The sequence below is a fragment of the Acomys russatus genome, chromosome 17 (assembly GCF_903995435.1).
Source record: "Acomys russatus chromosome 17, mAcoRus1.1, whole genome shotgun sequence".
NCBI lineage: Eukaryota > Metazoa > Chordata > Mammalia > Rodentia > Muridae > Acomys > Acomys russatus.
Window position 1 is genome coordinate 63,046,752 of NC_067153.1, and position 138,811 is coordinate 63,185,562.

Below are 138,811 nucleotides of genomic sequence, written 5' to 3' on the forward strand. Positions count from 1 at the left end.
ATTTATTATAATCATGTAGATATCGGAATTTATTTGTACATATTATGCTGTTCTTTCTATTGATTGCATAGTACTATTGCCCTTTTCATTTACTTGATTGCTTTCTTTTTTTTTTTTTTTTCTCATTTCCTCTTCTTTTTTGGGGGGGTGGGGGTGGGGGTTTCAAGACAGAGTTTCTTTGTGTAGCCTTGGCTGTCCTGGACTTGCTTTGTCGACCAGGCTGGCCTCGAACTCACAGTGATCCATCTGCCTCTGCCTCCCAAGTGCTGGGATTAAAGTCGCACACCACCCCACCCCACCCCGCCCGCCCCAAGCCCATTTCCTCTTTTCTTAACCTGGAAGTTACACAATCCTTCTTTTCTACTGTGTAAAGTATTGCATGAAGTCAGCAATGACTTACATTTTTTATTTGACTCATTTAAAAAAGGCATTTTCAATGAACATATAGTTCTAAATTGATTTATTTTTCTCTAAGTCCTATTTGATTATGTCTTTTGGTTGTATTTTTATTGTACTCTTAACTAGAAAATCTCCTATAGTTAAGGGTTGATTTCTCTAGGATTATCTGTTACTGTCTTTTTTGTACTGGTATGTAGTACCACCATAGGGTGCAGTTTCCCAAACTGTCCTAGTTTTGATAGGGCAAAATTTGAAAACAACAACATATCATGGAGCTACCTTGAATTTATGAATTCCCCTGGAAGATTTTTTGCCCCCACTTCCACCTAATACCAAAGTTCAAGTCCGGCAACTTTTCTGTGGTGTGTTGGAGGAAAGAATTACCTATAGTTGGTCCTTAGACTAACTGCATTACCTTTTGTGGGCCAGAGCTTTGTGCAGAGGACTTCTCATTTGGATGGACTCAGGATTTGTCTCCTACAAAAAGAAACCCCAAAAACCAAGAAAACAAAAACGTACTTCAAGTTTACTTGGTGTGCAAACACTCCCAGGGTGAAAGGCAGTCAGTCACCTGGCCTTGCCTCTGCTCAGGTGTTTGCTCTTTGCTGCCGGGTGCTGCTGTACTTTTCCTACAAAGCCATTTCTATTCACCACCCATAGAGAGAGCAAGGACAAACTAAAGGGGGGATTCCAGGCAACTCTAGCCCCGTGGGCTAATGAATTTAACGGGGTTACTTAAGGGAGCATGGGTCACTCAGACAGAGGCAGCGACATCGCAGTTCCACGCCAGCTTAGGACACAACAGCTGCAACCCTGCACAACCTGCAACAGCGTCAGTGGTGGAAAGCCTCCTCTCTCACCCAGAAATTGTTTGTTGGTTATATAACCTGAGGGAGGGGCCTTGTGAATCTCACACACTTTGCAAGCCTCCTGAGTCTTGTGTTGCTTTTCCCTTCCTTCCAGGAGAGAATGTTCCGGTTCAGTGGGAGCAGCTAGAGACAGACCCTAGGGCATGCTGGGTAAGTGCTCTACCACTGAGCCTCAGCCCGGTTTTGTTCTTGGTTTTCCAGGTCAATATATATATATTTTACCTTTCTTGCTAGTTTATTGGGTATTTGGAGTTGTTTTTCATTGCCAAGTTCTTTAAAAAACAAAACAAAACAAACAAAAAAATCCCAATGGCACCGAAGGCCCTCCGTTCCTCCAGTCGGCTCAGGCAGAAGTCACCTACGTGCTCACATCCCAAACCGATGGAACCAGTTCTTACCTTCCTCCACATTAGACCCTAGAGGCCTGTTTACAGGATTCTGTTCTCCCCAGGTTCTTTTCCCACTTCTGTGAGTCTCTCTTTCTGCCATGTTGCTGTGCTTCTGCCATTCTTGTGTGCCTTGAGCCGTTTGTACACCTGTGCCGGGCTCCTGGCTTCCGGATCCCGTCTCTGTGCCTCCCGTACACGATGCTATCAAAGTCAGTATGCCTGGGTGGGGATCTCGGTTCTCTCCTCCCATGCACACATCCTTCCTACTCACAAGTCATCTGTGTCAAGCATCCAGGAATCCGATCAGGCCATCCTCTCCTCCGCTTCCCACACCCACCAGTCTTGCTCCCGGCAGTTTAAATTACCCTCTAAGTCCATGTCCCCCATTCCCCTTTCAGTGTTACCTCCTGGAATCTGCTCCTGCTCCTCTCCTGTCTCGGCCATCCACACTGCGTGTCTTTGGTTTCCTTGTTGTCGGTCTTGCCACACTTGAATACTTTCTGTGCAAAGTTTTAGTTTATTTGGATCAGCAAAGTGGTCCGCCCTCTCTCTTTTAAAGAAGGCACATATTTTATGTGCCTATATGAGGGCTTGCACGCACATATGTGCACAGCATGTGTACCTGGCATGTGCCAAAGCCAGAAGAGAGCATTGGATTTTACCGTAACTGTATTACAAGCGGTCGTGAGCTGCCTGATGTGGGTGCTGGGAACTGAACCCAGGTCCTCTGCAAAAACAGCAAGCACTCTTAAGCACGGAGCCGCCTGGCCAGGCCTGCGCCACCAGGCCTCTATATCTATCTGGGGAGCACTGGTCTCCTAAGAACCAGCTGCAGCATGGCCTCTTCCTGGTTGCTCCCAGCTCCTCAGCTGTTCCCCGCAGAGCTGAGGCCCCAGCCTCTGCATGCCGCACCGACGCTATAGCTTACACCTGAGCATCCACAATCCATTGCTGTCTTTCTGTCATGCTTGTCCGCATAAGAAGACACGTTTCACGAAGGCGAGGAGGCAAGAATTGGTACATCTGCTGTGTCTGCTGTACTGTAAACACTCTCTCCACAAGTGCTCATGGGACAGGTGAGTGCCTACTGCCTTCTTGGGACTCTGCTCTTCAGCAAGGAAACTGAGGTGAGTCCTCACTGTGGCACCTTGGTGCCTCGTGATCGAGATAGGAGGTGTAACACTGCGAGACACAGTCACTGGAACACAGGGAGGAAGGTTTTTCCTAGCTAAGCGACTTCCAAGGAGGTCTGAGAGATTTCATAACAAAGGAACACAAGAGTGGAGACAAGACGTTCATAGGCTGTGGAGAGATCTAGCCTGCTGTCTAGGGAAACTTCAGTTAGAGTATGGCTACCAAGGGGTGTGGTGAGGAAGGAGGAAAAAATGGGGAAAGATCGACAACCAGCATGAAGGTACAGTCAGATAAAAGAAGTTCCGGTGTGCTGTGCGTAAGAAAGCGACTGCAGTCCAAAAAAGCCAGGGACAGCTGCGCGCGTGCATATGTGTGTGTGTGTGTGTGTGTGTGTGTGTGTGATGGCTTCAGTAAATCCCTGATAAATGTCTGAGAAGATATGTTTACCCTGATCATACACAGTCCGTGCACGTGTACAAATGTCACAACAATACCACAAAAATCTAAGCACTTTTTATAAAGTACAAGAAAGCTAGGGCACTTCGCGGAGTCTTCAGGCGAGAAGCACTAGACAGATGCATCCTTGGGCTGAGCCACGGGAAGGAGCAAAGGATCATGGGTGTGAGCAGGAGAGTCTGTCTCCTTGAAGCCCAGAGCCTAAGAGGGAAGGTAGCTGCGATGCCTAGCAGCACTGACTGGATAAGATGTCTCACACCGCTGGGCATGGTGGCGCACACCTGTAAATCTAGCACTTGGGAGGCAGAGGAGAAGGAAGCAGATCACTGTGAGTTCGAGGCCAACCTGCTCTACAAAGTGAGTCCAGGACGGCCAAGGCTACACAGACAGACCCTGTTTCGAAAAACTTAAAAAAAAAAAAAAAAAAAGAAAAAAAAGATGCCCCACATCCTCACAACAGAGTGTAAGGAATATAGAATTATCCTGTCTCCCCACTCCGGCAAATTTCATTTTTTATCTTCAGGCTGGTGCTAAAGATAAGTCCTTCAGAAAGCATGAGACGCTGCAGTTTCGAACAAAGTGCAAGAACCGTGGGCTGTGTTTTTATTAACCAATCATGTGCAAGCGTGGGCAAGTGGCCCCCTTCTCTGAGTCTGGAGCACACTCTGACAGGCCTCAGCCACTCCGCAGGCTGGTAGCCAAGGTGGAGCTGTGATCATCTGAGCAGCAACTTCTTTCACAACGTTACGTTAAGCACTCTACGTACAATACCCTAACCAAGTCTCAGGGTCCCTCCGAGGTTCTGTACAGATGAGTGAGGTAAGGATCAGGGAGGCAAAATCTCTTGCCCAGAGGATCAGACAACCAGACAGTGGGTGTGCTGATCTGGAACTGAGGCCGCAGTTCTGTATTGCTCGGGTTGATCTTGCTATTCATAACAGGTAACGAGGCGCTGGGCTCCCTGTGTGCCCCCTGGCCTCGAGGTCACAGCAAGGCATAAGGCAGGATGGCCTCAGAGAGGGCTCAGTGTCCCCTACCCAGTTGCAGGGGTACTGGCTGCATTGCACAGGACTAACTAGTATCCAAAACGTGTGAATATGATCCTGCTGGGAAGCCAGATCTAACACAACCAGGCTCTGATTACTGAACTGGCACAGTGGTACACCTGCCACCCCAACACACCTCCACAGAGGCAGGGGGATCAGGAGTTCAAGGCCATCTCCCTGTATACAGTGAGCTCACAGCCAGCCTGGGCTACATGAGACCCCACTTCAGAACAAGAGGCCAGGCCTGTGGTGGTGCACATCTTTAATCCCAGCACTCGGGAGGCAGAGGCACTGCATTTGTTTGTTTGTATCTAGGGTACAGGCATACACATCCTGGCCCATGTGTAGCCATCAGAAGACAACTTGTGGGAGTCCGTCCTCTCCTTCAGCTGTGTGGGTCCCAGCGATGGAACTCTGGCCGTTGGGTTTGGTGACCAGCACTTTAACCATCATCCGCTTAGCTACCTTGCCGGCCCCACCCACTGTCCTACCACCTTACTCTGAAAAGGCAGGGTTTCTCGCTGAATCCGAAGCTTGCCATTTCAACTGAACTGGCAGGTGAGCAGGACCCCTGGGGCGTGCCACCCAGTGCCACAGACCGGAGCTGCACGCCTGGCTCTTATCTGGGTGCTGCAGATCTGGACTTGGGTCCTCGTGGCGGTGGCACAGTCGAAACTTTACCAAGTGAGCCCTCCCGCCACCCTGGGATAGAAGGCTGCCATGTGAAGACAGGGGTAGGGATTGGAGCCACACTGCCAGAAGCTGGAGTGAATGAAGGACTCTGGGAACCCCCAGAAGCTCAGAGAGGCAGAGGAAGAGTCATTCCTGAAGAGTTTGATGGAACATGGCCAAGTCAGCACCATCGTTTTTAGGTTTCTAGGGCTTCAGGATGAAGAGAGTAATTTAAAGCTGATGTTGGTCCAGTGGCCCTTAGCACTGAGCCCAGTTGTGCACAGAGCGTGGGTGGGTGTGAACAGTTAGACTTGGGGAAGTTGGCTACTTCTCGGGTGAGGATAGTGGTAATTGAGAGTAAAAAGAACAGAAATAGTTGGGGGCTGGAGAGACGGCTCAGAGGTTAAGAGCTCTGGCTGCTCTTCCAAAGGTCCTGAATCCAATTCCCAGCAACCACATGGTGGCTCACAACCATCTACAATGAGATCTGGTGCCCAATTCTGGCCTGCAGGTGTACATGCAGACAGAACACTGTATACTAAATAAATAAATAAGTAAATAAAAGAATAAAAATAGCCACTTGCTAAATGCTGACTTGGCCTGATACTTGCGTGTGTTGTTTCTGAGGAGTGAGGTCCACAGTCCCGTTTTTCCTTAGGTTCTTTGTGTGGGGAACACTTATAGGTCAGAGAACAGCCTCCCTCCTTTGGTTGGTTGGTTGGGAGACAGGGTTTCTCTGTGTAGCCCTGGCTGTCTCGGGACTCACTCTGTGGACCAGGCTGGCCCCTGACTCAGCGATTCCTCTGCCTCTCCTCCCTCCTTCTCTACCCCTAGGTCTCTCTCACAGGTGAAACACGTGCCTTAGAAAGGTTAAAATGTTGCCCTGTTTTCCCAGTTGGCCACCAGAAGCAGACAGGGTACAGATAACAAAGTCTCTGGACTCTCTGTGCCTTACCTGCTTAATGACGTCAAGCTAGAGAGAGTGAACACTCCAAGAAAGGTGTGGGTCCTTTACCCTTTACAAGCTCTCCCACGAAATTTGAAAGCAGTGTTTGTCACGAAAATATTTAGAAATTACTGGAATATTTAAAGGAAAAGTAAAAAAACAAAAATTTCTTCTTGGCACTGTGGCACACACCTTTAAGACCCAGCACTTGGGAGGTAGAAACAGGCAATTCTCAGTGAGTTTGAGGCCAGCCTGGGCTACATAGTGAGAGCCTGTCTCAAGTAAACAAACAAACAAGAACAGAAAACCCTAGTGGTACTATTGAGTAATATCCTTCCCTTTTCTCCTATGCATACATATCATCCACAAAAATTTAATATTGTAAAGTTTGGTGTTTTGCGTTTTCATTTAACATGGAGCGACGTTTCCTCGTGCCATTAGTTTTTTGTTTTGTTTTTTCAAACCGATTTTTAATTACTCGTGCTTCTTCACCATGGGTGAGCCATAGTTTATCTAAACTACTGTGATCGCTTTTCTGGTTTCCAGCTCTTTCCAGCGATAAATAAGCAAGGGAACATTTTGCGTAAATATTTAGCCTCATTATTTCCTGAAGACAGACAGGAGGAAATGCCGGGCCAAGGCGATGCGTATTGTGAGGCGCTGGATAGATAGCTACTGGCACACTGTTTACCAAAAGGGTTTACCTGGGCAGCACTCTCAGCGAGGGTGTCAGCCGTGCCAGCCTAGCTACATTTCGAAGAGACAGTCGCACAGGTCCTTGTGTCCAGCGGGCTGCAAGGGGTGGGGGGGGAAGACTGGCGGGGGACTCGGGGTTAGGAGACCATGGCGACGAACCCAGCGGGACTCAAAGGGCCGGACGGGGGCGGGGGGCGTCAGCGCCGGCTAGGCAACTGCGCGGCCGCCGGACCGGCCTCGGGGGGCTCTCCTCCGCTCCGCACCGGCGCGCGAAGTTGGCCGGGGAGGCGAGAACCTCCACCCCTTTAACAGGGACCCTCCCCTTTAAGGCGGGCGCCCGCGCGCACCCGGCCCCGCCCTTCGGGGGCGCGCGCGGCGGCGGCGGCGGTAGCAGCGGCGGCGGCCGCACCGGCTCCCGGGAGCTCACGTGCCGGCGCGGAGCGAGGGAGCCCGGGGACGCGCGGGCGCGGGGGCGCGCGGGAGGAAGGAGGGAGAGGGAGGGAGGGAGGCGCCGGGGGCGCGCGCGCGCGCTGGGCGCTGCTGGGCTGCGGCGGCGGTTACTATGGCGGAGTCGGCCGGAGCCTCCTCCTTCTTCCCCCTTGTTGTCCTCCTGCTCGCCGGCAGCGGCGGGTCGGGGCCCCGGGGGATCCAGGGTGAGTCCCGGGCGGGGAAGGGGGCGGCGCGGGATGCCGAGGGCCAGGCGAGGCCTCGCGCCCGCCGTGGGGCTCGGGCGCGCCCCCTCCTCAGCCGCGCAATATGGCCGGGCGGGGGGCGCGGAGGGCCGGGTTGTGGGTGGCGATGGGTCAGCCTTGGGGACCCGTGCGCTCTTCCAGGCGGAGCCCGACCGGGGCGCCCAGGGGGTCGCGGTAACAGCGCCCTGAGCTCCCTCCGCTCAGAGCCCAGGCTTCCTCGAGATGTGGAGGTCCCTGGCTCCTGCCCTTCAGCACGTCCGTGCCAGCAGATGCTCCTGGGGGGCGCCTTTTCTCCCGCCAAGACTGTGGGGTTCGGCGACCGGGAGCTTGTTTCTTCGAGGTGTTCTGATGCCGAGAGCCCATTCGTACCCAGGGCTACAAACGATAGGGCTCTCTAACCTTCCCTTCAGCTTGGGGTACCCCTTCCCTCCCTCCCCTGCCACCCTGATGTTCTAGGCGCCGGAGTCACATTTCCCCTTGCTTCGCTCAGTCCCTTGGGTTCTGCAGGGCACCCCCGCCTCGGATATCCATGCCTGTAGAAGCTGTTTGGAGAAATGGGGCGAGCAGGCCCCTACACCTTGTTGAAGCCTCAGAACCACCCCTAGCCCTGTGAAACCCAGTTCCCCGGCTGAGAGTTAATCTGAATCTAGGTGTGTTTGTATTTGCTTTCCTCCTCGCCTCCCCCACCCCGTCCCAGGGGACCCATTGGTTTAATCACTTTGAGAATGCTTTTCAGGTGAAATCCTGGAGCATGCTTCCACCCCCACCCTACCCCCAAATTATTTAAAGACCTCACCATTGGACTATCTCTCTCTGGCCCTTGGTCAGTGTTTTTGTTATGGCACACAATCCTTCCTCCTATCACCCCCTCCTCCCCAAACACACACCCCTTACCTTCCAACCCTCAGGGCCTTGTGTTGGCCATGCCCACCCCCACCTTTCCCACTAGAGAGGTGGAGACTTTTTTTTTTTTGGTGGGACACTGCACTGGCTGTGTTGTTTTTGAGGCTGGGAAGAGTGCATGAAACCCTAAAATGTTTTCATCTGATAGTATTCTCAGACGCGTTTTGGCATTGGGGTTGCAGACGAAGGTTATATTTGGCAGCTGCACCGAAGTGATTATTGACCCACAGATGGATCTCGGGAGACAATTAGGATTGTATCTGCTGCTCCCGTTGTGCAAAGCCTGCTGCCTGGCTTCTTAGCCGCCCCCAACCTCCCAGCAATGGGAGATCTCGTGTGTGTGTGTGTGTGTGTGTGTGTGTGTGTGTGTGTGTGTGTGTGTGTGTGTCTGGGGCCTCTCTCCCTCCTCTCCTCCCCTCCCCCCGTTTCTCACACACAGCGATTCTCAGGTGGCTCTTGGTTTCCTAACGCAGACCCTCAGTAGAAGACACCATCGTGCTGCTCTGGAATCTCAGAACCAAGTTCATTGTCCCCTCTTTCGGTGTGCTCCGCTCAGTGGTGGGGCTTGTGCTGCGGGGCCTTTGTTCACTGGCTAATGCTTCTGTTGGGTACTGTGCCGTGTCCCCCCCCCCCATGTCACCGCTCTGTCCCAGGTAACCGTGCAGTGGGAGCTGACAAACAAGCCGAAGCAGTGGGTGTGCGCAGGGCCTCGGGTTTGTGGGGAGAGCACGATTTTCATCAACAGGAATGTTTGCTGGGCCTCATGGGCTGTGTTTTTGGACTGTGTGGCAGAGCTGTCTCCCTAGTAGGATAGTAAAAATGAGGAGACTCTGTCTTGAGGTTTGTCATGTTGTGTGTGTGTGTAAATAAGCCTGTAAGGCCCTTCAGTGGAGTTCGCAGCCTGCCTCTAACTTCTCCATGGTTTGGTACATCTGCCTGTGGGTTTTTCTTGCTGCTAACATAGTTGAGAGTGTTTGATTGGTGGTCCAGCTGGCTCTGGATGCAGTAGGATTCATTGTTGTTTGGTACGTGGCCTAAAATGGACGTTTGTCGGGGTGAGGGTGTAACAGGGAGCTGGGTTCTTTTTTTGGGAAATGGGAAATTCGGTTATGTGTCTAGCAAACATTCTCCAAGGCCTTTAAACCTCTTGGCCAGACACTACAGTTTTTTCCGGGACACATCTACTTGCCAGTAGTGCATGCTGCAGAGACCACTGTTGCAAAAGGCTTAGGGTGGAACGGCGTCACTTCTGGGAAAGTAGAGGCTGGGATAACAAGAAGTTGGTGTTTTCCCTCCCCTGCGTTTCCTATACAGTGCTCCTCTGTGTGGGCTGGGAAGTGACAGAGCAAGGCCGTCCTCAGGCCTGGTGTGGGGACACCATGTGAGAGCAGCAAGAGACGGGTGTCTATTAATTAATGAAAAGCCAGCAACAAGGAGGATGACTTTCACCCTAGGAACAGTATCCATTGGCTGCCTGCGTCTTAAGAATGTCCACGCTGATCTTGTAAGATGGAAAGTCCAGTGAGCAGCAGGAAAGCATTCGTTTTCTTAAAGCATCAAGAGGGGCAGTTGTGGTTCTGCGAGGAGCATTTTGCATTTCTGCGAACTGCCTAAAAATGTAATCCCAATCCAAGCCTCGTGGCTTTGTTGAGAGGGCATGGACGTTGAAGTCGGGTGGAAGTGAACCGTGAGGGAAGGGGCCGCTGATTAGCTTGTTCAAACAGCTCCTGGGGCCGATGTGATAAAGCACATTAAAATGGCTACTCTGGTTAAAGGTTAGCACCAGATGGAGGGAGGAGGCTGGTACGCAGGGAACTTTGTTTCCTTACAGGTTGTCCTTGAACAAGTAACTTAACCTGTTACTGCCTCAGTTTTCCCTGTGGAAATGAGAGAAAGCTGTGTGTGGCTCCCCGGTTGGGGCATTTGTGAGGCTGACTTACTGATAGCCAGTTGGCAGGAGGTATTTTTAGACACAGTTTCTGACTTCAGTGAATAAGCAATGTTGAGTTACTTTTTATCTTATGGGGCAGAATAACATGCTTTGATTGATAGACACACCACATGTCAGTGCGGCTCATTTCTGATTTTGCTTTTTGGTAGGCAGGGTTCAGGTTTCCTCCAGTTAACTTCTGCCGCTGGCAGGCGGTCTCCTCGCCGGGCAACATACCTGTAGGGACGGGAGGCAGGCTGGAGGAAGTGACCTGCTTTAGGCTTTATTGGTTGGCAGTGTTATGCAACCCTGGGTGTGTTTATGGTCCTATGTAAATGTTACATAAGAACATGGAGGCCAACGTGGCCAGCACGGTGACTAAACACAGGAAGGTTAGACCGAGGGCTCCATCCTGCAGGACCCCGGGGAGGCTGCAGGCTGCAGGCTGCACTTGGTTTCCCCCTAGAAACCCTGCTAGATGACTGCGCCTTTCGGGGGACTGCCGTGTTATAAATAGGCTTATTCTCCACCGGTGAGCTAATTGTAACCTTGCTACCAAAATATGAATCCGGGAGAGGAGAGCCGCGCTGCTGCGCTCAGTGTGCCCTGTTGAGCCTCTGTGCTGCAGTTTGGAGCTTTGCCTTCTGTTCTCATGAGCACCCAGGAGCAGAGGATGGCGTGAGGAGGGGAGGTCTCAGCTTGTGCCACTTTAGATCTTCTTTCTGTTTTTGAAGCTTAAATTAGAATACTGGTATGGCAGTTGTGGGGTTTTTTCTTTGTCTGCTTTGTCTTTTGCTGTTTTTGAGACTGGGTTTCTCTGTAGCCTTGGCTGTCCTGGACTCACTTTGTCTTGAGTTCTTGTGTTGTCTGTTACAGAGGGCGCTGGTATAAGGGAACATTATATCATTTTCCTCTCTATATTTACAAAAGGAAAGTCCTAGCGACCCTCGAACTCATCAAGCGTACAGCTCTGGGTGAGCAGCCATCAGTCCCACCTAGACGGGCCAGTCACAGCCAAGTGTCTGCTCTCGGGCTCTTTGGTTTTCTAGCAGTCTGACTTGAATTTTTGTTTGCCCCATGGTGCGTGTGTGCGCACACGTTCTCTTTCTCCCTCTCTCCTTTCGCCCTTCCCCCACCCCCCACGCCCCCCAATCAGCCAACGCATGGCTTACCCTGAGGCTGGACTCCAGAGGCACCATCTCTACTCTGGGCTGCTGTGTAGCTGCTGGCTCCCACCAGGATGCACGGGACATGGTGCTGCCGTGGTCTTGCGGAGCAGTCTCCTTCCCCTACTGTAGGCCTGTCAGGGTTTGGTTTAGCAATGAATTGTCTTCCCTCAGCGGGTCCGACCCATGCTCCAGAACTTCGAGGTGGTCGGCTGAGGCCGAGAGGTCACCTTTGCTTATTTTCTTCCTTTTCTCCAGCCTCAGGCCTGCATTTGTCCTGCTGGATATTTTGGATTTAACATAACAAAAGTAACACATATCACGCCGCCTCTAATATCTACATAGTTACATATAGGGAGACTTCTTTATGCATTCAGTTGGGTATGTGCCTAGAACAGCTTTTGGCATGAGGAAATAACACTGAATAAGATAACAAAAGTTCCCAAATCCCCACTGTTGTGGAACTTAACATCACAGTGGCTTAAACTAAAAATAAATAAGTAAACACAATTACTGGCTGAGTATTCTGAGCAAGATGGGTTCGAGCATGCCCAGAGCCCCCACTGCATCCTCTGCTTTACGTGTGCTCTGTGAAACCAGCTGAGACAACTTGGTGGTTACCGGCTATAAGGTGGCCACCGACACTGCTAAGCAGTGCGAGCCGTGGCTCCTACAGCAAGTGTAGGCTCAGTTCTTGCAAGTGTCTGCTCTGAGCTCCCATCAGATGATCAATATAGGTAACTTTATTTCTGTATAAAGATACCCTGTTTAATACATATTGTTGGTTCCTGACATGAAACTCAAGCGAGAACATACTGTAACTCTTATCTGAATCAACCTTACCTAACACCATTTGCCTTAGGGCCCTAAGGCGTATCACTGTCCTCTTGTGCTTAGGGACGCCAGCCATCACTTCAGCACTATGCTTGGAGACCGTTTTACATAGCAAAGTCATCAACAAAAAGCATGACACTAAGTATACTGCCAAGAGGACATGTGTTTACAGTATGAGAGCCAAATCGAGGAAGTGGGGCGTTGCCTTGTTTGACCTCCAGTGGGAACATGTGTGTTGGGGGCTCAAGTCTTTGACTGCTCAGTGCATGTCCTTGGGTGACCAGGAAAGTCCTGCATGCATTGTGCTCCGGGGGTCACAGATAACTGTAACAAGTAGGTAAATTCATATGCATGGAGTCAGAATAGTGAAGATCAGCCACAGGAGTTGGACACGTGTTGTAGGCATAAACTATATCATATAGCCTTCTAAGGACTCCTTTCTCTGTGTGTGTGGCGTGTGCATGTGGCGAGCAGACACCTGTTCATGCATGCCCCTATTGAGGTCAGAGACTGATGTGGCTGTCCCCCCACCGCACCTCTCCCAGGCCTTGGGTTACAGACACGCGCCTCCACACCTGGCTTTTATTCGGGTGCTGAGAGTCTGAATTCAGTTTCTCATGCTCACACAGGGGACAATTTGACTATGTCCTTGGTCCCTAAGGTCCCTTACGGTGTCAGTGCATTTGGATTTTTTGTTTTTAATCGTTTTTGGCAGCGCTGGGGTGGAACCCAGGACCTCATGCATACTAGGCAAGCACTGTCCACTGCGTGACATCCTAGCCTCGAGAGCTGTAGTGCATGTTGAACATGTTTCAGTGAGGCACAGGTCCCATTTGCTGACACTCAGGAAGCGTAGGTGCCGGGGATGCAGGTGCCTTTCCCATGATGCCCTGCTTCCTTGTGCCAAGTGAGACAGGCAGAGACAGCACTTGAGAGGGCTGTGCTTACAGCTCTCACGCAGAGCCCTGCCTGGTGTCTGACACGGGTGGTTGGCCCTGCTGCGTAGGAGTATGAGAGGCAGGTCTCAGTCAGTGGATAGTCCACTAGGTGGATTTGATATGGCTGCGCTTGCCATCTAAAAGCTGATTCTTGGTCCGGTACAGAACTGAAGTCAGAGATGCCCCAGCTGGCTTGGAAGCCAGTGAACAGCCATGTTCTGAGCTTCCCGTCCCAACGGGCACGTGGCAGACAGGCAAGGGGCTGAGAGTGGCCCTTGTCTGATAGTAGGAGAAAAATGGGGCTTTGAGTCCCTATATTTATTTGCAAGGCAGTGGATTTTGCAGCCATTAAACTTGGAAGAGGAGCTCGTCGCAGAGGGGAACCTGACCTCAGCTGACACCAGGCTTGCTGTGCGCAGACTTGTGACCTGTGGAAGTGGGACAGAAAAGAAGTGTTTTTTAAAGCGCACATGTGGTGAGTCAGGACAGCAGTGGGGAAAGCAGAACACTGGGGGATGACAAGCAATAACCAGGGTGAGCTCGCGGATGTGGCCCCAGAGTGTGGCATCCTATCGCATGTGGTGGCATGGAGGCTGAGGCTGGAGGATCACCCTGAGTTCAAGGCTGGCTTGGAATCTATATGGAGGGAAAACAGGATTTGCATACTTTGCAGATTAGGTTGGGTTGAGTTGAGCAGAGGACTTTGTAAGAGTTTCACTGTCTTAGTATGCGTTTGCATCTTCTTGCACTCAACGCTCATAGGATAAGATTGAATTAGTCCGGCAGTGTCACTTGTGATGGCCCAGCACGCCTGGCCTGGAGCCGACGTCAGAGCCTTGCCCACATTGACTTTTCCTCTGCCGGCTGGAATTCCAGCGGCGCTGCAGGAGTTGAGAGCAGCCCGGGTGACAGCGCAGGAAAAGCCTCTGACCTGCTGGAAGTGCTGTTCCCTGCTGACCTGCTTCTCGCCTCAGTCTCCCTCCGCTTCCTACAGCTGCGCACTTTGGAAGTGCACCTTCTGTGTGCCCAGGATCAACTCTAGGCCCCTAAGTTTGGTGTCGCAGTCTAATCTAGCCCTCGGCTTCTTGCTGCCCTGGTCCTTAGCTGGAACCGTGCCGCTGTGGTTGGCATTGTCATTTCAGTGTGGGCCTTGGATGCCTTTCCTGTTTGTTCTTTCTGGTAAGCTTTCTCTCCGCTTCTCTTCCTAGCTAAACACAGTGCCCCAGGGAATTTTAGGTTCCTGTGTGTTTCCTGGTCAGGGTGCACCTCCCCGTGGTGTCCGTGCTGGATGGCCACTTTGCTTAGGGTTTGTTCCTCGAGCCACCAAACAGTGGGTCCTTCAGCCGCACAGAGAGCTGTGTGTGTGTGTTAAGTACTTGCTAAATGTGTTTAATTGAATTAATTCACTTTCCATCCTCTTGGTAAAGGCCTAAGTGATTTATTTCCATATACGTGTGTGTGTGTGTGTGTGTAGTTTTAATTGTGTGTGGGTGCTTTGCCTGCATGTGTGTGCTCCAGGTGTGCCTCATACTGCCGGAGGCCAGAAGAGAAGGTTGGACCCCCAGGGACTAGAGCAGCAGACGGTTGTTAGCTGCCATGTGGGTGCTGGGACAGAACCTAGGTCCTCTGTAAGAACAGCCGGGGCTCTTCAGCGGAGCTGTCTCTCTAACCCCATGTTCTATTTTGTTTTGTTTTGTTTTGTTGTTCTTTTAAAGTTCCAGTCACTCGAAACTGCTGTGGATACTTTTGATTCCTTGGGCACAATGCTGCCTCCCTCCCTCCCTCCCTCCCTCCCCACCTCCTGATTTCTGTGCTCACTGTTATGCATCCACCTTATTGCCACCACGTGAACTTAATCTCAGCCTCTTTAGTCTCTATGCCTTGGTTGATTTTGCATGTTTGTTTACTTGTTTCTTCTCCATTACCTCAGTTGCCAGAAAGCGGCATCCCTCACAAATGTGAGGCTCACTGCTCTCTGCTGCTAGTGTGGTCAGTGGGTCAGAAAGAAAACACCGGTGATAAATATTCTTCCTGCTCTGCTGCAGGAGTGTGTGTGTCTTCAGGAGTGTGTGTGTCTTCAGGAGTGTGTGTGTGTGCAGGAGTGTGTCTGTCTGCAGGAGTGTGTCTGTCTTCAGGAGAGTGTGTGTCTTCAGGAGTGTGTGTGTCTTCAGGAGTGTGTGTGTTTGTGTGCAGGAGTGTGTGTGCAGGAGTGTGTGTGTCTTCAGGAGAGTGTGTGTCTGCAGGAGTGTGTGTGTCTGCAGGAGTGTGTGTGTGTGCAGGAGTGTGTCTGTCTGCAGGAGTGTGTCTGTCTTCAGGAGAGTGTGTGTCTTCAGGAGTGTGTGTGTCTTCAGGAGTGTGTGTGTTTTGTGTGCAGGAGTGTGTGTGCAGGAGTGTGTGTGTCTTCAGGAGAGTGTGTGTCTGCAGGAGTGTGTCTGTCTGCAGGAGTGTGTCTGTCTTCAGGAGAGTGTGTGTCTTCAGGAGTGTGTGTGTCTTCAGGAGTGTGTGTGTTTGTGTGCAGGAGTGTGTGTGTCTTCAGGAGAGTGTGTGTCTTCAGGAGAGTGTGTGTCTGCAGGAGAGTGTGTGTCTGCAGGAGTGTGTGTGTCTGCAGGAGTGTGTGTGTCTGCAGGAGTGTGTCTGTCTGCAGGAGTGTGTCTTCAGGAGAGTGTGTGTCTTCAGGAGTGTGTGTGTTTGTGTGCAGGAGTGTGTCTGTGTGCAGGAGTGTGTGCAGGAGTGTGTGTGTCTGCAGGAGTGAGTGTGTCTGCAGGAGTGAGTGTGTCTGCAGGAGTGAGTGTGTCTGCAGGAGTGTGTGTAGGAGTGTGTGTGTGCAGGAGTGTGTGTGTGTGTGCAGGAGTGTGTGCAGGAGTGTCTGTGTCTGCAGGAGTGTGTGTGTCTGCAGGAGTGCGTGTGTCTGCAGGAGTGTGTGTGTGTGTGTGCGCAGGAGTGTGTGTGTCTGCAGGAGTGTGTGTGTGTGCAGGAGTGTGTGTGTGTGCAGGAGTATGTGTGTGTGCAGGAGTGTGTGTCTGCAGGAGTGTCTGTGTCTGCAGGAGTGTCTGTGTCTGCAGGAGTGTGTGTGTCTGCAAGAGTGAGTGTGTCTGCAGGAGTGTGTGTGTGTGTGCAGGAGTGTGTGTGTGCAGGAGTGTGTGTGTCTTCAGGAGTGTGTGTGTGTGTGCAGGAGTGTGTGTGTCTTCAGGAGTGTGTGTGTGTGCAGGAGTGTGTGTGTGCAGGAGTGTGTGTGTGTGCAGGAGTGTGTGTGTGCAGGAGTGTGTGTGCAGGAGTGTGTGCAGGAGTGCGTGTGTCTGCAAGAGTGCGTATGTCTGCAGGAGTGTGTGTGTCTGCAGAAGTGTGTGTGTGTGTGCAGGAGTGTGTGTGTGTGTCTGCAGGAGTGTGTGTGTGTGTGCAGGAGTGTGTGTGTGTGTGTGTGCAGGAGTGTGTGTGTGTGTGTGCAGGAGTGTGTGTGTGTGTCTGCAGGAGTGTGTGTGTGTCTGCAGGAGTGTAGCCAAACAAACAAAAAGCTACTTGCTCTCTGTGTTTGCTGTAAACGAAGTTAAGGAGACTAAACCAAGTTACTGAGAGTTGAGTAGGAGAGCCTAGGAGCTTTAAGTATGAGCTTTGCATGCATGCACCCACATACCCCCTACCACATACACACACCACACTACTGCACCCTCTCTCTCCCCATGATGCCGGCTTAGCCCCCCCCCCCCCCCCCCCCCCCCCCCCCCCCGGTCATCCTGGCATCAGGTGGGCCCTCCTGTGCTGTTCAGGTATTTACCATCGGTCATAAATTAAATTGCAGTGACAGCACTCCTTAGCATAAACATCAAACATCTCTTCTAAGTGGGAACAAAGCTTTCATTCTTTACGCAGAGGCTTAAAGTTGAACTTGTTTCAACAGCTCTCGAGGGCTGGGTTGTCTCCAGGCAGACCTCAGCAAGGCAGCTCATGGAAGGTGTCCTGTGGAGCTGGCTTCCAGACACCTTGCTCTTGTGCAAACTCCATTCCAAGATCTTTTCCAAGATTTGGGATTAAATGCCAAGTTTATCAAATGTCTCATTGTTCAGTCGGTGGGGTTTGCCCCGTACAGAAACTTCCCTCAGGCTGTGTTTCCTCACAAGCATGTCCGTTCTCCCACACCGTCTCTGGACACCACAAGTGCTCTGCGGCCTTTGGCTGCGGCCTTTGACCGTGCTGTGCCTCAGCACTCAGAGCTGTGTCTGTTAAGATTCAGTTTGATGATCAGGGAGATGAAGATGGCGCTGCTGCTTTGCTGATGCAAGCTTCCCACTTAGCGTGTTTAGAACTCGGGGTTCAGTGCCAGTCCCCACCTGCTGCTTCCTCCCCGCGCAAGCCAGTCACAGCTTGTGACAGCTAAGATGCTCTTATTTTTTGTTTTGCATTTATTTACTCGTGGGGGAGAGTACACACATTCCGAGGCCTGTGTGTGGAGGTCAGAGAACAGCTTTCAGGAGTCAGTTCTTTCCTTCTATCCTGTGGGCCCCAGGTCATCAGGGAGTCAGCTCACCAGCCCCAGGAAGATTTTCATAACCGTCTTGACAGGTGTCTAGAGCTGTAGTTACTGTATTTTTGCGTTTTAAGCCGTGGGAAATGATAGTAAAGGGCGCTGGGGGTGTAGCTCAGTGGGTAGAGCCCAAACCCAGCACCTCATAAAACCGGATGTGGCAGTACCTGGCTATAGTCCAGCACTCAGGGGTGGACAGTCTGAAGTTCAAGGCTAGGCTGGGATGTGTGAGATTCTCTCTCAGAAGAGACAGGGCGGTGGGGCCAAGCATATCCTTAGTCCCAGCACTCAGGAGGCATTCTGACGGATTTGTGAGTCTGAGACCATCTTGGTCTAAATAGCAAGTACTGAAAACCAGACGAGCTGGCTACACAGTGAGACCCCATCTCAGTACAGCCCAGAGACATGGCTCAGTGGTTAAGAGCACTTGTTGCGCTGGTGTGGTGGCCACGCCTGTAATCCCAGCACTCGGGAGGCAGAGGCAGGAGGATCTCTGTGAGTTCAAGGCCAGCTTGGTCTACAAAGTGAGTCCAGGACAGTCAAGGCTACACAGAGAAACCCTGTCTTGAAAGAAAAAAAAAGAACACTTGTTGCTCTTGTAGATGACCTGGGTTTAATTCCCATATGATGATGGTTCACAAGCATCTAACCCTAACTCTAGGGGATCTGACGCCCTCCGACACCCTCTTCCAACCTTCATGGTCACCAAGCACATATGTGCGTGTACGCGCACACACGCACGCACACACACACACACAGGTGAAAGCCTGCACACAATAAGTCTAATATAAATAATAACATTCCAGTCTGGAAATGCATGTAACTTACTGGGCTGGGACTTATCAAACACAGGGCTGTGCTGACTCAGGATATCTGTGTTTACCAGGTACTGTGCAGATGGGGACAGAAAGGGGGACAGGACCCGGCTGCCCTCCGTGCAGCTCAGGGACGTGGTGGAAGGCCTGGAGAGCACTTGGCAAAGCTCTGTGCCTTGACATTTTTTTTTCCTGTTCATATACTAATATTTTTGTACTTGAGAGCATATCCCACAGTTTGCTTGGGTGTGTAGATTTATGGTTGTTTTAAACTGTGATAAATTACCCATAGCAGATTGCACTTGCTCTAACACTTGAAAGTGTACATTTTGCATTAATGTCTTTCACCATTATGGAAATCTCAAGGTTTTTCATTACTCTGAAAGAAAACCTTTAATGAGAAAACTCACTAGTCAGTGCATCTCCCCTCCGCGACACTTTCCAACCACAAATCCGCATTGGACGGGCCCTCTGAGTGGAACCACGGGACATACTTTCTTTTCTCTGCAGTGTTTTCAGGACACGTCCATGTTGTAGAGTGTGTGATTGTTCCCTTCTGTGCGAGCCATGGCTCCGTTGTATGAGCACACCGTGCTTTGCTTTATCCATTTATCATTTGGTGGCAGTTGGAATTTTTGTGAATTTCAGTTGTTTTCAGTATATGGCTAGGAGGAGTCCACGTGCTGGGTTGTGTGGTAGTTCTCCTGAATCGCATGGCGCTTCTGATTGTCCTGCCAGGGAACAAGCGGACGTTTTCTGTGGCGCTGTGGATTTTGATTGACGTTGTGTGGGGTGGGAGTCAGTGCTCTCCTCCCACTGTGAGGGTCCCAGGAATCAAACTAGGCAGTGGTACGAGCATTTCTCCCTGGCTTGTTTTGTCCTTTTAAGATAGGTCTTGCCGTGTAGCCCAATTGACCTGGAATTCACAGTCAAAGTTCCTAACCCTAACCCCACAGCAGGGTTATTGAAGTTTTTTAATCTACAACTTTTTAAAAATTTAATTAATTTATTCAGACTACAACTCAATTGTTATTCCATCACTTGTATCCTCCTGTTCCTCCCTCCCTCCCGCTTCCACCCTATTCCCCTCCCCTAGGTCTGAGACCGAGGGGGACCTCCTCCCCCCACTGTATGGTCATAGGCTATCAAGTCTCATCTCAGTAACCTGCTTATTCTTTCTCTGAGTGCCACCAGGCCTCCCCACCAAGGGGAAGTGGTCAAATATGGGGCACCAGAGTTCATGTCAGAGTCAGTCCCCGCTCTCTACATAACTGTGGAGTGATTATTGTTTTAACCCACCCTCACAGAGTTGATTTGCTGAAGAGACTTGTTTTTTCCTCTTGAATGTTCTAGGTACAACTGTTAAAAGCAGGTGATGGAGTGTGCAGCTTTCTGTCTGGACTTTCCTTGACCTGTAGTTCAGTCTTTGTAGAGACTTTAAAATTGGAAAATATGTGTCTTCCCACTTTGTTCTTTTGTTTCTACCCTCCATAACTGTCCTGGTTGTTCAGGGTCCTTTACCAGTATGCATGAATTTTACTGTCAGCTTTTCCAGCTGGGCTGGGAGGGGAGCACTGCCTCATCTCATATGAATTTATATGGCACAGGGTGGTCGGCACTGGAGACATAGCTCAGAAGTTAAGAGAGTGCTGCTCTTGTAGTGGCCCTGAATCTGCTTCCCAGCACCCATGTCAGTCTGCTCACAGTGGCCTGGAGCTGCTGGCCTCTGAGGGCACCTGCACTCACATGCACGTAACAATACATGGGTACCGGTACACATGATTAAAATAAACTATGTATGCATGTGTGTATGTTTGTATGTGATAGTCAGGCGTGGTGGCGCACGCCTGTAATCCCAGCGCTAGGGAGGCAGAGGCAGGGGGATCGCTGTGAGTGCAAGGCCAGCCTGGTCTACAAAACGAGTCCAGGACAGCCAGAGCTACATAAATGAGACCCTGTCTTGACAAACAGGCAAACACACATGCATATGGTGATGTGTTTGGTATATATTGCGTAGATTTATATCTTGGTAAACAAATTAGGATCCCAGTTTTTTTTGTATTACTGAATTTATTTTGAAAATTCCTCTTAGAATTACCTGACTACATTTATGAAACCATGGAGAAATACACCTCAAATCCATGGTGACTAAGTAAAGAGTACTAATGAGGGCTCCCGGCTCTGCGCCCCGCTCTCAGCGACACTCACGTCGTTCTCTCTTGCTGCTCTGCTTCCGGTGTGTGCTGCTGTTCCGGAGCCCATCGCCTTACCCACACCTTGAATGTTTAAAGAAGGAAATGGGTTAAAGCAAACATAAAACAACTTAAGAAAAATGCACTGGGGCCATGCAAACCTGTGGAAGAAGACTGACAGTTACCCTGTGGTACACACACTCACACACATCACACACAAACTCAAATGTCACACACACATCACACACACATAACACATCACACACACACTCAAATGTCACACACACACACACACATCACTCACATACACATCACACATTCAAATGTCATGTACACGCACATGCGTATCACACACATAACACGTCACACACATATCACACACACACACACACATCACACACACATACCACACACACACACACATCACACACACATCACACACACACACATCACACACACACACATCACACACACACATCACACACACATCACACACACATACACATCACACACACATAACATGTCACACACACACATCACACACACATCACACATCACACACATAACACGTCACACACATATCATACGCACACACATCACACACACACCCATCACACACACACACATCACACACACACATCACACACACATCACACACACATACACATCACACACACATAACATATCACACACACACATCACACACACATCACACACACATACACATCACACACACCACACACACACACACATCACACACACACATCACACACACATAACACATCACACACACACATCACACACACATCACACACACACATCACACACACATAACACATCACACACACACATCACACACACATCACACACACATACACACATCACACACACACACATCACACACACATCACACACACATACACATCACACACACACACATCACACACACATCACACACACATCACACACACATACACATCACACACACACACATCACACACACACATCACACACACACATCACACACACATCACACACACACATCACACACACACATCACACATCACACACACACACATACACATCACACACACACATCACACACACATAACACACACTCAAATGTCTTGCACACACACACATCATATGCACATCACTTATACACACACAAATAATAAAATGTTTGAAAAGATAAAGGACATTAATAGGTACACAATATTTAGACTAGCCGTAGTAATTTTTACAGTGACTGGACGTTCTGCTGAGGAATTCTCCAGTGCGCAGGGTTGGACTTGAGATGCTCGTAGCAGCTGAGGCTTTGCTAAGTGGCACAGGGTAGATCAACTCAGCGTGGAGATGTCAGACCGCAGAGCTGGGGGGGAGGTAAACCGCCTGCCTTGCGCACACACACTGACCTGATAGAGATAGCACCACTTGAGACCACCCCCAAGATCCTGTCATTATATGGACTAGCTGGGCTAGGCGGGCTCTGTGACACCGACTCCTGACAGGATAACGAGGCTGGACAAGCCACAGAGTTAGATCAGACGTGAACAACCATAGACCTTAATTATCAACCCATTTGCAGGGACTGGCACAACGGCTCTTGACTCTGAGCATGGCACCCTGAGAGCCACGTGGCGGGAAGGAGTCCCTCGAGCTGTCTCCTCTCTCCTACATGTGTGTGCGTGTGCACTGAGTCCAGTCTTGAGTTTGGAATGGGATCTGGTGGACACATGTGTCTTTGCAAAAGACTGCCTGTTGGCCTAGAGAAGCCATGCTCAGGACACAGAGTTTGCCAAAGTACAACTAGAAAGCATGTCTGTCATGAGTATCCTAGTTAAAATCTAAACTGACATTGGGCATGGTGCAGCAAACCTGGAGTCCCAGTAGTCAAGGGACTGAGGCAGAAGGTGTTGAAGGCTAGCCTGGGCTACATAGCAAGACCCTGTCTTTAAAAGCCAGAAAATTGGGGCTGGAGAGATGGTGCAGCTGTTAAGAGCACTGGCTGTTTTTTGTAGAGGACCCGAATTCGGTTCCCAGCACCCACACGATGCATTTATAACTGCAGTTCTAGAGGGTCTGACACCTCCTGTGCTACGGGAGCCCCTGTCTCGAAGAAGGAGAGGGACAAAAGAATGACTTGATTTGGGCGCAAATCAGCCCTTCCAACCTGACCTTATGGAAACTGCAGGGCAGTACATGCTGAAAGGACACCACTAGGCGCCAGCAAAATCCAGAGCCAAGGTAAACCACCGCCTTCCTCAGCAGGTGATTTTCCAAAAGTCGCAAGATGGGGTCTAGCAGGTTTAAGAGCTTTTGGCCAAGTGCAGTGAGACTTGGTCTTGGTTCAGAGTTGAACATGCCGACTCTTACAGTGTCTTTTGAGGTAACAGGCTGTGAGCACTGGCGCACACTGGGAGGTGTTGGGAGCCTTGCCAGTCATTTTGTGGAAATGACATTCTCAGAGGTAGTCTGGGACCAGCTGCCCCTGCCCTGCTCTGCCCAGACCCTTGGCTGTTAGAACGCAGACACAGGCAGCAAAGAATTTGGGGTGGTCCATTTGTACCCCCAGAATATCCAGAGTGAAACAGTCTTCTGTCTTGAAGGACTTTAGTATTGCTGTTGTAAATGGCCATTTCATGGATTTTGTGTTGGGGGGTGGGCGGGTCACAACAAGCATTTACATCAGAGCCCAGCTTTCTGAAGTCAGCCTCCTGGGATGTGCAGGGTCCAGGGGTCAGTCCTGGGTCACCGGGCTCGCCAGCAGTCAGCCTTACCTGCTAAGCCTTCTCACCATCCAAGGGGCCACTTTGAGCACACATTTCCTGTGAGGCTGCTCACTGTCAGTCCTGGAGACACAGAGGTGAATGGGACACAGCCAGAACACTGTCAGTGACCCCCTTCCCCGTGTGTAAAGAGATTTCCAAAATCTTTGTCGTTTCACTGGGGTCCACAGTGAAGGTAACGCCACCCAGGACAGGTGACTGTGGGGTCTCTCTAAGCCTAACGCTTTGGAGCTTTTGTTTTGTTTTTTGTTTTTCAAGACAGGGTTTCTCTGTGTAGCCTTGGCTGACCTAGACTCGCTTTGTAGACCAGGCTGGCCTCAAATTTACAAAGATCTGTCTCCCTCTGCCTCCTGAGTGCTGGGATTACAGACATGTGCCATTGTGCCTGGCTTTGGTTTGGAGCTTTTTAAGGAGCTAAACATCTCTAGGAATAAAGAGAGTGAAGTGAGGTGTTGCTCTCCTCTTCCTGAGGGTGCTGCTGGCCTCCAGCCCACTGAGGTAAGAGGAGCAGAAGACAGCCTGGAAGGCCGTAAGCACAACAGATCTCGGGAACTACAGGAGCTAAGTCCAGCTTTACTCAGGGAGAACAAGGCTATATACCCCTTGGGGAGTGGGTGGGGCTCCAGGATAGGCGTTCATAACTGGTTGGAACCAGGCACTTTCCAGATGCTGCTGGTTTTGCATTTGGCAGCACGCTCCTATCATATGAGCGGGACACACAGCTCCTAATTATCCTATAGGCACAGGGAGGGGAGAGCTAGCAGGGAGCTGTGCCAAGGGCCGTGTGTCAAGTGTGGTTAGGGGCATCTATGCCTAAAGACTCTCTCCAGAGGGCTGGCTGGCCAGACCAGGAGGACTGCAACCTCAAACAGCAGGGTCCTTCCAACAGTGGAGAGAGCTAGAGAGCCGGCTAAGCAGTTAAGACCATTGGCTGCTCTTCCGGAAGACACACAGGTTCAATTCCCAGCACCCACATGGCAGCTCACAGTTGTCCATAGCTGCAGTTCTAGGGGATCCGATGCCCGCACACAAGCACACATGCAGTGAGAACACCAGTGCACATAAAACGAGAGTAAATAAACCAAAAGAGAGTGAGTGCTGGAATGTGAACTGTCAGAGACTAAGGTCTGTGCTGTTGTCTGTTTTGAAACCTGACTCCCAGGCTGGCATGTGTTGTGAGTTCTGTCTCACAACAGAGCTTTCACTGTATGTGTAGACCTGCCTCTGAAACACGGAGGCCAGCTCCACCCGTGTGCTTGGCACAGCCTGGGCCTGGGGCGGCGGCGGGGGGGGGGGGGGGGCAAGCCGCAGGAATGCCCGGTCAGGTCTTTGGTCGGGAAATTATGAGTGGATTTGACCTGGTGCGGGTGAGGATGCCATGGGCACTCTGGATACTGAGTTTGTAAGATCTGGAGGCGTGGCACTGGGGTTTGCTGGAGGACCATTTGTGGGCCCCTTACCTTCCCTACAACCTTGTCCTCAGGGCTGGAGAGATGGCTCAGAGGTTAAGAGCACTGTCTGCCCTTCCAGAGGTCCTGAGTTCAATTCCCAGCAACCACACCGTGGCTTACAACCATCTATATTGTGATCTGATGCCCTCTTCCAGCCTACAGGTGCATATGCAGGCAGAGCACTGTATATATAATAATAAATAAATCTAAGGGGGTGGGGAAGACCTTGTGCTCAGCTCTGTGTTGTGTGAGGGCCATGTAAAAGAATGAGGAGCCTACAGAGTGGGCATCGGTCTGCACTGCGTGCACTAACAGCGACAGATGAGCATCATGGTTTGCTAGAAAGCTGGCGTCTCTCCTTGTTTTACCCCTGGTGAACTTACTTGAGCCGCTCAATAATAAAGTTCTTACCTAGCACGCCTGAGGCCCTGGTTCCCAAAAGTATCAGCACCCACAAGACAGGACCCCTGAGCCATTTATCTACAGCAAAACCCAGAAAAGTCCAGGGAAGGAGCTGCCCACTGCTATGTGTGGTGGGGTTAAAACCGCAGAGGGAACTTCACAAGCCCTGCACACACGAACCCTGGAAGGCCGGCCGGTGGGGTGTGCAAGAGGCAGGTTCGTGTGCTGCGCCTCCCCACATAGTGCTCCATGAGCAACTGATGAAATGTGTTGTCCCTCAGGAGCAATGAGTACGTTAGGGTCACGGTCGCTCTGGCTTTGAAACCACTGAGGTATGTTCAGAGCCAGTTCCTGGTCAGAATGGGGTGCTGTCATTGCACCCCTAACTCTGAGGCTGTGGGCCTGAGGCTCTGTAATAGTTCCTGGGACTTGGCAGCTGAGCACAGCCCTGAGCATCTGTGGCCTCCTGAGGCTGTGCAGTGCAGCTCACGGCAGCCAGAGTCTGCCCATGTTGGGACCTGGCCTTTCTCAAAACAGTCTTTCTTCTGAATTGGGTTTGCATTTACATCCTACCACAGAGCCCATTCCAGTCAGACAGACTTTGAACCGTGCTCCAGGCCTGCCAAGATGGCTTTGTCTTTAGTCCAGTTTTGACTAGTTAGACTCATTAGTAACAGAAAGTGCATGCTGGGGAGGGATGCTCACATTTGGACCTCCTCCTTCCCTCCCTCCCTCCCTTTCCTTTCTTCCCACCCCCTGTTTCTTTCAATTTTCAGTGCCAGTGACCAAAACCCAGGGCCTTATGAGTGTTAGACAGGCCTCTGCTGCTAAGTAAAATCCTGTCCTGTGAGTCGGTGCCCCCCTATGATCGTCACCCCACATATAGCATGCTTGCTGGTGCATTTAGGTGCACCATGGTGTTTGTACACACACGTGCACACTTTTGGCCTGATGAGTCACCGTAAAGCATTGCAAGGGGCTGTTGTCATTAGACCTGATTTAGCTTTTTAGAAAGAATTAAATTTAGGATACTAAGTTTATAGTAACTTCAGAGTGTGCTTATAATTTTATTATTGCTTCTTTTGTTTCAGTGAAAAATATTAGTAGAAACATGTGTCTTTAAAGACAGGCACAGGGCTGACTGAGACGTGAGTGCTCTGCGTCAGACCCAGAGGAGAACTTGTAGCTAGGAAGGCCATCTCCTTCACTTCCCTTTTCCAGTTAACCATGAGGAAAACGAATCTCAGAGAGATTAGATGGCCTGGTAGAGCCGTGCAGCCACACAGCGAGTGAGCAGTTTCCTCCTCAGATGTGACTTACCACTTCCTAGTTAGTGCTAAGAAACATTTTCTTCGTTGTATGTTTTTTTTTTTTTTTTCTTGAAATTTTTATGTTAAAGGGAAGGGTCCTATTTATTAAGTCCGTCCTAACCTGAGTTCTTTTAAACTATGTTACCACATGTAATGTTATAGAGTTCTGAGAGCCAGTTATTAACAGTCATACGTCACAGCTCCAGCTCGAAGGGGACTGTGGTACAGTAAGGTTAATTGTGTGTTTCGGGTCATGTGGCTAGTAATAAAACGGGCATTTGAGCTTCAGGTCTTCGTGACCTGTTGCTCCGTGATAGCCACTGTCACTCCTGGGGATGTAAGTTCAGATCTTTTCCGGGTGTCGGTAGTGGGGATGGTTATCGTCGCTGTGTGTTTGGACTTGTCACGCACTCTGTAAAAAGCCAAAAGTGGAGCGAGCCCTGCTCAGGGTAGCCACAGTACTTGGCAGGCAGTTGGCCAATTTCCCTCTTGTCTCTGTAAGATAAATAGTGTTTGCTGGTTGGATAGTTGAGGTCCAGATAGGCTCAGGGACTTCCCAGCTCCTTATCACAAACCCACATGGCCCGTTTCCCAGCTTAGCCTGGGCCCTTCTAGCATAGATTTCGTCACTTTTGCTCTTTCCTGTCTTACACCAAGATTGTTTAAGTACTTCCCAAAAATAATGAGCCACGTGTGGGTGTGTTCATTCTCCAGCGTGAATCACCGTGAGCGAGGCCTGCACCACGGAAAGGAGGGTACGTACCAGGAGCCAGAGACTCCTGACTCCTCTCCCACTAATTGGTGGACTCAGAAGTGACTGCTTTTGAAAAGGCGGCTGTGGGTTTGGCCGCGTCTCACCATGCTCAGAATAGCCATCTCTTGAAGTTGTTAATTTTCCCTTTCTTGCTTCCCAAAATAGACCCAATGCTGTTCTCTTTGCTCTCACAACACGGGTTCTGAGAGGTGTGCCCCCTGTGGGGAGCCCCAAGGGACACAAAAGGGAATTGTCAAAGGCGCCTTGCCTTCTTGGATTAGTGGGACCCCTGGAGGAAGAATAGGGGGTCTTGCCAACAAGGGCGCCTTCTTGGATTAGCAGGACTCCTGAAGGAAGAGAGAGGTCCTGCCAAGTTTCCTGGATGTGAATACATTTTAAGTTCTTAAGAGGAGTAAGGCAGAGCCTCACTTAGTGGCCCAGGCCTGTGACCCCAGCACTGCAGAGACAGGAGGATGGAGAGTTCGAGGCCAGCCAGACCTCTTAGTGAAACCCAGTCTCAAACACGCAGACAGAATGAGAGAGCATTTCTGAACACAAGTTTGGAAGAAACTTTTCTTTGTCTGGAGATAAGAAGATAGAACTGAGACCCAGGAGTCACTTGCTGGGAAACTCTCCTGGTTAGGGTTACCTGTGGCCCACGCTCTGCCTGTAAGAGACGGTGTGACCCGTGCTGTTCACAGGTAGCTGCATGTTCAGGAATTCACCTCAGAAGATAGAGATCTCATCAGACGCCGTAAACACATAGGAGGCCCTGCGTAGAAGGCTTCCTGTCTCCCTGCTTGTCTCGCACAGCCTCTGCCACCTCCTCCCCCTGCCCCCATACCTTGTGTCCTTGAATGGGAGCAGCAACGAGCTTGCCTCATTTAGGGACACTCGGAGGTAGCTTGGGTTGTCTTTGGATTTGCAAACCTCAGGGATGACTTTTCAGAGAATGGATGAGGAGCTGAGGAGACACTCTTTGTGCTCTAGGCTTTGGTTTGGATTGGTCACAAGCCTTTTTGCTCTACAGGTTTAGTGTGCAGGCCTTCCTACAGAGTGTGCCCTCAGAGAGTTAGTGCGCAGGCCCTCCACGGGGTGTGCCACGGAGGCTTAGTGCGCAGGCCCTCCACGGGGTGTGCCACGGAGGCTTAGTGCGCAGGCCCTCCACGGGGTGTGCACAGAGGCTTAGGGCGCAGGCCCTCCACGGGGTGTGCACAGAGGCTTAGTGCGCAGGCCCTCCACGGGGTGTGCCACGGAGGCTTAGTGCGCAGGCCCTCCACGGGGTGTGCACAGAGGCTTAGGGCGCAGGCCCCTCCACGGGGTGTGCCACGGAGGCTTAGTGCGCAGGCCCTCCACGGGGTGTGCCACGGAGGCTTAGGGCGCAGGCCCTCCACGGGGTGTGCACAGAGGCTTAGTGCGCAGGCCCTCCACGGGGTGTGCCACGGAGGTCTTGCACCCTTTCCCTCATTCAGCAGTGCAGCACCAGTCTCAGTACTGTAGCCAGCACTGCACTCCTGCGCATCCGGGAGGTCATGGCTAGGTTAGGCCTGGGCAGACGGTAGAGGAGTACCAACTGTCTGTGCTATTCTTGTTAGTCAGATAAATAAAGGACTGCAGATTCCAGGGCGGCGGAGCGCTCTCAGAGGTGCCAGATTCATTTACACTGATTTCCTGTTAGTGCACACACTTACGTGTGATACACACCCAGCAGGACTCAGTAGCCCCGGGGAGAGTGTGTATACTGCGTAGCTAGAAAAGTTACACACACATACGTGTCCAGAGGCTCAGGACGGGCTCAGTTTCCTAAACACTGTGTGTGCATATCTCTTTGTGTCCTCATAGTAACTCTGTGAGGCGCAAGCTCCGCATCTCTGGAAGACATTTCCCCTTAGTCCTCATGAGAGGTGCCAAACGTGGACTGAGGGGGAGGTGACAGTGGCGGGAGGGGGAGTTTATCAAGGGAAGTGGTGATGGAGCAGAATTTTGAAGGACTTAGGCAGGACATATGAGAGCATGCCTCATCCTGGAAACTGGGGTATCTTGTCCCCAAGAAGAGATGGGATGAGACTGGCTTCAAGGAATCTTGGGTAGGTTTGTATGGAGTGGGGAGCACGTGCTGCCCAAAGGGAAGGCTCCCTCTGCCTAGCAGGATCGTGTGGAAGGCTCCCTCTGCCTAGCAGGATCGTGTGGAAAGCATTTGTCCTTTATCGGCATAGAGTAGAGTAGTTAGGAATGGTGGGGCCTACAGAGCTTGTCTGTGAGCTGAGTAAGGTGCAACGGCAGCTGGCCGAGGCGGTCCCTCTGGCCCCGCCTCTATAAAGGCTGCTTGTTTGGGGGATATGAAGTACGCCAAGGGCCCATTCTGAGTCTCAGAAGCGCCTTGGAGGAAGAGCTTGCATCTCTGTTTACATGGGCTTCTCCGTGTCCCGTAGCTCTCCTGTGTGCATGTACCAGCTGCCTGCAGACCAACTACACATGTGAGACCGATGGGGCTTGCATGGTCTCCATCTTTAACCTGGATGGCTTGGAGCACCACGTGCGTACCTGCATCCCCAAGGTGGAGCTGGTCCCTGCTGGGAAGCCCTTCTACTGCCTGAGCTCAGAGGACCTGCGCAACACGCACTGCTGCTACACCGATTTCTGCAACAAGATTGACCTCAGGGTGCCCAGCGGTGAGTGGTGGCCTTGTCCTTCCTCACCCCTCGCTGCGCTTTCTCAGCCCGTGGCGCAGGGACGGCACAGGGTGGTTTGGGATGCTCCTCAGGTCATGGTGAAGGATGGGCTTCCTTCTTAGTCAGGCTGGGAGGCAAGAAGAGCCGCTCTCCCAGTCAGGCCAAACTTGTGGTTCTGACGAGCCTTGAACTCCAGAGCCGGTTTGGTCCCACTGTTGGAGGGCCGCTTCCCTGAAAGGCACAAGCTAGCCGGGGAAGACTAGAGGAAGCCCTCAACTCAGGGTCTTTCATGGGCGCTCCACCTTCAGAGGTAAATCAGGCCACAGCAGTCTCATGTTTTTACTGTTTGTGTTTTCACCTCACTCATTTTCCCAGGGCACCTCAAGGAGCCTGAGCACCCCTCCATGTGGGGCCCTGTGGAGCTGGTGGGCATCATCGCTGGCCCAGTGTTCCTCCTGTTCCTCATCATCATCATCGTCTTCCTTGTCATCAACTATCACCAGCGTGTCTACCACAACCGCCAGAGACTGGACATGGAGGACCCCTCCTGCGAGATGTGTCTCTCCAAAGACAAGACACTCCAGGACCTCGTCTACGATCTGTCCACATCAGGGTCTGGCTCAGGTACTGGCTCTTCCAGGCACTGTGTGTGTCGGCCCTCACAACTGCTTCCCAGCAGGAGACAGTGTTTACGAGGCAGGCTGGGGCCCTGCTGTGTTGAGTCACTTGGTTTCAGAATTCTCTTCATCTGGAGTCTGGCCTGTAATAAGACGTGATAGCAGCCTTGCCGACAGGCTTCCATCCCGGAGATACCAGAGGGCCAAGTGCAGGCCTTGCCATCGTGGCAGCTCTGCCTCTGGTGTTTGTATCCGCGCACTCAGGAAGAGTGAGCCGCTCCTGTCCAGGTGGCGGCGTGCTCAGGATTAGGCCCCTTTTGAGACACAAGAGTGTGCTGGGCTCCCGTGAGGCGCTGCTGGCTAATCATTGATCCTGGGGCAGCCACAAGGGAGTTTGAGGACACTGAGCAGAGCTTAGAGTGGACACTGGGTAAATCGCTGACTTGTCCAGTTGCCCAGGGGCTTTGTTGAGAGTTATCAGAGAAGGGGGCCCAGCTTCCTGCGTAGCTTGGCCTCCATTTCCTCTCGGGCCTTTTGTTGTCCAGAGCTTTCTTAGGTGAGGCATTGAACTCAACACTGGGCCTTGACGTGAGATCAGAGCTCAGTATGGAGAAAGCTGAGGTTGTTTGACGCGAGATCAGGGCTCAGTACGGAGAAAGCTGAGGTTGTCTCAGGAAGTAGCTGAGCTAACAAACCATCTGGGGTGGCGGAACAAAGCTGAAATCATCTCAAAGCCAGCACAAGCGCTTGGGAGACTGAGGCAGGAGAATTGCCTCAAGTGCAAGGCCAGTACAGGCCTATCAAGTACCAGATCTACCAGCACTACACAGTTGGTCCCTATCTCAAAAACGCAGCTCAGCCAGCTCTTCGGTGTGAGGATGCCTGAAAGGCCGTGCTGTTGCTGCTGTCGTGCTAAAGAGGAACAGCGGCTTTAGAGTATAGAAGTTGTCAGGGGCCAGTGTTGCCGTCTGAGCCGGAACTCGCAGGTCTCCTTTGGCTGTGTTTCCCTGCCATGGGTTAGACTGTGGCTGTGCAGGGAACCTGTGCCATCATGGCTGGATGCCCTCCTCAGACCCAGGGGTCCTGTGACAGCTCAGTGTCCGTGACTCCTCCGACCCAGGGGTCCTGTGACAGCTCAGTGTCCGTGACTCCTCAGACCCAGGGGTCCTGTGACACCTCAGTGTTCATGACTCCTCAGACCCAGGGGTCCTGTGACAGCTCAGTGTCCGTGACTCCTCAGACCCAGGGGTCCTGTGACAGCTCAGTGTCCATGACTCCTCAGACCCAGGGGTCCTGTGACAGCTCAGTGTCCGTGACTCCTCAGACCCAGGGGTCCTGTGACAGCTCAGTGTCCGTGACTCCTCAGACCCAGGGGTCCTGTGACAGCTCAGTGTCCGTGACTCCTCAGACCCAGGGGTCCTGTGACAGCTCAGTGTCTGTGACTCCTCAGACCCAGGGGTCCTGTGACAGCTCAGTGTCCGTGACTCCTCAGACCCAGGGGTCCTGTGACACCTCAGTGTCCGTGACTCCTCAGACCCAGGGGTCCTGTGACAGCTCAGTGTCCGTGACTCCTCAGACCCAGGGGTCCTGTGACACCTCAGTGTCCGTGACTCCTCAGACCCAGGGGTCCTGTGACACCTCAGTGTCGGTGGCTTTGGCTTTATGAAGCTCGGCAGTTGAACGCTCCAATGTGAATTTATCTAAGCTGCACAGTTTTAGAAACGTAGAAAATATTTGGTGTGTGCTTTTCCACCAAAGGTTGGACACTGGTTGAAAGGGCCTGGGAGAGAGTCTTAGTGCCCTGGGATTTTTCAGGTTTTCCAAGCCAGGTGAGGTTATGGAATCTTGGCGGGTTTGTCTAGACTAAAGTGATGAGTGACTACTTATTTCTCCATGGGTAACTTGGTGCATTTTGGTATAGTGCACAGAGCTTCCAAGGTGCCTGTCTTGTTTTCAGTTTGTTTGTTTGTTTTTTAATTATTGGATGGGGAGAGGTGTGTACAGGTGAGTAGGTGCCCTTAGAGGCCAGAGAGATCAGACCTGTGGAAGCTGGACTTTGTGAGCCACCTGAGGTAGGTGCTGGGAACTGAACTCGGGTCCTCTGGAGGAACAGCTGTGCTCGCTTGCTTACTCTCTCTCGCTCTCTTTCTTTTTCTTTTTTTCTTTTTTCTTTTTTTGGACAAGGTCTTACTGTATAACCTTGACTGGCCTGAAACTCACTATGTAGAGTAGGTTAGCCCGAAACTCATAGAGATCCACCTACCTTTGCCTCCCGAATGCTGTGATTAAAGATGTGCGGCACCACCTCTGGCCCAGTAGCCAATGAGCTCTTAACCAATGGGCAATCTCTAGCCTCGGTGTTTCCAAAGGGCAGTCAGCATTCATTTGTTAAAAAGACCAGAGTCACACACATGATGTGGGGTTTTAACAATGCTATCTTAGAAGTATTAAGTTCGTGTCTTGTATATGACTCTGGTCTTTTTAACAAATGAATGCTGACTGCCCTCTGGAAACAAGACTGAAAAGAAGCTGGGCTAGCCTGAGCTAGGCGGACAGGGTTGTTGGACAAGTCTGACAGCGCATGGACATTTGAGGGAGTTTTGAAGAACAGGTTGAGACTGTGAGTGAGGTGAGCAAGCAGGGAACGTTCCAGGCCACAGAACAGACTTTGAATGCAAAGAACAAAAAGCCATGAAGGCTTACAGTTTGCGTAAAGGCTCACAGTAGCAGACTGGCCCGGTCTGCCTGGAGGGGGCAGAGGCGGGCTGGCCGGTCAAGAGCTGCAGGTTAGAGCTTCCACGGAAAGTTCTCATGTGGACAAACGAATGCTCATGTTTTTCCTTTGGATGAAAATTGGCAGAGGTGTCGAGGATGGATCCACTCACTTGCCAGGCTCTTGTTAGGAAGGGTGGGATGAATCAGGGCGTGTCTGTGGGTGTGTGGGGCAGCAGTAGGGTGAGAGGAGATGGAGGGCAGTCGGGCGGCCTGAGGAAGGGCTGAGCTGGGCCCACGTGCGGAAGCTCAGCAGCCCTCTCCGGTGGTGTAAAGTATCACCTGTGGAGTCAGGCCTAGATTGCCTTGTCTTTTACTGTTTGCGCTAATCCGAGCGCGTTGTGTAACACACCGTGGCGCCTTAGTGGCTTTCTCCTCTGTGCAGTGGAGATAACAGCACTGCCTGCCTTACGGACGTGAGGAAGTGACGGGATTTCCGTGAAACCCTCAGTACACCTGCATGCGTCTCCCGCACACAGTGAGCCCGGCAACGGAGAGGGGGAATGGGAGAAAACAGAGCCCGGCATGGTGGGAAGGGGGGCTGGCGATAAAGGGAGAGAAATGCCAGATGGGTCAAAAGAGGGCAAGGAGGAGGCCTGCGTGGACGTGGACGAGTGTGGGCCCCTAGTCTCCACCTGAGCCTTCCTGTGACTAGAGCTCTCTGTTTAGACCATGGGTCCACTGTGTTGGCCACACAGCATCGCCCTCTAGTGGCTAGTGAGCAAGGTGACCAGAAAGGCTGTGCCTCACCTTCATTTCTTTCTGTTACCATCAGAATAAAGAAGAGTCCAGTGAGTTGGTAAATGTGATCAGAGTTACAGTCAAGTTTCTCATCCGCACAGATGGAGTAGAAATTCTCAGTAAAATGGTTGAAGGCAGCTAATGGCACGTGTTCTTCTGTGTTGACTTGCTCTGTGGTAAATCACCTCACATGTGGGTCTGGCTGTAACACTCTGTAACCACTGGACCAGGGAGTGTGGAAGACATGCAGCTGAGTACCTTTCTGGAGCTGCACACTGAGTGTCAGGCCCAGAGTTTAGCAGGTTTGCAATGTTAGATTTCTCTCTATTCTTTGACCCACAGGGTTACCCCTGTTTGTCCAGCGCACGGTGGCCCGGACCATTGTTTTACAGGAGATCATCGGCAAGGGCCGGTTTGGGGAAGTGTGGCGAGGCCGGTGGAGGGGTGGCGATGTGGCCGTTAAAATCTTCTCTTCTCGTGAGGAACGGTCTTGGTTCCGGGAAGCTGAGATCTACCAGACAGTCATGCTGCGACATGAAAACATCCTTGGATTCATTGCTGCTGACAATAAAGGTACAGAGGCGTTCTCAGGGGGGGTGGACAGAAGGACAGATGACACTAGAGAGACATGACTGCTTTGCAGCGCGCCGGGGAGTCTGAATACAGCCATAGTTCCAAACCCTCTTTTTTTTTTTTTTTTTAAGATTTTATTTATTATGTATGTATACAGTGCTCTGCCTACATAAATACCTGCATGCCAGAAGAGGGCACCAGATTTCATTATAGATGGTTGAGAGACACCATGTGGTTGCTGGGAATTGAACTCAGGACCTTTGGAAGAGCAGACAGTGCTCTTAACTGCTGAGCCATCTCTCCAGCCCTCAAACCCTCTTAAAATGTGGAGCCTTTTATGCCAAGTTCACACCTGGGTTATTGTGTAGCTGAGAAGGCCCCGACCCCCACCTGCCCTCAGACCTGCTGGGGTCTCTGTTGGGATTCCGATGTGTTTGTTTTGTAAATCACTGCAGTGAGGAGTTATGGTCTCACACTTCTGGGAAAGAATGATGACAGAAAAGCACTCTGTCCACATCCTACAGCACAACCAGCAGCATGTACACCTGTCGTGAGGTGGCCACAGAGGAACCAAGGCCTGCCTGTCCCCTTAGTGTCACTTAGTTGTTTGGGGCTGTTCTATACCTAAGGCCCCTGAGTTGCTGCTGCTGCTGAGGAGGATGAGGTGGTGAGGAGGAGGAGGATGGTGATGGTGGCAGCGGCAGCGGCGGCGGCGGCAGTGGCCGTGATTCCCCCGCCCCCTTTTCTTGCTTCTTTGTTAGGGAGGATGGGAGTTGAGGCAGAGTCTTGCTGTGTGGTGCAGCCTGGCCTCAAATGCGCAGTCTGCCAGTGCTACGATTATAGGGGTGCGGACCTCACCTCACTGTCTGGCTGCAGTTCTGAGTCTTTTGCTTGTGCCTGGTGCGTCCCTGTTGTGAGAAAATCACTGATTGAAAAACTAACAGCTGATGATAGGAGGCACGCACAAGCCAGTCTAGTGAGCACAGATTGAAGGCAGGTCACACGCGAGCTTGAGGCAGGAGCTACAAACGCTGGGCAGGCAGGGAAGCGCTGTGCACATGTGAAGGTGAGGCATGTTTGGAAATCTACAGATAACATGGGAAAGCAGTGGAGGGGTAGGCAGCGACCGGGCTGTGCTGGGTTTTATGTGCACGTCTCTGTGTGTGTGTGTGTGTGTGTGTGTTTGTACCTGTGTGTGTGTGCCTATGTGTGTATGTGGAGGCCAGAGTCAGTCTGTTTTCCTGTATTATCCTCTGCCGTGTGTTTTGAGATTGAGTCTCTAGCAAAACCCAGAGCTCACTGATCAGCTGGACTAGCTGCCAGCAAGTCCCTGTGACCCTCCTGTCACCCCTTGCATCCATGGTAGTGTCACAGGAACATGTGTCATGACTGACTCTTATTTGAGTGCTGGGATCTGAACTCGAGCCCTCCTGCTTACAGAGCAGGACCAAGCCAGGTGTGTTAGCACACATCTTTAATCCCATCACTTGGGAGGCAGAGGCAGGAGGATCTCTGTGAGTTCCAGGACAGCCAGGGATACACAGAGAAACCCTGTTTCAAAAAATCTAACATACATACATATATGTCTGTGTGTATATATATATATAATTTATGTTTAATATTTGTTTTTATATTATTATTATTATTTTAAAAACACCATGACCAAGGCAACTTACAGAAGAGTTTATTTTGGGCTTATGGTTCCAGAGGGTTAGAATCTATGACGGTGAAGTGTAGACAGGAGCTGAGAGCTCACCTCTTGACCCTCAAGCAGGAGGGTGGCTCGTAGCTCTGAAACCTTAAACCCTGCCCCAGCGACACACGTTGTCCAGCGAGGCCTATACCCTGTGGCCTTCCCAAATGGCCACCAACTGAGGTCAAGTAGTCAAGTGCCCAAAACCGTTGGGAGGGTCACCTTGTCAACCAGCTCACTTTCTTGGATAAGGAAGCAGGGCTGGAAGATAAGTGCTGCTCCCTGTGCTGCCGCAGGGGTGTGAGGGATGTGAGGTCGGGGCCGGCCAGAGGAGCAGAGGCAAGCCGTGTACACCAGCGGCTGCCCGAAGCTGCCACTGTCTGTGTGCGTCACGCCTCCTTCCCTGTTGCCTGGAGTTCCTTCTGTGCAGACGCCATCTTTGTTTTCACAGACAACGGCACCTGGACCCAGCTGTGGCTTGTCTCTGACTATCACGAGCACGGCTCCTTGTTTGACTATCTGAACCGCTACACAGTGACCACGGAGGGGCTGATTAAGCTAGCCCTGTCTGCAGCCAGCGGGTTGGCACACCTGCACATGGAGATTGTGGGTACTCAAGGTGAGCAGTGGGCTCAGCCCGGGAGCAAGAAGCTTGAGACGAAAGGCCTGTCCTTCCTTGCCCAGTCCTGACTGAGGTAGCTGCAGCCAAACTTTGGGAATGGTTGTCCACCTGAGGAAGAACAAGAACGAATGGGTTCCCTCACTGCCTGTCATTAGCCTCCCCTAGGAAGGTCAGTTAGGCGAGGGCTTGGCTGGGTAACGCATGGACAGAGGTTTGCTGAGGACACCTGGGGGTGTGCTAAAAGGACAGAACCGAGAGGAGAGACCAGCACAGCGGAGTGAGACTGTAATTACCTCCCACTGAGGCTGCACGCTGCCTTGTAGGACTCACGGTGGCAGGACATGGGCCCACGTGTCTGCAGGCTCTTCTGGAAGAGGACCAGGCTTTGTGCCGGGGTGGCTGCTGGCTGCTCGCTTTCCTGGTCTCTTCACATTGTATGAAGAGCTGCTATTCTGTTTGTCCAGAAGAGGAGGCCAAGCTGCTCGTGGGATCATTGGCTTGAGGGAGGCAAAGCCAGGACTTGGCCCAAGCCTCTGGCTCAGAATCCATGTGTTTCTCTTGTATACATTTCCTTAAACATGCCTGGTTTTTTCCTGCCAGGGAAGCCTGGAATTGCTCATCGAGACTTAAAGTCAAAGAACATTCTGGTGAAGAAGAACGGCATGTGTGCCATCGCAGACCTCGGCCTGGCTGTCCGTCATGATGCTGTCACTGACACCATAGATATTGCTCCAAATCAGAGGGTGGGAACCAAACGGTAAGAAAGCCCTAGGCCACGGCCCTCACTCACAGCTCACACAGGAGGAGGCCTCTCTAGGCCACGGCCCTCACTCACAGCTCACACAGGAGGAGGCCTCTCTAGGCCACGGCCCTCACTCACCAGCTCACACAGGAGGAGGCCTCTCTAGGCCACGGCCCTCACTCACAGCTCACACAGGAGGAGGCCTCTCTAGGCCACGGCCCTCACTCACCAGCTCACACAGGAGGAGGCCTCTCTAGGCCGCGGCCCTCACTCACCAGCCCACACAGGAGGAGGCCTCTCTAGGCCGCGGCCCTCACTCACCAGCCCACACAGGAGGAGGCCTCTCTAGGCCGCGGCCCTCACTCACCAGCCCACACAGGAGGAGGCCTCTCTAGGCCACGGCCCTCACTCACCAGCCCACACAGGAGGAGGCCTCTCTAGGCCGCGGCCCTCACTCACCAGCCCACACAGGAGGAGGCCTCTCTAGGCCATGGCAGAGGGAAGTGGAGAAAGAAGTGGAGCAGGATGCCTGGCACTCGGGAGACAGGCGGATCTCTGTGAGTTCGAGGCCAGCCTTGTCTACAGAATGAGTTCCAGGACAGCCGAGGCTACACAGAGAAACACTGTCTTGAAAAAGCAAAATAATAATAATAATAATAATAATAATAATAATAATAGTAGTAGTTGTTGCTGCTGCTGCTGCTGGTTGTGGTAGTGCATGCCTTTAGTCCTAGCACTTGGGAGGCAGAGGCAGGTGGATCTCTATAAGTTTGACTGTCGACAGAGCGAGTTCCAGGACAGCCAGGGCTATACAGAAACCCTGTCTCAAGAAATGAAAAAATAAGAAGGATTTTGGAGCGGGGTTTGGGAGGGTGGGCAGCAGCCCTGGGCAGCGGGTGCTGCAGTACAGAGCGTGGCTTATGGGGCCCTGAGGGAGGCTGACAGAGCAGGTTCACCATCCTAGAGCAGCGTTAGGGCCGCCTCCCACCTGGCCATGCCTACTGACGTCGTAGCACGGAGGGTCTGTGTGCTTGTTCTGAGTGAGTTAATTCGGCTGCTGTCTCTTGTCCTCTCGACCTGAGATGGCATCTGCCCGGATCCCGAGTGTCGGTGGGGCACCTTACAGCACATGCTCACACACAGCCACTGCCCAGAGTCCCTAAGTGGGATTCCGTCACCTCTAGAATTATTTTCACCTATCTGAAGTCAGGCACAACAACAAAAGAAGTTCAGAGTGAAGTTTAAGCTCACATTGTCATTGCGCCCTCAGTAAAGCGAAGGCTGCAGTAGCAACCTGCCTTTACTGTGTGTACAGTCCCACAACACCCAGACAGGCTCCAGAGCAAGTCAAATGTGCTCAGGCCTTGCCTCCCAAGAGGCGAGGCAGGAGAAGCATCCTCACACAGCGGCTCTGGGTCAGTGCCTGGCTTGAAGACAGCAGTCCTCGTGTACTGTGTGTGACTGTGCGTGTGCTGTGTGTGCTGTGCGTGACTGTGTGTGCTGTGCGTGACCATGCCCCCCTTGCCGTCCCAGGTACATGGCTCCTGAGGTCCTTGATGAGACCATCAACATGAAGCACTTTGATTCCTTCAAGTGCGCCGACATCTACGCCCTGGGGCTCGTGTACTGGGAGATCGCTCGGAGATGCAACTCTGGAGGTACCTCGCTCTGCCCCGGCTCTGGCTTTCAGCACTATGGGCTTCCTAGGGGTGCTAGTACCCCCACTTCTTCACAAGTCCTGGAGGCCACTGTGCTGAGAGGCCAGCTCCATGTTACATCCATTGCCTGGGGCTGAACTTGAGGCTTTGTGTACGTGAGGCGAGACTCTTCTGTGCCCTGAGACCTGCAGCCAGCTGTAGAACAGTGTTGTTATTTGTGATAACTGTTCTGGGGGATGTTAGACAGACAGACAGACAGACAGACACACACACACACACACACACACACACACACACACACACACGTCTATCTCCTCCTCTTTTTTCTCTCTGCTTCTTCCTCGCTCTGTCTCCCCTCACTCAGTAACTCACACTGCAGGAGAATTCCTAGGGTGCACGCAGGCCAGGGGTGAGGCTGGGTCCTCTGAGTTAGAGGCTCTGTTCTGACAGGAACCTAGCCACATCTTTGGGGAGCCCTGCTGTGGCCTCTTTGCACTAAAAGAGGGACTTTCTTGGTTAGCAATAGTGCTTAGAACTTTCTTCTTTTTTTATTTTTTATTTTGTTTTTTTGAGACAGGGTTTCTCTGTGCAGCCTTGGCTGTCCTGGACTCGTTTTGTAGACCAGGCTGGCCTTGAACTCACAGCGATCTACCTGCCTCTGCCTCCCGAGTGCTGGGATTAAAGGCGTGCACCACCACTGCCCAGCTATGTCAGCACTTTAGGATGGCCTCCAGGTATTGTGCCGTGTGATCATGACAGGATGCTCAGGAGCCCACGAGCCCCTCAGCCTTCTCTCTGATGGAAGAGCCAGGGCAGTAGAAATGGCTAAATTTTTAAAAAGCTGGTAGATTTTCCCAGTAGGACCGTTGTTTCTGTTCCTACTCTTTTCTGGCCACACTGTGTTGTTAGACCCAAGGAATGGAGGGGAGACTTGTGTGCTATGTCTTCTCAGTTTTGATCACTGTGACTATATAAAGCGGATTAGGAAACTCTGGAGCTAGAATGTAGCTCAGTGCATGTGCTGTAATGCATGTCGTTTGTATACATTAGTATATCTGGTATAAGCCCCAGGGCCCCTCCTTCCACAAAGAAAATTGCCATGCATCTTTTTTAAAATTATTGTGAGCTGGGTACAGTGGCTCCCACCTGTAATCCCAGCACTTTGGAGGCAGAGGCAGACGCATCTCTGTGAGTTTGAGGCCAGCCTGGTCTACAAACTGAGTCCAGGACAACCAGGGCTACACAGAGAAACCCTGTCTCAACAAACAAAATAATTATGTGTGTGTAATGTATGTATTTGTTCCATAGGTGTGTGCATGTGTGTATGCAGGGTTTTGAGATGAGGTGTCTCACTGGACCTGGAGCCCATGAGTTCGCCTGCATGGCTGAGGTGCTGCAGGCATCCCGCACTGGGCTCACAGATGTGTCCTTGCTTAACTGAACTCAGTTCCCTGATGCTCGCACAGCAGGTGCTCTACCTGAGCCATCTCCTGTCACACAACAAACTGTGAATAAGTGTCTTTTTCCTCATGACGTCCAGAAGCTATGGCTAACTATGTAATAACTGTAGCACATCGTCACTGCTGGCTGCGTGGACTCGTGTCCTGTCTGTACTGTAGATCTGTAAAGGCGGATGCTAGTACTGCCCTCATTTGGTAGATCAAGAGAGTGAGGCAGGAAGCCGGGCGTGGTGGCGCACGCCTTTAATCCCAGCACTCGGGAGGCAGAGGCAGGCGGATCGCTGTGAGTTCGAGGCCAGCCTGGTCTACAAAGTGAGTCCAGGAGTCCAGGATGGCCAAGGCTACACAGAGAAACCCTGTCTCAAAAAAAAAAAAAAGAGAGAGTGAGGCAGAGGACGGCTAAGCAATGTCTGCAGCTTACACAGCTGAGACTAGAGGCCAAGACCTGAGCTTCAGGTCTCAGCTACCCCGTAGGTAACTATGGGCTCAGTGAATGGTTCAGAGCATTGGCTGCTCCTGCAGTGGCCTCAGGTTCCCAGCACCCCCACATGGCGGCTCCCCACCACCTGTGACTTTAGTTCCAGGGATCTGACTCCTACCTATGCAAGCACCAGGCACACAGGCCTGAGGGAGAGAGAAACGAGGTGATAGTTAAACATTTGCGGTTCTTCTCAAGGACCTGAGCTCATTCCCAGTGCCTCCTCAGGCAGGCAGGCCACAGCCACCTGCAGTTCCTCTGCACAGCAACGTCTTTCTCCTCTGGCCACCTCAGGAACCACAGAGGCAGAGAGATGTAAATTTTTTAAAAATGTTTTTCAATCTTAAAAATAGAACTTATGCTGGGCGCAGTGGCTCATGCCTGTAAGCCCAACACTTGAAGAGGGAGAGGCAGGTGGATCTCCGTGAGTTCAAGGCCAGCCTGGTTTACAGAGGGAGTCCAGGACAGACAAAGCTACACAGAGAAACCCTGTCTCAAAAAAACAAAACCAAACAAACAAACAAACACAAAAAAAAAAATAGCAGAAAAAAGTCTTAGGGGCTAGAGATATTAAAGAGATTAAAAGCATGCACCACCACACCCAGCAAAAATAAAATTTAAAAATATGTAAATGAGGGGCTAGAGAGATGGCTCAGAGGTTAAGCGCACTGACTCCTCTTCCAGAGATCCTGAGTTCAATTCCCAGCAAAACTACATGGTGGCTCACAACCATCTGTAATATGATCTGATTCCCTCTTCTGGCCTGCAAGTGACATGCAGGCAGAGCACTGTGTACATAATACTAAATAAATACATATTTTATAAAAATGAAAAAATATGTAAATGAATAAATCTTACCAGTAGCCATGGTGGCACATGCCATTAGTGCAACGTGGTAGTGGATCCCGTTAGTGCAGCGCAGCAGAGCATCCCGTTAGTGCAGCGCAGTAGAGGATTTGGGATATGCTGGCTCCTACCTGTAGCCCACCTCAGAGACTGAGGCTGAGGACCATGGGTTCAAGGCCAGCCTGACCTGCATAGTGAGACTTTGTCTCAAACTAAAAAAGGGAAAAATAATAAAAGTACAGCTTCACCGGGCATAGTGGCGCACACCTTTAATCCCAGCACTCGGGAGGCAGAGGCAGGTGGATCTCTGTGAGTTCTAGGCCAGCCTGGTCTACAAAGCGAGTCCAGGCCAGCCAAGGCTACACAGAGAAACCCTGTCTCAAAAAACCAACCAACGAATCAATCTATAAAAAGTTGAGCTTCAGCTGCACATGTGGCCACAGTGTGTGCTCAGCGTGGGGAGCAGAGGGCATCGCTTTTCCCAGTACGCAGGGTTCTAGAATAACTGCTTAGTGTCAGCACCAACAGAGGGACAGAGCCCTCTTCTCCCAGCATTATTTATTATGAATTGATAAATTAAAAAATACAGTTCTCACCCAGCAGGGTGGCCCAAGCTGGGGTCCCTGAGGTCAAATCCGGCCTGGTCTACCTAGTGAGTTCCAGGACTAAGTAGAGAGACTATACCTCAAAATAAAATAAATAAAACAAACTTCCTGTCAGATTTCTTAATCTTATTTAGATTTTCTTAGCTTTGGTCAGTTGGAAAATGTTCATGACCCCAGGAATCTGATAGTTCTGTGCTTTTGGGTTTTTTTTGTTTTGTTTTGAAATGAATAAAGACTTTGGGCTACACTTGTCAGTTTTTGTTTTGGCTTTGTTTCTGTTTGAGATGGTGTTGTGAGACCAGCTTGACAGGGCTTCTGCCCCAGCCCTGGAGGCCCAGGCTGCTGTGTGTGGCTGTGCACACAGCTCACGACGTGGCTGTGCTTTCTCCTCTGTTGGTGACTGGGTTGGTCGGTTTTCCTTCTCCTAGGCGTCCATGAAGAATATCAGCTGCCGTATTACGACTTAGTGCCCTCCGACCCTTCCATTGAGGAGATGCGGAAGGTCGTCTGTGACCAGAAGTTACGGCCCAACATCCCCAACTGGTGGCAGAGTTACGAGGTAGGGGGCTTGCATGGCACCTGTGAGAGGGCCAGGCATGGTGGCACGTGGTGGCGCTCACCTGTAATCCCAGCACTGAGGAGGCAGAGGCAGGCAGATCTCTGTGTTTGAGGCCAGCTTGGTTCACAAAGCGAGTCCAGAACAGCCAGGGCTACACAGAGAAACCCTGTCTTAAAAAAACTAAAAACAAAGTCAACCAGGTGTGGTGGCACACACCTTTAATCCTAGCACTCTGGAGACAGAGGCAGGTGGATTGCTGTGAGTTTGAGGCCAGCCTGGTCTACTAAGAGTGTCCAGGACAGAAAAGACTACACAGAGAAACCCTGTCTCAAAAAAAAAAAAAAAAAAAAAAAAAAAAAAAAAAACAACCCAAAAACTAAAAACAAACAAAAAAAAGAAAAAAAAATTTTTTTAAGAAAAAATTTTGTTGTTGTTTTTTAAGTGGGCCAACTCCAAGGTTTGTCTTTTGAGTATAATCTTTGTAAATCCAAAATATAAAACTTTTTGATCATTAACAAAGTGCTACAACTAGAAAACTCCATGCTTGGCCTCATGTGGTGGCTCGTAGTCATATGTAGGGACATTGAAAATGTTATACAAAGCCACATTCAGATCGTGAGTACAGGTGGATAGGAAGTGTGTGTGTGAATTTCCTGTCCACACTTGGTCCCAGTTCCTTCTCTCCATGGCTATATCCGCAGACATCCCAGCCCTGAGAGGATCCTGTCCAAGTGTTCCAGATGTGGGAGACTTGCTTTGTGCTGTCCCATCTGAGCTCGCTGTGGCGTGGTCACTCCTCCGGCCATTGTAGAGTAGTCTTTGGGACGTGATACCTAGAAGAAAAGTAGTTCCTTGCCTTGCCGTAGAGGGGAGTCAACAAAGAGCTGCTGAGCCTATCAAAACTGACTTGGGGTGTAGCCCAGTGCAACGCGTGGGGTCCATCCTCAGTGAGGCTCCTGTAGACCTATCTAGCAAACTAGAAGAGTGGCCCAGGAGCCACAGGCCACGGAGGTGGGGTGTGGCATTGAGACTGGATGGCCCAGAAAGGGGCAGGCCCAAGATACAAGGGGGGGGGGATGTTAAGGGGTTGGATTAGGAGGGAGATTTTGACTCCTAGTCATAAGACACATGAATTGGGGAGAGTTTTGTGATGGACCCTAACTAACATGCGGGGCTGGAGTCTTGGAAATTTCAAGCCAGCGTGGCCTGCCTACCAGGGGGTACAGCCCTGTTCCCTCACAGCCTTGCTTTTCTCACGTCTTTGTTTGCCTTTGCAGCTTCACGGCAGCAAACAGACACAGCACGCACGTGTGCTGGCTTCACAGCTGGAGGAGGCTGTGGAGACTCCCACGGTTGAGCAGTTAGCACATCTTCCATTTACCCACTTGCCTTTCTGATTGCAGCCTGCTCTGCTAATTCTGGAAGCTCTGTGGGACAAGGGCCTCCACTCCCCACGCACTTAGCCTACTGTGTATAGGGAGAGCCTGGCCACTAGGGGGCGTTGGTGCACCTAGGACCACAATTACCGGCTCATATTTAGTAGCTGCCCGCTGCCGTTGCATAAGGCACCTTGGGCGCCTTGGAGTGTTTTTAGCTGAGGACAGAACCAGCCTTGTGCTGCTGCTGTTGCTTTCCTTGCAAAGCACTGTGGGCTGGATCTGACCTGACTGGCCAGCACCAGCAGCCAGGGCTCACACGGGTCACTGGGTTTCTCTGTGCTCTGTGCAGGCCTTGCGGGTGATGGGGAAGATGATGCGAGAGTGCTGGTACGCCAACGGTGCTGCCCGCCTGACGGCACTGCGCATCAAGAAAACACTGTCCCAGCTGAGCGTGCAGGAAGACGTGAAGATCTAAGCTGCTCCTCTGCCTCTCACAGAACCTGGGCAGCGAGGATGACTGCACCCACCGAGCAAGCGGTGTGGAGGCCTACCTCTTGTTTCTGCCCAGCCCTCTGGCCAGAGCCGTGGCCTGCAAGAGGGACAGAGCCTGGGAGACTCGCACACTCCCATGTCGGGTTTGAGACACAGACACTTTTTATATTTACCTCCTGATGGCATAGAGACTCTGAGTGCAAATTATGTAGACAACTCGATGCCACATCTCAGACTCCTCACAGGGGGAAGGAGAGTAAGCTCTGTGCATCTGGCATGTAGCCGGGGTGGTGCCGGGGTGCTGGGGTCTCCCAGGAACAGCCCCCATACCTTGTGGTCCGCCAGGCTGCAGGTTCTCCAGGGACCAGGCAGCTGGCACCAAGATATTTAGAGAAACCAGAAGTGTCACCTCTTCCTCTCACAGGCAGCCCTGAGCCACGTCATCCTTTTCTCATGGACAGCTGGAGGGACAGCCCCTGGAGACACAACCTGCTGCCTGTCTGTCCAGCCAAGTGTGCATGTGCCGAGGTGTATTCCACATTGTGCCTGGTTCGTGCCATGCCCGTGTGTGTGTGTGTCTGTGTGTGTGTGTGTGTGTGTGTGTGTCTGTGTCTGTGTCTGTGTGTGTACACTTAACTGCTTGAGCTTTCTGTGCATGTGCAGGCCAGGATGTGGTGGCCACACTGTCTCTGAGTGGCGCTGCCTCTGTCACAGTGAGCAGCATGTCGTTAACCTGTGCCCTCCTGAGGGTCTGTCTGTCCCCAGTCCCTGTCCGAGCGGTCCTCTCTTCCCAGCAGGCTGCTTGCCCACTCTGTGTCCCAGGCCCTCCTCTTCCATTTCAGACCAGAACCAAAGCTGGCCCACTTGTCCATGGTAGGAGAGGCTTTTGGGTCAAAGCGAGGGGGGTAGGATGGCAGAGGGAATGTTCCGGAGTCTTGGTTGTTGTGTTTCAGCATCAGCCGTGGGAAGTGAGCCAGCCCAAGGGCGTCTTCCTCAGCAGCCGTGAGGAAGGACCGAGGAATCCGAAGCCAGATCTTGGGACTCAGATCGGAATGTGACATCTGTTTGTCCCACCCCAGATTCTGCAAACTGCAGTGTATATTTTTGGTGGTGGTGGCGGTGGTGGGTTTGGGGTGGGGAGGGATGGGGTGCAGGGGTGGGGAGGGAGTCGAGGGTGGGAGGGAGGCATCTGCATGGGCCTTCTTGTACTGGATTCTCCGATCAGGGTAGAGGGAAAAGACTCGCATCTGCTTCAGGGTCCCTGCTGAAGGGGGCAGTCTAGCTGACTACGGTGTTTGTCCTAAGTGTAGTAGTTACTGAGTTCTAGACACCTGGTGGTGGGGGGTGACTTGGTCAGCATATCTTAGGTATATAATAACTGAAGCCATAACTTTTAACTGGAGTGGTTTAATTCACTTTATTTTATTTTGGGGGGGAGGGTCAGGATTTTAACTTTAATGCTGTTATGTTTTGTAGAAAGAGAACCATCTCTATGTGACAATTACCTCTTAGTCTGTTTGTTTTTAAAGAAATCCCTAAAACAAACAAAACACCACAAGAATTCTCTAGACTCAAATGCACGTAGTTCAGTCACTGGAAACGCCTGTCTTTGCTCCTGAGCCTGTTCCCAGTCAGCACTGAGCCTGCCTCCCCCTTGGGGGGCTTTGTGCACCTCCATCCCATGAGCACCACGGCCTTGTGTGCACTGTCCGCCTGGTTGCACCTTTTCCAGACATTTGCTCAGCAAATTTGGGTTGAGTGCCTGCTGAGTGCTGGACCTGGGAGGGCCTCCGCGCGTGCGGCAGGCTTGGCGGCTGCTCCTGGCACGTGGAACGGGAACTGAGTCATGTGAGTGGATGGGTGCCCACTCTGAGACCAGAAGTGCTCATGGCCGCTCCCGAGAGGGCGGCTGAGCTAGAATCACTGCTGTTAAATAAGACCGCTGAGGGAAGGGAGGGGAGCCCAAGTGAGTGTGCGTACGTTCACTGTGCACCCTCCTTCCCCGCCCACCCCCAAGTGTGAGTGTATGCAGGGAAGCTGCCTCCAGCCCAGCTTCGCCTGCCTTGGTCTCCCCATATTCTTAGCCTATTTATTTTCTGGTGTATAACTTCTTTCCTTGCGTTAAAGGGATTAATTCTTTGGGCCAATTTACTGGCCACTGAACAATTTCCCGCGAGTCCCGGTTGTGTCATCTGGGGGGCCTCCTTACCCACCCCTGCTGACCTCACCCTTGCCACCTACAGCGGTGAGGGAACTGTAGCGCTCATACACACCCAACCCCCACCCCCGCAGTGACTCCCACACCACTGGCCTGCCGGGGGGGCGGGGCTGTGTGCCCCAAGTGTGTACTCCAGCTCTCAGGAGGGCAGGAGCAGCTTTGGGGGAGCTTCACTCCCATGACCTGCAGTTTGGCTCCCTGACCCCCAGGGCTACCTGCACCTCTGGATTCTGGATTCACAGACCAAGGCCAAGCCCGGTCTTTGGTGGCTGTCAAGGCCTGTGCGGTATTCTTGGTACTCCTGTTTGGGTTTTGTACAGTTTATTAGAAAGGACTGTAAAATAGCCACTTAGACACTTTACCTCTTCAGTATGCAAATGTAAATATGTTGTAATATAGGAAATTTTTGTTTTAATATAAGAACGAGCCTGTCCAGTTTCTGCTGTACATTATTAAAGTTTTATTCACAGAGCTTCTCTGGTGCCGTGTGCCCTCTGTGTGTAATGGCTTCTGTGGGCTTGTCCCTGGTGGAGGGCACGTCCATGGCCATGTCAGGGCTTCTGGGGGCTTGTCCTGGGTGGGGGGCATGGCCATGGCCATGTCAGGCCTTCTGGGGCCTGCAGCATTTTGGTCTGTTTATAAAGTAGGATCTTAAGCCTGGCATGAAAAAAAAAAGCCTGGCGTGGTGGCGCACACCTTTAATCCCAGCACTTTGGAGGCAGAGGCAGGTGGATCTCTGTGAGTTCGAGGCCAACCTGGTCTACAAAGTGAGTCCAGAACAGGCAGGCCTACAACAGAGAAACCCTGTCTCGAAAAAAAAAACCCAATGCATAAAACAGGATCTTGTGGGCCTAGAGAGATGGCTCAGTGGTTAAGAGCACTGACTGCTCTTCCAGAGGTCCTAGGTTCAATTTCCAGCACCCACATGGCAGCTCACAACTGTCTGTAACTTCAAGATCCAACACTTTCACAGAGACATACATGCAGACAAAACACAAATGCACATAAAATAAAAATAAATAAATAAAATACAAACAGGCTCTTGAGCCTGGTCAGTCACAGCCGCTGACCCTCCGAGGCACCGTAAGAGACTCTCCAGTTTTATGTCCCTCATCTAGACTGAAGAGTGAGTGTGAGTTCAGGGCACTTAGGAGACTGAGATAACATCAAGGATTTTGCTGGAATTTTCGGAGCATGGCTGGTGGTTACCGGTGGTTGGTTGCGAGAGGGTGGAACCTAAGAATGAGGTGACTGAAGTCTTTTGCAAACTTTATTCAGAGCATCAGTTTCTACTAAGAAAGGTCACCTGAGTGAAGTTCTCACGAGTTGAAGCTGCATGCAGCAAAAATCCTGTTTCCCAGTAGAGGCAGATAAACAATGGCCACCTCGCTTTCCCGCAGAGGCAGATAAGCAATGGCCCATTGTAACGACTAATCTGCAGTGACTCCTGTCCACTGTGCATGGGAGGGGCACGAAAACACATTCCAAGAACAATCCCGGGGTTTTGAAGAAACCGAGGTCACAAGACTTTTTTTTCCCTGCAGAGTTTTCTCACAAGCACTCAGAGTTCCCCTCATACGGCTCCATTCTCGGGCCATGTTCCAACAGGCTAGGTGCTGGAAGGACAGCCTCGACTTGAGATGGAGTCCCTGCGGATAACTGGAGGCAGCATCACACAGCGTCCAGGACAACTTCATCTGTAGACCACGGTTGAGAAAGGCCCTGCAACCTGCAAGTGCCTTCAGCAGGTCTCCCATCTAAAGGCCCAAAAGAACGTTTGAAGGCAGCAGTCATATTGTTCAAAGGCCTGTTGAAGACTGACTGTTTGCCAGAGAGATGGCTCAGTTTTTACAAACTGCATTTGCCAGAGAGAGACAGGAGAATCGTCCTGTCCTGTCCACAGACAGACTGCGGCACCTACACCCACATAAGTATAATTCTAAAACATTACTAAAGCCGGGTGTGGTGGAACACACCTTTAATCCCAGCACTTGGGCAGAGCAGAGAAGATCTAAGTGAGTTCAAGGCTGTCCTAGTCTATATAGCAAGTTCTAGAACATCCAGGACTACATAGAAAGACCCTGTCTCCAAAACAACAAAACAAAAGATTTAACCCTAAAACAACCAGGCAAAGAAGGCGTCACTGTCACTGTGGGCTATAAAGTGGAGGGTTACTGGAGAAGCCAAATAAGTTGTTTTTGTTCTTTGAGACAGGGGTTCTGTGTAGTCTTGGCTGTCCTAGAACTCTTTTTGTAGGTCAGGCTGGCCTCAAACTCACAGAGATCCACCTGCCTCTGCCTCCGAAGTGCTGGGATTAAAGGTGTGTGCCGCCACCACCTGGCTGAAAAGTCAAATAAATTGATGAAGATCATTAAACTCGTGGATGGAGAAGACCTTGGATCTAACTGTTGTCTGCAGCCCTACCCTGTCCTTGCCTCCACACGTCCATCTTCTTCAGCCAAGACAGCTAACTTTCCTGATCTTCACTAGACTGGAGCCTGGCAGGGTGAAAACTGTCCCCAAGTATTCTTTGACAGGTTGGAGAGCGAGTTACTACACAGACTGCTTGATGCCGGAGGTCATTGCCGGACTGTAGCTCACCTCTTGGCAATCCAGCCATCTCTCCAACCTACTTGTGGGCAGTTGAGATTCTGAACTTGGGTACAGACCCCTGTGTTTTCACTAAAATGTCCCTGTAGGACCTGCTCACTGCTCCAGCCTTTCACGGTGTAGGAGTTCTGGTTATTACTCACGATTTTCCATTCTCCCATCTGCGGCTGCTGATCTCTACAAGTTCGCTTTAAGTTTGCCACGTGCCCTCAGTAGCCCAGCCAGCTGTTACCGTGTCCTGTGTCCTGTCAGAGGTGACAGCAAAAGCCCAAAGCCCTCGCTGAGGTATCTCAGTGATCTGTTGACCCCTTCTTCAGAGGCTTGTATGAACTCAGTCTTGACCTCGCGAGGGTTCCTTGCTGACCCCATGGCTGATCAATCTCTTGCCCGTCCTGGACCTACACATGGTTTGCAGGGTCAGATTTGCCAACTTGAAAGTCAGAATGGCAGCCATCCTGGCTCCTCTTCACGGATACTTGAAGGTCACTGTGTCATCAAAGGCGTGTGTTCATCTAGAGGGTGAATCACTTAGGTTTTGCTTGCTGCACAGCAGTTTTTGACCCCTGGGCCATATGTGTTTGGATTTCCACAGTCCTGGGAATAGGCTTGCTAAACACAAAGCAAAATTAGGAGTAACATGGTTCAAGTAACTGACTAGGGGACGTAAGGGGTATGACAAAAGTGAGTGAGAGGGCTTTGAGTTGAGCCAGTGATGGTGTAACTAGGGTTCTGCAGAAAAACAATAGGACAATTGCAAGTGTTTAGAGGTGTGTGTGTGTGAGAGAGAGAGAGAGACAGACAACAGACAGAGAAACACACACACACAGAGAGAGAGAGAGAGAGAGGAGAGGATTCTAAGGCACCAAGTCAGTTGTGAGGGCTAGCAAGTCAAAATTTTGAGGAGTGGCCACAGGCCAGACCTCCAAGGGATTACTGGGGCAGCAGTCCTGAATCTAAGGGCAGAACCATCCTCTGGGCGCCTCCGTTCAAGGCTTTCCACCATGGAAAACCCACCCACATTTGTAGAAATGTTTCCTGAAGTCTGTGTAGCAAGCTTGATCTCCATTCCCGGGCGTTGCTGGGAGGTGGGGAAACTCAGGAAAGCATCCCTAGGAGGACTTCCAGGCAATGGGAATATGCGCTTCCATTAGTTACTTTAATTAGTTACTAATTTTAGTTACAAGCCTTGATGGGTCACACCCTTAATCTCAGCACTGGGGAGGCAGAGGCAGGTAAATCGTTGAGTTCCAGGACAGGCAGAGCTACTCAGAGAAACCCTGTCTCAAAAAACAAAGCAAAACACTGACAAAAGCAACCTTGAGGAAAGGCACCTGGGTTCTTGGTTTGAGAGTACAGAGTCCTGATGGCAGGAGCTGAGGAGGCAGTTGGTCACCTTTACGCCAGTGACAGCAGATGTTCATTTTTCTCTCTCTGAGACAGGGTTTCCCTGTGTAGCCTTGGCTGTCCTGGAACTCTCTCTGTAGACCAGGCTGGCCTCGAACTCACAGAGATCCACCTGCATCTGCCTCCCGAGTGCTGGTGGGATTAAAGGCATGCGCCACCATCACCCAATGACGGTGACTTTTGGCCACATTAAGGAAGCCACGAATATAAGGAAGGGAGTCAGCTGGGGTGCCTCCCTCTTCTCACCGCCAGAAGTCACAACTATGTGGGTGGGGTCTCAGAATGGCGACTATGCGGTATTAACCCACCTCTGCTGGGAGAATGACTCTCACTGTGCTGATTAGTCATTTTCCCTCTTGTGTTGGTCTCCAAGATTTTCTTTCTTTTTCTTTTTTTTTTAAAACGTATTTATTATTTATACAGTATTCTGCCTGCATGCCAGAAGAGGGCACCAGATCTCACTATAGATGGTCGTAGCTGCCATGTGGTTGCTGGGAATTGAACTCAGGACCTTTGGAAGAGCAGCCAGTGCTCTTAACCTCTGAGCCATCTCTCCAAGCTTTTCTTACTAGCTAGTATACTTACTGTATCATAAGTTAAGACCTCCTGGAGCTGGGTTCTGGTGCTTGGCTGGTATGCAAGTCAGTCCTCAACACGTATAAAACTGGGTGTGCAGTGGTACATACGTCTCATCAGAGAGGTGGGTGCCTTTAATCCCAGCACTCGGGAGGCAGAGGCAGGTGGATCGCTGTGAGTTCAAGGACAGCCTGGTCTACGAAGCAAGTCTAGGACAGCCAAGGCTACACAGAGAAACCCTGTCGGCCAAAGAGAAAAAAAAAAAAAAGAAAAGAAAGAAAAGAAAAAAGAAAGAATTACCAAATACAACTTCATGTCCCCGATCTTTGTGTAGGGATAACGCCGTTGGAAGGTGTCTAAGTTTGTCCCTGTTCCTCATCTGTCTGGGTCAGGTAGCACATACCTTAATCTTGACATCTTTGCAAGGCAGAGACAGGGAGATCTTTGCGTTCAAGGCCAGCCTGCTTTACATTAGTGAGTTTCAGGTAAGCCAGGGCTACATAGTGAGGCCCTGTTTCAAACAAGAGAACATCTTCCAGAAAATGATCACTAGCCCATGACAGAGTACGAGTTCCTGGGCTCCGTCCTCACAACACAGGTGGGGAGAAGTCCTTGGACCAGGTTTTTGTTTGGTGCTCTGATTTTTGAGGCAAGGTCTTACTGTGTAGACAAAGCTGGCCTCAACAAACTTGTCAAGATCCACATGTCTTGGCTTCCCAAGTGCGGGAATTAAAGGCACGCACCACATCTCCCATGGATAATTTATAAACATGAACTTTTAGCTAACATTTCTGGAGAATGAAGAATCTGAGATCAAGGGACCCGCAGCAGGCAGTGCTAAGTGAAAGCTTAGTCTCCGGAAGTGACGCCTTAGCAGTTCTTGCATGGCAGGCCTATGGCCTCTTTCCTAAGAGCATTTGTCTTGGGGTTTCTGTTGCTGCAATGAGACACCATGACCAAAGCAAGCAGGGGAGGAAAGGATTTATTTGGTTTACACTTACACGGCGGCACTGCTCATCTTCGAAGGAAGTCAGGACAGGAACTCAAACAGAGCAGGGACCTGGCGTCAGGAGTTGACACAGGAGCAATGGAGGGGTGCTGCTTACTGGCTTGCCCAGCCTGACCACCAGCCCAAAAAATGGCACCACCCACAAAGGGTGGGCCCTTCCCTCCCCTCCCCTCCGTTCCTCCACCATTCACTAGTTAAATGTGCTAGCTGGTTGTATGGAAACATTGTTTGTTTGTTGAGACAGGGTTTCTCTGTGTGGCTCTGGCTGTCCTGGAACTGGCTCTGTAGACCAAGGCTTGGCCTCAAACTCAGAGATCTGCCTGCCTCTGCCTCCTGAGTGCAGGGAGTAAAAGTGTGTGCCACCACTGCTAGTCTCGGAGGCGTTTGCTCAGTGGACACTCCCTCCTTTCAGATAGCTCCAGCCAGTTGACAGAAGCACCTGGCAGGGCACCTACCTGCCCTATTTATGAGGACAGAGCCTTCCTGACTCAATCACCCAGGGCAGAGGGCGGAGGGCAGAGCCTGTGGGAGGACAGCATCCAGACCACAGTCAGGAGTGCAAGCAGGGGGTGCTTGTCTGTAGGGAGTCACTCGGTGGTAGCAGAACGGGAGGAGAGGCCAAGGGCAGGAGACACAGGTTTGGGCATGATCAGATGCAAGCCCCGGCAGAAAGGGGAGCCAGCTTTGTCTGGAGTCGTGGCAGAGCCTTGGCCTGGAGGTCTAGCAGATGTGTTTTGGGGGTTTGGGTAGCCTGATACACAGTGCTGTCTGTGCTGAGCCCCCACCCTGCCCTGCCCCGTCCAGCCCCTCCCCGCCTCTGAATTACGCTACTGAACAGGTGTGCATTTGCCGACAGGGAGACAGGGAAGAGCTCTCTGGAGTCTGGGCCCTTGTCCTTTCCTGCATTTCCTGTGCTGAAGTGAGAAGCGAGACAGCATACACTCCATGCCCCAGGAGTGACGTGTTGCTAATCTGAGGAAAACCAGCTAGAGTGTCCCTTCCATCTAGTTAATTAGCTGGCCCTTGGCTTATGAATGGGACCAGATGAGACACCCATATCCAACGCAAGCTGTCCCGTCCACCTGACTTCTACCCGCAGAACTCCCAAGAGCCCGGTCACTAAGCTGTGTGAGAACTCCCCCCCCCCCCAGCTCCACCCCCACCCCAGCAGGGCCCCAGCACCAGCACAGACACATCCCACGAACAGAACATGGTTAAGCAACAGGAGCCCTTAAGAAAGCACACATTCCCTGCCCAGCCAGCTGCCCACCGGCTGTTCTATGCCTCCTGCAAGCAGTGACGTCATGTAGCTGCGGCCCAGCTCCTCATTCCTGGTGGACCGGAGAGCCAGCTGAGTCCCAGGCCCTCTGCTGCTGCAGCTCGCCCTCCCCCCTCGCGCAGAAGCAGGGAGATGGCATCCGCAGAGTTATTTGTTCGTCCTTGTCGCTTCGGGGCCCTGAGGTAACGGACTCACTGAAAGTCTAGAGGGTCTGAACTCTCACAGCTCCCTGGTGCTCCTCGGCAAAGGGTTGTCCTAAGGGAGTGAGAAGGGCCTTTGTCCATTAGACTGCCCCTACTAAGAACCCCGCGCTTCCCAGGTCCCTCCTTAAGCCAACCCGAGCCCCTTCTCTGCCGGGGCAGCTGGAGTAAAAATTACTAGGAAACCCGAGCTCCCTGAGAACAAGACACCTGCTTCGGCATAAGCTGCAGACAGAATATGGATTTCTCAGGAGCAGATTCCCAGGGGATTTGCTAAGGGATATCCTGGAGCCGCAGGAGGCCCGCTGGAGGCTGATTGGAGGAGGAGAACAGATGGCAGATAAGGGGCGTGGCTTACGAGGAGGTAGGGGAGTGAAGGCTGAGCTCCGGGGACTGAGTACAGATCCTCCTGGGAGCGCTGTGTGGGATTCCAAAATATGACTGGGTGGCCAGGTGGCGCCGCGCACGCCGCCGGCCTTTGAGAGTTTCCACCACAAGACTCATGACCAGCAGAGGGCGCCACCATCACACAGGGAGGCGCCGGGCTCTACCTATCCTTCCACGGAGAAACTGAGGCGGCCCGCCGCAGAGGAAGCAGGCTGCTGCTGAACCCGCAATCTTAGTCAAGAGTCTTGGGTTCTTAAGCCCACTCTGAGGCAGCCTTTCCCTCTCTGGCTGCTGTTGCAAGCAGGAGGGCTTGGACCACACACATCTTTTCCAGAACATGAGGCCCTTTCCAGATCTGAAATCCTAGGAAAGCCAAGGACTTAACAGAAATTGCCTTTTCAGGGCTCACGCTTGCTCTGGGGTTTCTAGCACCTTCTTTCTTAGGTGAGAACTTCAGCTCCCTGCGGTGGCTTCTCACTTGGAGGCCAGAGGCAGTCGGACTTACGCAAGCTGGGGGTGTGGGGAGGGCTATCTACCTCTGTAGCAACACAAAGGCGGTCTGTGTCAACCGAGCTGTCACCCGTGGACTCGCTAAGCCCCTTCTGGCGGAGGCGGGCAGATTCTTCACAGAAGAGGCTGAGCAGAGTCCATTTGAGGAGAGTGCTTTCCTCTCCTTCTTCCTTCTTCTTCTTGAGACAGGGTTTCTCTGTGTAGCCTTGTCTGTCCTGGACTCACTTTGTAGACCAGGCTGGCCTCGAACTCACAGTGAAGATCCGCCTGCCTCTGCCTCCCGAGTGCTGGGATTAAAGGCGTGCGCCACCACGCCCGGCTGGAGGGGTCCTTTCTTAGGTAAGAACTGGAGTGAATATAAAAGAAATTCTTGTGCCTTCTGCCTCTGTAACCCCCCCCCCAGCCCCCAGATGCCGTCTGTCAGGTAACAGACGGTCCAAGGGTCCATATGTGTTGATGCTGTCGATAGAGTCGTCCCCCCCCATATTTCCCCCCAGACATTCCCTTTGCCCCTCAACTGAAGGCTACTTGTTTAGGGGGGGGCAGGAGAAAAGCGTTAAAGGAGCGAGTCTTAGTCAACACAGTCTCTAAGCCACCCCACGAGCATCCTGCCATCTGGACTTGTGCAATTTCTGAGGGTGGAAGAGCGCCCCTCCCACCCACACCTCTGTGTGGTGTGGATGCTGGGGCGGGAGTGGGGGGTGCACAAGACACAGGGAGACAATCAGATTGGTGAGCTGAAAGGTAGAAGAAAGCCTTTCCCCTGTGGTGTGTGTGTCTTACGCTGTTCATGTACAGCATGGTACCCGGCTCCCACACAAAGCACCTCTGTCCCAGCAGAGCCTAGTCAGCCCCTGCCTGGCACAGAGTAGGGCTCAGATTCATGATGAGGAACTGAAGTCAGAGGCACTGAGAGCTTGGGCGCTTAGGCTGCAGTTCTAGGGCAGCACTGCCTTGCTTGGGACCTCAGCTTTGCCACCGAGTGCTTCTCCTGGCAAGGTGCTTTCTGCCGGGTCCTTCCTCCTCTGTAAGGTTGTTACGATGTATATAAAGCCCACATGTACTGGCTCACGTCCGAATGTGGAGCCCCGGCTCCCTCTGTGGTGGCCAGACACCGACCGCTTCCCTCTCTCACTTCTTATTTGGGCACCACTGATGGCAAACATGGGCTGGGTCATCCTCATCTCTCCTACAGCCTGGCAACCATGGTAACAAAGAGCATAAGGCATGGTGTCTAAACAGGGTTAGGGAATGGCTCAGCACCGCTCATGCCCCGACTCTGAGCACCTACCCTGGGCATAATCCAAGCCCCACGTGGGGAACAGGAGCCTGAACTCCTGTCTGGTGGGTTGGGGGTTGGGGTGGGAGACAAGAAAGAGAGAGACAGAGTTGAGAGAGAGAACATGCGAGAGAGAGAGAGAGAGAGAGAGAGAGAGAGAGAGAGAGAGAGAGAGAGAGAGAGAGACGCCTGAGGAGGCTCCAAGAGACCTCAGTATTAAACCTTCTACTTGCAGGTTTTCACAGTCTTTCTCTGCCCCAGCCCTGGGAAAGGAGGGCTGCTTTCGTTAGCTCTGTGGGAAATCGAAACCCTTAGCCGCCTCACTCCCCAGGGGCTTCTGCAGGGTCAATTCAGAAGTGTCGCCTGGTTCCCTCTTCAGAAACCACAACCGTCCCCCCTGGGCAGCCCCAGGCCCCCTCTCTGGGGTCTAGGGCCTCATGCAGCCTCTGTCCAGCGAGTCTGACTCCCTACTTCTTCCCTCAGCTTATTTACTGTGCCCCCCATATCCCCATGAACCACTAAAGCCACCACCATTCCTTCCCTAACCTCAGACCTCATCCAGTGCGCGCTCACAGATTGCTCTTCCGGGTAGTAAGTAAACTCCTGCTCGCCCCAGCTGTCCGGTCCCTCCCGCTGCCGTGGGCGGCTAGGTTTCCCCCACTGAGCGCCTAAGTCCCCCCAGAGTTCCCCCGAGCACTGCTGGCGACTGCGCGCTGTGGGCGGGGCTCGCCAAAGCGTGGTCCTCCCCCCCCCAGCCCGGGGCGGTGCCTGCGTGTCGGGGGGCGAGGCCACCGGAGGCCGCTCCCTACGCCTCTCGGCAGTCTATAAAGCAAGGGTACACGCGGCCCGCTGGGCTGGCGTCCCACAGCTGTCGCCGACATCACTTAGCGGAGTGAGCGTGGCCTCCAAAGGGCGCCGGGCGCCGGAGCCATGACCCTCCGCCGACTCAGGAAGCTGCAGCAGAAGGAGGAGGCGGCGTCCGCGCCGGACCCCGCTGGCCGGGCTCCGGACTCGGAAGCCGCTCGAGCCGCGCCGGCCCCGACCACCTCGGGCCCCCCGTCTGCCGCCGCTCCACCCGGAGCCCCGGGGGACGAGCTGTACGCGGCGCTGGAGGACTATCACCCTGCCGAGCTGTACCGCGCGCTCGCGGTGTCCGGGGGTACCCTGCCCCGCCGAAAGGTACGTTCCCCAAACTGCGTCCCCAGACTCACCCGCAGCAGCACATTCCCTAGCCGGCTGACCCTGGGCCACCCGCCTCGCTCGGCCCTGTCCTCAGAAGACGCAAATCAGCCCATTCGGGTCTTGGAAGGCTGTGCCCCCCCCGCCCCCGCCACCACGATGCCCCCAGTTCGGGTGGCTCTTCACTCCCCACGCGCGGACGCCCCATCTCCTCCCACTCTCCTGCCTTGACTCCGCCTCAACACCCCCCTTTTTCCAGCTCGCTCCATCTGGCTTTCCCGCTCCGCCTACGGGTGTCCAGAAGTCTAGAAACTCTGAGGACCCTCTCACCCAAACACCCTCTCAGATTGGAGCAGGGAGGGCTAGGGAAGGAACCCCGCCGCTTGCCTCGGACAAGTTGAGTCCCCGGAAGCCCTGAGCGGGAGAGAGGCTAGTGGTCCCCCTTAGAAGTAGTGCTGCCAATTCCGAAGTACAGCCCTCCGCAGGGACACCCGGCTTCCGGGGCTCAGGTGCGCTTTATCCCGCACCTAAGATGCGGGATGTTAGAGCACGGCTCTCCTTGCCTCAGCCACGACCGGACGCTGTGGGAGAGGTCACAGGGCAGGAAGGATGCGGGCCGCACCCGCTCTCTGGGTCTCCCCCTAAATGAAGCTCTTCCCCTAACCCTGGAGGACTTACTGTTCAGATGCTGAGACCCTAGACCCAGGTTAAAGGGAGGGGGTGGGTGTCTCTTCCCTACGCGGCCCCCTCCTTCTCCCCTGGCCCCCGGCTTGCCCCCTACACACAATGAACAGCTTGTTGAAAATTTGCATTTTATGAAAATCGGATTGAAAAACAAAGGGGTCTCTCTGTACTGCCCGTTCCTTCCTCCTTGGCCTATTTGGGTACAGTCCCCACCCTGAGGCACATCTTTGGTTCTGGAGGAGGAGGGCCCCCTTGCTATGGGGTAGGGAGTGTTAACAAGAACACTGGGCAGGAAGGCCTCAGGCAGTTTTGGCACTTGGGGAAAGGGCTGGTCCCGGATGGGACTTCCTCCAAGAACTAAAATCTTAGGAGGGACCGAGGTTATCTGGGGTTCTGAAGCGTTAGGGTCCTTCTCAAAAACAAACAACAAGAACAAAAAAGGATCCGCCAGTTTCTTAAGCATAATGAGAAGTTTGACTCTGAGATTTTTTTATATATATATAATTTAGTAATGTATTTGGGGAGGGGTGCATGGTAATATCAAAAGACTGAGGGGACACAGGCAGCTGCAGCTGGAACCCATCCCCCACCCCCCATCCCCACCAGGCAACCTGCTCTTAGGAGATTCTACCCCTTTACCACATTCAGGCTGCCCAGGCTCCTCCTGACTTTCTGCTCTCCCAAACTGTCTGCCTGAACCATTAAGATGGACAGACCCATCTGGCAGTGGGGCGCTGGAGTAAGAACTTTAAGCCCTTTAAGGCTTCCTCCCTGTCTTTTTCTTCGACTAGGGCAAAGCTCCTGCCTCAGCGTTTGGGGTCTAGAAGGCCTGGGCCTATCAGACATGGTCCCAGGGGTGAAGGTTCCGCTAGAACCGCAGCAGAGGCTGACTGGTCCAGAACCCGGGACAGATATGACAGCAGCAGCTGCACTTGGCAAAACCGAAGCAGAGATGGGGCCGGGAAGGGAAAGATGGGCAGCAGGAAGTGGGGGCCAGGAACTGGGCTCAGGGCCGCGCGCAGGTAAGACTCCTCCCCGAGGGCTGGGCGCCCTATGCTCAAGCCCCTTCTCTTCTCTGGCCTTTTCCCACCCAGGGCTCGGGATTCCGTTGGAAGGATCTCAGCCAGAGTCCTGAACAGCAGCGGTGAGTCACCCCCACCCAAAGCCCCTCCTGCGGTCCAGAAAAGTGAGGTGCCGGGGGGGGGGGGGGGGGGGAGCATCTTAGCCCAGCTCCCCCAGGAGGGATCTCCCATCCTTGAGCATGGCTTCGCTGCTGGGATTGGAGGGCTGGTGGGGTGTGGGCCGTGTGAAGGGGCAGCACTTTTGAGTCATTAGGTGCTCCTTAACCACCCCCAGTGCATGCCAGCTGCGTGTTGTTGGGGAAGAGCTGGCTTGGTGAGGGGTGGAAGGTGGGAAGGGGAAGACAGTATGGCAGTGTCCTGGCTTGCCCCCCCTTCCCCTCCCCCAGCCCTGGAGGCTCCCCTGAGCCCACCAGCCCCTTGGGCCCAGGCCATGGGCATTCTGTGATCAGCTGTTTGCATCTGACTGCTTGTAGGCCTCAGACTTCCGGTCCTATGTTGGTCCCATCCCTAGGCTGCAGTTTAGGTAGGATCTGAGATGCTGAGGTGTGGACAGTGGGCAGGTGCTCCTCCTAGCACCTGAAACTCAGGTTCCTTTTCTGCCCTAGTCTCAAGTCTGATTTGGGTCTGGCTTCCTGTGAAATGGGCCAGCAAACTGTGACCTACTGGCCAGGTTGGTCTGTTTGGCCTTTTTTTTTTTTTTTTTTTTTTTTTAAATTTATGCACATTGGTGTGAGGGTGTCAGATCTTGGAGTTACAGACAGTTGTGAGCTACCACGTGGGTGCTGGGAATTGAACTCAGGACCTTTGGAGGAGCAGGCGGGGCTCTTAACTGCTGAGCCAATTCTTCAGCCCCTGTTTGGCCTTTTAACTTACATATGCACACACATATGGACATTTTTTGTGTTTTGTTTCTTTGGTTTTTCAAGATAGGGTCTCTCTGTAGCCTTAGCTGTCCTGGACTCGCTTTGTAGACCAGGCTGGCTTCGAACTCACAGCGATCCACCTGCCTCTGTCTCTTGAGTGCTGTGATTAAAAGTGTGTGCTGCTACGCCTGGCTTTTTTTGTTTGTTTTTGTTTTTATTTTTGGTTTTTTTGAGACAAGGTTTCTCTGTGTAGCCTTGGCTGTCCTGGACTCACTCTGTAGACCAGGCTGGCCTCGAACTCACAGCGATCTGCCTGCCTCTGCCTCCCGAGTGCTGGGATTAAAGACATGTGCCACTACCGCCCAGCCTCATACAGACTTATTTTAAGGTAATTTTGTTTGTTTGGTTGGTTGATTGAAGTTTTGTTTTTTTGAGACAAAGTCTCTCTACCAAGCCCTGGCTGTCCTGACATGCAGAGATTCCTCCTGCCTCCGCTTCCCAGGTGCTGGGATTCAAGGCTTGCACCACCATGACTGGCTTATTTTAAAGGGTTGTAAAAACAAAGAGTAATATGGGACACAGGCCATATGGGGCCCACCTGGCTTTTCCAGTGAAAGTTCACAGACCCTTCCAGGAACCTGGAAAGGACCAGGACAGACACAGAACTCCCAGGCCCCTGCGTGTGCCCTAGAACATACAGGGCTTGCAAGGAAGAGACTGTTCAGCCTTAGGTGGCAGGGGCTGTGACTCAGCCTAGGAAATAGAAAACTGGTCTCCAAGGCCTTTCTGAGGCTGCCAGACGCAAAGAGGCCTCAGGAACCACTTCATTCTGCCTCTGGCTGGCGGGAAGGAAGAGGAGGGGGTGGGCAGAGGAAACTGTGGGCTCCCCCATCAGGCTGGGACCTGGAGCAGTTCCAGACCATTGTGTCCAGCGGAGCAGCCCCAGGCGCCCCTCCCCCAGCCTTCACATCTGGTGGGCTGGCCACACCACAGCTGGGAGGAGCTGCTGTGGTCTGCGCCCAGCCTCGTGACTGGGCCCCGGGAGGTGGGGCTGTCTTTTCCCTAAAGCAGCAGAGCCAGGACACTTCAGCCCAGGGGCCCAAATTGGGGTCCTACTTAATGAGTGTGTGGCCAGAGTCTCTAGAAGGCTGGGGGCCTGCTAGACTCACTTCTTTTTTAGGGTCAGCCTTTCCTGATGCCTCCCTCCCCCTAGAGGGGGCTGGTTTAATCCTGTGCAGCTCCCTGAGGCCAATTTCATTTGGGTTTGGGACGGGCATTCCAAAAGTCTGAGAAGAATGAGTTGTCACAGGAGACTCTTCAGTCCTTCTGAGAAGTTCTAGACCAGACTTCCACATCCCTGAGAGCTGAGCTGTAGGACTGCCACGCTCCTGTTTTTGTTACTGTATTTTGAGACAGGGTCTACCTATGTAGCTTAGACTCAAATGCAGCATTCTCCTGCCTCAGTCTCTCAAGGGCTGGGATTACAGATGTGGGCCCACCATAGCCAGCTCTCCCATACCTTTTTTTTTTTTTTTTTAAGGGTTGTTGTTGTTTTTTGAGACAAATTTCTTTGTGTAGCCTCGGCTGTTCTGAACTCACTCTGTAGACCAGGCTGGCCTTGAACTCACGACGATATGGTGTGTCTGCCTCCCTGCGTCCTGGGAATAAAGTTGTGCACCACCACGCCCAAGCTTCCTGTACTTTTCTTTCTTTCTTTTTCTTATCATCATCATCATCATCATCATCATCATCATTATTATTATTATTATTATTTTGGTTTTGTTTGTTTCTCTGTGTGGCCTTGCCTGTCCTGGACTCACTTTGTAAACCAGGCTGGCCTCGAACTCACAGAGATCCGCCTACATCTTAAATGTAGTAATCTTGACCCTCTTGTCTTCTGCAGGAAGGTTCTGACTCTGGAGAAGGGGGACAACCAGACCTTTGGCTTCGAGATCCAGGTGGGAAGAGTTGGGCATGGAGGGAGGGATCAGGAGGCCAGTCAGGAAGATGGGCAGGTCTGCTTGTCCAGTCAGGAAGATGGGCAGGTCTGCTTGTCCAGTCAGGAAGATGGGCAGGTCTACTTGTCCAGTCAGGAAGATGGGCTAGTCTGTTTGTCCAGTCAGGAAGATGGGCAGGTCTGCTTGTCTCTATTCTGAGTGTCCCCTCGCTGTTCACAGACGTATGGCCTTCACCACCGAGAGGAGCAGCGGGTAGAGATGGTGACCTTCGTCTGCCGAGTCCACGAGTCCAGCCCTGCCCAGCTGGCTGGGCTCACACCAGGTAGGCAGGCCTGAGCCAAGAGAACACAGAGCTGGCGTAGTGCAGCTTCTGCTAAGCAGAGGCACAATTTTTCCCCCTTCCTTCATCCTCCAACTCAGAGAAGGCCAAAAGAATGACCAGAACCCAGACGTTGTGGGTTCCGCCACGCCGGCCGCTTACTGTGGGGATGACTGTGTGCACTTCTTTTGCAAAGCGTGGCAGGCAGCCGTGTGGTGGTGAGGCGGCGGTTCCCTGAGCGGTGTTGCTCCTGCGCAGCTGTTCTGCCTCCTGGCAGCTGTGCCATCCAGCTGGGCAGAGTATGGTCGAGAAAGAAGCCTTCTACCAGGTGTGGCTCATGAGGACCTGTCAGTGCTCCATCTGGGACACCTGTGCTGTGTCCCTTATCGAGGAGTCAAGCGATGCTCCGGCAGGCGACGCTGAGATTAATGTCCCAGTCTGTGCAGCCTGAGACTTACACAGATCCACGCCCATTGTCAGCACAGTCATCTCTTGGCCCTTAGGTTCTTGCCCACTTTTCAGTAGCAGACACTTTGCTAGGCTGGTCCTGACTGTCCTTGGTATAGCATAGCCACCGCAAGGGTCCACAGCCTTTACAGGTGGCAGACGAGCACTGCAGAAGCCAGCATAAAGCCTTGCATGCCGGGAGCCCGTGCCAGCTCTTGGTTGCACGCCGCTCACTCTGTGCTTTCCCTGTATTGAGGAAGTCTCATGGCAGGTGTGGGTTAAATGGAAATAGTTAACTCCAGGAGGAGCGTGGGAACCTGGGGGGGGGGCCTCAGTGTTGGGGGGACAAAGCTTCCTGAAGACACGCATGTGTGATAACTTACTTCTTAGATCCCTGGCAGCCAGCCCAGGTTGCCACATCCAGCAAGCTGCTGGTCTCTGTCCAGGGAGAAGTGGCTGTGTTTTGTGTATTTGTTGTTGTTTTCATTTTTCAAGACAGGGTTTCTCTGTGTGACAGCTCTTGACTGTCCTGGAACTTGCTATGTAGGCCAGGCTAGCCTTGAACTCACAGAGATCTTCCTGCCTCTGTTTCCCACGTACTGGGACTGCATTAAAGGCTTGCGCCACCATACTCGGCTAGGTTTTGAGTGTTTTGAGTAGGGTAAGAGAGCTGCCCGGGTCCCTCTACCGCAGTGGAAGAGAGCTGAGGAGTGCCCTTTCTGGCTGGACTCCTCCCCTCACGCTCTGGGAAACAGGTCCCACTTCTCTTCCTGGCAGGAGACACCATTGCCAGTGTCAACGGGCTCAATGTGGAAGGCATCCGGCACCGGGAGATCGTCGACATCATCAAGGCCTCTGGCAACGTCCTCAGGTATCCATGTGTAGGTGCAGTGCCTAAGGGCGCCCGAGCTCAGCCTCGCGGCCTTTCCTCAGCCTTCAGGCTCGCTCAGCCTTTGTCCCCTCCACCCTCTTCAGACTGGAAACTCTGTACGGGACCTCCATCCGGAAGGCAGAACTGGAGGCGCGCCTGCAGTACCTTAAGGTGGGGGGCGGGGAAAGTCCGGGCCCCGCCCTCTTCCCACCCCTGCCCTTCAGCGCCTCCTCCTTCATCTTCCTCAACCTCGGTCAGCCCTGAAGCTTCTGTACCTTTGTCCCTTCCCCGTGTGTCCCCGTAATCCTGGTGCTGTCCTGCTAGCCCTGACAGTTGGCTACATGTGTCTTACAGCAAACTCTGTATGAGAAGTGGGGAGAGTACAGGTCGCTCATGGTGCAGGAGCAGCGGCTAGTGCACGGTGAGTAGGCCAGGGCCCTCCCATCTGCACCCCCTCTTGGAGCTAGCAGGCTGGGGGTGCGTGCCTGGAATGCCCTCCCAGCACTTGGGAAACAGAGGCGGGGGTGGGGATCTCTGTGAGTTCGAGGCCTGCCTGGTCTACATACATAGCAGGTTCAAGGACAGTCAGAGCTGTTACACGGAGAAAAACCGGGTCTGGAAAAAGCAAAACAAAAGTCTACTGCTTTGGAGACCACGTGGCTCAAAGCTGACTGTACAGTTTTGATCTTCTGGAGGTTGGGGTTGAGTACTGCCCTTGGGCTTTAATCCCAGCATTTAGGAGGCAGAGGCAGACGGATCTCTGAGGATCTCTGAGGCCAGCCTGGGCTACATTAGTGAGTTCCAGGACAGCCAGGGGTATGTGGGAAGACCAAGTCTCGAAAAGAAGAAGGGCGTGTGTGTGTGTGTCAGCCCTTTCCGTGGCCTGCCCTTCCTGTCTTAAGTGGCATTCTTTTTTTCTTTTTTTAAGATTTTATTAATGAGTGCTTTGCCTGTACCTATGTCTGTGCATGCCTGATGCTTGAGGAAGTGGTGAGCGCTTCCATGTGGGTGCTGGGAATTGAACTCACGTCCTTCTCAGGAACAACAAGTGCTCTTAACCACTGAGCCAACTCGCCAGCCCTTAAGTGGCTCCAGCTTTACAGACAAAGGCTGGAGCACAAGGGCCCACGTAGGAGGCTAACAGGAACGAACTGGGTCTTCTGTTCATGCCCTCTGACCCTTAGCCTCGGGCCCTCTGGCCCCAGAATCCAGGAAGCTCCCTGGTCTTGTGTCCCCACAGGCCTGGTGTTGAAGGACCCAAGCATCTATGACACACTGGAGTCGGTGCGCTCCTGCCTCTATGGCGCAGGCCTGCTCCCTGGCTCTCTGCCCTTCGGGCCTCTGCTGGCTGCACCTGCGGGTCCCCGCGGGGGCGCGCGGCGGCTCAAGGGGGACACAGACGACGCCGTGTACCACACGTGCTTCTTCGGGGGCGCCGAACCGCAGGCGCTGCCGCCCCCACCGCCCCCCACGCGCGCGCCCGGCCCGGGCTCTACCGAGGCCTCGGCGTCCGTGCTGTGTCCCGCACCCCGCGCCACGCTCAGCCGCAGTGCCAGTGTGCGGTGCGCGGGCCCGGGCGGGGGAGGTGGCGGGGGCGCGCCGGGCGCGCTCTGGACTGAGGCCCGCGAGCAGGCCCTGTGCGGCGCCGCCCTACGTAAGACCAAGTACCGCAGCTTCCGCCGCCGGCTGCTCAAGTTCATCCCCGGACTCAACCGCTCCCTGGAGGAAGAGGAGAGCCAGCTGTAGGGCCGCGGGTGGGCAGGCGGGAGGTATTTATTATTTATTTATTCATCGTAACAGCCAGTGCAAAAAGTGGGGGCCGTAGTGCCAGTCCAAGGACCCCAGGAGCCCAAAGCTGCGGGAGAGGGTCCTTGCTAGCTCTGGTGGGTTCACGGGCTTGTCTGGGCTAAGAAAAAAGGAGAGGGCTTAATTGCTTTCTTTCCTAAAACACAGCAGGGGGAGAATAGACGCTGGGAGTTGGGGGAGGTCTGGGGGACCAAAGAGGACTGTGGCCAGCTGGGTCAGTCGTGCCTTGTAGGGGCCCTGTCCCAAGAAGCCCTGTCCTCAGCTTTACTAGCTCCCCAGGCTTTAGCCTTCCTTGGGAAGAGGAGATCCGTGATGGGTCATTCCCCACCCTACCAGTCAGTCAGACAGACAAACATACAGACACACACATACACCCCTCAGTGGGCCCCAAGGTGGCAAGGTGCTGGTCCCCTCCCTCCAGCCTTGACCCCTAAGGGCTTAGCCCCTCTCCAGGGGGCCTGTAACTAAGTGGGGTCCTGCCGGGCAGGGGTCCTGGGTTCTGTGCTCCCTGGGGAACAGGAAGGAGTTCATTCAGGTGGGGTGGGGCAGCCCAGACTGTTCCACGGGGTTTTTTTCTTTCATAAGTTGCCTCTGGACCACAAACTGTATAAAATTGCTGGGTTTTTCATCTGTGTCAGCGTGGTAACTGCCTGTGGGGGAGGACTGTGCTCAGGCAAGCTCTGACTCCACCATGCAGCCCCCTCCAAACACACAGGCTGCATTTTACAGCTTTCTTTTATCCTGAAGGCAGGGAAATTGTCAAGGGGATTTTAATGAACGTGTAGTGGCCTGAAGTGAGGGAGGCTCCACAGCCTCTGAAGAACCTGGGTCTCTTAATCAGGTGTGTTTTAGAGGTTCCTCCTCTTCCCCACCCACCCCCATACCCGTAACAGATGTTCCGACCAGTTATCTAAGAACCCTGCTGGAAAGCCTGGCTCTCGGCTAGCACATCCCAGGGCTGCCTTGAGTAGAAGCTACATGCACAGACTTAGCCACAGTCCACCCAACCTATGGCAGGGTCAGTCTCCTGGCACTCTGTTCTTCTAGAACCTGGTGTTCCCAGAGCTCCCATTCTTAACTCCTGAGAGGCTTTCAACCCTGAGCATCTGGTTTCTGGGCCCCTCACTGCCCAGTATGCTGGCTCCAGACAACCCCTCTGGGTCTCTGCATTTGCTTTTCCACACATGACTCCTTCGGTGTTGGATCTGCCTCTCTGAGGCCTACCGACCCAGTCAAACGGGGCCATACCCTCAGTGACAGCCTTTGCTTGTTTCCATCACACTATGAGTCACCATCTGAGGCTGGCCTCCCCACTCATGTGGTGTGTGCTACTTGCAGCAGGGCTCCGGAACCTTCTGTTTTATCCACTGCTCTGTTCCTGGCACACAAGCCCCTCAAGACGGTGTGTCCACAACCAGCTCCAGAGCATCACCACCTGCCTTGTGACAACTACTACATGAGAGGCTAAGGGTAGCCACACTGGCAGCTAGCAGCTGAGTAGGGTCTGGCACCTAAGACTGCTGCCCCGTGGCAGTGGCCAGGTTTCAGTTGCGGCTCTGAGAGCCATCTGATTGGCCCCTTCTCCGGGCACACCCCAGTCCACATGCTGTGCTTCCTCCTCCATTCTTGCAGTCAGTCTGTCACCCTTCACACAGCAGTCAGGTGACCCTTTCAAAAGCAAACCCAGAGTCAGCTTCCGGCCACTAGGAGGTAGAGGCAGAAGAATCAGGAGTTCGAGACTAGCTTCAGCTATACAACAAGTTTGAGTCCATCCCAGGCTACACGAGTAAACCTAGTCACAAAAACACACAAGAAAATCAGGGTCAGCCAGGTGTGGTGGCGCACGCCTTTAATCCCAGCACTCGGGAGGCAGAGGCACGCGGATTGCTGTGAGTTTTGAGGCCAGCCTGGTCTACGAAGTGAGTCCAGGACAGCCAAGGCTACACAGAGAAACCCTGTCTCAAAAAACCAAAAAAGAAAAAAAAAATCAGGGTCCAATAACATGCCTCAGCCAAAAAACGCACACGCTGTATAAGTCTGGTCCTTGGAACCACAACGGAAGAAAAGCTATTCTCTGACACCGTGTGGGTGCTGTGGCACATGTGCAGCTGCACTAGGATGCAAAAACCATGCACAATAATAAATGCACCTTTTTTTAATTTAAAAAAGGAAAAAAAAAAAGCTTAATGCTGGGCAGTGGTAGCACACGCCTATGATCCCAGCACTCCTAGAGGCAGGTGGATCGCTGTGAGTTCGAGGCCAGCCTGGTCTACAAAGTGAGTCCAGGATCAAGACTACACAGAGACCAAAAATAGTTTCTCGGGCTGGAGAGGTGGTTCAGCAGTTAAGAGCACTGGCTGCTCTTTCAGAGGTCCTGAGTTCAATTCTCAGCAACTATATGGTGGCTCACAGCCACCTACAATATGATCTGGTGCCCTCTTCTGGTGAGCAGGTGTACATGCAGGCAGGTGTTGTATACATAATAGATAAAATAAATCTTTAAAGAAAGGGGGCTGGGGGGGGCCGAAATCCCAACTCTGCTTTAAACTCATCATGACCTCCCTCGGAAGAAAAAAACATGAAGTTACAAGTCTTTTACTGTGGCTTTACCATCACGTCATCTAAGCCGTCATGTTACAAAAAGGTATGGGGGCCCAGTCACTGGGCAGTCGGAACCCTTGTGCAGTCCACAAACCCATCCGCACCGTCCTGGGATGGCATGGCTGGCGTTAGGCCTAACGAGTCTTCTCTCTGCCTCTATTATCTCCACCTCTTCGGCCTTTCATGCCACAGATGCCTATGCCCAACCGCTTTGTGGTCCCGTTCCCAATTATGCCAGGCTTTCTCTGGCTCGGGCCTCGATTGCTCTGTCTAGGGCTGGAATACTTTTCTCGATCGATTCCTTGTCCTGAGGTCCCAGCTTAACATCACCTCCTCTGAGGTTTTTCTGAGCCCACTGGGATCAGCTCCTGCCCTCCCCCGCCCCTCGCCCCCTTCCATCCCTCCCCCCTACCCCCGTTATTCCTGATCGCAAGCCCCTTTTGTTTGTTTTCTTTATGTCACTTTCTTCAGCTTGGTAATTATATTGACTCCTTGTATTGATACTCTTTTGTTTGTCTTTTGCCGTCGTTGGGGTAGGTACAAAGCGTTACATAAAGTAGCACCTCAGGGGCTGGGGCGTGGCTCAGTACCAGAGACTTCCTGTGGGAGGTCCTGGGTTCAGCCCCCATCACCGCAATAAATAGTAAAGATGAAAACCAAATGTGAGTGAGTACTTAGAGCGCAGGGGCTCACCACCGAGGGTCGGAGGATCACGTGCCTCCCTGGACCACAGCTGCACAGGGGCAAACGCCTCCTTTCCGTCTGTCAGCCCGGGGGGACGGGGTGGGGGTAGGGTGGAGGAGGGGTGATGGGGAGAGGAGACCCCTCCACTGCAGCCTGCAGCTGCCTCTTACAATGTCCCTTTGGGGCTGGGCGGTGGCTCCCGTTGTGGCACCTGCATCTTGCCCACAGTGCCTTTCCTGGTTTGGGGGCGAGGGGCCCGCATCTTATGAAGAAAACAGCTTCCCCAAGCTCTTGTGTTTGAACAGGTGCTCTGAGCAGGTGAGCATCCCTAGGGCTCAGGTCTGGGGGAGGAGCCCTTTCATTCCTTTGTTCCCCGAGCCCGAGGCTGCCAGGAGACCAGCTGCCTGGCGCAGGTCGGCTCGCGCTGTGTGTCCGGCCTTCCTAGGCCTCTCTCTCTTTCTCTACCCTCAATAGGTTCCCAGCCCCACTTTCACAAGCCAGTTCCTATCTCTCTGCCACGCAGCTGGTCTCAAAAGTGATGTCACTGCCCCTCTCCCAGCCTGAAAGGGCTCTCCTACCCAGCTGGTCTTTATGCCCAGAAGGGGGAGAGTGGTCCAGGGTGGGGCCGGATCCCACCTCTCAGCTGATGGATGACGGCACCAGCCTCCTGCCGTGTAGGTGGGTGACTGGGAGTGACTAATGTGCGAGCTGTGTTGCTAAAAATTAACCCAGGGACCGTGTTTGGTGGAGGGGGGCAGGGGTGTGTGGGGAAGGAGCAGGGACTGAAATGCTGTGTGGTCGGTGTTCCCCTGGCCTGCCTCCCTCCCCTTCCTACCAGCCTTCTGCTCTGCTGCAGGCCAGAAGCCCTCCACCCCCACCCCGAAATTCCAGGGAGGAAAGTGGGCTCCACTGCAGGTGTCACACAGGGTGGGAAAAGATAAAAACCCTCCAGATGGGATTCTGTCTGAGGTCCCCACCCATCTCCACAGCTTTTGCTGGGGCTCCTGGTCTTGCCTCCTCCCTCCACCTCGGGCTGAGAGGGAAGGCTTCCTGGGGGAGAGGGGTGTGAGGTCAGGGTCAGAGTGATGCCTGGGAGTGGGCTGAGCTTGTGAAACAGGAGAGTGAGGGTAAGGGAGGTAAACAAAGGTAGGGCCTGGGATGTGCCAGGTCACAGGAGGAGGAGGGTATCCCGTTACTGAGGATCGAGGTTCCGTGAATGAGAACATTCCTACCAAGGTAGGGGAGAGGAGTGAGCTCTTGAAACTTGGCTCTGGACGCATAAAAGGGTCTTGGGCATGGAAAGGGCACATATATTTAAAACATGCTTGAAGAAGTGACCACACAATACTGTCGGTTCCCCCAGCTGAGTGCGGGGGTGGGGGGAGAACTGCAGAAATGAGAGAGACACGGGATTCCCCAAGGTCAAGAGAGACGTCAGCTCGACAGGCAAGGCGGCTGTCTAGTCGTACGTTGATGAGTGGATGAAATGATTTTAAGGAGAGTGTGCTCTCAGAGATAGCAGAACAAGATGCTGACCCCTGGTGGTGACCCCAGAACACTGCAGCTCTGGGTCCTGCCCACGGGGTCCTATCCTGTGGCTCTTCCGCTCCCTTCTGCTCTGTACTCCAAGAAACCTGAGCCGGCAACTGTGGCGCAGGCCTTTAATCCCAGCACTAGGGAGGCAGAGGCAGGTGGATCGTTGTGAGTTTGAGGCCAGTCTGGTCTACAAACAAACAAATAAAAACAAAAAGAATCCTGAGCCTTCACTTGTCCCCCAGTTCTTTACTGGAATCACTCTGATGCTGTGTTTAGTTTCCACTGCATTTTGTTTTTTGTGTTGTTTTGTTTTTTGAGACAGGGTTTCTCTGTGTAGCCTTGGCTGTCCTGGATTCTCTTTGTAGACCAGGCTGGCCTCGAACTTACTGTGATCCACTTGCTTCTGCCTCCCGAGTGCACCACCACGCCCAGCCTCCATTGCTTCTTGCATCTCATAGCCTGTAGACTATCAAGGGAGGGACCCTTACCCTACTGACCTCTGCCTCCTGCCAGCTCAGGTGGAGGCAGAGCTCGGAGCAGCTCTGTTCCTGTGGAGGTTCAGATAAAATAAATTCCTCACTGGGTAGGAGGAGGAGCCACAGTCACTAGCCTATCAGAGACTGCCATTTCTGTCCTAGAGAGAGACTTCAAGTTCAGCCAGTCTCCCCTTTCTGGAGGTTGGTCCTTCAAAAGAGAACAGGAAAATATATACAAAAACAATGTATATATTATACAATGTTGCATGTGAGTGTCTTTCCCAACAGTTCCTGTGTAGTCACATAGACTGCCTCCGACCCTCAGGTTCAGTCAGCAAGCTCTCAGGGTGACAGCCCCGGTGGAACTCTCCAGATTTCCTCCCGACCCTCCTTCTCTGCTCCCAAGCACCAGCTTGGTGGTTCAAGTGCAGCAGAGGACACTTAACAGCACTGGCAGCCCCTCCGGTACCCCCTCCCTTGTCATTCTGGTCCTGGGGCTTTGGGCTGGACCCCAGAGCTGAGGGAATATACTGCCCAGGAGGGGCTCTGGAGACAGGAGTTTGAAGTCAGCTGGGCAGTAGAGACAGATCAGGGGCATGGGAGGAGGAGAAGGAGGTGCAGGGCGGTTTATAACCCCAGCACCCCAAAGGCTGAGGCAGGAGGCTCTCAAGTTTGAGATCAGCCAGGGCTGCATATTGAAACACTGTCTCAGAAAGCAAGAAAAATGCAAAAATCCAAACCGCGAAGAACAAGAAAACAGATATGGTAAGGGTGTATCCATAGGGTGTTGAATGTAGACTATTCTAAATCTCAGAACTGCAGTGGAGTGCATCTTCCTCCCACCGGCACAGCACCCTCCGTGGGGTTGGTAGCCTCTCTCACAGATGAAGCCCTTGGAAGGCTAGGATGCCTTTGGAGATGCTCCGTCTGCACCCAGTCGGAGGCTAGGTGGTCACACCTATATGTAGGACCTGTATCGGCGCTGGGTGCAGCCAGCCCTTGGGTGGGTGAGGAGGTGGACACCCGGATGGACGCACACCAGCTGGTTAGGCTCATTCGTCGGCATCAGCAGGAGGAAATCAGGCTCCAGGTGCTGCCAGAGGTTTGCGGGGCCCCAAACCGAGGGAGAGAGACAGTCATGCAAATTCTGGACTTGTTTTAAGTGGGGTGGGATGGAGAGGCGACAAGACACCCCAGTACAGTCAGATGGGCATCGCCCTCACCACTCTCGCTCATCCCCCACCCAGGGCTGACGGCTGAATTGCAGCGGCAGGCTCTCTCCTGGAGGCGGAGCCGCCACGAGCAGGGTGTGGGTGGACATGGGGACTCTGCCTAGCGTTTCTCGCGGGGAGCTGGGAGGGGAGCAGGTGGCAGCGCTCAAGTGAATAACCGCCGCCCAGCAGCAGCAGCAGCAGCAGCCAGAAATCCGGGAGATTTGACAAGGCCCGCTCTGCCCGGCTGGGACCGTCTTGCACAAGCCAGGCCCTTCCTTGCACACCTGGGCCCTCCTTGCCCACGTCCACTCCACGCCCCCTCCCCCTGGCTTGGCCTCTCGTCTTAAACGCAACGCGTTCCCCTGTGGGGGATAACCTCCGTCCTACGTCCAAGCCTGGAGGCCCCGTCTCTCCTTAGGTGGGAGGGGCAGGCAGGGGGCGGATTGTGGTCCCCGCTGCCCGCTGCCTGGAAGAGCTGCGGGGCGGAATCGCCCTCTGCTGGCACACTCCAGCACTGTCACCTGGCTTCCAGGCTTTCAGCCCTTCCTTGACTTGTTTTTTTTTAAAATCAGGCCTCACCACACCACCACAGAATGTATTGACCTTAGTCTGTTTTCTTTTTAAATTTTTATTATGTTTTAACATTTTAATTAATTAAGCAAGTGTATCTAGTTCAAAGGACACCTGTGGGAGTCAGTTCCGTTTCACCACCACGTGGGTCCTGGGGGTCAAATTCAGGGTGCCTCAGCCAGGTGGGGTGGCACACACTTGTAATCCCAGCATTCAAGGAGGCAGAGGCAGGCAGATCTCTCTGAATTGGAGGCCAGCCGGGTCTATAAAGCAAGTCCAGGACAGCCAAGGCTACACAGAGAAACCCCGTCTGGAAAAACCAAACCAAACCAACCAACCAACCAGACAAAACCAAGTTCAAGTTTCCCCGCTTGGCAGCAAGTGCCCTTTCCCACTGAGCCGCCCCACCAGCCCCCGCTGGGGTCTCCTAAACATGTTAAGTAGAGTACATGGCCATTTGTATTAAATGCCTTTTACTTTTACTCTCCAAGCCTGGATTCTGGAGCCAGGCAAACTCGAATCCCTGTCTTGGGAAATTGTTCTGTTTGCCCCCAGGGAACCTTCCACAGGCTGAGGTGAAGGCCCTGCACACAGCACCATGTGTGCCATGCCAGCCATCATCCTGTGCAGGACTGGTCTCCAGCCACCCGACCCCGGGAGCCTGCGTGGTGCTCTTCTTCCTCCTGCGCCATCAAGGAAAGAGGAGCTGGACCTGGCTCTGTTCCCAGCCCTGAATGGCCCCATTGTTTTTCCAGTGCACCTGGCACTTCCTCTGTCCTTGCGGCCTCTGCCCAGACAGTGTCATGTCTCTCATTTCACCCTGGCTCTGCTATGCCGCTCTCTCCTGGAAGCCATGATGTCCTTGGTCATTGGGTTTCCCCTCTTGCCACTCACTGTGCTCTTATTTCTTTTGTTGTTTCGGATTTTTGTTTTTGTTTTTTTTGTCCCCCTTCTCCCCAGATGGGGTTTCTCTATGTAGCCTTGGCTGTGTCCTGGCCTTGAACTCAGAGATCCACCTGCCTCTGTCTCCCAAGTGCTCGGATTAAAGGCATGTGCCACCTCGCCTGGCTCCGGCTGCATTTTTTTAAATTTCGAGACAGGGCTTCTCTGTGTAGCCTTGACTGTCCTGGACTCGCTTTGTAGACCAGGCTGGCCTCGAACTCACAGCAATCCACCTGCCTCTGCCTCCCTAGTGCTGGGATTAAAGGTGTGCGCCATCACTGCCTGGCTCCAGCAGCAATTTTAATTAAATGGCATTCAGGTACATATATTTTTGTCTAGATTCTTTTTCTTTTTCTTTGAGACAGGGTCTCTCTGTGTAGCTTTGGCTAACCTGGACTCTTTTTGTGGACCAGGCTGGCCTCGAACTCACAGCGATCCGCCTGCCTCTGCCTCCCCACCGCTGGGATTAAAGGCGTGCGCCACCACGCCCAGCTAGATTCTTTTCATAGAATGTACCTTTATGAAAGACCAGGGCTTTTAAAGACAGGATCTTGCTATGTCTCCCAGACTCACCTGGAGCTCAATAGACAGCACAGGCTGACTTCATTGATTTTTGTTTGTTTTGTTTTGAGATGGTTTCACTATGTAACTCTGGCTGGCCTGGAAATCGATATGGAGACCAGGTTAGCCTTGAACTCATGCCTCTTGAGTGCTAGGATTGCACATATGTGCACTATTCTCAGTGCTTTGTCTGTTTGTGGTTGTGTGTGTGTGTGTGTGTGTGTGTGTGTGTGTGTGTGTGTGTGTGTGTGTGTGTTTTCCGAGACAGGGTCTCTCTGTGTAGTCTTGGCTGTCCTGGACTCGCTTTGTAGACCAAGCTGGCCTCAAACTCACAGCAATCCTCCTGCCTCCGCCTCCCGAGTGCTGGGATTAAAGGCGTGCACCACTGCACCTGGCTTGTTCTCAGTGCTTTGTGCGCGGTTGTGTTCTTGCGTGTGCATGCCTGTGCATGCCTGTGGATGCACCTGCACATGTGGTCAGTGTTGGTGTCTTTCTCAATTACTGTCCCCATGCCCTGTGCCCAGGAGACTTTTTCAGAGTTTTGTTTGACTTCTCTGGTTCCTAAGAGAGGACCTGGCACCCAGCATAGTTTGTGTGACTATGAATAGACAGACCCACCTTTTCTCATCTAAAAGCCAACAGTGCCACTTACGGCCAGTAGAGGGCACTAGTACACAGCCCCTGGGACGCCTCTGGGCGCTGTGAGAGATAATTATAAAGCCTGCAGCCATCTCTCTTCCCACTCTGTGAGCGCTCCAAGCGCTGGAACCAGCAGGACCTTCCCCTCCCTCCCCCAGCTATCTGTCCTGGCAGCCTGGAGCTTGCATTGCCCTGGGCCAAATCATCCAGAAGCTCCTCAGTGCCTGAGGTCAGGATACCCTGCCTGGTGGCTTGGACACACACCTCTTAGGCAGCTGATGCCTCCAGACGGATCACACCCTGTCCCTGCCTCTGCAAAATGACAGCAATGGCTCGGGTGTGCTGTGAGCTCAGAACAGAGATGTCTTATGAGCATAAACATAAGAGGAACGTGACATACACACACTTTCACTGTTGCAAGGCTAAATGAGGGTGGCTTTATGGAAGAGATTAAGGCAGTGAAGGGAGAAGGAAGTTAAAAATAACAAGTGCCTTTCACCAAGTGCTTATTAGGAGCCAAGGCTGAGGAAAGTGATCCGCAAATATTGTCTAATTATAGGCAACACTTACACAGTGCTGACCTCGGGCCAGGAGCGGTTTAAGTGCCCCATGCATACAAACTGCTCAGACTCGAACGACTCAGGGAGGAAGGCTGTATCCCTGAGGTGTTTCCACTCAGGAGAGGGAGGCATGAAATGCTTAAGTAACTGGCTTCAGACCACTCAGGCAAAGGGGCTGGGGTCCAACTCAGGGCTGTTTGCCTCCCGAAGTGGGCTCTTAAGTCACAGCCATGCCTCAAAGGAGAGATCTTCCACAATCCCCATAGTAAAGCCCGTCAGAAACAGACTGTGGACAAGTGTACTTGAGTCCCGACTACCTACCTCACACACCATGCTTCCGTAACTATACCTCCCACAGGGGCAAGAGGACAAAGGACTGTGAGAACTGGCACCAGGTTCTTCCTGGGGCAGGGAAGATTTGGGCAAGGCAGAGCTTGGGGAGCTGAGAGCTTCAAGCCATGGATAGGAGGAGGATGGGCCATCTTCTGCCGGGCCATCAGGAGCAAGCCGCCTGACGGGCTGTGTACCTGTCTCTAGGGCCTGGCCTCCTCCCACACCCTGAGACGCTACACTGGGGGAGGTGAGAACAGCCCCAAGCCTGCCACAAGCTCATCTCCTGATGCCTAGGCTGTTAAATAATCTGCTCTCTGTCTACACTTGGAAAAAGAGTCATGACTCAGCAGACGGGCTGCGGGGCATGAGGAACTGAGAAACGGTCCCTAGGATCATCACCTGATGGCCAGCTGCTCCTGAAGTGACCTGAAGGCCGGCCATAGCTCAGGTTCCCCAGCCCTTGCTGGGAGGTGGCCCTGCCTGGCCTGCAGGAAACAGTCCTAAAGTGGCTCAGTGTTTGGATACGTCTGGTGTGAGTGCCCGGTAGATCATCTTGCTTTTATGGCTTGCACAGCTAAGGCTGCCCACTGCCTCTCTGAGCCCACCCGCAGCCTCCTGGGAGGCGGGCTGCCAGCTCTGCCCCACAGCAAGCCGTTTCTTGTCTTTGGAGGTGCCACTGGCACATCTGGACTCTCCATTCTTTTGGGTCCACTGCCAAAGCCTTCTGAAGAGGAAAGGAGAGCCTAAGAAACCGGACAAAGGGATCTGGGCAGACAGAGCAGGGACAGAGGCCTCTGGCTGCAGTGGACACTCACAGCTGTTCCATCCCATCCACCACAGCCCACCGAGTCACTGCTGTCATGACCTGCTCCCCCGCCCCTCAGAAAGAAGTACTCACACACTCTGGTGGCCAATGGAGAGGGTGGATACAAACACAGCCTTTAGGGATCAGGGGTCAGGCACAAGCCTTTATCCCTGAGATACCCCTGGCCAGATGTTTGAAGACCAACTGGTCTCACGTTCAAGATGACTTGGATTTCATTTCCAGCACCAAACACAAACAACCCCCCCCCCAAGACTACAACAACAACAGAAAACATGATTGTGACCAGCCATATTTGTACCTTTTAATATCTGCCAGCCTTGCTGTTGGATGCCTACAATCCCAGTTACTCATGGAGCTGAGGCAGGGGGATTGGGAATTCGAGGCTTGCCTCGGCTACAGAGTGAGTTCTATACAGGTGTCCAGAGCTTGTACAGACTCTGCTTCAACGTGAAAAATAAAAAGCCTGGGCTGGGCGTGGTGGTGCACGCCTTTAATCCCAGCACTCGGGAGGCAGAGGCAGGTGGATCGCAGTGAGCTCGAGGCCAGCCTGGTCTACAAAGAGAGTCCAGGACCGTCTGGAAAAACCAGAATAAATAAATAAAAATAAAATGGAATAAATAAGTAAATAAGACTGGGGATGCAACTTAGAGGCAGAGCACTCACCTAGAACGCCCCAGTCCCAGGATGGAAAATAAATAAGCAAATGACTAAGGCTAGGGGTATAGCTTGGTCTGTAGCAGACCCTCTCCCACCTCTTGTACCAGCTCACTCCCAGACCCCGTGCCTGCTCCGGTACTTCCCGGGACTCTACCTTCCTCGGGAGTTTATGGTGCCTGGATTTTCAGAGTGTGGCCCTAGGCCCAGAGGACATGGGCCCCAAAGGTAACCCAGCATGTTGCCTACACAGGGAAGGACTTGCTCTCCTTTGGCGCTCTGCCTGCTTGGCTCTCCAGGCAGTCTTGTGGGGCTTGTCAGCAGTAACCAGAGCTGGCTCCTCCATGGCTGAAAGCAGTAGGAACACTGTTTTTTGACAACCAGGGCACAGCACACAAAATCCAGCTGGTCACCTGTGCCGGCAGGTCAGTCCCCTACAGCCTCCAGAGCTGCCCCTGCTGGCTAGAGGCATGAAACATTTCTACCCTAGTGCATCTGCGGTTCTAGCCTGAGCTAGGGGCTCTTTTCCCTTCCCCCTCTCTCTTTTTTTCTGTTCCCTTAAAAAATAATATACATAACCGGGCATGGTGGTGCACGCCTTTGATCCCAGCACTTGGGAGGCAGAGGCAGGTGGATCGCTGTGAGTTGAGGCCAGCCTGGTTTATAAAGTGAGCCTAGAACTGCCAAGATAACACAGAGAAACCCTGTCTCAAAAAACTAACAAAACAATATGCATATTATGTTGGTACTTATTATATGTAATATATATAATATATTGTTTGATATATGTGTGTACATATGTATTACATATATAGGTGCTGAACCTTCATAAGTTGCATACACACACATTCAACTTGCATACCAATGTGTTACCCTTTCACCTGTCTTTTCTTTCAAGTTTTTTGTTTGTTGTTTGTTTTGTAATTTCTCAAGACAGAGTTTCTCTGTGTAGCCCTGGATGTCCTGGACTCACTTTGTAGACCAGGCTGGCCTTGAACTCACATAGCTTGGCCTGCCTCTGCTTCCCAAGTGCTGAGTGGCCTGTGCTATGACACCTGGCTCTTCTTTCAAGTTTTTGTTGTTTTGTTTTTTTTTTAGACAGGGATTCTCTGTGTAGCCCTGGCCATCCTAGAACTCTCTGTAAACCAGATGGGCCGCAGACTCACAGAGATCCACCTGTCTTGGCCTCCCAAGTCCTGGGACTAAAGACATGGACCACCACTGTGGGGTTTTTTGTTTGTTTGTTTGGTTGGTTGTTTGGTTGGTTTTTCAAGACAGTTTCTCTGTGTAGCCTTGGCTGTCCTGGACTCACTTTGTATGTAGATCAGGCTGGTCTCGAACTCACAGCAATCCACCTGCCTCTGCCTCCCGAGTGCTGGGATTACAGGCGTGCACCACCACACTAGGCTTCTTTCAAGTTTTAATTTGTTTTGTGTGGATGTTTTGCCTGAGGTGGTAGTTAGTTTTTATGTCAACTTGACACAGGCTAGAGTCATTTTAGAAGAAGGAATCTCAATTGAGAAAATAACCCCTCCAGATTGGTCTATTGGCAAGCTTGTGGCATGCCTTTTTAATTAGAGAGCACTGTTTGTGGGTGGTGCCACCTCTGGGCTGGTGGTCCTCGGTTCTGTAAGAAAGCAGGTTGAGCAGGCCATGAGGAGCAAGCCAGCGAGCAGCACTCTCCTCGGCCTCTACATCAGCTCCTGCCTCAAGTTTCCTCCTGAGTTGCTTTTGGTCAAAGTGTTTTATCACAAAAGTAAGAACCCAAAGTAAGACAGCCTTACTTTGAGAGTGTGCGTGCCTGAACTTACGCAGAGGCCTGAAGAGACTGTCGAAGCCATTGGGACTGAATGTGCACACAGTTATGCACTGCCATTCAGGTGCTGGGAATCGAACCTGGGTCCTCTGCAACAGCAACCAGTGCTCTTATGACTGAGCCACCTTTCCAGCCAGCCAGAAGTCTTGCTTTTCCTAACATGGTGAAACTCTATTTTTGGTTTTTCTTTTCTTTTTTTTTTTTAATTAAAAAATTTTTTTTATTACACATAAAGTATTCTGCCTGCATGTACTCCTCCTGCACGACAGAAGGGGGCACCAGATCTCACTATAGATGGTTATAAGCCACCATGTCGTTGCTGGGATTTGAACTCAGGACTTCCGGAACAGCAGATAGTTCTCTTAACCACTGAGCCATCTCTCCAGCTCCTTTTTTTTTTCTTTTTCTGTTTTTGTTTTTCGAGACAGGGTTTCTCTGTGTAGCCTTGGCTGTCCTGGACTCACTTTGTAGACCAGGCTGGCCTGGAACTCACAGCGATCCCCCTGCCTCTGCTTCCCGAGTGCTGGGAACATGGTGAAACTTATCAAGCAAAAATCACTTTTTTTTTTTTTTGCCCCAGCTCTGTAGTAAGACATGGAAGTCAGAAGTAACCACTTCAGCTTCCTCTCTGGGAGACAACAGCAGCCCTGGCGTGCCTGTGAGGCCACAGGGGCCAGGCATGTGAACCCCGCCCCATTACATGTGACAGCCTTTTGGGGCCAAAGCTTACTAAATACAAAAGCAGCATCACCTTACAGGGCCAGTGAAAGATGAAAGACAAGACAAAGTGAGGAGAGCTGCCAGCACAGTCCCTGGCACAAAGCCCGCAGCATCCAGCAGGATCCCCTCTCCGGGGTAGGTCTCCCACATCCTCCGCACCTGACACGGTGCTCTAGTCTTTTATCTTACTGGGATACTTTAAGGAGCCATGCTCTGCCCTCCCCACCCCAGCCACTCCCGTCTGGTTTTCCCAGGTACTGTCTCCTCTGCTTGGAATCTTTCCTGGGTTTAAAAACTGCTTCAGGAGCCGGCCGTGATGGCACCTGCCTTTAATCCCAGCACTCGGGAGGCGGCAGAGGCAGGTGGATCTGTGTGAGTTTGAGGCCAGCCTGGTGTACAGAGCCAGTCCAGTTCAGCCAGGACTACACAGAGACGCCCTGTCTGGGGGGTGGGGGGGGGGGGGAGCTTAGCCGGATGGTGGGAGGGCACGCAGCAAATCAGAGAGCGTAACAACTTTCTCCACCATCTGCAGGTTGAGCTAGAGTGCAGTGAATATTCGGGAGGCAGAGGCAGGTGAGTTCGAGGGCAGCCAGGGCTACAGAGAAACCCTGTCTCGAAAAACCAAACCAACCAAAACCCCCAAAACTTAAAACATGTACGTATTTTATGCATACCAGTGTTCTACCTGCATGTGTGGATATGCATGGCTGGTGCGCACTGAGGTCAGAGGGCGTTGGATCTCCTGGACTGGAGTTAAGGACGTTTGTGAGGACCCACATCCGGGGGTCCTTGCTGAGAGCAGCTGAACCATTTCTCCAGCCCTTCTGTTTTGCTCCCCACCTCCCCGTCCGCCCCCCAGGCAGGGTTTCTTGCAGCTCAGGCTGGCCAACTCCCAAATGCTGAGATTACCGGCCTGCGCTACCGCGCCCAGCTATTAACCTCATTCCTGCACTGTTGCTTGTATGGGTCTAACGGAAAAGGGGGCCTGAGAATCGAGGGCATTCAACTCTAATCGCACCCCGTGCCCCTCGGGACTGGCTGGAACGGGTTCGGACGCCAAGTCTCCAGACCCGCCGCGCTGCAAGTTTCCACGCGCCCCTACCCACCCCCACCCGGGCGATGACGTCTGTTTGCATACACCCGAGCCAAAGGAAGCGTTGGCTCAGCGACGATTTGCATACTCTCGCGCTATTGGCTGGGAGGGTGGCGCGGCAGCCAATGGCTTGCGGCGAGGCCCCGGTGATGTAATGGAATCCTGGCTGGGCACCGCGGGCTCCCAGCGGACGGCGTGATGACGTAGCGGCTTCCCCGACCGCACCCGGCGAGCGGGGCCTGGCGCGGGCAGCTGGGGCTCGACCCGGACTCGGCGCTGCTCCGGGGGCCGCCGCGTTCCTTCCGCTGTTCCGGTGGCGGGTCCCCTGGAGGGGAGCTCGGGCCAGATCCGGTCTCGGGCGAGCCGACAGAAATCTGGAATCTGACACCAGAGGATGGCCTGCTCCTCTGGGAGTGCAATTACGTGGACTTCGCACTTGGCTGGCCACGCAGCTTTTGGCTATTGGGGTCGGGGACAGGGACGACGGGATTTTGGCTTTTGTAGCTCTAAAGTTACAAAGGATATTGGGTGTGTTTTTAATGAAGAGCCCTGGCTTTAATTTGTGGGAATTTGTGTGCTTTAACGTCCCCCATTTCCGGCTTGGTGACCTGGGCCACTTTCTCATGTTAGCCCAGATGTTCCTCAGTGTGGCAAAAACAACAATGTGGAAACACTTGGTGAAGCGCGGGGAAGGAAAGACGCTCTTTCTTCCCACCCCAGTCCAGTGGCCTTCTTGAACCCTGGGTTAGCCCCTGGGAAACTCTCTCTAGGTGTCCCCGTGCTTTGCTTTTTTTTTTTTTTTTTTTTTTTTTTTTTTTTTTTTTTTGCCCTTGAGTGTATGCTTAAACCTGGGGGTAGCCAGGGGGGTACCCCAGCCAAGTGGTTATCGATCCTGAGGTCGAGGAAGGAACCATGAAGGGAATCCCCTTTGCAGCCCCAGGCACACTCTGGGTGACACCTAGGCAGGGGAGTCCCTTTTGGGCTCAGCAGGTTAGTTAGCCCCCTCCACATCCTCTCACCCAGGCAGGGAGGATGTGAGGTGAATGGTGGCTCCCCAACTCTGAGAGGCTGAATCCAGGTCACCAAATGTGGTAGATTGCCTTGGGCCTTGTGGTTCACCGTGGCTTACTGTTTTTCTACCCTTGGGACCTTCATCTTGTCCCTGTCTCAATACCCTTCGAATTTGGGACAGCCTAGCCTCCATGGAGTGTTCTCTCTCCATTTCTAGACCTATCTTTTTCACACTGTACCCCGCATTCTCTTCCTCCAGGGTGGCCTCAGGATTGGCCCTCTTCTGTCACACACCTCTCCTATCAGCAAGTCAGCTGGAGGCCTCTTGGTCTTCGTGCAGACTGTAATATCCCTCCCTCCAAGTGGAATCAGCTCTTTGCTGCAGGGCTTTGGGGGTCTTCCTGACTCAAGAGCTCCCCAGAACGTGGGTCAGTACTAATGAGACTGTGGTTGTCCCTAACTGCTCCTACAAGTCAAGCCTTACAAACGTGGGCAGTGGTTGTGGGATTTGGGCAGAAAGATGATGAGGAGGGGACACCGTGGTGGGTAGACGGTGCCTTCTGGGAGTTAAAAAATCAGGCTATGGAGCTGCTTGGGCTTTTACTAGCTGAGGAAGTCAGTTAAGGGAACCACAGTGGGGCTATTTATGGGCTATGTGTTGTGACACCAAGAGGTCACCGTGCCCTGTCTGTGTAGCCCCTCCCACCAAATAAACACCAGCTGGGCAAAGCCAGGCTAAGCACTTTGCAAGGATTCCAGCCCTGGCTCTCCCTCAGCCCCCTCCCCCCCCAAAGGAAATGACACATCTGCCACTGCCTGCCCCCCTTCTGGTACGTGCTTTATACCTGCTACCAAAGACGCTGTCTTCACAATGCTGCTGTGAAACAGGTATGTTACCATGTTTGTGTCTCCAAGGAGGAAACAGGAGCTGGAGTAGGCCAGTCATCCCCTTGGACTCCCACAGCCGGGCAAGAGCAGGGGGTGATAAGTCTGGGTGCCCTGTGTCCAGGGATTCTCCAAAGCAGCTGCAGTCACTCGGTGAGCAGTGTCTGTCACATGCCACTTGGGCCTCAGGCCCCTCTACCATGTCATCCAGGCTCCTCAAGCTGTCCAAGTGTTGGCACTTCACATTTGGCTATCAGCTTTATTTTATTATAACAGAGCGCATAATTGAGGCAGGTCGGGCTAAGAATATTTTTAGAGAGACCTCTGTGGGCTGGATGGAAGCCTCCATGGAAAAACTGCTAACAGCCTTTCCCCCCCCCCCCCCATTCTGGTCTAAATAAATGTATTTCTCCTACACAGGCAAATATTTTAGAATGTATTTTCAAAAAGACTTGTGGAAAAATAAGAGGAGGGGGCAGGGCAATGTCTTCTTTGCAAAGTCCACTGGAAAAGAGCTGCTGTGGCAGGAGGAGACACCACGATTGTGCCTCAGTCAGTCCCCTGGTTTGCAAATGGATGTACAGGACTCATTCTGGGATCTGGAGATAAACCAGAGGTTCTAGGGTTGGCTGTGGAGCAGGAGAGAGACCAGGGGTGGGAGTGGGAGTGGGGGTGGGAGTGGGAGTGGGGGTGGGAGCTATGCTGTTGCCCTAGGGTAGGGCAGGCCCAGAGGAGGACTTCTTGGGAGAATGTGACTCCGGAGTCAGTGCTCTGGGAGAGTGGGGCCTCCGTCTCCTATGAAAGCTGAAAGCATTATTGGCCACTTGGGGCGTGGCTATCTGCTTCTAGAACAGGCAAAGGACAGGACCCTGGTGGGTGGGTTATCATTACAAATGAGTGCCTTCCAAGCACCTCCCATTCTAGCACCGTAGGGGCAGAGACAACAATTACTCGCTAACCCTTAGCTATCCTTGACCTGCCCTTCCTGGTCTGGGGCTTTGTTGTGTAGCAGTTTCTTCTGAGATTGAAACATTGTATCCTGTAGAGAATCCTTAAAGACTCAAAATAGCTTCAGGAACTTCCTGAAGCTGATGAGATTCACTAGGCCTCCCTCTGCCAGAGAAACCAATAAAACACTTCAGAGTCCCTCTCAGAGGGAGTGAAGCCGAGCTGCCAAGGCTCTGAGACCAGCTAACTGCCTGGAAAGGGTTTAGACCACCTGAGGCACCCAGAAGGACTCTCTCCCACCTTTGAGCTGCCTGTGGGCTGTGCAGGGTGCTCCAGGTTCCCAGGTTGGTGAGCTGTCACCCATGCTTGGGTGGGCTTTGGTGATGTACCTGTCTCTGAGCCATTTCTGCTCTTGTAAGTAACCCCTTACCCACTTTCCTGTAAGGAACCCCAATAAAGCTGACTAGTTCTCCAAGTGGGACTTTGGCGGTATCTGTACTTTGGTCTGTCGTGGGAACCCTATCTGGGGTGAGTAGACGTGTGTGTTGTCTCCCCCAGGAAAGGTTTTGTTATGCAACATAATTGGCACCTGAACACGGACGGGACAGAACTGAGGGTGAGTTGAGGAGAAGTGAGCACGTGGTCCTGGCTGCGGGTTGCCAGGCATGCAGCTGGGGCTGAGCAGCCTGTGGCAGGAGCATCTGCAGAGGAAATCCCGACAGCTGCCCTTCCCTCTGTGTTCTAGTGGCCTCTGTGCTGTGACAGCAGTGGCATGTTTCTTCCCAGCATGGCAGTCCTGTCTGTGTCGGGTGGGGTGGCATGCCTGCGTGATGAGCGGTATCCACTGTGGGAATGTGCACCTGTCCCGAGAACATTAAAGGCTTAGAGGAAAAACCGCAATCTTTGAGATTAGCGAGAGACTTGTCAAGCAAAGGCAGAGGGTGTGTCAAGTCAGAAATGCATCTGATGGCAAGATGGCGGATGTGCAGGAGCTAGTTTGTGTACAGGGGCAATAGCAACAAGAAACCTCTGTCTCAGCCTCTGATCTAGCAAGTAAATTAGATACAAGAGGACGAGAGGGAGATGACAAAACCAACAAAAACATACCTCTCAAGCCCAGCCTTTGGGGGAGAGTGAGGGAAAGTCTGTAATCCAACAAGCAGATGGGGCGTTAGCTACGGTCCAATGCAGAAACTAATGTGACCAGGAAATACTCAGCCCTGAGACTGCTGGAATTAGGGAAGACTTTTGTTTTGTTTTGTTTTGAGACCCGGTTTCTTTGTGTATCTCTGGCTGTCCTGGATTCACTTTGTAGACCAGGGTGGCCTGGAACTCACAGAGATCCGCCTGCCTCTGCCTCCCAAGTGTTGGGATTACAGGTGTGCGCAGCCACACCACAGCTGGGAAGATTTAATCAAGCAATGGAAGAGCCCATTGCAACTTGGCTTGTGAGGCTGTGTGACATAGGAGCAGATGGGGACCAGTCCAGCTGCTGTGGAAGCAGAAAACTGAGCAGTGTGACCTCCCATCCCTCCTTCAGGCAGAGGCTGCTGGACCTGAGACAGTGTGAGGGAAGTCAGTCCGTGGCGGACCGCCTTATCAGAGCAGTCAGAAACAGGTGGCTGTCTCCGTCTGAGGTTGGCAGGCCTTGGTGACTTAGGCCAGCACGTAAACAGAGTTTATAAAGCGAGAGAGCAGTCTAGAGGTGAAAAGTCTGGGTTATGGCAATGACAGATGTGACAGGATGTGAGATGTGAGCTGGAGTTCCCAAGGAGAAAATTGATAGGAAGCCAAATTGTGTCTGAGGGGCTTTAAAGCCTGAGGAGCAGGCAGCAAAACAGTGCAGATGATCAAGCTGTCCCAAGGATGGGACGCTACCCACCTCACCATCCCCAAACTAAGGAGAGTGCATGATGATCACCAAGTCAGGAGCTCCACCAACAAGCAGGAGTAATGGGTGGAGAGTGGCCATCTACAGCTACGCCCACGTGACATCTACAGCCACGCCCACGTGACATCTACAGCCACGCCCACGTGACATCTACAGCCACGCCCACGTGACATCTACAGCCACGCCCACGTGACATCTACAGCTACGCCCACGTGACATCTACAGCTACATTATAGCTATATCCACAGTGACATCTACAGCCATGTCCACAGTGCCATCTACAACTATATCCACAGTGCCAACCCAGAGCAGCTCCGTCCCCGGGAGCCACAGGAACAGCTGGAGAGCATGGCCTTGCTCTGCCTTGGCCCTGAACAAATTAAGTCAGTCAGGCCCACTGAGTTATCAGGTGTGAAAGAATGCAGGGAGGCTCGGTGGAAGAGCTTCCGAATACGGAAGTAGAATGGCTTAGAATGACTAAGGATTACCAGAGCCAATTAATTAAGCCTTCCTCCGATCGAATTTAGGGGGCTCTCCAGAAGAGACTTCTTCCTCTTCTTTTTTAAACAAAAGCCAGGACAAAAACCTGTGGCTGGGGAGGTCAAAAGTCCCAACGGGGAGGCATTAATACTGTTTTCCTAGATGGCTGTGATGTGCCTGACAAACTGCCTATGCGTGTTTGCGCGTATAGGTCGTGTTATCTGCCTCAACTCGTAGCCGCTGGTGACACCCCTGAGAGCAAGGGACTGCTGCCATGGCAAGCTGGCCTCTCTCTTGGCGCTAGGTGGACAGGGCTCTGGGATCTTTGCAAAAGATGGCAGAAAGAACGTTAAGAATCAGTCTTGTGTAACAGCTTCCTCTGAGATTGAAACATTCTATCCAGCAGGGAAACAACTCAAAAAGGCTTCCGGAAGTACCTGAAGCTGACCAGATTCACCAGGCTCCTCTGCCAGAGTAAACAATAGAGAGGCTGAGCTCCCAAAAAGACCCTTGAGACCAGAGCAGCTACCCGAAGAGGCTTAGACCCCCGGAGGCACCTGGAAGGACTCTCCAACCGGCTGAGCTGTCTGCAGGCTGTGCAGGGCGCTCCAGGTTCCCAACTTTGTGAGTTGTCATCCATGCTTGGGTGGGCTTTGGTGAAGGAGCTGTCTCTGAGTCATTTCTGCTCCTGTAAGTAACCCCTCACCCACATTCCTGTAAGGAACCCCAATAAAACTCACTTGTGGCCTGGAGAGATGGCTCAGCGGTTAAGAGCCCCGACTGCTCTTCCAGAGGTCATGAGTTCAATTCCCAGCAACCACATGATGGCTCACAACCATCTATGATGTGAGGTGCCCTCTTCTGGCCTGCAGGTATACGTGCAGGCAGAGCATTGTGTATATAGTAAGTAAATAAATCTTAAAACAAGCAAACAAACAAACAAAAAACAACTTACTGTTCACCAAGGTGGACTTTGGTGGTATCTGTATTTTGGCCTGTTGTGGGAACCCTAACTGGGGTGAGTTGACTGTGTTCCACCTCCCCAGGAAAAATGTCACACAGCAGGTGTCCTGTGCAGCCTGTTGGACCAGACAGCTGTTGGGGACAAGGGCTTGCTCAGGACAGCTGGTCCTCTCATTTTCAGAGGCCTAGGACCACCTTGACCCCTTCATCCTAAAGGTCTTGTGGGGAGGACTGTGCTTACCAGTGGTAGCCATTGGTAGGAGGCAGCTATTCGAGGATCACAAGGTCCACAGAAGAACAGGGCCAACCAAACCTGAGTGCCTACTGTGTGCTAGAGCACCTACTGTGTGCAAGACTACTTTCGGTTTGGTCATTACAAAAGGCAGCTAAAGCCTTCTCAGGAGAAGAAGCGAGGCTCAGAAAGGTTAGCTGACTTGCCCTAGGTCACACAGGCATATGTGAAGAGCCAGGTCAGTGAATAACCCTGCCTCAGAAAGCAGTTTTCAGGAGACATCTCACCTCCTCAGAAGTCTTGTTAGCTGCCTTCTCCCGTGGAGCTCTGTGCCCTGATAACTAGGTTCCTTGCCCTTGGGGTGTTAACACAGTCAGGTGGGCTGAGAGACTTGAGCCACCTTGAGATGCCCACGAGCTCAGAGCAGAGGTAGACTGGGATCCTGACCTCCCTAGCCTAATTGCTGTGTGACTCTGGGTCACAACTGAGCCCCTCTGGGCCTCACTTTTTCCACCTAGTGCTCAGGGGAAGTCCCTTGTAGATTTATTCGTGAGTTGGATGTCGGGGTGGTGTCCTGGAGGCCCGAGAGGGCTCACCTGGAAACAGCAACTCCACCCTGGCCGCGGGCGGGGCGCGTTATGTAACGGGGTGTGAGGCGAGAGAGCTTTGGGGGGCGGGGGACGCGGGGCGGGGCGCTCGCGGCTATTCCGGGCGCCGCTATTTTTAGCCCATTGATGAGGCTGCGTCGGCCGCCGCCGCTGGAATTCCGGAGACGTCAATGGGCGCGCGTCACGGTCCCCGCCCGGCCTCCCGCCGGGGGAGGAGTTGGGGGCGGGGGGCGCGGGCGCGGCCGGAACAGCGGGTGGGGGCGCCGGGCACGGCGGGAGCAGGAGGCGGCGGCGGCTGGGCATGGGCGACCCTACCGGCCCGAGCGGGGCCCGAGCCCGGAAGGCGCGGGCGGAGACGCGAGCGCAGCCCGCGGGGCCAGGTGAGGGGCTAGGGTGGTGGGGATCTGTGTCTGTCGAGCTCCGGGTCAGCGCGGTCCTCTCCTGCCCGCCCTGGGTGCGCGCGGGTGGGCGGGCGGCGTTGGACGCCACTAGGTCCGAAGCATGTCTCCCGGTCTGCAAGAGCCATCAGCCCAGGCCACCCGGGCGTCCATTCGGGCTTAGGGCAGCCGTGGCTCCGTGGTCTGAGTGGACGCACGGCTTAGCCCCCTCACTTGGACACATTACCTTTTTTCCGCATCCGTTTATTAAGTGACCGGAGGGACTAGTGGTGGTTTCACGGGAAATTGTGACCTGGCCTTGGGGCTAGTGTAATGGGCTTGCTCTGGCCGGCAGGTTCCCAACAGGTGTCCAAAAGTGCGGATGGACCCGGGCCTTCATCTGCCTGCCCTGGGGCATCACCTCCCATGTTCAGATCAGTGACTTGGACCAAGACTTGACAAGGAAGCCAAGCTTTGAGGTGAGCCGGAGCTAAGAATGACAGCGTACTGTGCTGTAAGGTCGTAAGTTTTGATGAGGGTGTTTGCGGGCATTCACCGGTGAGGTGAATAGCTCTGATAAGAAATGGTGAAGCCGACCAACCGGGCATGGTGGTGCACGCCTTTAATCCCAGCACTCGGGAGGCCTCAGGCCCGAAGCTTACCTACCTACCCAGCCACAGACCCTTCATACTTATGTTTTGGGAGGGACTCAAACTACATGCATGGAAGGCAGGTTTTCACTTCACAGATCAAAGTAGCCACCTAGAGGGGATATGGGGCCACAGGCTCCCACATCCTGGAGCCTGGATTCTTCCCACACAGCTTTGCCAGTTCTAAGGTGTATGACAATAAGCAAGTTTCTTTCTTTCTTTCTTAAAAAGATTTATTTGTTATGTATACAATGTACATTAGATCCCATTATAGATGGCTATGAACCACCATGTGGTTGCTGGGAATTGAACTCAGGACCTTTGGAAAAAGTCAGTCAGTGCTCTTAACCTCTGAGCCATCCCTCTAGACCACCCCCTAACCCCCCCCCCCCCCTCCCCCAACGAGCAAGAGCAAGTTTCTTAACCTTTTTAGGCCTGGTCTTTCTCAGTAAGCAATGGAAACAGTCCCGTTCTTGCAGCACTGTGAGGCTGCCGTGAGAAAATGCCAGTAAAATCCTTAGTTGTTGTTTTTATTTTGTGACCACTGTCCAGTGTGAGGCGGTGTTCAGGTCTGCCAGGGCTTCAGGAGCCCAGTCGTCCACGCCTTGTGGCAAATGAGGCTTCTAGTTAAAAGGACGTTTAAATGCTCCATAAAGAAGAGCCAGCCAGTTCCCGGTGGGTCCCCAAACGGAAGGATGCCCCTCCCCCACCTAGCCAGCCTTACCCTCAGCTGAGATGTCGCTGTCTGGGTCAGCCCTTGCTCCCCACCCCCACAGGCCTCAGCGTGCCTGCCCATGGGTTTCTGACTGCAGGCTGTGGTGCTGGGCTGACTGCGCTGCTTTCTAGTAGAGAGTTAGGTGGGCAGGCGAGTGTGAAGTCATCCGGTCCTGGGGGGGGGTAGTTGGGAGGTACACGTCCTGGAGAGGGTTAGATGAGATGGAAACCCGATGCAGACGGACAGACGTGAGATAGTAACGTCCCTGGTGGAGGGAGTAGCCAATGCCAAGGCTGTACATTGTGAAGAAGAGGCCCACGTGACTAGAGCACGTGGGGAGGGGTGAGTGGGGAGAGCAGTAGGGCTGGTACACACACACACAGACACACACACACACACCCTTTAGAGACCACCTTCCTCTCTTTTGAGTCTCCTCAGCCTCGGACATGGCCTCTCCACAGCGCTTGTAATTGGTACAACCCCGTTTGCAGCTGGGTCCAGGGCGGTGGATCGCTGGAGATCTTGATCTCGGGCCTCTGGGTCTTCCCCTGTTCTGGGCACACTGCCTCGCTCACAGTAGTAGTTCAGGAATGTTGCCTGTGACTGTTCGAGGGAATTTTGACCTAGGGACAGGAGGTGGGATACGACACCTGTTCTTCAGAACTGTGACTCACCTTCTGAGAACAAAGTGCCAGGCTCTGGCCCCTGTGTCAATGAGAGATGCAGAAGATCGGGGCTCAATACCCCCCCCCCCCATGACAAGTGGTTTCTGTCCTGATTCGGACGGCAGCACACTCCTGCTAGGTAGCAGGCTTGACACCTGCTCGCCCTCTGTTCCTGGCTAGAGGTACCTCAGCCATTCCCTTACCCGCCGTTCGCCCATGGCCTTCACTTGTGGCTGTTGTCCTCCCATGGGAGGCATTCTAGAGAGCCAGATTCAGGCCTTGTGCACCCTAGGCAGCTAGGTGTCTGCCACAGCTGCTAGTTCCCTGAGGGAAAATCAGGGTATCTTGGCCACAGGCGTGTCCCTTAGCTGGTGGCCTTGGGGCAGAGGTCAGGAGCGTGTGACCCACCCTTGGGCCTTCCCCTGTTTGGTCCTTCCACCTTCTGTTGTGGAAAGAGCTACTTCTCCTTTCCCAGCCCTCTGGGCTACGGCCCACTCTGGTAGCATGGCGGTGGCTGCCTTGCTTTACTCTGCCCTCTGGGCTCTAGGGGGCAGGAAGAGTGATGAAGGGGAGTGGAAGGGCAGGGCGGGAGGTCAAGGCCAGGAGCCAGTGCTGGAGGAGAGCCAGAAAGCCGAGGAAGCAGAGGCCAGGTGCCCACAAGTGTCTAGGAAGGAACCAGAGTCTGGAGTTGGCCTTTCCTTTTTTTTCTTCTTTCCTCCTCTTCCTCATCCTCCCCTTCTTCCACCTCTCCCAGTTTGCTATGCTGGGGATTGAACCTGGGACCTTGCCCCTGCTAAGCTAGCACTCTACCACGGTGTCTGTCTGTCTGTCTCTGTCTCTGTCTCTGTCTCTGTCTCTGTCTCTGTCTCTGTCTCTGTCTCTGTCTCTGTCTCTCTCTCTCTCTCTCTCTCTCTCTCTCTCTCTCTCTCTGTTCTGAGATCGGCTCTCACTGAGTAGCCCATAGTGGCCCACCTCGGAGGCTGGAGTTTGTATGCGTTCATTTAAGACACCCCTCCCCACAACAACGACAGGTAGCGATACCTGTGCTTAGCTCTGTTTTCTGGGACAGATCTCAGCTGTGTAGCCTTGGATGTGGATGGCCTTGAACTGAGAGAGATCCCCCCAGCCTGTGCCTCCCAACTTGACTTGTTACAAACCCTCTACGTTTTAAGCCTAACTACAGCCTGAAGTTGCTAGCTTTAGAGATTGCCATTTCTTCACCGAGGAAGGGCAGCGGGGAGTCTGTGCCCTTTCTTCAACAGCTGTGTGCTGGAGCCACAGTTTGAACCCAGCTCATCTGGTACCTTTCTCTCATTTCCTGTTTAGGGACTGGATTCCTACCATAGGCATTCACAAGAGTCTCCTTGCTTGGGTTAGAAGACTGGGCTCCCCAAGATTAGAGAGGCTCACATAGAGTCTTACTCTCTGGGGAACCCAGGCTCTGGGGCTGAGCTGGAGCCTGGTAAGGAGTGACGGAGCTCCTGTCCTTGCAGGGGGTTCTCTGCTGCACACCCTGATGTTCCCAGGGGCTGCAGGCAGGAAGGAAGCAGTGATACCCAGAGGCTGTCCACAACTCCTGGCCACCTTCACGTCCCTCAGAGCCCCTTGCCTGGACTGTCTTGTTCCCCTGGCGACCTGGGTCCTGCCCTGTTCCAACTCATTGATTCCCCAGCTCTGTTGTCTCTAGGACAATGTCCCTGCCCTGTGTCTGCTCCTCACTAATGCTGTCTCTCCTTCCGTAGGGCACCATGGACAGAGGCCGACGAGCCTCTGCCCCTCCCTGGTCACTTGGTGGGCCCTAAAGTCCCAGGAGATGGTGTGAACATTGACAGCATTGTCCTGTTGGCCCATCCAGAATGGTAAGTGCTGCTGCCCTTAGCGTACCCCTGGGGCCTGTGAGCAGGTGGGGTAGGACGGAGGTGGAGATGGGTGCAGGGTGGCCTGGAGAGGATGTGGTCTGGGGGCTGGAGGGGGAAGCCCTGCCGAGGTGGCAGGCAGGCAGGCGAGGTTGCTAAGCATAGGAACATCTGATTTCTTGAGAGATGGGGTGATGCGGGGGTGGGGACAGGGAAGCCGGTGTTCCTAGCAGCTCAGGCTGGAGCCTCTGGGTCCTGGTCTCATGGGTGGATGAGGGAGGAGGTGACAGCTGCACTCAAGGCAGCTTGTGCATGGTTCCAGGAAGCTGAAGGGTGGGGCGGGTAGCTGAGGGCTGGGAGCAAAGCGGGGGCATGTGGCTTTGAGAGTAGGCCTGTTTCCAGGGTCTAGGTACTGTAGCAGGGAGGTACAAGTCCAGGACTGTTACCTGTCGAGCGTGAGACCATGCCTGTCACCATGGCATGACCTGCGGCCAACCCCAAGGTATCCTTGGCCATCTTACTGAGAGAATTGCAGGGGAAGTGGCTTCTTATGGTTCTGCCAGGAGGGAGGCACCGTGGCCCGAAACTGAGAATCCGTGTCTATGGGGCTCCTGGTTGAGCCCAGAGGCTGCCTGATGATTGAAGACTCCCTTCCCTAGACAGATGCCATAGGGGAGAGGGTGAGCGTCTTAGAGGTCCCCCTGACCTGAGACACTTGAGTGCAGCCAAGATTTGGTCACCATGCTTAGGGGAGCTGGGATTCAACCTAGCGCCCTGGACACAGGTCCCGCTACTCTCTCGCACTCTTTCCTTTGGACACACGCCCGTGTTTCAAGCAATGGTCCCTCAGGATTGGGACTAGATCAGTAAAGAGGGCTGCAACCCCTTAGCACGGTCCCTCATGATGTGGTGACCTCCAGCTGTAAAGTTAGTTTTTATTACCGCTTTGTAACTGTGATTTTTGCTACTGTTATGAATCACAACGCAAATACCGGTGTTTCCCGAAGGGTTCTAGGCGACCGCTGTATAAAGGTCATTCAGCCCCTAAAGAGGCCGCGACCCCACAGATTGAGAACCACTGTTCTAGATGACTGTGAGACTTGACTATGCTCCATTGTCTCCCTCAGCATCTTCAGCCCCGTTGCTTCAGGTGGAGCTGGCGATCAGGGTACAGAGTCATAACAGAGGTAACTAAAGTAGGAAAGGCAGGGTATGCACTCAGCCTGGAGGGAAACAAGGGTCCTGGGGGCTGGGCCGAGTGCGCACCTGGGAGACAGCTTCTTGCTGGCAGCAGGCTCCATAACACCAACTTCGGGACAGGGAGAATAACTGTAAGTGGAAAGGCAGGTGGCCCGGGAGATCTGGGAGTGCATGAGTCAGGGTGACAGCAGTGGCCAGGTGTCTCCCTCCTCCTGGCCCATGTGTCTACCCTGAGCCCAGACCTGGCTTCCGGGGAACACCCTGCCTTCCCATTGGGGGCAGTATTCATGTGTGCCCTGTTGTCTGGGTGATGTGAATGGGCCATGTCAGATATATTGCCAATACCACCCTAAGGGGCTGCCAGCCAGGGCCCCGTGAGTGTTAGAGCGGCTGGTCTTGTGACGTGGGCACCTGTTTGCCAGGCCTGGGCATGGGCCCAGGGTCACGCTCACTCTGGGGCTCCCGTCAGCTGACTATTTTGGGCTCTTGCTGACCTGGGCCAAAGTCAGGCCCCAGCCAAGAGGGCCCTGAGGCGGCTCTCCCGGTCCCCAGAGGCCAGCTCTGGTTTCTGCTATATAAACAGAAGAGGACACACTGGCTTGGAGACAGTTCCCGTCCAGAGTCTGCACAGCCAGTACATGGCCTCAGCTGGGAAGGACAGGCTGGCCAAGCTGTCACCATTCCCCGCCGGGTTCCTTGTGGCTGTGAAAGATCCCCAACTTACCTTGCATTCTTCCTTTACCGTCTGGATCTGTGAGGCCGAGAACTGGTAAGTTTGCGGGGAACAGACAATGAGGCACAAAAACCTTGGATATTTGGATTGTCATACCCACCCCCCATTCTCCCCATCTTTCCAGATGTTTTCCAATGTGAATAGAACGCTAAATCCTTTGGCTTTGAAGGGGGGCGGGGAGGAGGAGGAGGAAGGCGCGGCAGGCAGCCCTGGAAACGGAGAATGTGGCGTGGGTCGGTGCACTTGGAGATGCACGGAAGACTTGGGGACCCTTGAGGACTTGACAGTGGGGGTCACAGGGACAGTCCTCTGCTTCCTCAGAGACTACCCAAGGCATGTCTTCACTGCCTGGTGGAGGCCTCCTGATTGCTCAAGCAGAGGAAGGAAGGAGTGGGCTAGGCATTTATTGGTCTATCTCAGGGTTGCTCTTGTGAGTAGAGCCCAGGCTCCCCCTCCTGTAGGAGCTGGCAGCTGGGCTGAGGTAGACTTCCTGGTAGTTCTTGTCTACCCTGCTTTCCTTGCTGTCTGTCCCAGATGCTTAGGGTGCTGAGAAGCAGGGCTGTAGTGAAGCCAGCTTCCCTCAGACATGCTCCTGGGGACCTGGTCCAGAGGCAGCCTCTTAGGTGGGAGGCTCCTATGCTCTCCTCCTCCTCAGTTCTTTTAATTAAAAAAAAAAAAAAAAAAAAAGGTTTCCCCTTTCTGAACATGAGTCTTTAGCTGGATCCAGGGCCTGCCTCTAAAAATACTTTAACAATAGGAAAGTGTGGCGGCCTTCCGGCTGAGGCTCCTGTGTGTGTGTGGGGGGGGGGCAGGTTTTATTTTGGATTTTGACTTTGTGCTGAGGAGGTTGGGTGGGGAGACCTAGGGCAGGGCTAAGGAAAGTTTGTGGGTGTGGGAATTCTCTGCAAGGTAGTGGGAGACCCTCCAAGGTGGAGAACTGGCCAGTAGAGAGGTGCAGCCAAAGAGCTTGTGAGGACGGAGACATGAGGCAGCCCTTCTTCCCAGAGGACATTGATCTGCTCTGTGCCTTCCTGCTCTGCTGGCCCAGGTCTTCTTGAGGTCTAACCTTACTCCTGTGTGCTGCGCCTGGGAGGGAGATGGGGTGGGAAAATCACTGGGTTGCAGGTGGCATCTTTAGCCGTGCTGACTTCCTTCAGTCATAAGCCCCCCGCCCCCTGAGTATTAATTGAGCACTTGCTGGATAGAGCTCGGAATTTCCCCAGTGTTGGACAGAGCTTCCTTTTACTGCTCCTGTTTTCCTTCTCACTCAGCCCCTCAGGGTTACTGCCTAGGTCTCAGACAGGGAGAGTGCGTAACCATGGTCCCTGGTCTGTCCCTGCCTGTCCCCTGCCACTCTCAGGGTTCTGCTACCAGTTCCTGGCATCCAGGCCCATGGTCCAAGTGTTTAGCCTTTCCCTCCCCACCGTGGGCTTTTCAGTGTCCACACGGGAACATGGTTTCCAAGGGTCCAGGTTTCCCCACAAGGAGATCAGCTAGCTGGTCAAGAGCAAGATGCCTGTGGTAGCTCTTCCAGGGCTTGCCTGGATCGAGGGCTAACCTGGGAACCCTAACTGGGACCCTGTGTTTGGTGGTCACCATAGGGTCTTGGAGAAGGCCCAAGAGACCGGGCCTTGACCCTTCACCTGGGTTCCCAGAGCTGCCATGGGAAGCCCCTGAGGCAGCAGGTAGCACTTCCTTGCCCGCTGGCAGGGCAGGGCAGGGCAGGAAGTGGCCTGGTCAGGGCTGGTGGCAGGCTCTGGGGCCTAGCAGGGAAAGCTCCCAGGCTACTTCTCAGTGGGAGGAAACAGGGTTACTCCCTTGACCCACCCCACGGGAAGAGCACGGGGGTGGGGGGACTGTGGGTGGAGGCTGTCTTAGTAAAAGTAGGGGAGGTTCCTGACCCCCACTTTACAGGATGGGGCCCAGCCCAAAGGGCATCGTGGGAAAGAGCTACATGAGTCCACTTCCCTATCCCCTGTTTACCCAACCCCACTGAGGAATGACAGCAGACAGTGCTAGCTCAGGCTACCCACAGTTGAAGAGTTAAGGAAAGGCCCCCTACAAGAAGGAGGCACACTGCCATGACCCTCACACACTGGTGGGAACGGGTCTGAGTGTGGCTCTGCGAGTCCCTATCATACTTTCTCCTCCCCTTGAGTCTGAATATGTGTACCGGGTTGCCCCTGAACTTCCGGTGATCCTCCTGCCTCAGTGCCAGGAGTACAGATGTGTGCCGCCATGCTTTTGTAATGTCATGTCGCATCTCCTCCTAACTCCTTGTGTTCTGAGCGACTGTTGGTAGAGCAATGTACAACGAGACACAGATACTCTGATTTCAGAAACATGCAGTTGAATAAACTCGAACTCAGTCAAATCCAGCCACAGCCTCAGCCACTGAAAGCACCGGTTCTCATCCCTCCTAACGCCGGGACCCTTTAACGCGGTTCCTCATATGGTGACCCCCTAGCCATAAAATTATTTTTTTTTTAGGTTTCCTTTGTTTTTTTAATATATTTTATTAATTTATTCATATTACATCTCAGTTGTTATCCCATCCCTTGTATCCTCCCATTCCTCCCTTCCTCCCATTTTCCCCTTACTCCCTTCCCCTATGACTGTGACTGAGGGGGACTTCCTCCCCTTGTATATGCTCATAGGGTATCAAGTCTCTTCTTGGTACTTAAAATTATTTTTTACTGCTACTTCTTTTTTTTTTTTTTTTTTTTTGGTTTTTTGAGACAGGGTTTCTCTGTGTAGCCTTGGCCATCCTGGACTCACTTTGTAGACCAGGCTGGCCTTGAACTCAACAGCGATCCACCTGCCTCTGCCTCCCGAGTGCTGGGATCAAAGGCGTGCGCCACCACGCCCGGCTTTACTGCTACTTCTTACCTGTAATTTTGCTACTGTTACGAATCATAAGGTCCTAAGTTGCCCCCTCCCCCCAATGAAAGGGCTGTTCCACCCCCAAGGGGCTCATGGCCTGCAGATTGGGAACTGCTGTTTCAGCTTGTGATGATCTCTCTAGAGCCAATAACACTCAAGGGGCACAACCATCCAAACCAGGGCCTGGCATACCCGGAGACTCCCTCAGACCGTGGTTGGACCTGTGTCTGCGGTGCACTTACGGGAACTGGAGTTGAGGCAGTGGGTTCACCGTGCGATAGGAGCTAGGGGGAATCTGTCTATCAAATGCCGGCTGCAGTTTTCTAGCTCAGGATGGGCAGGGAGAGGGCTGAGTGGATGAATTCAAGTGTGCTGTCTTGGTTATAGTGTCTTGCTCCTGGACCTCCCTCCTCATGCTGGTGAGAAAAGGCTTATTAAGAGAGAGTCAGTGGACCAAGAGCTAAGGTCATGATTCCAGCAGAGGGGTGAGGGAGAGCGTGCTTGTGGCTGAGGTGCGCTGCAGAGAGCCCTAGTGCAGGGAGTTAGCCGACGGACCGCACCAAGAGTGCCTTGGTAGCTTGGGCCCAGGTGTGGGGCCTGACTGGATAGCACTGACTTGTGTCTGCAGCATGTCACCTCTTCTTCCTGCCCTTCGCGGGTCTCAGGTGTCCGTCTCTAGTTTTGGACACAGCTCCAAGTGCTGCTCATGCCCCTCTTCTCCTACTCCCTCAGGGAGCAGTTGATCCTGCTTTGAGTGTTGAGAGCAAGACTCGGTGGTCCGTTGTGGATGTCTGGTCTGGGGCCAGGCTTGCTTCAGGTCTCTAAAAGCATGCACCAGTCACACACGCACATTCACCTTGCAGAGCCCTAGGCTACTCTCCATGGGCAGCTATGATCAGCAGGGACATAGCCTGGGGTGTCCCCCCCACAAGTCCTTACACCTTTATGCTGTCTCCGTTCTGGTACCTGTGTGAGTGGCCCCAGCTATGTTCCCACAGAGGGACTCTTCTCCTCACAGACGGTGGACTGTAGTGAGTTCAGAGCCTCTGGCATCCCACTTTCAGGGAGTAGCTGCATTCCTTATCCCCCCTCTAGCTTTGAGGCAGCAAGATGGCAGCCTTTGCAACGTGCAGTGGCTCAGGGAGGTTTGCCTGGGTGAAGGTGCAGGGCTGGGGTATCCATAGTGAGTCCCCTGGTGCTTGGCTGCTCCTACAGGGTGACCTGTGCCGCTTTGTGCAAAGGCAGAAGGCAAAATGGCGGGGAGGGAGGATGATGCTAGGCCAGAGCTCAGGCTTCAGCCTGAAGACATGGCTCCTTCTTCTGGTGGAGGAAGAACCCTCCGGGCTTGCCTTGCTGTGGCACACGCCTTTAATCTCAGCACTTGGGAGGCAGAGGCAGGTGGATCGCTGTGAGTTCGAGGCCAGCCTGGTCTAGAAAGTGAGTCCAGGATAGCCAGGGCGGTTAATACAGAGAAACCCTGTCTTGGAAAACAAGCAAACAACAAAACAGAAACACCATTTGGTGAATCAGGGGAGGCATCTAGGACTGGGTGGAGAGCCAGATGTGACACAGCGGGGGGACAAGATTATGTGTGCTCCAGAGCAAAGGTGCCGCTCCTCATGGGACCCCTGGGTTGTCTTCAAATAGGGGGGACATAAACAGTAGGAGTGGTTCTTCCATATTTAAACAAAAACCCAAGTGAACTCTTGTGCAAGGGCCCAAGGGAAGAAAAATCTAACTATGGATGGTGTTGAGGAAAGGTCCAGGGTGGCTCCAGTTAGCATCATCCTGTCCAGACTTCATCTTTTCCCAGGTGGCCTTTGGGTGCTTTGGTTTTTTTGGTTTTTTTTTTCCTTTCTTTTCTTTTTCTTTTCTTGGTTTTTCGAGACAGGGTTTCTCTGTGTAGCCTTGGCTGTCCTGGAATTCTCTTTGTAGACCAGGCTGGCCTTCATCTCGCAGAGATCCTCTTGCCTCCGCCTCCCAAGTGCTGGAACTAAAGGTGTGCACCACCGCCGCCCGGCTTTCCTTTGGGTGCTTTGGAAGGTAGCTCTGGGAAAATCCAGAGCTGTGGGTTCAATTGCAGCAAGACTACATGCTGGCTTGGGGGGTCTCTGGTAACTTCTGACCAGATCACTGAATGACGTCAGCACTGCATGAGGGCTGCTCTGTATGTAGGGGACGGTGAGGATTTAGGAAGAAGGGACAGGCTAGTAGGGAGGCCTTTTCTGGTGATGGGATGGACTCCAGGCTCCAGATGCTAGGCAAACACCACTGAGCTGTGCCCTCCATGAGATATCCCCAGGTAGCCTGTGGCACTGGTGGGCTGGCATTGGTTGTGGCAGGCAGCAGAAATGGGCCGGGGGCGGGGCGGGCACAGAGATAGTTCAGAGAGAATTCCAGGTGAGGCAGGTTTCGATATGGTCTTAACCACTGAACCATCTCCCCAGACCCTTTCCTTTCTCTTGCCCCTCCTAGCAAACGAGGGCTCCTCAAGCCTGGACTGGGATGGGGATATGTGCAGGGTCCCAGCTGGTCTAGACCGGCTCCAGGTGGCTGCAGCCTGGTCTGCACTTTGGGTACAGCCCTGCCCTGCAAGCGGTAACTGGTTAAAGCTGCGGTCTTCGCGGCTGCTGGAGACCATGGAATGCAAGCTCGGAAAAAGAGCCCCCTTGGAGATGGAGGGCATGGCCCTGGGTTCTAGACCCTAGTGTGCCACCACCTAGCTGTATGACCTTGAGCAAATGCCATTATGTCTTTTGAGTCTATTTATAAAATGGGGAAGAGTTGGCATGCTTTTGGAAAGATTTCTCAGGCTCCACCCGGTTCTGAAATTCAGCAATTTCTCAACTAGTGTACATCCATCCTGCGAGGGGTTATTAGGAAGGCCACTGGTGAGAAACCAACATCCCGCGGGCCCAGCCTGGCAACGCCACGCTCTTTTGGAAAGGACTTTGAAAGTCAGATCGCTCATTGGCAGGAGTGAAGCTGGGTTCTAGCTGCCACTTTGGGGGCCAGAGACCCTGCTAGGCCAGATGCCAAGGCTGAGGCCCAACCCACCATCCATCTCCTGGGTGTGTCCCAGAGTTGCTTGCCTAAGCCCTGACCTGCTCTGGTTGCCCAGAGTGGCAGAGAGTGACACCCCAGGACAGTCTGAGCAAGGGACAAAGGCGGAGCCGGGCCTAGGGTAGTGGTGGGCAGGAGGGAGAGGGCGCGGTTGGCACCGGGAGCAGCTGGAGGGGAGGAGATCCTGCTCTGGGGAAGCCCTGCGGGCGGGCGCGGCTTTACAACACCCCCTCCTTCTAGTCGGTTATTTCGGACCCCGGGACCCGATCCCGGGTCCGGCTTGGGGAGCCTAGTGGGTCTGGAAGCTGCTATATTTAGTCGGCGCGGCGGGCGAGAGGAAAACTATTTATAGATCAAACAATCCGCGCTCCCTGCGTCAATGGAACCCCGCGTGCGTCACGCGCGCAGACATTCCAGGCCCCCCCTCTTCGCCCCGCCCCCTCGGGCTCCCCGTCCCCGCGCCTCCTCCTGGCCGCCTCCCGCCGGAACCGCGCCGCCCCCCGCGCCCTTGTATGGCCAAAGCTCGCCGGGCCGCGTGCGTCAGTGATGCCCCCGCCCCTCCCCATGCGTCACGGAGCGCTTAAGAGGAGGGTCGGGCTCGCCAGGGGAGCCCCAGTGCAGGAGGCTGCGAAAGTTGGGGGAGTGTGCGAAGAGGACTGCGGAGCGCACGCGGGACTAGGCTGCGACGGGTCGCTGGTCCCGGCCAAGGGGAGTGGGAGCCGGCCGGGTAGGTACCCCGCGGGGAGCGTGCGTCTGTTTTTAGGGGTAGTGTGTGAAAGAGATGAGAGTACGCGCGGGCGAAAAGGATGTCTTTGGGTCGGTTTACAAACAAGAGTGAGTAGGGTGCATTTTTGGTGTTAAAGGGTAGCTAGCTCTTGGAGTAGGGTGAGCGCGGGCTTGAAGTTTGGGGTGTGGGTGAAGGGTCTGCAAGGTGGTTGGTGCCGGTAAGTAGCGGAGGCTTGTCTTGCAATCCTCGTTCCTCTCCCTCCTCCCCAACCAGGTTGCTCAGCGCGGCACGCCGTACTCTGTACTCTGGGCTTGGGTGCTGATCGCGGGGTGGGAGATGTCTGAGCGATGTGCGGGGAAGAAGGTACACGGAAGAGCTTTAGCGATGCTGGGACTCACCCAGCTCCAAGTAGGATTGCATTTCCACCGCTTTCCTTCCCAGATTCCCAGCCCCTCTCCTCGGGTGTTCACTTAACTCTTCAGAGACTGTACTTTTTTAGATTCCCTCACTGACCTTTCTGTCTGAATGGTGCAGGAAGACTTGGGCATTACTGAAGGAAATGGCTAGCTAGATTGGCTGGGTAATTGCCTTGTTGGCGTAGGTTGTCAGGGTATCTGGAAGCGTAGGAAGGGCCGTTTTCGCTGTAGCCTGGTGTAGTCAGGAAAAGAGACACATGGAGACTGGGTCGACATTGCTCCTGCTGCAGCCTTAGTGGGGTGCTGACTTGGGGAGAACTCTTCTGTCAATCCGGGCCGCTTGCAGATCACCCCAGTGGTCCCTTTTGATTCTGTGAGGGAGGGTGCAGCCCGAGGCTTGCTCACCTAACAGGTGCAAGCCACCGTGTAGCCAGAGACTTGCCCCAAGCCGGATTCTCCCACCCCCTCCTTCAGCCCCGCCTCTTCTTCCTCCTCCTCCCTCCTTGGGGCACTCCACCCCCACCCCACATACCCAGGAGGCTTGATGCAGGTCTGTATCTTGTGTTGCAGACTATCTGCCCCGAAGCAGGGTAGATTGGCAGGGCTTGATCCGGATGTCGAGTGTCCAAGTGGAGAAACAGGATTTGAATGAAGCTGGAACAAATGCCCAGTCCTGACTGGCTGCCACCTTCCTTCCTCCACCCCTAACCCATCCCTGCCCAGGCTTCTTGTTGCAAGCAGAGGCAGAAGTGGCCATGTTTATTTCTCACAGGTGCTGTGTGCCTGAGGGGACGTGCCACAGGGCAGGCAGGGCCGGGACTTTGGGGGGTGGGCACTGTTGTCTGGGAAGTTGTGTATGTCTGGCCAGGGGTGCAGATGTCCTGTTGAGGCACTTAGGGGTGAGGTGGGGATGGGAAGGCTTCAGGTGCCAGCAGATGGTGACAGTCTTTACCTCACACTGCCCCGCCCTCTGCTTGAGTTCTGTGTGGTTTGCTTTCCCAACTAACTAGAAAGGCTAGGACTGTACAGACCCCAGACTTGGGGGTGGGAAGAGACACTGGGTCCTGTAGCCGCCTCTGCAGGATTTTTGACCAGATGTAAACTCAAGGGCCTCCCCAGAACTCTCTGATGGATCAGGTGCTTCGGGCTTTGTGTGTGTGTGTGTGTGTGTGTGTGTGTGTGTGTGTGTGTGTGTGTGTGTCCTCTGCTGAGCCCCTGGATGCTTGGCAACAGACATCTGCTTTAGTAGAGGGACGAGGCAGGGACAAGTTGTCCTCAGGCACCCACCAGTAGGCCCCTCCGCCCTGCCTTACAGCCCTGGGACTCCCGCTGGGTTCACTGAGAAGTTTCTCTTGGGAGCCGCTGTCTCTCCTGCTGTCCAGGGCCTGCTCCCTGGGTCTTTTCTGCTCAGCTTCTCACCTCCCTTCAACATATGGTATTTAAGATTGTACTTTGAGTTTTTAGTTGTATCTGATTACAAGCGTATGTGTGCGCGCGCACAGGCACACAGTTGTCCTACAAGGCTAGAGGGCATCGCAGACCCTTGGACCAGAGTTACAGATGGTTGTGAGCCACCTGATGTCAGTGCTGGGAACTGAACTTAGGTCCTCTTAGTCACTGAGCCATTTCTCCAGCTCCACTTTATGGTATTTAAAAGTCTGTGGCTGCGTTACTCAACACTGGAGGAGCTGGGGATAGTGAGGGGACCTGGTCCCCCCAACTCCTGGAAATGTCCCAGAGAGCACAGACTGTGTGTCGCTGCAGATGGTAGCACTGTGGAGCCAGTGGGACCAGCACACAGGGCTGAGGTGGTGCTGGCACCTGCTGCTGCTTTCTCCCAGGGCCGCTGTGGTGGATGAGGGCTGCGCCTTGGCTGGTAGCTTTTCCTCCATTTCCAGGATGTCTCCACAGACACTGGTGGTGTGGGGTTGGGGGACTGAGGAAGGGGTGTGCAGGGCCTGGTGTGTGCCTGGGAATGTATTCCCAGGAAGTGCCCAGTTAAAAAAAAAAACTACAGATCTGTTCCTGAGGGCTAGGCCGAAGCACCATGGGTTGCCTCTCCCAGGCCCCACCCAGGAACAAGGAGTCTGGGGGTTGGAGGAACACAGCTTCCCCCTGTTCCTGCAGGGAGACGCTGGCCAGAAGCCTTCCCTAGTTCCCAGGCCCGCTGGGGTGTGGCTGGCCTTCTGACTAAGCCCTCATCGACTGAGGGGGTACTCGGCCATGGGATTAGGGTTCCTGGTTTCTGTGGTCTTGGGCCTGCCACCTGGCTGCCCTGGGTCTACCAAGCTCCTTCCTTCCCCCGCTGACTCCTCCCCTTCCCTCTCTTGGGTCTCCTTCTCCAGAGATGCCCTGTATCCAAGCCCAGTATGGAACACCAGCGACGAGCCCCGGACCGCGTGACCACCTGACAGGCGACCCCCTGGCCCTTGAGTTCAGCAAGCCTACCATGGACCTAGCCAGCCCTGAGGCAGCACCCACTGCACCCACTGCGCTGCCCAGTTTCAGCACCTTCATGGACGGGTACACCGGAGAGTTTGACACCTTCTTATACCAGCTGCCGGGGACAGCCCAGCCATGCTCCTCAGCCTCTTCCTCGGCCTCCTCTACGTCTTCTTCCTCCTCCTCAGCCACCTCCCCTGCCTCTGCTTCCTTCAAGTTTGAGGACTTCCAGGTGTACGGCTGTTATCCTGGCACTCTGAGTGGCCCTTTAGATGAGACCCTGTCCTCCAGCGGCTCTGACTACTATGGGAGTCCCTGCTCAGCCCCCTCGCCTTCTACACCCAGCTTCCAGCCACCCCAGCTCTCTCCCTGGGATGGCTCCTTTGGCCACTTCTCCCCCAGCCAGACTTACGAAGGCCTTCGGGCTTGGACAGAGCAGCTGCCCAAGGCTTCTGGGCCTCCGCCACCTCCTCCAGCCTTCTTCTCCTTCAGCCCCCCGACTGGTCCCAGCCCTAGCCTGGCCCAGAGTTCCCTCAAGTTGTTCCCACCACCAGCCACCCACCAGCTCGGGCAGGGAGACAGCTACCCCATGTCAGCGGCTGCTTTCCCAGGCTTGGTGCCCACTTCTCCGAACCATGACACTTCCGGCATTCTGGATGCACCTGTGACCTCCGCCAAGGGCCGGAACGGGGCTGCAGGTGGCAGCGAGGGCCGCTGTGCTGTGTGCGGGGACAACGCTTCATGCCAGCATTATGGGGTCCGTACCTGTGAGGGCTGCAAAGGCTTCTTCAAGGTACATTGCTGTTTTGGGTGACTGTGTCCTGCTGGAGGCTGAGGGGTGGGGGGTGGGGTAAGTGTGGTTGGGGTGCGGTGGGGGTGGTGTCATCACCTTGGGATCTGTAGTCACCGCCCTTGGGGGTTTCTTCCCAGCTGGTCTGTCAGGCACAGATGTACCATCTTAGGTGCTGGGACTCTTCACTCACAGTAGGGGGCGGGGGCAGGGGTCCACAGATCTCTAGGGCTGCAGAAAGCTGATGGGAGAGGGCAGAAGGTGTGGCCTGCAGTGGTGTTGGGAGCAGAAATCCTAGTGGGCAGCCTCTGGTTCTTCCCGGCCTCCCCACCCTACCCCCCCCCCCCACCTTGGTGGCAAGAGGGCCACAGGCACTTATGTCCCTGGCACTGAATGAAAGGATCCAGGCAGAGGGCTTGGTTCTTGCAGGCTGGGGGTGGACTTGGGAACAGGCTGTGTGTTTGTCCCGGTGCTGGGTGCCTGCTTGGCTACCCATCCCACCCCCTTAGCTGTCTCCTCCCTGCCCCAGGAAAGGACAAGTGGACATATGCAGACACCTGTTCGGAACAGGTGTCCTGACAGCCTTGGGGGTTCCTAGCCCCTAGTCTTGGGTTCTGGGGTCTTCCTTTTGAAGCAGAAACCTCCCCTAATGCCTCCCAGACTTCCCTCCCCACTCTGGCCCTCGATGGCTCCCTCCCCTACACCCAAATGTTAGGAAAATAGCTATGAACAGAGAGTGCTTTTGTCTGCGTAGGCAGCAGGATCTGGACGGTCCCCTCCCCTTGGCCCCCCCTCACAACCCTCCCCCTGCCCCCCCCCCCCGCACAACCCCATGCTCTGACAGCCTGTTCCGTGTTGCCCCCCCTCCAGCGCACAGTACAGAAAAGTGCCAAGTACATCTGCCTGGCAAACAAGGACTGCCCTGTGGACAAGAGGCGGCGCAACCGCTGCCAGTTCTGTCGCTTCCAGAAGTGCCTGGCTGTGGGCATGGTGAAGGAAGGTGGGTGGCAGGATGGGGCCCTCGGCATAGGCGACCTGATGGGGTGGGGCAGCCAGGCTCGCCAGGCGTCTCCACCGTATTCCCTGCTCCCACCTTGAGACTCCAGCCCCTAAACGCAGATGCAGTTTAAAAAAAATTTTTTTTCTCCCTACCTGCCTTCTGGCGAGGGTGGGTGGGGAGGGCCTTTTAGGGTGCCATGATCTGGGTTCTCTGACTTCTTCTGACTTCTCAGAATGTACAGTATGAGTTGAAGACTCTCAGTTGTTGCTGTTTCTCTGCAGTTGTCCGGACAGACAGCCTAAAGGGGCGTCGGGGACGGCTGCCTTCAAAGCCCAAGCAGCCCCCAGATTCCTCCCCGACCAGTCTCCTCACTTCCCTCATCCGGGCACACTTGGACTCGGGGCCTAGCACTACCAAGTTGGACTACTCCAAGGTGAGCTTCCACCTGGCCACCGTGCCCCTGGAAACACGTGCCATGCCTTTGTGGTGTTGGGAAAGGCTCTTCCTGGGCAGCATTAGACACCAAGGATTCCCCTCCATGTTGTCCGGCTGTCGAAGTGCGCTCGGGCGGGCGTAGGCTGCATGAGCCCATTATGAGCAGCTGCCATAGCCCTGGGGTTTCCTGTGGGAGTCAACAAGCACACGGGCCCTGTGTAGGCCTCACCTGCACTCCTGGATCTGCCGTCAAATGCACAGTGCGGCACGGCTGTCCGTGGGATGGTATGGCTGCTGTGTGTGGGGGGTGTTGTCTATGAAACAGCTGTTCGTGGCACGGTGCGGCTGTCCGTGGCATGGTGTGGCTGCTGCGGTCGGGGGCGGGGGGCATCTATGGCACGGCTGTCCGTGGAGTGGCGTGGCTGCTGAGGGGTCTTCTGTGGCACTTACGTCTCCGTGTTCCTTTCAGTTCCAGGAGCTGGTGCTGCCCCGCTTCGGGAAGGAAGATGCCGGTGACGTGCAGCAGTTCTATGACTTGCTCTCCGGTTCCCTGGATGTTATCCGAAAGTGGGCAGAGAAGATCCCCGGCTTTGCAGAGCTTTCCCCAGGAGACCAAGACCTGTTGCTGGAGTCTGCCTTCCTTGAGCTCTTCATCCTCCGCCTGGCCTACCGGTGAGCCGCCCACCATCCTCGGCCCTAGCCCTGCCGCGCCAGCTGGCCACACCCGAGCCCTGACTGTCCGCCATCTCTCTCCCGCCAGATCTAAGCCGGGCGAGGGGAAGCTCATCTTTTGCTCTGGCCTGGTCCTCCACCGGCTACAGTGTGCCCGTGGCTTTGGCGACTGGATTGACAGCATCTTAGCCTTCTCACGGTCCCTGCATAGCTTGGCTGTTGACGTCCCTGCCTTTGCCTGCCTGTCTGCTCTGGTCCTCATCACTGGTGAGTGGCAGGCACCAGGTTGGGCCCAAGGGTTGCAGAGCCATTGGGTAGATGGCATCCAGCTGTTGTGGGGGGGCCCTAGAGCGCCTGCAGCAGCAGTGGTGTGTTAGGATCCGCCAAGGGGTCTCTGTTCACCCCTAAAGCTCAAGCCAGCCTCTGAATGACCCCAGACTCCTCGGGGTATGACTGTAGGTGCTGGGCATCTGGTTTAGGGTTTCTGTTGGTCTTGGAGCCTCCCTGTCAATCTGGAAACCCACAGCAAAGTGTGCACTTGAGTCTCTCACATGCTGTACGTGGGTAGCCAGCACTGTGTTCCGGTACGGAGGGCCAGCTTCAGCTCTGTTAGACCCCCTCCCTGCCAGCCGCAGGGGTTGTCCCTGTCACAGATACTAGAATGTGTATCACATGGACTGGGTTCTGGGGTTAACCGTGCAGGTTTCTGGTCCCTTCTGCTTCGGGGAACTCACCTGAACAGAACAAAATCACAAGAGCTGAGTCTTGAAGGGGTAGTGAGGAGGTGTAACTCAGCTCTCCCTTGTGGTAGCCCCAAGTCACTCCTGTGAGACTCCTGTGGCACAGTGTGGAACTTGTATCTCAGGAAACCTGCTTTAGGTTTTTATTTTGTTGTTTTGGTCTGTTTTTTTTGTTTGTTTGTTTGGGTTTGGGGGGGTTGTTTGTTTTGTTTTGTTTTGAGACAGGGTTTCTCTGTGTAGCCTTGACTGTCCTGGACTCACTTTGTAGACCAGGCTGACCTTGAACTCACAAAGACCGGCCTGCCTCCCCACCCCACCCCCCAAGTGCTAGGGTTTTATTTTGTTTGTCTGAACTTTTGCAAGTCATTCAAGCTATCGGGAGCCCCAGTCTCTCCCTTGGGAGTGTGGAAAACAATGGTTTCAAATGCTGAGCCGTCTGGGAGATGGGTACCTGTGTGGGAGCGGGTGTCAACCGAGTGGCTGACTCTGCTCTTCCTGCTGCAGACCGGCACGGGCTCCAGGAGCCTCGGCGGGTGGAGGAGCTGCAGAACCGCATTGCCAGCTGCCTGAAGGAGCACATGGCCACTGTGGCAGGAGAGCCGCAGCCAGCCAGCTGCCTGTCACGCCTGTTGGGAAAACTTCCTGAGCTTCGGACCCTGTGCACCCAAGGCCTGCAGCGCATCTTCTACCTCAAGCTGGAGGACCTGGTGCCCCCTCCGCCAATTGTGGACAAGATCTTTATGGACACGTTGTCCTTCTAGCCCCTACCCTGGACTCATGTGCACACACACACGTGCATGCTCTTACGTCACCCATGTGCCTTTAAAAGCCCACGGACCCCCAGAGCACCCCCCCAGCCTGGTTCTGAGGAAAGACTGACCCTACCTCCTCACTTCAGAAGATGGACGGGGAGCTCAAGACCCTGGGGGAGAGTGTGTATTCACGGGGTGACCCCCACTCTTTGTCTTGTCCCTCAGTCCTGGCCTTTGTGTGTGTGTGTTTTTTTTGTTTTGTTTTGTTTTTTGTAAGATAAACCATTTTTAACAAATACTGCCCTGCTGTAAATAAGCTGAAGCTGCTGTAAATACAGACAGGAAGAGGTTTAGGTGGGGGTTGGGAGGAAGGAATGGGTCCCCCCCCCCAACAGCCTGGGCAAGCCTTTCTGGCCTCCAACCTGGGATCTCTTCCACTCTCCTTGCACATGTACATAACTGTCACTCCAGAAGGTGAATGACGGATTCTGATTTATATTTGTGTATTTTTTTTCCTGGATTTATAGGATGTGACTTTTCTGATTAATATATTTAATATATTGAATAAAAAACAGACATGTAGCTGAAGCAGTTTGTCTCTGACGTCACTGCACTAATTATATAAGAGATGGCGACAGCAACCGGCCAATCTTAGCAGTAACATTTGCAGTAAGAGCCGGTAAGCCTCAGTTACCGGTAGGTGCAGGTCATGACGAAGCCTGCCTCCTGCCATTGCTGGGACTGGCTTTCCTCTCTCTCACACGCACACATCTCGCTGTGCAGCACAGATGCTGTGGTTGGCTTCACGCCGTGGGCCCTCCACTCCCCACCTCCTGAGTGTTGGGATTGTACCTGCATCTGGAGCTGGTTCCTAACTCAGGAACTACAGGCCTCGGCCTCTCCTGACCGCTGACGGATGTGCCCACAGTGGGCCGAGGGGGACCTACGCTTTAGAGCAGATGGGATGGACCTGGCTTCAGGTCTCGGGTGTGTCTGTCAGCGTTTTGACCCTGGGGTAGATAAAGGACAGTTTGTGATTTAGGCTTTTTTCTTAAATATTAAAAAACAAAACAAAACAAAAAACACTTATTGGGTTAAAAAAAAACCTCACAGTTTTGGCCAGGCATGGTGGCATGCCTTTAATCACAGCACTAGGGAGGCAGAGGCAGGTGGATCTTTGGGGGCCAAGCTGGTCTATAAAGCAAGTTCCAGGACAGTCAGGTCTACATAGAGAAACCCTGTCTCAGAAAAAAAAGATTGGTGTGTGCACATGTGTGCGTGTGTGTATGTGTGTGTACATACATGCTGTAGCGTGTGTGTAGAAGTCAGAAGACAAGTTGGGGGAGTTAAGTCTCTTCCAATGTGTAAGTCCCAGAGATATAAGTTAGATCGGCCATCTTGGCAGTAAGTACTTGTATCCCCTGAGCTGTCTCACCAGTCCTTTTTTATTTTGGGGTGATGCTGGGGCCTCACATGTGCCTGGCAAGCCTTCTACACTACCCCCCAGGCCTCTGGCTTCTTGGTTTGCACGTTTGTAAGAACAGGAAAGAATAAACCTAACCCTCTGCACTGTTAGAGTCAGAGGTGTTTTAATGTGTGGTGAGCCTGGGAACCGCGGTGGCTGACGTCACAGTCAGTTTTGTTTAATCTCCATCCGGAGCGTTCCCCCACCCTCTGCCAACCCAGGCCACAGGATCTGCAGCCGGCAGTCTTTGGATTCCCAGCAGGAGGAGTGTTCTCGAGTCAGTGCCTGTGCCCCAGTTCACTTGCTTATTGGCCACTCATTTAGGGCCTGCAGAGGCAGGTTCAGCCGTGGTTCCTCAGTGGTGGAGCCCCTGCCTAGAGTATGCAAGGGTTGGATTTGATCCCCAGCACTAGAGGAGGTGGGAAACCGTGACAGGCCGTCAAGAGGCGGGGCCTGGCCACCGTCACCATGCTTCAGTTGGCATCAACTCACAGGAGCCCTAGAGGCGCGACCCTCATGGCTTTTGCTCACCACCCTCGGCCCAGGACCCCAGGCGACGTCTCCACAGCCTCCTTATGCTGGGAGTTGGATCAGGGTGGGCAAAACAGGCTCTGCTCCAGTCAGTACGGAGAGCTGCCCCCGGACCCCCAGTCCCAGTGTGACTAAGGAGCCCCATGTATGCGCCTTCACTTGAGATCCGGGAATACATTTCAGTCTCAGGCCTAAGAAAGGTCCATGGGCGGCTGGCTTTGGCAGACGCTGCCTAGCATGGTGGGTGTCCCCTCGGTGCTATGGACGTCCCAGCATGCACCCCGGGACCCCTATTTGCTTCAGCAGGAGCCCCAGCACCCACTCGGGTTCTCTTTGCTGTCAGGGAAGCCATTGCCTCAATCCGGACTCAGTTTCCCTATCTCTTTGATGATGCTGGCTGGGAGCCAACACCAGGCTGGTTCCCCTTAACTTCCCCCGTGCCTTTAGCATGGAAGCTGCAAGGACAGGGTAGTCCCTGAGGGAGGCAAAAGAAGTCACCCTTCCGAGCTATGTGTGGGTCCTTCCCGGACTCTGAGCTGGCACGTAGTCAGCTGCTGCACGTTGGGACCTCCACCCAGCCGGACCCGGACCCTTCTCACTGCAAGGGGGAGGACGCAGATGCAGATGGTTTGGAATTCGTGCTCCTTCGGCCTCCACCACCTGGCAGGCACATGCCGCGGTCCTGTTTTTCTGTCTGTTTTGAGACAGTTTCACAGTATAGTGAGGCTGACCTTGAACTCACAGCAGCTCTCCTGCCTCATCCTGCCGGGTGCTGGGATTGTAGGCCTGTACTTAGATAACTGTTAGCCCACGTACTTTCTTTTTTATTTTATTTTATTTTTACTTTTTTGTTTTTCAAGACATGGTTAGGGTGTAGCCCTGGCTGTCCTGGACTTGCTTTGTAGGCCAGGCTGGCCTCAAACTCACAGAGATCCGCCTGCCTCTGTTTCCTGAGAGCTGGGACTAAAGGCGTGCGCCACTGCACCTGGCCTTAGCCCATGTGCTTTCAGAGGAAGGAAATGACCTCCCTAGGCTTCCTAAGTGGCTGTGCTGGGTGTGGGTCTTGACCACTAGTATATCCAGCCCATGCTTTGCAAATAAGACTCTCCAGCGACAGCAGCTCCTTTCCAGGACTCTTGCACTTGGGGCACAGGGTGGGGGCTGACGCGCTACTCCTGCCTGCCCCACCCGAAGGCGGCAGCCTGGAGGCTGGCCCTTTCTTTCCACCAGCAACTGGAAGAACTGGCCTCCAAGTCTCGCTAGGGGCTGAGAGGGCGAACAAGGGGGCATTGAGCCTATTGGGGCCTCACAATGGCGGCTCTGTCCCTGTCGGCCGGGGGGCCGGGCCCGTTTCCGATGGGGACAATAGTCAAAAGGCAGTGACGCTTGCGGGGCCTGGAATCCCGGGCGGGATTTTCCGAGGCCTCAAAGCCTGCTGTTTGTGCTCGTGGGAGACCCAGGAAACCTGCCTCCATGTTGCCTCTCACCCACGCTGGGCCCAGAGGCCCTGGCCCCCTCCCCAGCCCTGAGGTGATCAGCCTTGAGATGACATGCTGGGTAGGCTCTGAGATGGGCCTTACTGTCTCTTGAGGACTGGGTGGACAAGGACGCCTCCTAATCTGGTCTTCGGGCACCCCGTCTAGACTGTGGAGGGAGGTGGTGGAGGCCAGCCTTGAGGAGATGAGAGACTTGCGTGCTGTTGCCAGGCTGTGCTGCCTCCAGGGTCCACTCTTACCCAGCATGCCTTGCTTCATGGTAGTGGGCCCTGTAGTGGAGAGGGAAGCATGGAGCTGGGGAGGTAGGAGGCCAGTTTGTGGTCCTGGGCAGGGAGCAGCCATATGAAACCAGTCAGTGCTGTGTCCTGGACATGGGTGGCTCTGGACGGCCTCCCCTGAGGGCTGAACTATGGTTTCTTTCTTTTTTAAAGATTTATTTATTATTTATACAGTATTCTGCCCACATGTGTGCCTGCCCACCACAAGAAGGCACCAGATCTCATTACAGGTGGTTGTGAGGCACCATGTGGTTGCTGGGAATTAAACTCGGGACCTTCGGAAGAGCAGATGGTGCTTTTAACCTTTGAGCTCTCCAGCCCTGAGCTATGGTTTCTAGAGGGCTTCAGCTTCAGGATCTCAGTGAGCCAGGTCCAGTACACTGCTGACATCAGAGAGCCTGGGACCGAAGGGCCTCCTCGGAGCATGAAAGTGACAGGCGAGCCTCTCCCTACCTGCTTTCCGGTGATGTCCAGGCTTGGTCCTACTGCCCCATAGCTCAGCTAGCAGCTCTTCTTCCCTCCAGAGGAGCCTGTGCTCGGCCCCAGGCTGGCTCTAGCCCTGTAGAGGATTCTGCCAACGTCCTTCCCTAGCCCCAAGTTTGGGGGACTATTTGATGAAGGCCTTGATGGCCGGTGGGAATTAGAGACTTCTGAGCCAGGTGAAAGAAAAGGGGTCCCTTCTGTCTTTTCTGAAGGCAGGAGGTGCATTCCAGGCTCCCCAGCTGGAGTCCAGGCTGGCCCTGAAGCCCAGGGGTGGCTTTGGCTTTGACCTCTACCTTGTGCCTGCCTCCCCTCGGCTCTTGCTTGTTCATCTTCCTCACCACTCTAACCCCCTCTTGTCCTGTTGGGCCCTGAACCTGGCAGGCTGGGGGGTGGGGTGGGTGTGTGCCACTTGAGGTCTCTTCAAGGTCTGACCCAGACACCTGGCAATGCCTTGCCTCCACTCGGGACCATAAATCAGGCTCCCTGTGGCTGTGGAGGGGGGTGTGGGGGTGGCAGCTGAGCCAGTCAGGGGAGGGTGTTGTGGGGGCCTGTCTCCATTGGTACATGCTGTGTTAGCAGGAAGCGGTGCCCAACTGCAAGCTAGGCAGGCATGGTGCTGACTGTCCCTGCTCATCCAGCCTGGGTCCCCAACCCAGGGGACCAGCCTTGGGGGTGACCAAGCAGGAAGCCTGGGTCTTTTCCCAGTGTCTTGGGGAGCTGGAGTACAATCAAGATAGATTGTCCTAGTTCATGAAACCAGGGCCAAAGTGATAGTCCCTAGGGAAAGAAGCAGACCCCTGACCCTAGGCAGAGGGACGAGCTTCCCCTCCGAGAGGGAGGTCACGTAGACCCCTTCCCCAGGGATGGTAGATGCGCACTCTCTCTCAAAAGGCAAATGCATAGCTTTCTCAGGGAGGAAGGGCAGTCTTTCACCTGAGGGTACAGAAATAAAGCCCCCACTCACACCCCACATTGGCCAGACATATGGGGCTTTGCACAATGCATGGACACACGGCACTTGAAATGCAAGAAGGGCAGCCACCCAAAAGTCCTGCGCTCAGACAGTGGACACAGACACCCAGTCTGAAGAGGCCTACAGTCAGGGGCAGGGAGTCACGATGGCTGCTGCTTTCTCCATTTTCTTTTCCACTTTCTCCTCCACTCAACTACTTCCTCTGCCAGGGAGGGTGGAAGTGGGAATGACATCTCAGAAAGGGTGGGAAGTGGAGGATCCCAGGGGACAGATGTCAGAAGGGGACAGCTGGTCTTCTTTGTCCCGTCCCCCCCTCGCCTCCGCCCCCAGTGGCCTAGCTGGAGGGTCAGCAGCAGACAGGGCTCTGCTGCCCAGCCAGGCTGGCCACCGTCAGGAGCCCCCAGTCTGACGTCAGTCCCCCCTCATTGTTGTTGCCGGGGCTTGAGTCACGCCCTGTGACGCCACTGGGGTCAGCCCTGCAGCAGCTGGAGTGGCCTTCGGGGCCAGCTTCAGGGCTCAGCACTCTGCCTTGGTACACCCCAGGATGAGGTGGGGCCATCCGAGGCCACATTCATCAGGCCACGCCAGCTGCCTGCTTCCAAGGACTTGGGTTGGTCTTCAAGGTCCTTCCCGAGGCCTCTGCAGCACGCAAGGAGCTGATAGCGCCCAGCAAGTTAGAGGCGTCAGACTCTTCGCTGAGAAGGCTCTGTCCCTGCCTGTCTTGCCTCAGAGCTCCTCTCTTCTCCTGAGCAAGCCTGCTCTCCCAGCCTCTTCCTCGTCCTCTTCTCCAGAAAACCCTGGAGCTCCATGCCTTCCTCTCCCCTCCTGCTCACCTGCTCAAGTTTCTGTCCTGTGCTCTCTTCAGTGGCCTGGCGTTTCTTCTGAGAACGTCTTTGGCTACTTTTGTTAACACTGGTGGATTTCTTATTTTGTTTTGTTTCAGACAGGGTCTTTCTTGCCATGTGATCCAGGCTGGCCTCCTACTTACTCTGTAGCCAGGCTGGCCTCCTACTTACTCTGTAGCCAGGCTGGCCTCGAGTTTTTGATCCTCTTGCCTCAGACTCCCAGGGGCTGGAAGGATGGGCCTGTCCAACCAGGCCTGGTTCCCTCTTTACTCTGTGTCTCTTTTTTAGGCCACCAGTATCCTTCCTAGGATGACAGCAGTAGCTGCCCCTCCTTGCTTTCTGGCCCCACAGAACCTCCTGTCATTTCTTCCAGACCATTTATTTTTCTTTTCACTTTTTAGACTTACTTTATTTTGTGTGTATGAGTGTTTCGCTTGCGTCAATGTCTTGCAGCACCTGCATGTTAGAAGAGAGCACCAGATCACTTGGAACTGGAGTTGTGACCTGCCATGTGGGTGATGGGAAGCAAACCTGGGTCCTCCGCAAGAACAGCAAGTACTTTAAACCACTGAGGCATCTTGTCTGCCCTCAAACCATCATACACCCTCATACGGGCCAGGGGCATCTCCTGGCTCGTCGCTGTTATGAGCCTGGAGCCTTGAGACTCCTAGAGAGCTAGAGGTGGTATCTGTTCTGTATCGTATTGCATGGGTCTGATCCTGGGCAAATGCTCTACCACCGCGCTGTATTCCCAGGACTCTTTTTATTATACTTGAAAGTATTTATTTTTTGTTTTTTTGTATATAGTTTTTTGTTGTTGTTTTGCCTGCACATATGTATTGCAGCAAGTTCATGCTGGTACCTACTGTCCTTGGAGGTCAGAAGAGGACCCTGGATCCCTGGACCTGGAGCTGTGGGCTGCCATGCGGGTGCTGAGAATTGAACCCAGGTGCTCTGAAGGAGCAGCAAGTGCTCTTAGCCACCGAGCCATCTCTCCAACCTTTATTATACTAACTTTGCGACAAGTCTCTCTAGTTTCCGGCTGGCCTTGAACTCACTCTGTATCTCATTGGCTCTGAGCAGCTGGAATTACAGTCATGTGCCACCAGGCCTGACTAAACAACTGTATCTTGATCATTGCGGGTCAGGGCGTAGGTCGGAAAAGCTCATGCCACACCCAACCATTCTTTTTGGCTAAGGCTGGAATACTCAGAGAGGGATGGGACCTCTGGTTTGAGGTGCCCTGGAAGAAGTCAGGAAGGTCTAAGAAGGTGAGGCTTGGCCAGCATATGAAACCAGAGAGGTGAAAAGACTCAGCCTTGGCCAGGTGGTGGTGGCGCACACCTTTAATCCCAGCATTTGGGAGGCAGAGGCAGGCAGATCTCCATGACCAGCCTGGCCTACAGAGTGAGTTCCAGGACAGCTAGGGCTGTTACACAGAGACCTTGTCTCAAAAAAAAAAAAAAAAAAAAAAAGCCGAGACAGGCAGCAGATGCTCTACAGAAAGGACGGAGTGTGGAGCACGGAGACAAGTGCTGCCAGGAAGCCGGGCCTGCTGGAGGCCTGTCATCCTGGCACTCAGCAGGCTGACACAGGGGTGATCAAGAATCACAAAGCGGCCTTGGAAAGAGGCTCTTTCAAAATGACCAGCACAACAGCAGCAAGAGCAGCAATGGAAAAACAACCAGAGAGTGAGTGAACACACCGGCCGAGTGAGGACGGAGCAGCTCCCATGGCCCTGGCAAGTGCATGCCTTAGGGTGTGCAGGGACGGAACCAATACAGGATGCAGGCACACACGTGGGAGGAGTGATAGAGAGGGGCAGATGTTTATTAAAAGTTTACCTCATTACAGAGACAGCCCAAGAGCTGGTGTCAGCAAAGGGAGAGCCGGGGGTGCTGAAGGCTTGGTTTGAGTCTCAGTGCTGCAGTCTAGAGTCCGCCTCAAGACAGTCCGCCTCAAGCTGGGGCATGGTGGCACATGCACTCAGGAGGCAGAGGCAGGAGGATCTCTGTGAGTTCAAGGCCAGCCTGGTCTACAAAGCAAGTCCAGGACAGCCAGGACTACACAAAGAAACCCTGTCTTGAAAAAAATAAAACAAACAAACAAGCAAACAAACAAAAAAAGGATGATGCCCAGCCCTTAAAGCAGCAAAGACTGCTCCTTCCGGGACAGCGGATCTATACCTGACTGGATGATGCCGGGCACACTGGAAAGGACCAGTCTACTTAATTTAGTTTACCAGTTTCCGGTGTTGCTCTCATCAGAAACGACTTCTCTGCATTATCTGACAAGTGTCTGGGGGCGCTCTGGTCAAGGTGAGGTTCAGACATACCATTAATCAATCGCAGTAAACCACTGCCCATCCCCGAGTCCCAGTTTCATTCTCTGTGTGGACTGGGCCTGGCCAGCAGGATTTTATCACACTTGAAAGGCACAGCTGTGGGTAGGTCAGCATTGCAGTGCCTTTGACGGCTGGCGTGCTGGCTACAGCAAGGCCCAACGGTGTCCTCAGGACAGGGCCGGCAAACAGCTTGAGACAGTGTGGGCTAGAGTTGCTGCTTAGCTGTAGAAAACCCACCTAGGATGCTCGCGGCCCTATGTTCACCCCCATCCCCCATGCCCAACACACACCTGGTTCTCACCCCCAGGAACCTACTGCACTCCTTATGATGGGTCAATAGTGTAAACCTTTATCTATTTAGGCTCCGAATTGATGTGGGGGGTAAAGTTGGCAAACAGGCTACAATCAAGGTGGTTCCCGACCTCACAGTAGGGGCCGCACATCTGACACTGGTGGGTGGGATATGTTGGAACGGCAGTGTGTGCTGCAGAAGCCAGACAGGTATTGCTAAAACGCACCGGCTATTTACTCGGTGGCCTAAGAGACTGAACTTCTCCTAGTGAACCTTGTAGGTTTGCTAGATCCAAGACACTGCCTGCCTGGGGAGATGAAATGTGTTTGGTCACGTTAAACAACTCAGGAGTGCCCCCTGTTGGAAGCTGGGGACACGGACGCTCTCAAGGAGCTGACAGCAACCGACCAAACCCCTTGTGGTCTTACGAACACAGACCACTAAATACGCTCCGAGAAAATTACATAGCGGCAGGAACACTTAATTTGTAGCCACGGGACGCCCTACGGATCACAAAGGTCCCTCTTGCGATCCCTCACGGAAGCTCCCCGTTTATAAGGGAATCCAGAAAGGATGATGGTGTCGGAGGATAACAGAACGGCAGGTAGGAAGATAACGACGATTAAAGTTCCCTGTTCAAAATCTTCCTGTGAGCCGGACTGTTAGGCACTTTGGGACGGCACGAACTCGGCCACCCCGTCAGCGTCGCGCGGCACACCGGCCTGAGCTCTTCTCAGGGGCGCCTCTCAGACGCTACAGCCGTGATCATGGGGATCCCTGCCGCCGGCGCCGGGCGACCCCCGGGGTCACGCCTTGGCCGCAGGGGAGGGCTCTTTCGCCGATGACTCGGCTCGGCCGCTAGAGGCAGCGCAGAGTCCGTCTGTCCCCTCTACCCGTCTCGTCTCGATGGCGGAAGTGAGTCGTCCCAACCCAAACAACATCCTCGCTGGTGGGAGCGAACGGACCCATCCATCCAAAAGAGGGGGGGGCCTTCCTCTCACCGAGCCGAGAAGGGGAAAAGAAAGCTAGCGCCGAGGTTACGGAGCACCACACCGGCGTGAGCGAGGCCGCCGCGCCGGCGGCACCGGAGCCCAGCCGGACGCCGGCACCCGCCGCGGGCGCGGACGGTTCCTTCCGGCTCCGCCCTCCGGCCGCACCGACTTCCGGCGCGCGCCCCGCTCTGACAGGCGGAGGGGGCTCAGGTCCGGACGCCCCTCCGCCGGGTGCCGAGCCCCTCCTCTCCGTCTGCGCCCGGGACTGCGCGAGTTCGCGGGCGGCGACCCTGACGTCCTGCCCCCGGGTTCTCGGCGTTCGCGACCTGCGGTGGGAGCGGCGGAGGAAGGGGACTCGAGGTCGAGTGACTCCGGCTTCATCTCTTCTACACCCCAGGTAGGGGCACTGTCCTGTCCGGGGTCAGCCGGACTTCAGCCTGGCGGTTGGGGGCGGGGGCGGGGCGGAGGGAAATGCAGCCCCTGTGTCAACTGGCTGCGGCTGGGAGGAGGGAGTGGGTCCTGGAGTAAAACTGAAAGCGAGGGAAGTTGCTGCTTAGAGGGAGAAAAGGAAGAAATCGCTTGACGGGCAAGTGCAGGATAGAGTCAAACAACAGAATACATAATTATGAGTAAATAGTGAGTAAGAGAGTTGTCACGTCCTCGACCCAAGAGAAGTGAACCCTTGGAATAACCTGGGGCTCCGACTCTGGATGCATTGAGGTGTTAACAGGACCCAGTTTATAAAGATGAAGGATCTCTTTCCCATAGAAACAATGTCTAGTGGGAGAGGCAGAAAACACTCGATGCTACGGGTACGCCTGAGCTGATGGCCAGGAGAGGGGCCACGGCGGGGAGCCAGCATGATGGCAGAGTGGTCCACACTCTCTTGCCTTGTGTCCAGATACAGCACTGCTACTGAGAAGTTGAGGCAGGAGATTGTCAGGAGTTGGAGGGCAGCCTGGATTAGACGGATGCTTATCTCCGAAATAAAAAACAACCTCCCCTTCCCTCCCCCCACCGAAACACACTAACAGGACGGGGATAGCAAAACTAAAAAGCCAGTGGATTGAAACATGAGACTGTAGATTGTTTTGGTAGAAGAAATAGTTAACTGTCTAAAGATGAGGTGGTTTACCTACCAGGTTGTGAGAAGTCCGCAAGAAACTGGCAAGCAAGCCGGGTGTGGTGGAGCACGCCTTTAATCCCAGCACTCGGGAGGCAGAGGCAAGTGGATCACTGTGAGTTTGAGGCCAGCCTGGACTACAAAGCGAGTCCAGAACAGCCAAGGCTACACAGAGAAACCCTGTCTCAAAAAAAGAAACAAAACAAAACAAACAAACAAAAATTAAGAAAGAAAAAACTGGCAAGCAGAGTACACATCTAAGAAACTTAACTGCTCACACACACTGTGGGCCAGTGCTTGTGTTTAGCCCAGCCCCCACCCCAGTGTCTCTGCATGGTTGCTGGGTAATAACAGCGTAACAGAGATTGTTGCTGCTTGCCAGGCACAGCTTTAAGTGGGATACACATCTCACGTGCTCAGTCTTTGAGGCAGTTATTTGAAGGCACCATTACTTTCGCCATTTTTTATGGGTCCTGAAAGTTGGATTCCTACCACTGAATACACCCCGGCGGCACAGCTGTTAGGGCAGTGCTGCGGAATCCAGTCCTGGGCGCCTGACATTTGAGTCATTGTTTTCAGCCAGTGACTGCCGTACATTATAGCATCTTAAATATTTGCTGCAATTCCAGTTTCTAGGCTGCGAGTCACAGGGCTGAGTGGTTTGCTTAAGGTCTGAGAGAGTGTTAGTTTTTCTTTTCCTCTCACAGAATACCTGAGATCGCCAGACAGTGGCGCACAGCCTTTTAATCCCAGCACTTGGGAGGCAGAGGCAGGCGGATTGCTGTGAGTTTGAGGCCAGCCTGGTCTACAGAGCGAGTCTAGGACAGCCAAGGCTACACAGAGAAACCCTGTTTCAAAAATACCAACAACTAACCAACCAACCAAACAAACAAAAAGCCAAGTGTGGTAGTACACACCTTTAATCCCAGCACTCGGGAGGCAGAGGCAGGTGGATTGCTATGAGTTCGAGGTTAGCCTGGTCTACAAAGTGAGTCCTAGACAGCCAGGGCTACTCAGAGAAACCCTGTCTCGAAAAACTGAAGAAATAAAAATTAAAAACATTTAAAAAAAAAAAAAAAAAAAAAAGGCAAGCAAAGAAAGAAAAAGTAAAAAAGAAGTAAGAATGTGGTTGGTCCTGAACTCCAGGACTGTCAGACAGGAGTGCTCCCACACTGCACACCCCAGGACTGTCAGACAGGAGTGCTCCCACACTGCACACCCCAGGACTGTCAGACAGGAGTGCTCCCACACTGTACACCCCAGGACTGTCAGACAGGAGTGCTCCCACACTGCACACCCCAGGACTGTCAGACAGGAGTGCTCCCACACTGCACACCCCAGGACTATCAGACAGGAGTGCTCCCACACTGCACACCCCAGGACTGTCAGACAGGAGTGCTCCCACACCGCACACCCCAGGACTGTCAGACAGGAGTGTTCCCACACTGCACACCCCAGTGTCCTGGTGTCAGACAGGAGTGTTCCCACACTGCACACCCCAGGACTGTCAGACAGGAGTGCTCCCACACCGCACACCTCAGGGCTGTCAGACAGGAGTGCTCCCACACCGCACACCTCAGGGCTGTCAGACAGGAGTGCTCCCACACCGCACACCCCAGGACTGTCAGACAGGAGTGCTCCCACACTGCACACCCCAGGACTGTCAGACAGGAGTGCTCGCACACTGCACACCCCAGTGTCCTGCTGTCAGACAGGAGTGCTCCCACACTGCACACCCCAGGACTATAAGACAGGAGTGTTCGCACACCACACACCCCAGGACTGTCAGACAGGAGTGTTCGCACACCACACACCCCAGGACTGTAAGACAGGAGTGTTCCCACACTGCACACCCCAGTGTCCTGGTGCCAGGTACCCTTCTGGCTGGTCTTGCTGCCTAGCCTTTCTGTATTAAATGTATTTTACCCTTTAATCTCGATGACTCTGGGGTGTGTGTTACAAGCCAGCCCTTACAGCTTCCATTGACTTGTCAGAGTGCTTTGGAAAGAGCTGTTGTGTGCCCTCTGGCTAGAACAAGGGTTCAGTGACATTTGCCCTTGGGACAGAGTCTGGTTGCTTTAATGAGGCCGGTAAGGTCCCAGGAAGTTGGCCTGTTTCCCCCTGTGCTCCCTCTTCTGCTCTTGCCACCGTGGGAGCCTTTGTGTAGCTGCAGCTGCCTGCTGCGGCTTGGTGGGTGTTTGCTGAACTGATGGACTGAATGCCGCAGACGGAAAGCGAGTCTCGGCTCACCTGGTGCTGGGCTGGAGCTCTGCCCCTGGCTGGTCCCAGCGGTCTGTGGGTTCTCATAAAGCGCAGGAGGGCCAGTAAGTCAGGGCAAGGGCAGGGCCTCATAGATAACCACACCTGGTTCTCACAGGCTGGCCCCTCGGTGGGCTGAAGCGTCGTCCTGTCTCTCGCCTTTGCCCCGGTGCTGGCTGCAGGATGAACTGTCGGTCAGAAGTGCTGGAGGTGTCCGTGGAGGGGCGGCAGGTGGAGGAGGCCATGCTGGCCGTGCTGCACACGGTGCTTTTGCACCGCAGCACAGGCAAGTTCCACTACAAGAAGGAGGGCACTTACTCCATTGGCACCGTGGGCATCCAGGATGTAGACTGTGACTTCATCGACTTCACGTACGTGCGTGTCTCCTCTGAGGAGCTGGACCGGGCCTTGCGCAAGGTTGTTGGGGAATTCAAGGTAGGTGGATGGCCCAGCCAATGGTCGTAGAGCTTTCATGTGCACCCTCCACCCTGGCTGTGATGGGCAGCTGGCCCTTCCAAAGAACAGGACTCAGTTGTTCAAGGCTCAAAAGAGCAAATGCGTCAAGGGCTCCTTTGGGGGCGGTGGCTCTGTGTGTCTGGGAGGGCACACCTGCAAATCCTTAGGTGGAAGGTGAGCCTGACCCACATCAGCCCCTCAACTTAAGCGATGAGGTCCCTGGGAGGTGGCCCTGACCTCCCTGGCCCCACAGCTGGAGGTGGCCCTGACCTCCCTGGCCCCACAGCTAGAGGTGGCCCTGACCTCCCTGGCCCCACAGCTGGAGGTGGCCCTGGCCTCCCTGGCCCCACAGCTGGAGGTGGCCCTGACCTCCCTGGCCCCACAGCTGGAGGTGGCCCTGACCTCCCTGGCCCCACAGCTGGAGGTGGCCCTGGCCTCCCTGGCCCCACAGCTGGAGGTGGCCCTGGCCTCCCTGGCCTCACAGCTGGAGGTGACCCTGGCCTCCCTGGCCCCACAGCTGGAGGTGACCCTGGCCTCCCTGGCCCCACAGCTGGAGGTGGCCCTGGCCTCCCTGGCCCCACAGCTGGAGGTGACCCTGGCCTCCCTGGCCCCACAGCTGGAGGTGACCCTGGCCTCCCTGGCCCCACAGCTGGAGGTGGCCCTGGCCTCCCTGGCCCCACAGCTGGAGGGGCCCCTGGCCTCCCTGGCCCCACAGCTCTCTGACAGTCCCTCCTTACATAGTCCAGACCTTTTCCAATTGGTCTGAAACCCTCTAAGAGGGAGAAGTGCTTGGCTGGGTAGCTTCTGTGGGCACTGTGACCTGTGCTTGAGTACACTTCTAGGTAGGGAGAAAGGCTAAGGGACACACCAGCTGCTCATCTTGGCCACCTCCCTCCAGTGCTGGAAATGACACTTTAGATTTTTAATATATTTTTGAATAATGTACAGAATAATGGGTCTCATTGTGACATTTTCATGCGTGTATGTAATTGTACCTTGCTCGTGTGTATGTCACTGTACCTTGCTCATGTGTGTATGTCATTGTACCTTGCTCGTGTGTGTATGTCATTGTACCTTGCTCGTGTGTGTATGTCACTGTACCTTGCTCATGTGTGTATGTGGTCATACCTTGCTCTTTTTTTTTTTTTGAGACAGGGTCTCTCTGTGTAGCCTTGGCCATCCTGGACTCACTTTGTAGACCAGGCTGGCCTCGAACTCACAACGATCCTCCTGCCTCTGCCTCCCGAGTGCTGGGATTAAAGGCGTGCGCCACCACGCCCGGCTCCATACCTTGCTCTTATCCATCCCTGTCGCTGGTCTCCTTTCTCCCCCAGACAAGTCCCCCTTTAATGTCACACATGTGTGTGCATATATTTAATATAGATCTTACATGAGAGACAACTTGTGATATGTTGTCTTTAGTTTCCTCACATTGCCCTTCACACACACACACACACACACACACACACACACACACACTGGTAATGGGATTTTTATTTTTGTCTTCTGAGGAATCTGGTTTCAAAGTGTTGAAGGGAAGCCAAGCCCTTCCCTCCCCTCCCCTCCCCTCCCCTCCCCTCCCCTCCCCTCCCCTCCCTTCCCCTCCCCTCCCTTCCCCTCCCCTCCCTTCCTTTCCCTTCCCCTCCCCTCCCCTCCCCTCCCCTCCCCTCCCCTCCCTTCCCTCCCCTCCATTCTTTCGTTCCCTGTGTCTGTCCATTTCCAGGCTCTCTGGACGTGTTGTAGGCCCTGCACAAGGGCAAGCTTGTGAGATTTTTCTAGTGTTGATCTCTTGGTGGCCGACAGGACAGAGAAGACTGCGTAAGAGTAGGGACCAGATGAGCCAGGTGTGGTGCCGCACCCCTATAATCCCAGCAGTCTGGTGGCAAATCTCTGTGAGTTCAAGGCCAGCTTGGTCTACCAAGCGAGTCCAGGACAATCTCAAATCAGATTTTAAAACCAAAAAATAGGGCTGGAGAGATGGCTCAGTGGGTAAGAGCACTGGTTATTCTTCCAAAGGTTGTGAGTTCAATTCCCAGCACCCACACCACATGGTGATTCACACCATCTATAATGTGATCTAGGTCCCTCTTCTGGCCTGCTGGCATACACGCAGGCAGGCTATTTTATAAGTAATAAATAAATAAAACTTAAAAAAAAAAAAGTGCCTAATGTTTGAATGGGTCTGGTGCTATTACAGGGCTGTTAGCCGTTGTCACCCTAGGGCAGAGTTGTGTGACTGTCTGTGGAGGAAGGAAAGTACCCACCTGAGAGGCATCTTTACTTTCTGGTGCTCAGGGTCCGTCCCAGCCTGCAGGATAGTAAGGGTAGGATTGCTGGATGGGCGTTTCCATGGAGATAGCATGGGTAGGATTACTGGATGGGCGTTTCCATGGAGATAGCAAGGTAGGATTGCTAGATGGGCGTTTCCATGGAGATAGCATGGGTTCGATTACTGGATGGGCGTTTCCATGGAGAAATGAATGAAGCTTCCAGACCTGCTCTTCATTTTTCCAGCTCTGTCCCTCGACTTCCCTGAGGCTTTACTATTCTTCCTGCTTTTAAAAAGAGGCCGAGTTGGGGTTGGAGAGATAGGTCAGCGGTTAAGAGCACCGTGTGTTCTTCCAAAGGTCCTGAGTTCAAATCCCAGCAGCCACATGGTGGCTCACAACCACCTATAATGAGATTTGGCACTCACTTCTGCATACATGTGGGCAGAATGCTGTATAAATAATAAATAAATCTTAAAAAAAAAAAAAAAGGGCGGAGTTTATGTTGTCATGATGTAGTAAAGTAAGTAGGGTTTACCTTGGAGAGTTTTTAGAGGAGGCTGTGCTTTATTTTTTTTGTTTTGTTTTGTTTTAGAAATAGGGTTTCTCTGTGTAGCCCTGGCTGTCCTGAACTCGCTTTGTAGACCAAGATGTTCTGGAGTTCACAGAGATCTGCCTGCCTCTGCCTCCCAAATGCTGGGATTAAAGACGTGCGCCACCACGCCTGGCCAAACTGAAGGTCTTAAAGCCCAGAAGAACTTCACTTTTTTGTCTCAGCCTCTGTTTCTCCTTGGGCCAACCCCAGTACTTTATTTAAAGTCAAGTTCAATTTTGTTCATTACAGATTACATCATGACTTTTCTTATCTTTTACAATCAATAGAACATTTAAAAATCAACAAAGCAGGCTGGAGAGATGCTCAGAGCTTAGGAGCACCATCTGCTCTTCCAAAGGTCCTGAGTTCAATTCCCAGCAACCATAGGGTGGCTCACAACCATCTATAATGAGATCTGGTGCCTTCTTCTGGCATGCGGGCAGAATACTGTATAAATAATAAATAAATCTTTTTAAAAAATCAACAAAGCAAGAGAGCAGTCTAACAAGGAAATACAAACAGTTCTGTATAACCTACGATAAAGCATACAGCAAAAAAATCAGTTAACACCCAAGCAGCGGTCAGCATAGCCTGATTGTTACTTCTTAAACAAAGCTCGGGAAAGTTTAATCATAAATTTCCCTGGGCTAAAGCCGTTGTGTTTACATGTGTTTACATGACAGTCATAGTGACATAGCTTGAGCTAAATGTTCTCTAATAAAGAAAAAACTTGACTTTATTCCCAGTCCCAAACCAACAGGTGTGCTGTCCAAGCCTAAGCTGTCGGCCAAGGGGTCCTTTACCGTAAAGTGTCTGTAAAACATGCCGTTCCAGGCCCACCTTCTGTTGTTCTCAAAGCAGATTCTAAAGAAACTTGTTGGGGCTGGAGAGATGGCTCAGTGGTTAAGAATGCTGCCTGCCTTTCTAAAGGTCCTGAGTTCAATTCCCAGCAACCTCGTGATGGCTCACAACCATATTAATGAGATCTGGTGCCCTCTGCTGGTGTACATGCAGGCAAACCCCTGTGTATATATGATAAATAAATAAATGTTAAAGAAAGAAACTTGTCTACAGGCAACAGTTTCTAGCCAGATACTGTTATGTCAAGGTCCTAACTTTCTTCCAAGCAGTTTCTGCCTGACTGCTCACACAGCCAAGACTCTCATTGTCTCAAGCTTTTGGCCAGATGCCTTCTTTCAACATTCTCTGTAGGAAAAGGTTTTCCCTGAGTGAATTTCATGAGGGCTCATAATCAATGTGAGAAATAGAGAGAAAGACAGTTTTAGGAGGAAAGGGATATTTCAAGGCAATTTTTTGTTTTTTTTTGTTGTTGTTTGTTTGTTTTTTTTTGTTGTTGTTTGTTTTTTTTTGGTTTTTTGAGACAGGGTTTCTCTGTGTAGCCTTGGCTGTCCTAGGCTCATTTTGTAGACCAGGCTGGCCTCAAACTCACAGTGATCTGCCTGCCTCTGCCTCCCGAGTGCTGGGATTAAAGGTGTGCGCCACCATGCCTGGCCTTCAAGGTAGTTTTTAAAGACAAAAATCACACCTGGACCGTACATAGTATTTGAGGGCAGTGGTGATCAGCCGGAGATCTCTGGAACTTTGTCAAGCAAAGCTTCAGCAGCTGTTCTTAATGTTTAGAGATCATGCTGGACTGTCGGAGGTCTGTGGAACTTTGTCAAACAGAGCCTCTACGACTTGTCCTCATGTCTGTGACAGGAACTACTAAAAGAATGCTTTGTTTGGGCTTACAGTTTCAGAGCATTAGGATGGGGAGCATGGTGCAGGCAGGCATGGAATTGCAGCCACTGGGTGGCACAAGTCCTGAAGCCCTCCTCCAGGGCCACGCCCCCAACCCAACAGTTCTTGTGAGAGGCTGATAGATGCAGTTGAACACTGTAGTGCAAGCACATCGAAAGGCTTGTTTTATCATTACAGCTCTTTGATAAGTCACTGGTTTCCAGTCCATCTAGAAGCCTGGTTCACAGGTGCATCTTCAAGGTTATAAGTGTCTGGGGCACGGGAGTATCTTCTGTCCTATTTCGGAGAAACTGAGGAGGACCACGGGCAATCCTGTACTTGTTTGCGTTCCAGATTCCTTTCTTGAGAAACAACATCAGATGCTCCGTATCTATGTCACAGATTGCTCATGTCCTCACAGAGGCTTAGTTAGAACCCAGCGGCTCCACCAACGAGGCACAGAGTATTCAAGTGTGAGCCCGTGGGGCCATCCTCAGTCAGCGCGCAGCATGGCCCCTGTTATAGTACGGTGCCTTATTATATGTGAGTGCACATGTGTGCACATGTATGCCTGCACCTCAGTTCACATTTGGTTCAGCACCGCTTTCTAGCAGAGCTGGAGCTCGGCAGGGAAAGGTGCTAGTGCTTGAAGCAGTGGCAGGCTGGCAGTGTTTGCCATCGCTCACCTAAGTCCTGTCTTCTCTAGGCCCCGTTTCCTGCCTGCTGAGTGGGCAGGGCGTGGGAATCAGGCCTCACAGGCCACGGCCTACTCAGTCTCCTCTCTTCCGCAGGACGCACTGCGGAACTCGGGTGGTGATGGGCTGGGCCAGATGTCCTTGGAATTCTATCAGAAGAAAAAGTCTCGCTGGCCTTTTTCGGATGAGTGCATCCCTTGGGAGGTGTGGACAGTCAAGGTGCACGTGGTGGCCCTGGCCACGGAGCAGGAGCGACAGATCTGCCGGGAGAAGGTGGGGGAGAAGCTCTGTGAGAAGATCATCAACATTGTGGAGGTGATGAGCCGGCACGAGTACCTGCCCAAGATGCCCACGCAGTCGGAGGTGGACAACGTGTTCGACACGGGCCTGCGGGACGTGCAGCCCTACCTCCACAAGATCTCCTTTCAGATCACCGATGCCCTGGGCACCTCCGTCACCACCACCATGCGCAGGCTTATCAAAGACACCCTTGCCCTGTAGGCCTTGCTGGCGCCTTGGCAGCTCCCCGGCGGCTCTGGGGCTGTGTTGTGTGGGTCTTGGAGCTCTGGAGCCTCCTCCCCCGGTCTGGGGAGACTCGAAGAGAAGCTCTTGCTGTCTTGTTTTGTGCCTGTCAGCCTCTGGTGACCCTGTCACCTTTGCAGTGGTCTGGTCTTGGATGCCGCCTTTCCGCATCTGCCATGGTGGGGTTCGCTTTCTATACTGTACAGAGCTACATGAGGGTGGTAAATAAAGTTGAGGTGTGAGTTTGTCTCGGCTCTCTTGGCCTGTGTCATGCCCAGGGACATGAACTCTCCTGAGGACACGTATGTTGAGGGCGTTATTCCAAGCAGAGAGGAGGAGTGGGCTGACGCAGCCTGTGCTCTGCTAACGTTGACATACACAGGTGTCGCCCACCTGTGACCCTGACTTGTCCCGTGGAGGGGTACAGTGGGGCGGTTTGTCTTTATGAGGTATCTAAGGAAAGGCGGGGCTCGAAGCTGTGATGTCCTGTGACGCTGCTCAGGTGGGGACAGTGTTTGGGAACACACTCGTTTTCACATGGGTGTGCTCAGTTTCCGCTGCCACACTGTGTTCACTTGTTCTGTTTAGTAATGCTCTTGGCCACTCGTGACATCTGAGCACAGATGAGTGCGCTGCCTCCAGCGACGGGTGCTGAAGCTGCTGGCGTCCTGGCCGAGGTCCAGGCTGTGCCTCTGGCTGTTTGCTGACAGGCTGTGGAAATCCGTTCGCAGCCTCTGGATCTGGAGTCTGGCTTCCGAGAGGACTTGGTGATGGAAGAGGTTTCCTCAGGAGTTTCGCTGGCATGCCGCGTGCAGGCTCTCTACATGGCTATCCTGGAACTTTCTTTGTAGCCAGGTTGGTCTGAGACTCACAGAGGTCTGCCTGCCTCTGCCTGGGATTAAAGGCGAGCGCCACTGTGCCGGCTCTTGTTTGTTCTGTTTGAGACATGGTTTTAGGTGGTTGTCGGAGCTGGCCTCAGACTCATTATGTGGTCCAACCATGGGCTTCTGTTATAGCCTCCAGGAGCCGGGGGTCGCAGATGGGCTACCCTGCCCTGTTTCATGCTGGGGTTTAAACTCAGCCCCTTTCCTGTTGGGCAAGTTGCTAGGCAAGCAGTCTACCACCTGTGCTGCCCCCAAGCCTCTCTGCAGCGGCTTTTTTTCCCCCAAGGGAACTTAAATTTTGCTAAAGGATTTTCCAGGGCATCTGGGCTTTTCTGCATCCAGATTGTCATGGGTACTGAGCTGGTAGTAACGTCCACGCCACTCTGGAGCCTTGTGATTGCCCACAGTAGGGGCAGTGGGTCAGGTCTAGGCTCCCTTTGACACCATCTCCTCCCCACTTGCTCTCTGGATCTGTGCTCTCTTCTTGCCCAAGAGGACAGAAGAGGAGGGATGGAGGCAGGCCTTGCCATCCAGGTCCCTCGTTGTAGCCAGTTTCTCAGTCCTGGGGTCCGGAGGACTCCTGTGTTGTGCTAGCCTGCCCTGGGAGAAGGGTTCACCATGCAGACTGCCCTGTGGACAAGAAGTGAGCAGTGAGCGGTCAGCACCTGGGCTGGGGTCTAAGGATCTTAGAGGCTCTGAAGGGCCCTGAGGCTGCAGAGTCTCCTCCTCTTTCAAGGGAGGAGAGCCTTGGGGACAGCCCTCCTGGGCTTACCAGCACTTTTGAATTACGGGGATGGAGGACAGTAGGCTGGGCCTGTCAGAGCAGGACCTATAGGCCACTGTGGAGGAGCCTGCGTGGGAGGGGCCTGAGCAGTGTCTGTGCATGGAGTTGGTGGAGTGAAGGGTAGGGCCCTGGGAGGCCCGCCCCTTGAATACACTGCCTGGGCCTCAGCTCTCAGGGTAGTGTGCACATCTGGCCAGCTGGAGGGAGCATGAACGGCTCACAGGTGGGAGCTGCTGCGGCCAAGGTCGCCTGGCTGAGCTGCTGCAACCAGTCTGGCTTGCCACTCGGGCCCCTAGAGGGGCCACACACGGTGCAGGCCGTAGTGCTGGGTGTGCTGTCACTCCTGGTGCTCTGTGGGATCCTGTTCCTAGGTGGTGGACTCCTCCTCCGTGCTCAGGGCCTGATAGCCCCGCTGGCTCGAGAAAGGACCGCATCCCCCGAGGCTGAGCCTGGTGCCTGTGGAGGGAATGGCGGCACCTAGGTGTCTGGCTGCTCCTGAAGCCCAGCCCCGCCTGTGCTGTCCAGAGCACGGTGGAAGGTCCACTCCACAAGCTCCTGTCTCCTGCCCCGGTGAGTACCTCGAGGCACAGGGAGAGTGGGTGGGGGTGGGACTGAGTGGGACGGGCACAGCAATGGCTGCAAGTCCAGGGTGGGGCTGTCTCTGAGTTAAGTCTCCCTGCAGGTCTGTCCTTGAGGCACAGATAGCCTTTTGTACTGCTCTGCGCATGAAGGAGGGCGCCTGGTGTGAATGGGAGCTCTTCTGGTACCCACCGCTGCATCTGCCCACCCCAACAGGACCCTGGTTACGGAGGAGCCCGATGCAGTCAGGCCTTCCCTTGCAGCTTGCCGCGCTCTGTGGAGGAGGTGGGCAGCCTGGGATCAGCCAAGGTGAAGCCGGAGGAGTATTCTTCACTCCCACTTGAGGTATCCCTGGTTGTTGGGTGAGCTGTGGGGATAGAGATGTGCCCTAGGCCCTCTCCCCTGACCCCTGCTCCCATGCCCCTCAGCCAGGAGCTTGCATGCTGTGTGTTGGGGGATGCTGGTAGCAAGGTCTCTGGCAGGAAGTAGAAGGGCTGAGGAATCCCAGCTGTGGGGGCCGTGCCTGGGCCTCCTGCCTCTATCTCTCTGAGGACAGGAACCATCTGGAGAGAAGGGCCTGGGTGGCCCAGAGGACAAAGTAACTCCAGTCCAAGGCCACCTCAGACTGAACCATGAAATGGGAGCTCTCACCATCTCTTACCGGCATCCAGCTGTGTAGGGGCTCCTGGCGGCTTCTGCTAGCAGCTGTTTCTTGGTGACGTGCACCCTCCTACTTCCAAGTTGCCGCCAAGAAGGCAGTAGTGCAGGATGTCTGTGGTGATGGCCTGGTGAGGGGCTAAGGGTGTGGGCAGGTGCAGGTAATCCACTGCGAAGTCGACAATGTGTGATCCTTGCTTAGCAGCTAAGGGTTTGGCACCGGTCCTGGGCAGCCGTGCCACACTAGCCTTGGGAGTGACAGATTTCTCACATGAGAGATGCCTCCCCCACCACCTTGGAGAGAGAGTTGTCCAGGGCAGGGCAGGGCAAGGCAGGGCAGGGCAGTGCATTGCATTGCGTGCGTGCGTGCGTGCGTGCGTGCGTGCGTGCGTGCGTGCGTGCGTGTGAGAGAGAGAGAGAGAAGAGAAAATGTGTGTGTGTGTGCACGCTCAAGAGCTCCTGGCATTAGGGTAGTGTGCAGGACCCAGGGCATGTCCCTACTCATTTCCCTGGTCTTGGGGACTGGGGAACTTCTGCTGCACCAGGCTCCTCCCAACCAGCCCTGATGTCCTCCGCCTTTCCTTCTTTCTCCCCAGCGGGATGGAGGGGCCTCTAGATTCCTCTGAACCCCTTTACTGACAGATGGGTACACTCAGAGAAAATCTGAGGAAAGGTGAAGCTTGGAGACAAACAGGACAGAGGTGGGGCCGGAGCTGGAGCTGGCCGGCAGTCGCCCCGGGCCTGTGCTCTCTGCTGCTTTCCCACCGCTCTGAGGTGCTGGTAGGAAACATGGCCTCCTGCCCCAATAAGGGAACCATCACAGGCACATATGTGACATTCCGCTTGAGTCAGAGGGCAGCCCTCTTGCCCTCCTTCCTCAGTGGCCAGAGACCTTTGTTTCTAGAAAAGTCCCCAGATGCCAGGCGGCCGCTCCTTCCCAGCTGTGTTCAGCTTTCCTGGCTGGAACCTGAGGCATGGGGAGGGGCACAAAGTACACACGGATGGGAAAGAGCCAAGCAGTTCATCCGCCCACGCCCCCGTGGCGTCAGGGATGTGGGGTTGTGACTGGGTGGCAGGAAAGTCTGTGTGTCCATCATCCTCATGTCTGCTCACACCAAGGAATCAGACAGCTGGGAGAGTGGTCGGCAGCAGCTCCTCCATCCAGCTTCCTGCCTTTCATGTCCCTTGGGCTCACTGTTGGATTGAGTACGTGGTGTTATGGGGCCTAAGTGCTGGGGGCAGAGAGAATACTCAGATGCTTGCTGCAGATCAAGGCTGTTAGGCTGGGTGGGGATGAAGGAATTTGGAGACTGAGAGAGGGGGATCTTGCAGTCGCCTCCTTTCAAAGGGCTGAGGGTAGGTCTGGGGAGCAGAGACAACCTCTGTGTCCCAGTGTGCTGCCAGCCTGAGCCTGTGGCACAGTGCATGGCACAGTGTGTGGACTAACACCCTGCCCTAACCTGCCAGCCTTAGTCCATCGTGTCCAGGACCTGTCCTGTCTCCTCAGCCGACTGCACAGCTCCCTCTAGTCAAGACAAGAGTGCCAGGGCAGGAGAGATGGCTCAGTGGTTAAGAGCACTGGCTGCTCTTCCAAAGGTCTTGAGTTCAATTCCCAGCAAACACATGGTGGCTCACAGCCATCTGTAATGAGATCTGGTGCCCTCTTCTGGTGTGCAGGTGTACATGCAGGCAAAACACTGTATACATAACAAACAAGGGCGCCCTTGGTGTCTTACAGATGCTGGAGCTGACTGTCCAGCTTGGAGAGCTGTCCCTCCTGCTGTCAACCAGGGAGCCCCTGCTGCCCATAGCACCCCGTCCATGCTGCAGATGACGTGCTGAAGACACCTGGACTGTGGTGATGCCCCATCCTGGGTTCCTGGCACTCAGAGTGCTGCCTCTGAGCTGCCCCCAACACCCCTGGGCTAGGTACAGGAGACCCGTGCTCCAAGTGAGTCTGCTTGGTGACTGCTGTGTGCCCTGCGGCACGGAAGCAGCTTTGCACCCCAACAGCTTGGACGCTAGTGTGCCTTCTGCACGCCAGGTCTCGTGGACATGAGTGCAGCTCCTGCCCTTGTTGGTGCCAGGCGGTTGTATCTGACAGCCCAGCAGCCTTTGGGAAGAATTTGGAGGAAGGGGTGTGCCATCACTAGCGGGCTTTAAGCTTTCAATAGACTTGTGCCGCTCTCAGCTCTCACTCCCTCCTTCTCCCCCCCCCCCCCCCAACCCCCCACCCCCTCACCCCCGCCTCATGTCTCAAGAGTTAAGCTATCAGCCACTGCTCCAGCACCATGCCGGCCTTCTGCCATGTTCTCTGTCCTGGAGGCCATGGACTCACCCTCTGAAACTTTGGGCCCCAATAAATGCTTTCAGTAGTTGCCTCGGCTGTGGTGACTTATTATAGAACCAGAGAAGAGACTAAGAGAGAGGAAGAAAGAGGGGAGGGGAAGGAGGAGCCACCCACGGGCTCCTAGGGGCACACTTGATGGCTTGGTCCCTTTCTGAGTGCGCTGTACTGACACTTGCGATGTGCTCTGGAAAATGGGCACGAGGAGAAAAGGAGGTGATTCTGCTCTTAGGGAGCTTTGTTCTAATAGAGAGGGGGTCTCAGAGACTGAGGCTAAAATAGCCCATAAACCATCATGCCCAGGTGAGAGAGTCAAGAACAAAGGCCATGTCACCGCAGCCATGCTTGACCAGCCAACTTCAGCTGGTGGGAGGGTCAGCTGCAGCCCGGCAGAGGGCCTCCACGGGGCAGTGGGACCCAGGGGCAGTCAGGTGGCCAGAGGCTTCCTCCAGAGACGCCGACCCTAGTGGGCAGGATGGATGGGAATGAAGCCGCAGCAGGTGAGGGGTGAGGGGAAGGCAGGAGCTGCGGTGGCGGCTGTAGTCTGATGCCCCTCACCGAGATGATGGCTTACTCAGTCCGGACTGTTCAAACTGCTCAGTTTACAGGGAAGAGAATTCATGGGCCCACTTAAGACGGGGCGTCAGGTGGACTCAGGCCTAGTGGACTCAAACCACGAGGGCAGGCCCGCCCTCTCCTCTCCCAGCCTCTCCTGTGCCTCACTTTGCTTCTGTCAGCTTTGGGCAGTGCGGCCCAGCAGTGGGAGCACTGGTGGACTCACGCTGCCCCGTGAGAAGGTGCTTTCTCTCTGTGGCACACGCCCTCATCTCCAGACCAAGGAAAAACAGGATGTGGCTCGTGCTATTTATTGTTAGGCCAAAAAGAAGTTCACACAGATAAGGTATAAATGCACAGCGTGTGCTGCCTTCACGTGTGGCCTCAAAGCTATTGGAACAGACGGAGCCGTCTCCAAGTGGTGCAGGCCGAGTCCTGGGTCTGTTGGGAGCAAACCGGAATCACAGTTACACTGAGAGTATAGACTGTTCCAGACCTTGACCATGCGACCTGCTCGGCTTGCAGTGAGAGACGCCACAAACTACTGGATCCAAAACAGGCTGTGTCTCCTCACCACACTCGGGCCTGTTTAATTCTGGGGTAAGCAGGAGCGGGCCCTGTGGGATTGCTGAGCTGAGGGTCACACTCTATGTCTGTCCCTCTTCTGTTTGACAAGTCTGCCCCCACTTGGAAACCTTCCCTCTCTTGACAGCCCATGGTCACCCCATTCTTTCAGGTGCTCATGTAAACATTTTATTTTATTTTTGAACCAGAGTTTCTCTGTGTAGCCTTGGCTGTCCTGGACTTGCTTTGTAGACCAGGCTGGCCTGGAACTCACAAAGATCTGCCTGCCTCTAAGCATTTTATTTTATTATATGTATTTAGTGTGTATGTGTGTGTGTGTGGTGTGTGTGCCTATGCATGTGTGTACGTGTGTGTGGTGTGTGCATGCGTGTGGTGTGTGTGTGGTATGTGGTGTGTGTGCGCATGTGTGTGGTGTGTGTGGTGTGGTGTGTGTGTGTGTGCATGTGCATGTGTGAGACACACGTGGAAGCCAGAAGGCAACTTCTTCAGGTTCTTCTTCCACCATGTAGGTCCCAGGGATTGAAGTCAGGTCGTCAGTCCTTGTGGCACATGTGCTTACCCACTGAGCCATCTCACTGGCCCATCATACAACCATTTTCCTGAGCGTCTCCTGACCTCCATCCTCTACTTCTGCGCTGTCCCCTTGTCCCTCAGCCCCACCCAGCTTAGATTTAGTGATCCACCGCCTCGGGCATTCTTGCCGGTATCCTAACTTCATTCCTCCCACAGAACCTTCCAGAAAAACTTCATCCCCAGATGAACGTGGTAATGTATCTTTCAACTGGGAGTGGATGCTGGGCGACCTCAGATGATAATAGCACACCTCAGGTTGACGGGTAGCGCTGAGACTGGTTACTGGGTACCCTCAGCCCACACCTCTGCCCTGCTGTTGTTGACGGTTCCCCCCGCCCCACACTGCCCTTCACAGCTCCCTGGGACCTGACATGCCCCTTCAGCCCGCTTCGCTCCTCATTGGCTCTAGTGTCCCGACACTCAAGTTTCTTTCTGCCTTAAAATAGCCCTCGTCACCCCGCTGCCTCCTCTAGTTACTCTCCCGCAGCCAAGCTTCTCGGAACACCGACCCCCTCACCACCCCGACTCTCCGGCTGCTTCTAGGACTTTTCCAGTCTGGCCTGACCCTCTCCTCCAGCGGCCACTTCTCAGCCCTTAGGTTGGTTGCTCTTCTGACATCTTCTGTCACATCTCACCCCTCCTTCCACATGCTGCCCGCCCTCTCTCCACTAACATTTTTGAGATGGCGGTGACCATGGGCTTTAGGATAACATTGGGGACCAACTCATGTTTTCTCCTTACCATGCTGCCTAAGTTCTTCTTTTTAAAAAACAGGGTGATGGGGCCAGGTGTGATGGCGCACGCCTCTGATCTCAGCACTCGGGAGGCAGAGGCAGGCAGATCGCTGTGAGTTTGAGGCCAGCCTGGTCTACAAAGTGAGTCCAGGACAGCCGAGGATACACAGAAACCCTGTCTCGAAAAACAAAAAGCACACAAACAAAAAAACCAGGGTGATGGCAGTGGACACTTGGGAGCTGTCTTAGTTACTTTCCTATTACTATTAAGAAAAGCCATGACCAAGGCAGCTTAAAAAAGAAAGCGCTTAAATAGGGGGTGCTTGTAGTTTCAGAGGGTGAGTCCATGACCACCGTGGCAGGGAGCATGGTGGCAGACAGGCGGGCACAGCTCTGGAGCAGTAGCTGAGAGCTCACACCTGACCCACAACCACGAGGTGGAGACAAAGGCAACCAACTGGAACCTCAAAGCACACCCCCGGTGACACACCTCCTCCAACAAGGCCACGCCTCCTAGCCCTTCCCAAACAGTTCCACCAACTGTGGACCATGCGTTCAAACATAAGAGCGTGTGGGAGCCGTTTTTATTCACATCGCCACAGTGACGACGCTGAGCAATGCTGAGGGGATAGGAGGATGTCCACGGTTGTGGTTGCACGCCCCTTGTCTCATGCACCTGTCTAGGCTTCTGATTCCTTGTTTGCCTCCTGCCCGCCTCTCCCACTCTGCAATGGACCAGCATCTGAGCCAGCTCTGGGTGCTTCCCGGCCAGCTCCACATTTTCTGCCCTCCCCTCATCTCTTCTGGTGCTCCCTCTACTGGTGCTCCCTCTGCTGATGCTCCCTCTGCTGGTGCTGGCCCGGCTCACACTATGGCTCTTCTGCGCCCCAAAGCCCTGCCTTGCTGAGCCCTATGGGGCTGCTGCCTGGGGAGCTCCTGCCCCAGTGCTAGAGAGTGTACAGAGCTCCTGCTGCCTGAACCCCAGGTTTTGGTGTCGGGGGACAGCACATGGACCTATACAGAGGCGTGCAGTATTTATAGGTGGTGACTGTGCCACGATGGGGCCGCATCGCTGAAGGTGGTCAGGAAAGCCTCTGTGGGAGGTGACATTTTAGTTGAGACCTGACTCATGGGAGACCCAGCCAGGGAAGAGCCAGGACGCGATGTTCCCGTCAGAGGGACAGCAGGTGAAGAGGTCTATGCTAGGAATGAATCTGTCATGGCTGAGGGTCAGGAAGGAGTCCAGTGTGGCAGAGATTTACAGAACAAGCCTGACAGGAGAGGACATGGGCTGCAGCACGCAGAAAGGTGGTTCTGAGAGCACCGTCCCCCCCAGAAAGACTGCCCTTGCGCATTTTCCCACCCTGTCTGGTGCCATCTTAAGCCTCAGTCGGGCTGTCTCTGCTGTGGTTCTTTCTACCTGAGAGAGTGTTGCTGTGTCGCCTGCCACCAGCCTTCTCTCTCACCCAAGCCCACTGCGGCCTCTGGGCCCACCATTCTCCACTGACATCATGATGTCTTTTATTTTTTCCCAAAGGTATTTATTTTTATGTGTAGGAGTGTTTTCTATGTATGTCTGTGCGCCATGTGCGTGCGGCACCCATGGAAGCCAGAGGGGGCCTTAGATTCCCCTGGAGCTGTAGTTATTGGTGGTTGTGAGCCACCTGATGTGGGCACTGCTAACTGCATGCAGGTCTTTTGTGAGAGCAGCAGGTGCTCTTAACCACTGGTCATCTTCCCAGTTCCCATCACAGTGTCTTTAAAGAGAGGTACCTGCCAGGCCACTTCCTGTGTAACCTGGCCTTGGCCTCAGTGATCCATAGACCTTCCTGCGGACTCTGGCCTGTGGCCCTTCTAGGTCCCTGCTCTTCCTTCATTTTCATTTCTCTCCCTCTAACACGCTATGTCCTTGGGGACCTTTGAAAACGTCGTCTCTCCCCCCCATCCCCACGACTGCCCTTGTGTGACTGGCTCGGGTCCCATTTCCTGCTGCAGGTCAGGGATGTCCTTTCCTTTCTGAGAACCACCCAGATGACTGTGGTCTCTGTCAGACATTCCTTGGGGTGCCCTTGAGCCTCGCTTCCTAGGTGTAGTTACACACTGAGTGTGTTTTCTTCAAAGTTATGCAAACCCTGGAAGATCAGGCCCATGCCTGTGCACGCTCATGGCTGTACCTGCTGCCTGGTGCTCAGTGTTCTCGGTTGTGCCTGGTGTAAGATGTTGTTCATGGTTAAGCCTGGTGTAAGATGTTCATGGTCATGTATGGTATGTGATATTCATGGCCCATCCATGCTCAGTAAACATGCGTGGAATGAATGAGTGATTTCTGCCCACTCATTAGCCTGCCTAGACGTTACAGACCACTCACCCTGACTCCCCACCCTGTACCTTCCAGGATGGGGCCCAGGTTGCCCAACATCTTCCTGGCCTCTGTCCTGATCCCTGATCCCTCTGCAGCTCAGGGGCCCATTTCCTCCCTCAGCCCCGGGTGGGTGATTCAGGCCCAGGCACCAGCCTCGGGTTTCCAGTCCTCTGCTTCTCTGGGGCCATCTTTGCCCAGGAGAGCAGGTCCTGGGTCTCGCCCCAAAGCTAGCCTCGGTGGGCCAGCTCTAGGTGAAATCAGGAAATTGTGTGGGGTTTAGTTGGCACTGTGGTCAGAACAAGAGGGTGAGGCAGAAGTGAGGGTGGGGCCTGGCCGTTCTGTCCTGTGAGGGAGGAGGGATGGCACGGCTGGCCTTCTGAGTGCTGTGCTGGAGTGTCTGTGTCTCCTGGCTGAGGCCCTTTTATCCAGGAGGGCACTTCTCCTCCTCCTCCTCTTCCTCCTCCTCCTTCTTCTTTTTCTTTTCATGACAGGGTTTCTTTGTGTAGCCTTGGCTGTCCTGGACTAGCTTTGTAGACCAGGCTGGCCTCAAACTCAGAGCAATCCACCAGCCTCTGCCTCCAGCGTGCTGGGATTAAAGGCATGCGTCACCACGCTCGCCTGGGAGGGCACTTCTAAGAGTGCCCCTTTTGCTTATTATTATTATTATTATTTTTTTTTAAGAAGAATCTTGTTATAGAGCTGTGGCTGGCATTGAACAGTCTCCTGAGAGCTGAGATTACAGGTGTGTGTCACCATGGCCAGCTCTCCTTGAGCACTGAGCCATCCGCACTGCCAGCCATCCCTTGCTCAGTACACACTGAGCACCATTAGTGCCCAGGGTGTATTTTAGGGACGGATCAAGTGAGGCTTCCAGAGCCCTGGGGTGACCTCACTTTACCACATAAGCTCCTGCCATTTCTGCTTCGCTGTCTCCCTCCTCGGTTCTCCTCAGCCACCATGTCTCATGCAAATGCTGCCTTGGGCTTCAGGTGCCACCTGAGGGCCCTCAGCCCAGGCCTGGGCCGTTTCCACATGGAACGTTCTGGCCCTGGCTTTGACCTTCTCCCTCCAGTCTTCCTCCTGTTTCCAAGTCCTGCTGGCCTTTGAGAGCCACTCAAATGGAGGCTGACGGTCTTCATGGGCC

At 53.6% G+C, this 138,811-nt stretch overlaps 5 protein-coding genes across 6 annotated transcripts; all 5 read left to right on the forward strand.

Moving 5' to 3' along the window:
- Window positions 1-7,123: 7,123 nt before the first annotated feature.
- On the forward strand, window positions 7,124-45,829 carry Acvr1b (activin A receptor type 1B). Its single transcript, XM_051160371.1, has 9 exons — window positions 7,124-7,260; window positions 29,735-29,974; window positions 30,350-30,598; window positions 34,447-34,677; window positions 36,822-36,989; window positions 37,593-37,749; window positions 39,268-39,392; window positions 43,210-43,340; window positions 45,069-45,829. The coding sequence occupies exons 1-9, from the start codon at window positions 7,170-7,172 to the stop codon at window positions 45,192-45,194; spliced, it is 1,518 nt and encodes a 505-aa protein (XP_051016328.1). The 5' UTR covers window positions 7,124-7,169; the 3' UTR covers window positions 45,195-45,829.
- Window positions 45,830-57,516: 11,687 nt separating this feature from the next.
- Window positions 57,517-65,968, forward strand: Tamalin (trafficking regulator and scaffold protein tamalin). 2 transcript variants are annotated; one of them, XM_051160372.1, is made up of 8 exons: window positions 57,517-57,862; window positions 59,641-59,690; window positions 62,395-62,449; window positions 62,669-62,771; window positions 63,993-64,086; window positions 64,191-64,257; window positions 64,441-64,507; window positions 65,327-65,968. In XM_051160372.1, the coding sequence occupies exons 1-8, from the start codon at window positions 57,614-57,616 to the stop codon at window positions 65,830-65,832; spliced, it is 1,191 nt and encodes a 396-aa protein (XP_051016329.1). In that variant the 5' UTR covers window positions 57,517-57,613; the 3' UTR covers window positions 65,833-65,968. The 2 variants fall into 2 exon arrangements, with proteins under 2 accessions (XP_051016329.1, XP_051016330.1); XM_051160373.1 differs by lacking the exons at window positions 57,517-57,862; window positions 59,641-59,690 and adding an exon at window positions 60,109-60,151.
- Window positions 65,969-100,847: 34,879 nt separating this feature from the next.
- On the forward strand, window positions 100,848-108,271 carry Nr4a1 (nuclear receptor subfamily 4 group A member 1). Its single transcript, XM_051160374.1, has 7 exons — window positions 100,848-101,004; window positions 103,766-104,655; window positions 105,523-105,652; window positions 105,934-106,085; window positions 106,557-106,759; window positions 106,848-107,026; window positions 108,004-108,271. The coding sequence occupies exons 2-7, from the start codon at window positions 103,768-103,770 to the stop codon at window positions 108,258-108,260; spliced, it is 1,809 nt and encodes a 602-aa protein (XP_051016331.1). The 5' UTR covers window positions 100,848-101,004; window positions 103,766-103,767; the 3' UTR covers window positions 108,261-108,271.
- A 9,986-nt stretch (window positions 108,272-118,257) lies between these two features.
- Atg101 (autophagy related 101) lies at window positions 118,258-127,637 on the forward strand. Its single transcript, XM_051160375.1, has 3 exons — window positions 118,258-118,347; window positions 121,451-121,767; window positions 127,182-127,637. Exons 2-3 carry the CDS (start codon window positions 121,516-121,518, stop codon window positions 127,584-127,586), a joined length of 657 nt encoding a protein of 218 aa, XP_051016332.1. The 5' UTR covers window positions 118,258-118,347; window positions 121,451-121,515; the 3' UTR covers window positions 127,587-127,637.
- A 1,583-nt stretch (window positions 127,638-129,220) lies between these two features.
- Window positions 129,221-130,114, forward strand: Smim41 (small integral membrane protein 41). Its single transcript, XM_051159438.1, has 2 exons — window positions 129,221-129,845; window positions 130,071-130,114. Exon 1 carries the CDS (start codon window positions 129,484-129,486, stop codon window positions 129,754-129,756), a length of 273 nt encoding a protein of 90 aa, XP_051015395.1. The 5' UTR covers window positions 129,221-129,483; the 3' UTR covers window positions 129,757-129,845; window positions 130,071-130,114.
- Window positions 130,115-138,811: the final 8,697 nt, after the last annotated feature.

Coding starts and splice junctions, on each gene's coding strand:
- Acvr1b (XM_051160371.1), top strand. CDS start 7,170: ATGGCGGAGTCGGCCGGAGCCTCCTCCTTCTTCCCCCTTGTTGTCCTC. Junction 7,261..29,734: donor GGGGCCCCGGGGGATCCAGG/GTGAGTCCCGGG, acceptor CGTGTCCCGTAG/CTCTCCTGTGTGCATGTACC. Junction 30,599..34,446: donor CACATCAGGGTCTGGCTCAG/GTACTGGCTCTT, acceptor TTTGACCCACAG/GGTTACCCCTGTTTGTCCAG.
- Tamalin (XM_051160372.1), top strand. CDS start 57,614: ATGACCCTCCGCCGACTCAGGAAGCTGCAGCAGAAGGAGGAGGCGGCG. Junction 57,863..59,640: donor GTACCCTGCCCCGCCGAAAG/GTACGTTCCCCA, acceptor TTTCCCACCCAG/GGCTCGGGATTCCGTTGGAA. Junction 59,691..62,394: donor CAGAGTCCTGAACAGCAGCG/GTGAGTCACCCC, acceptor TGTCTTCTGCAG/GAAGGTTCTGACTCTGGAGA.
- Nr4a1 (XM_051160374.1), top strand. CDS start 103,768: ATGCCCTGTATCCAAGCCCAGTATGGAACACCAGCGACGAGCCCCGGA. Junction 105,653..105,933: donor TGTGGGCATGGTGAAGGAAG/GTGGGTGGCAGG, acceptor GTTTCTCTGCAG/TTGTCCGGACAGACAGCCTA. Junction 107,027..108,003: donor TGCTCTGGTCCTCATCACTG/GTGAGTGGCAGG, acceptor TTCCTGCTGCAG/ACCGGCACGGGCTCCAGGAG.
- Atg101 (XM_051160375.1), top strand. CDS start 121,516: ATGAACTGTCGGTCAGAAGTGCTGGAGGTGTCCGTGGAGGGGCGGCAG. Junction 121,768..127,181: donor AGGTTGTTGGGGAATTCAAG/GTAGGTGGATGG, acceptor TCTCTTCCGCAG/GACGCACTGCGGAACTCGGG.
- Smim41 (XM_051159438.1), top strand. CDS start 129,484: ATGAACGGCTCACAGGTGGGAGCTGCTGCGGCCAAGGTCGCCTGGCTG.